The sequence below is a fragment of the Neofelis nebulosa genome, chromosome 2 (genome assembly GCF_028018385.1).
Source record: "Neofelis nebulosa isolate mNeoNeb1 chromosome 2, mNeoNeb1.pri, whole genome shotgun sequence".
In the NCBI taxonomy this organism is placed as follows: Eukaryota; Metazoa; Chordata; class Mammalia; order Carnivora; family Felidae; genus Neofelis; species Neofelis nebulosa.
The window spans coordinates 144715313-144857925 of record NC_080783.1 but is presented as its reverse complement, the minus strand read 5'-3'; the positions used below and the strand labels follow the sequence as shown (position 1 = coordinate 144857925).

Genomic DNA, 142613 nt, shown 5'->3' with positions numbered 1-142613 from the left:
CAAAAGGATTTTCCCATTAGAGGATCTCAAAGTAGAGATGACAGTACATGCATTTTCATACATGTGCATTCTGGTGCCTGCCCAAATCCAAACCTTGTTCATGTCAGTAGTTAGAAATATATTAGGATGATAGAGCCTTTATTTGTATAGTTGGGGCTTCAGTATGTACTCCCTGCAACCTCACCCCACACCCCCAAGAACCAGGAAATAAGGCTGCCCTTTGAGTACCAAACAATAAGATCAACATCAGAGAGAAGCAAAGTCACATGAAGGAGAGACCCTACTAGCAATATAAAACCCCACCAGCAATGCAGGGGAAGTGTAACATACACAAGGGAAGACTACATCCATTAGAAGAGCAGCTCGTCAGCGCTGGAAGACTGGAAAAAGGAGAGAATCAAGGGCATGTGCTGATGGCATAAGCAAAGGGCCTTGAATGCCAGTGCAGGGGATTGAGACTGGATCCCAAAGTGATGAAGTAGGTATGTTTGTCTTCAATGCCTTTCTATTCCCCCCTTGTTTACATAATTCAACTATTTTTAGAAACCTCTCTCCCTCATTTCCTCCAGACAGCCAATATTATACCCATTTCTTCCAAAAACCAGTATTTTCGGAGGCAATAGGAAGTCATGGAAAGGATTCTTACCCCATTGAGGTCATGGTTCTGGAATTATTCAATTACTGATTCTTAACTTTATTATACATATCATATATGTTCAAATACAAGACGAGATGGGTTTTTTTCCTGAAACACTATTCTTTGGTAAAGAGGAAACAGCCTTATATTTACGGCCTCAACAAGGCTCTTGTGAGGCTACTCTCTCAGTTACTTTAATGTGCATGGCAAAGTGCTATTTGGGAAAGATTCGTCCAGGTCAAAGGGAGTCTAACTGAATAAACTGAGTCACTGGGTCTCACTTACAAAGGCATCTGTGATGTGAAGATGAACACAGAGAGTTGAGACCAGTTGAATTCTAGTCTTCAAGCCCCAATTAGTTCTCGATCCATTTGCCAGATGGAAGCATCAGTCTATATTCATTTGATTTCATAGTCAAGTCATTTATCCCTTCTTTTTCTGATCCCATTACCCTTCCTCTACCCACCCCACCCCTCTGCCCCCCTGGCCTGGCAATTCTGCTCATGACTCTGAGTCTACCTTCAGGAAAAGAACATATTAGTCATGGGGACTTTTGAGCACAGGGGTCCTGATGGAGGTTATTTCTCATTGCTGACTAGTGACCCAGCAAATTGCCTTTATTCTTCAGTCTCTCTACTTGGCTAATGAATCTCTACCCCCAAGAAAAAGGATCTGTTCTTGGTGGGTTGTTAAAGTACTGAGTCTGCAACACTGAAGTCCAGATCAGCCCCTGGGCAATCCCCAAAGGTAGTGATGGGCACAAAGCAAGACTTCCCGGCAGATGGAACTACTGATCTTGTTTCTCAAGAAAACTTTTGGACTTGATGGGTGGATGAAAGAGAGCCCTTGATTTGGTCATACGATGAATATTTTCTATTTTGGATGGCAAGCTTTCAGCTTTCATCTCTGTACAGCTCTAGGGTGTTTCTCTTTTGTATACTGAGAATGAATTTTGCAAGTAATACCCACAATTTGTGTGTTGCTGGCAGTTTTGGAGGAAACAGACTTCTCAGTTCATATTAGCAATTCACAAACAAGAAGTCACAGTATACTCAACACGAAGTGTGAATAAGAGCTGAACTGATGTATGCTGTGCCTTCCAGATCTGAAAACAAAGACTGGGGCCAATAGGTTGGCAAACAATACTTTGCCTTTTTTGGTGTAAAGCCCCCTCCCCTAGCTCCTTAGGGGATCTGTTTCTTGGCAAGTTCACCTGTATACAGGCACGCACACCTGAGCACATGTCTATGAAATACAGTTGTGATGGGTGTTTTGGTCTGTTGCCTTTTTTTCTTTGATGACTCTATTCTAGACATGTTAAGTAAGCTTTCTCTAACCAAGGGAGGCTAGTTTAAAACATGGATTTTAAATAAAAGCTGAAAACATCAGGAGCCACTGCTTACCTAGAACTTGGGAAATGAGAAATCTTCCCTGGCGGTTTTGTATGATAGGAGAGCAGAGGTCACAGAAAAACTAAGTGGCTAATTCTGATAGGCTAATTCTGTAACTCCCTGGAACATGCACATGATCACACAGCACCCTGTCCCCTCTTTCATAACTTTTGCCACGGATGCAATTAACCAATTATGAAATCATTGGGTTGACATCTACATTTTTGTAACATTTCAAGTTCCAACAAGGCAGGAACTGTGTCTGGCTTTTTTCCCCTCTAAAAACTCAGCCCCTACTACAGTGTCTTGTACCTCGAAGATGTTTAGTTAATATTAGATGAATGGATAATATACAATCCAGGAGACTATGTCTTTCATCTTTGAACCACTCACTAATGCCTGGCAGAGTGTCTGGCACAGCAAGAACTCAGGCATCAGTTGTGGAAGGAGAAAAGGAAGGAAGAAAGGAAAGAAAGAAAGAAGAGGTCATCTCTATCCCATGAACTCAGCACAATTGGACTTGAGGTTTCCTGATTAATATCATCAAAGGGAAAATCCTCTTCTGTTAGGAAAAGGTGTGAAAAATAAACAGAATGCCATCTAATTTAATTTGAGCTGCAAAGAAAGTGACTAACGAGGCATTTCTGTATTTGGGTGGGAGGAGGACACTCTAAGTGCTACCTGGAAATGGCTTTAGTTACTTTGGTGACTGTTATAGTCTTGTGAGAATAATCTCTTCTTAATAAGGACAATTACTTAGATTTATTACTCCTCTGTGGTCTTGTTAAAGATCTAAGAAGAATCCTATTTAAATGTAAAGAACAATAGGAGCTTTTTAACAGGGAGCAAGTTTTAATTAAAGCCCAAGCATCAGATTGGTGCCTCTGTGGCTGGGTGGAAAAACTGGGTTAAAAAAAAAAAAAAAAAGAATAAATAAACAATGACACCTACTTTACCTACTTTTGAAGGAAAGTCCATTTCGAATGAAAAGCCTCAAAAGGGTATGTGTATTCAGATTATACAAAACATCCCTGTTTTGAGGGTGGCCTTTTGGAATCAAATCCTTTTCCTTCACTTAATGAAACATCCTTTAGGGTTGAGATAATGAGCTGGATTACATGCTGGGAGCCCAATCCAAGAAGCAGAGCTGGGATGACCGATGGGAATCACTGCAATAACACACAGTGGTATTTAAAAAGTATTTTAGAATGTTCCTAGGGAGGAACAGGGACCCAGAGTGCTCCCAAAGAAATGCATTGTCCCAGAGACTCCCATCCCACAGGTAGAAAAGTTCAGGGTTCTTTCTGCTTGAGTTAGATTAGCAAGAGCTATTTGGAAACCCCAAAAGCTCTGGCCCTGAGGAAATGTCATTAAAAAGACAAAAACATAGAATGAAACAAACAAAAAGTCTGATAAGCCATTGGATGGGTAATCTAATAAGCCAACGGGTTTACACCGAGCAAACAGTTTCTCAGCTGTCTGATGTGGCTAATGTTTCCATGTTGGAGTAGCGCATACAAATGCAGCTGTCTGCTGTCTGTAACATTATTCTGCTCTAAATAAATAACCAACAGCAGTCATTTAGATGCATTTTGGGTGACGATGGCACATGGGAACTCATGTCATCTAACCTGAGCCAGAAGTATTTCCACATTAAATTATATTATTGAAAACAATGAAGGAGTAAGCATGGGGTGGGGTGGGAGTAGGGAGGCTCTTTCTTGGCTTATGGGGTATGTTCTGATTTTATGTCACCCTAGTGGTCAACAAATGTCATACCAAGAACAGATGAACACTAAATGAATCTCTTCTTGTGATGATTATAACAAGACTGTAAAATGGAAAACAGTAAATATAACTCATCCTTATTAAGGCTCCCTGGTATTTGTTTCCAGCTAGAGCTCCTAACAAGAGAGTAAACAATACTTGGTCTCTTGTGATTGCTAATTAAAATGCAATAAATTATGGAATCAATTTAAATTCTGGATCAGCTCTACAGTGGGTTCAACAAACCTCCTAAATTTTATTTTCCCCTTGGGGTCTCTTCCGGAACGTTGAGGTACAGGAGTGTGTGTGCAGGGTCTCTCTTTTGTTTGATTTTTAATTGCTCTGGTGGCTCTTTCAAGGAAAGATGGCCAATAGAGAACAAATTCCAGGATCTTGGCATGTTTTCCCTGCCTCTGAGTTACCTCCTTGTTTTGGCTTACTGTGTGGATAACGGAAAGTCTTGGGCAACTGCCCAAAATTGTTTAGTAGCAGTGGCCTTTGCAAAGTACCCAGAATAACCAAATAGCCCTGGTTCCCCACAGTCTTGTTTGGGCTGGGAACAATGGGGTCTAGGTGGAATCCTTATGTAGCTAATACATGAAGGTAGAGTGTCAGCAAGACCCAGCAGGAGAGGAGACTAGTGCCTCCTAAAATAGGAAGGTAGATAGATATAGATACAGGGGCGCCTGGGTGGCTCAGTCGGTGAAACATCCGACTTCAGCTCAGGTCATAATCTCACGTTCGTGAGTTCAAACCCCGCGTCAGGCTCTGTGCTGACAGCTCAGAGCCTGGAGCCTGCTTCAGATTCTGTGTCTCCCTCTCTCTCTGACCCTCCCCCATTCATGCTCTGTCTCTCTCTGTCTCAAAAATAAATAAACATTAAAAAAATTTTTATAAAAAATAAAAAAAAAGATATAGATATAGATATAGACAGGTATAGATATAGAGACAGTTATATATATAGATATAGTATTATAAGTCAGAAATGTTTCTACATTAAATTATATTATTGGAAACACTAGGGGCGCCTGGGTGGCTTGGTCAGTTATGCATCCAACTTTGGCTCAGTTCATGATCTTGTGGTTTGTAGGTTGGAGCCCACATAAGGCTCTGTGCTGACAGCTCAGAGCCTGAAGCCTGCTTCAGATCCTGGGTCGCTCTCTGTCTCTGCTCCTCACCTGCTCATGCTCTGTCTCTCTCTTTCTCTCTCTCTCTCTCTCTCTCAAAAATAAACATTAAAAAAACACCACTAAGGGCGCCTGGGTGGCTCAGTCGGTTGAGCGTCCAACTTCAGCTCAGGTCATGATCTCACACTCCATGAGTTCAAGCCCCGCGTCGGGCTCTGTGCTGACAGCTCAGAGCCTGGAGCCCGCTTCAGATTCTGTGCCTCCCCCTCTCTCTGCCCCTCCCGTGCTCATGCTTTCTCTCTGCTCAAAAATAAATAAAAACATAAAAAAAATTTTTTTAAATGAAAAAAAACACTAACAGAGTAAGAATATACAGATATAGTTATATCTGTCCTTATATCTATGTATTCTTTTCTATATATCTATAGTTATATAGATACATAGAGTGTGTGTGTGTGTATATATATATATATATATATATATAATGTATATATATTATACATTATGGCTATATATAACAGATAACTATATCCATATAATATATCATAGATAGTAGTTAATAATTTTGAATTATTAGCAATAATTATATCATATACATTATCTATATATTGATCTACAGCTATATCTCCATATATAGATATATAGTTTCATTCTGTGGCTATTTTAAATTTAGTAGATTCTGCAAGAAAGCAAAATATTCTAACAAAGATTCCCTCTGGGAAAAACAAAGTTACTTTAACCAGATGTGGCAGTAGCTCTTTTAAACTGTCAGAGAGAAGACAGGAACAACTTGCTGTGACTTATAAGTCTAATCTCAGACACTGGGTAGGGTGCCCACAGGGAGACCCTTGCAAGTCTTTGTTGACAGCTCCTGATTTGCATCTGTGACGGGCAGGTAAAGTGTGAAGAGGAGATGTGCGTGGTTCCAGCAAGAATACAGTTCAACTAGGGCTGCCCTCGGAGCCGAGCCCCCTAAACAGAGCTGATCCACGACCCATGCCTGCTCTTTCCCTGTGTAGACATGCCTAGTTCCTTTCTGCCTCCTTCAGACAAACAACACCAGCAGTTTCATCTTGTGCTTCCTAAGAAGTAAGTTTGGCACAGCGAGAGATGTGCCACCTACTGACCGTTACTCAGCTATAACTCCAGAGAATTAATGTCTGTCCTATTCGAATGTGTGGAGTGCTACCCCTTCCTTCCCCTCGTCAGTATTTCACAAACTCTTGTGGGTCATTTGCAAGGCAAAGGACATTTTCACCTTATAGATAGACAAACCAACATGACATAGGGGAATAAACATGGACTTAAAAAAATTTTTTTTTTTTTTACATTTATTTATTTTTGAGAAACAGAGTGAGACAAAGTGTGAGCGGGGGAGGGGCAGAGAGAGGAGACACAGAATCTGAAGCAGGCTCCAGACTCTGAGCAAGCGGTCAGCACACAGCCTGATGCGGGGCTTGAACCCACGAACTGTGAGATCATGACCTGACGCGAAGTCAGACACTCAACTGACTGAGCCGCCCAGGAGCCCCTAGGGAATAAACATGGACTTTAAAGTAAGACAAAGTTGGATTCAAACCTGTTTTGTCTCTTGTTAACTGCATATTCTTCAGCAAGTTATTCTGCCTCATATATAAAATAAGGTTAATGATGTCTACCTAGGGGGCACCCGACTGGCTCAGTCAGTAGAGCACGTGACTCTTAATCTCAGGGTCCTGAGTTTAAGTCCCGTGTTGGGTGTGAAGCCTACTTAAAATACAAAAATAATAAATAATGCCTACCTAACCAGGATTATTACAAATGTTAAGCAAGTTCTTATATATATAATGCCTGTAATAGCTAGCAGACACTCAATAAAAGTTAAAACAATTTAAAATTTGGTTTAGTCTGTTCTGTTGCTTTATATCCATTTATCATTTCATATAATTTTAAACTCCTACATATAACTGCTTCCATGCCTATTGCCCCAGATTATTTTCTTAAAGGAGTAGCATGACAATATACTTTTTTAAGAGAGGGAGAGAGAGAGAGAGAGAGAGAAGGAGAGAGAGAGAGAGAGAGAGAGAAAATGCACACACACACACACACATACACACACACACACACACACACACACACACACACGTGAGTGGAGGAGGGGCAGAGGGAGAGAGAATCTTAAGGAGGCTCCATGCTTGTGGAGCCTGATGCAGGGCTCCATTTCACAACTGTGAGATCAAGACCTGAGCTGAAATCAGAAGTTGGACACTCAACTGACTGAGCCACTCAGGGGCCCCACATGACAAAATACTTTAAACAACAAAGGATAGGGTTCCCCCCCCCATCCCGGGAGAACACACATACATATGTACACAGAGCACACATACACATACACACATACACAGACATAGACAGCACATGCACACACAGAAGCAGAGGCAGATAGATGACTTTCTCAAGTACCTCAAGCTTTGAGTTGTCATCATCATTAAGAAGGAAACATGTCCAGTGTGAGAAAACACACTCAAGCAGTTAATGCACAAGGCATCATAGGAGATGTCTTCTTCCCTGACCTTTAAAAAATATGTTCTAAAGAGCCCAGCAGAAGCAGGGTGGGCTGCCTGCTGGTCAGGATGACCAAATTCTGTGCACCTGTGTTGGAAGAAAATGTAAAAACCAAAACTCAGCAATCACTTGCTCTGATCCAAATATGTGGTAGCTGGTAATGAACATACAATGGTGATTAGTTTCATTCTGCCCTGGAATATCTCACAGGAGTACTATTGGCAGAGCTACAAACAGTAACTAAAAAAGACCACATCTTTAAAAAGAATACTTGGCCACAGAAAGGTTTTTTTCCCTCTCCAAGCTACAGCAACCAGAGAAGAAAAAGAAATAAATGCCATTTAAATTGGTTAGGAACAAGTAAAATAGTCACTCTTTGTAGATGACATGATACAATATAGAGAAAACCCTAAAGATGCCACCAAAAAATTATTAGAATAAGTTAATTCTGAAAAGTTGTAGGACACAAAATGAATATACGGAAATTGGTTGTGCTTTTATACACTAATAACAAACTAGGAGAAAGAGAAATTAAGAAAACAATTCCATTACATGCAATCAATTTGCATTCAACAAAAAGATTTCTAGGAGTAAATTTTTAAAAATATCTTTTATTTTAGAGAGTGAGCGAGCATGTGCAAGTGGGGGAGAGGGGCAGAGAGAGGGAGAGAGAGGTACAGAGAGAGAGGGAAAGGGAGAGAATCTTAAGTCAGCTCCACACTCAGCACAGAGCCCGATGCGGGGCTTGATCCCACGACCCTGGAATCATGACCTGAGCCGAAATCAAGAATTGGACACTCAACTGACTAAGCCACCCAGGTGCCCCTCTAGGAATAAACTTAACCAAGGAAGTTAAATCTTGTACTCTGAAAATTCTGAGACTGATGAAAGAAACTGAAGATGACACAAATAAATGCAAAGATATATTATGCTCATTAACCAGAAGAGTTAATATTGTTAAAATGTTCATATCATCCAAAGCAATCTACAGACTCAACGCAGTCCCTATCAAAATACCAATAGCATCTTCACAGAATTAGGATAAATAATCCTAAAGTTTGTATGGGACCACAAAAGACCCTCAAAAGCCAAAGAAATCTTGAAAAAGAACAAAGTTGGAGGCATCACACTCCCTGATTTCAAGTTATACTACAAAGCTGTAGTAATCAAAATAGTATGGTACTGGCACAAAAATAGACACTAACATCAATAGAATGGAATAGAGAGCCCAGAAATAAACCCATATTTATATGGTCAATTAATCTACAACAAAGGAGGCAAGAATATACAATAGGGAAAAGACAGTTTCTTCAATAAATGGTACTGGGAAAACTGGACAACTACATGTAAAAGGTTGAAACTAGACCCAGTTTCTTGCACCATACACAAAAGTAAACTCAAAATGGATCAAATATTAGATATTTGATATTCAGATATTAGACCTGAAACCATAAAACCCCTTAAAAAACACAAATAAACAAAAAAAATGTAGTCTCTTTGATGTCAGTCTCAGCAATGTTTTTTTGATCTGTGTCCTCAGGCAAATGCAACAAAAGCAAAAATAAACTATTGGGATTGTTTCAAACTACAAAGCTTTTGCACAGTGAAGGAAATCATCAGCAGACAAAAACACAACTTACTTAATGGAGGAAGATGTTTGCAAATAATATATCCAATAATGGGTTAATATGTATACATATGTGTGTGTGTGTGTGTGTGTGTATATATATATATCATACAGCTCAACACCAAAAAAAAAAAACCCCAAAGAATGTGATTTTAAAATGGGCAGAAGACCTGAATAAGACATTTTTTCCAAAGAAGGCATTCAGATGGCCCACAGACATGCGCAAAGATGCTCAACATCATTAACCATCAGGGAAATGCAAATCAAAACCACAGTGTCACCTCACACCTGTCAGAATGGCTAGAATAAAAAAGATAAGAAGTAACAAATGTTGGTGAGAATGTGGAGAAAAAGAAACCCTCATGCACTGTAGGTAGGAATGTAAATTGGTGCAGTCACTTTGGAAAACAGTATGGAGTTTCCTCAAAAAATTAAAAATACAAATACCATATGATCTAGTAATTCTACTACTAGGTATATTTACTCAAAGGAAAAAAGTGTGAATCTGAAAAGATATCTGCACCCCTATGCCAACTGTGGTATCATTTACAATAACCAAGATACAGAAGTAGCCCAAGTGTCCATTGATAGAGAAATGGATAAAGAAGATATGGTACACACACACACACACACACACACACACACACACACACAGGAATACTACTCAGCCATAAAAAAGAATGAAATCTTGCCATCTGCAACAATATGGATGGACCTAGAGGGTATTATGCTACATGAAAGAAGTCAGACTGAGACAGACAAATGCCATATGATTTCACTAATATGTGGAATCTAAAAAAAAAAAAAATGAAAAAACAAAACAGAAACAGACTCATAAACACAGAGAATAAACTAGTGGTTGCCAGAGGGCAGGTGGGTAAGGGGACGAAGAAGTACAAATATCCAGTTATAAGACAAATAAGTCATGGGGATGAAAAGCACAGCATAGAGAATACAGTCAGTAATATTTTCACAATGTGTTTGGTGACAGCAGTCACCACTACACTTACCACGGCCAGCATTTCCTAATGTATATAAATGTTGAATCACTGTGTTGTACACCTAGAACTAATATAATATTGCATATCAACCACACTCCAATTAAAAATTCATACATTCATACAGAAGTTTCTTCTCTGTGTCCTAATTGCTCTTGTATTTTTGATCTGACAGTGCCCCATGTAATGAGCCTTTTCCGTTTGTGCTCGTTCTTGTGTATGTAGTAAATCGAATGTTACCTTCCCGTTCCTCTCTTCTGCCTGGTGACTTCTCTGCATTGATATTGCTCAGTGATGGAGGGGGTCCTGCAGAGCCAGTGCTGAGTCAGCTCAAGAAGAGGAGCCCAGATAGTGTGGACAAGTGGGTAGAAACCCTGGCCTGGAGACTGGCTGTGAGCAGACCACCGTCCCCAGAGAGGAGAGAGTCCCCAGAAAAATTCTGTTAGAAAATAAATGCTTCCCAGGGCTGTAAGAGGACAAGGGAATCCTTTTATCACAGAAGGCCACCCATCTTAATAGATGAAAAAGGAATTTTTCTTAAAAAGCGCCAACGCAGGACAGAGGCCTGGGGAGACCACAGTCAACTGGCCCACCAGACCTTTGGAAAGAGGTGTATCAGGTTCTTCAGGCCCTCTCTTTTTCTCATATCTCATAATCAGTAAATAAACTCTGTTGCCTTAACCTTAAAATGTATCCTGGATTTGACCACTTCCCACCATCGCCACCATCACACGCTGGTCCAGGCCCTCACTGTGTCTCACCTGGATTCTGCAATAGCCACCTACTTCTCCCTTGCTCTCCTATTAGGCCATTCCCCACACAGCTGCCAGGGTGACCTTGCTAAAACTACAACCTGCCATGTCACCCCTCGCCTCAAAACCCTCCAGTGACTTCCTCTGCATGCAGAACAAAACCAAGTCTTTACAAAAGCCCACCAGACCTGCCTGATCTGCTTTCCAGCCTGTCCCACTAGACCTCTTCTCCTGCTTCCTGTCCAGAGCTCCCCCCAAGCCCCGCCAGGATCTTCCTCTGGGTGCCTGGGGTGGTGAGCTGCTACCTCCCGTTTGTACTTTGCCTTTCCTTCCTGTGTTCAGATCTTGTCAAAGGGGCCGCCCTGGCTGGCCCATCTCAGCCCCATGCCAGACTCCTACTCTTCTCCCCTGTGTTATCTTTTTCTCTCACTGCCTAACATACCGATCTTTTATATATTGCATCTCTGTTTTATTTTATCCTGTTTATTGTCTGTCTCCTCCTACTTCTATTCACTCCTGAGTCACCATTGCCCCAAACCTGTGCCTGGTGCACAGGTGTTTCATAAGTAAGTGAATACTGCAGGCTCTGCGGGTGGCTCCTTGGGGGAGCACAGAAGGGCAAGGTGGAAGTGGCATGCAGATGTCATGGAACCTGGCTTTGGAGGAAGACGTGGGAGAATAGCCGGTAAAACAAGCTGTTTGAAGCCGGCGTGATGGCCTCAGCAACTGGCACGCAGCCAGGCCCCCTGCAGCCACTTGGAAATATTACTGAACTAATAATGGACACCTTTTCTTCAGACTGGAGAAATCTGAAAAAGGATCGAGCCAAAACCAATCAGAGTTGTTGATTTCAGAATCCTATGATGCCAGGTTACCCAGAGCCTTTCACCTGGATGTCCTCTTGCTAGGGCACCTTTCCTTTACTAATTAAATGCAAACACCTCAAGTTTTATGGGCCAAATGCTATGGGAAGCCTAGTAACTTCCCCAAGGGTCACAGTAAATCCCTGTGGCCCACATACTCTGAGTCACCTCTCTCACAGACCTCCTGGGCCTGCCAACCTGTGTCTGACATGTGTCAGGATCCGACTTGGGCTGTACTCCTCCCTCATCCTGTGGAGTCCACAACCCTATAAACCCCGATAATACAGAGTAGTGTATACAGCAGGCTCATCCTCAGATTAGGCATCAATATAACACATCAAACAATTAATTTGAAAATTAGTTATCCTTCTTCCTAAAACCTAAAAGTTCTTCGGCTCCCTCCATCCCATGATTTCTCACTGCCCCACTTTTCTCCTCAGGCCACACAGACGCAGGCGGAGTGAACCTGGCCCATAGCTATACCTTTCCTCATTGGGTCTGGCACAGAGTTCCCTGGAATACCTTCATCTGCAATGTCAGGGACATTGAGACTAGGTCTTAGGAAGCCGTTTTCCATTTCAGTTAAGTACATGTGATTTGAATTTTAGGAACATGGTTTGGAGTTATCTCAATTAAATGTTTTATGAACACGATTTCCAGCTTGCAAGTAGTTAGAAAACTGCTTCTTTCTCACCCCTGTGTGTGGTGGGAAATTAAGAACAATTTAAACAGGTCCCACCTTCCCCAAGAACTAATAATTCAGACCACAAGCCCCACTCACACCCCTTGTCAATCAGCCACTGTGGATTTAGGGGAGGAAATAAGAGAAAGACAGGCACCAGAGGAGGTGCTCTGGCTCTGTGCATTTTGTAGGCAATGGAGTGTGGGAAGGAATTAAGGCTACAAGAAAATCTGCCTTACACCTCACTTCCATCATACTCTTTAGGAATCAAGTTGCAAATCACCACTTACCCCTGAGAGCAGGCTTTATTTCAGCAGAATGCGAGCCCTCAGCCGGCCTCTGGAGGATCATGAGCACAGGAGTGCCGAGTGCTCCTGGCTGATTGCAAATCAACAACACCTATTTTACCTTGGATTCTCAGAGTGTGGTCCCCAGACAAGCAACATCAGCATCAGCTTTTCCTGGGAACCCATCAGATGTAAATTCTCAAGTCCCACCCCAGACCCACTGAATCAGAAACTCTGGTGTGGGGCTCAGGAATGTGTTTTAACAGGACCTTCATGCGGTACTGATAGACGCTCAAGTCTGAGAACCTCTGACCTGAGGACCCCTGCCCCCAGGTCTTCTTGAAGTTAATGTTGGGCATTCTGTGTAGCTTATATGCAAAGTCAGGCCTCCAAATCTGGTGAGATCTGCTCAAGCATTTCCATGTAATGGGAAAACAGTAAAAAGCAACTTAATTTTATTTATACAGATAGATGAACAAAAAAGGCCCAGAGAGGAGGCTGGATGGTGCCACTTAAAATTTTTTTAAATGTTTTATTTATTTTTGAGAGAGAGAGAGAGAGAGAGACAGACAGAGCATGAGTGGGGGAGGGGCAGAGAGAGGGGGAGACAGAATTTGAAGCAGGCTCTAGGCTCTGCACTGTCAGCACAGAGCCTGATGTTGGGCTCGAACCCATGAACCATGAGATCATGATCTGAGCTGAAGTCAGACGCTTAACCTACTGAGCCTGGATGGTGCCACTTTAAATCACGAGGCACAACAATGGTGTGGCTATCCATGTCTTCAGGGGTGAGATGCTGGCAAGATCAGCCCTCCAGTAGCCAGGAGCCGACACACAAGGGAGAAAAGAAGGCCCCTGAAGTCCACTGAGCTGTTGCAAAGCCCTCAGGTCCTCTTGGTACTGACTTACTTTCCCATGTACCCGATGGAAGCCTGACAACTGTGCCTCAGCTCCCAGAAGTCTGTGCTGGATTCTGTACTAAGCGCCCTTCATGTTACAACAACCCTACAGTGGGTATTTCTTTTCCATTTTTTTTTTTTTCAACGTTTTTTATTTATTTTATTTTTGGGACAGAGAGAGACAGAGCATGAACGGGGGAGGGGCAGAGAGAGAGGGAGACACAGAATCGGAAACAGGCTCCAGGCTCCGAGCCATCAGCCCAGAGCCTGACGCGGGGCTCGAACTCACGGACCGCGAGATCGTGACCTGGCTGAAGTCGGACGCTTAACCGACTGCGCCACCCAGGCGCCCCTCTTTTCCATTTTATAAACAAGGAAACAGAGGAAATTAATTGTTCAGGTTCACACAGGTAGTAAGTAGTGAAGCTGGAATTTACTCCAGAATGTTGGACTCTAAAACACCTGGCTTCACCTGCAAAACTCTGCCTTCTCTACTCAGAAGTGATGAATGGGATTTATAGGTAAGCTTATGGGAGAAGGAAATGCTAAGGCCAGGGAGAAGCCTGAAAGCCACAGCCAAACAGCCATATGCAGCTCAGCAGCCCAGGCAGCCACTGGGAGGTACCTAGTGGCAAGAATTCGTTTACACAAAGAAAAGGTTGGTATATATGCTAACCCAAATCCAAAAGCTAGGGAGGCAAGCAGTTACGTTAGACAGTTTGAAATGCAGGGCGCCTGGGTGGCTCAGTGGGTTAAACGTCCGATTTTGGCTCGGGTCATGATCTCACAGTGTGTGAATTCGAGCACCATGTTGGACTCTGTGCTGACAGCTCAGAGCCTGGAACCTGCTTTGGATTCTGTGTCTCCCTCTGTCTCTGCCCCTCCCCCACTCACGTTCTGTCTCTCTCTCTCTCTCTCTCTCTCAAAAATAAATAAGCTTAAAAAAAATAAAATTTGAAATGCAATGTGGTTACACTGAGTGGATTACAATAAAAATATCATTTAGTTATTTTGGAAGATTTTTACCCTCCCAGAAAACAACGCATTTTACTGATGGTGCCAGCTAGATAAATGATTACTGCAATATACTTTTGTTCAAATGCATGATGGGCTTTTTGAAGGATGGGTTTAGTTCTGAATTCTAGACAGGTGAAGAGCGTAGCCATTCCTGGTGTCTCAACTGATGAGCCCCAGCAACAATGCAGGCAGCCAAAGCACTTCTCCTGTGGTTTGGGTAGGCAGCAACCTCCTGGGAATGCACCTGAACCTTGAAAGTGTAACCATAGCCAAGCAGGTGTAAGCACTTTGTTATTACCATGATTGTTTTAATAAGCATCTTCAGCAAACTTACCAATCTTCTTGAAAAAAAGAATGTAATTCTTTTTCCCTGGTAACAGGGGAATAACTTATGAAAATAATGCCTTACCATACACAGACAACACTCAAACAGGCGATTAATTAGTACTTGGGCCTCCTGCCTGTTCCTCACATGCATACGGGCTCTGCCCTTGCAAGAAGGGGTAGAGGTATCATGTGAAACACTAGAGAAGCTAAAGCATTCCTATTCTGAGGATGGAAGAAAGATTAATTATTCCTTTGAATCCTATTGGGTGAAGTGGGTTTTTTTCCTTTCCTTCCCATAACACAACAGGAGAATTATTTCCTAATAAAACTTCCACTGGGCCAGACAGTGTTGATGGAACATAATTTTTAATATGCAGTGGCCTGGAATCTGACAGATATTGGCAGAGTGGGTGCCCCTGTTTTAAAAAGCTGAATGTGGCTGACAGTAATATCACTGCTTCCTTATGTCTATTATAGTCAGTGCAAGGTTAGACAAATACATTCCCACCAGCACAAAATAGCAACCTTCCAAAATGTATGTCAGTGGTGTATTTACAGCCAAATCCAGAAGGAGCTTGTACTTCTTATGCTGTTCCCATTAATGAGACAAATGTCAGCATCCATAAGCTATTTTTTTGTTCCTGCTTATCAAATCTTTCAAAAAATTGATAACTAGTCTTTATAGATTGTGAAAGTCAGATATAACTCTGAATGTATTACTTTACTGGACCCCTTGGGGTAAACTTATCACCTGGAAACCATTTTACATGGACGATTTGACTTTCATGTGGTGTGTCATAATGCACCCTAGATGGAAATCTAAAATAAAATATCTGGACTACAACCTTCCTCTTGGTGGAATTTATGATTCCCTCAGTACAATAATTTTGAAAATTGTATCCCTTAAGCTACAAGACTTGATATATTATTAACTGCTTGAATTGAAGAAGCTTTCCAATAGGCTTACATGCTATCTAGAGGCATGGATTAATTTCTATGGAACCACAAGCTTATCTCAAACTGTTTTTCAGCAGTCTAAACTGCCAGCTTCATCTTCTTCCTAGGATGGAACAGAGTGTCCATTTCATCCAGGAGGCGCTGCTTTTAGCAAAGCTCTTCCAGAAGATGGGGACCATGGATCCACTAGAGAATTGGTTGTGTTCAGTCAATCACACCCCAGGGAGACTGACGTCCACTTGGGGCTCTTATCTTTCTATTTCTTGTGACATTTCTTGTGGTTTTAAGTCTAGTCTGGCCAAACTGAACTGGTGAACAAAGAATGTTGATAGGAGGGAGTTTGGAGGGCAGTGTTTTCATGAATTTGGAAAACAACTTTTTTCTTTCCCTCGAAGGGGCTCGTACTGCTGAGAGAAACTGTTCAACTGTCTTCTGCTTGCTTTCTCTGTTCCTCCTCTCTCACCACAGACTCTGGGCAATGAAAATCAGCAATGACCAGGTACATAGGAACCATGAGACTCTCCAAGGGCAGAGGGGGCCAGGAATCTTTCAGCAGGGCTCATTCTAATAAGATTCGTTTTCCGTGCCAAAGTTGAGTTGGGAATTCATTTAATTATATATGTTACAGTCAATTCCATATATGGTAAAGATACTACCAATTGTCCTGATATAAGGACAGCTTCCATAAATACTATTTCTAGGGACACCAAAGGGCTTGAGAGCACATCACCATGGAAACCAGTGTGGCCTATGGCTGTAGGTACTCTGAAAACATGGAAGTGTTTAGGATCAGTCATTCCACAAGGAGACTTGAAATTCCCTGGAATTTTACAGCTCATGTGTGAAAGAAATAGAAGTTTTCCCCAATTTGACAACAATCCTAAAACCTTACAAGACATTTCCTGTAGCAAGTTGCAGAAATGATATAAACTTTAAAAAACTAGCATTAATAAAAAACCCTTTTTTAATCAGTCATATTAGAGGTAGTCAATTGTAGGGAAAAGTGTTGAGGTGTGTAGCCAGCTAATTGATCACAGCAGGTTAGTTTTGTGGCTTTTGTGAGGTTTGTAAATTGTTGTGATTTTAGTTTGTAGTTTTGTTGTGATTTTTTTTCTCAACCTAATTAATATTCATATTTACCCAATTTTGTATCAGTAATTTTGTATTCTTTTATTTTTTTAAAAAAATTTTTTTCATCATTTTTTAATTTATTTTTGGGACAGAGAGAGACAGAGCATGAACGGGGGAGGGGCAGAGAGAGAGGGAGACACGGAATCGGAAACAGGCTCCAGGCTCCGAGCCATCAGCCCAGAGCCTGACGCAGGGCTCGAACTCACGGACCGCGAGATCGTGACCTGGCTGAAGTCGGACGCTTAACGGACTGCGCCACCCAGGCGCCCCAAATTTTGTATTCTTTTAAAGAGAGCCCTCCAAATTGTATAAGCTTCAGGCCCCACAATTACTGGCTCCACCCCTGGGTGGTTTAATCACCCTTCTCTGTTAATCAGATGCCTAACTTTAGATAATATAATCACCTTCTATGTGTGTAATTTGATCAATGACCAGAACTAAACTTTTAAAAATTTTGAGTTTTAAAATCTTCCTTAAAGCTAAAGCATCATATGTATCTCCACAAATTATTTTAAGAGAATATATTGAATACATCAGCAAATTGACATTGGGATTGTTTTTCAAGTTAGCATAATCGAGTTCTATAAAGTCTCTAAGGTTCTCTATGAAAAACATACATTTATGGTGAGTTTCTAAATTTCCCTTGTTCCTTGATAGCTATTTCATTATTTATTAGTCATCTTTAATCATCTCTTTTAGAAAGTGTGTATAGACCAAGGACTTTATTCATCTAGTAAATGCTCACATGTAGGGCTTAAAAATATGTTGAGAATTAGCTACCTGATTTATTTAATAAGTAATTCAGTGATCAAATACTGAGTCAATAGGAATCAAGTCTGTTACTTAAAGTTACTATTTTTTATGAGCAAATCTAAAGTTAACACTTAAGTGATCATCATTTAGAGGAAAATGTTCTCCCTGAGGGAGCCGTGGGCTGGATTACAAGGTGAAGGTAGTATTGTGTATTCCTATGGCCTTCTCAGCAGCCAAGGTACCACAAGCAGTTTCTAAACAAACTTGTTTTGCAGATGGGAAAGGAGTCAACAAGCAGCCTGACTGGTGCAGTGCCAAAATTTGGGGCATATTTGAGAGAAACCCATCTACTTCCTCCAGGCAGCCTGGAGGATGCTTGCCTGGGAGCAGTGCGGATGATTCCAGGATGTGTCTCTTGCTAGCTGTGAACTCCAAGCCACAGGTCATGGGGCAACGAAACAACAGTGGGCACTTGGCAAATTTGTGGTCATTTCTGGGCTACAGTAATTTCCCCACTCATCTTATAGTCAGGCTGTTCGAAAACTTCTTAGAATATAAAAACTGGAGCCTCCTTTAGCCCTTCAAAAAACAGGCTGTCCCTGCAGCGGACAGACTAAAATTAGAGAAAGCACCACACAGTCTCTTCCATGGGAGACTCCTGGGCACACATGCTTCTTTGTTAGCTGTACAGAAAACCCAAGTTTGCAGTTGGTAACTTTGGCTGTCACGGAGTCTTTGCATTTGTAGAGCATTTAGCTTATTGACCTAAATGTTCTCATGTTTAGGGAAAAAAAAAGTAGTTTAATTAATTCACAATAAAAATCCTCCATTTCATAGAAGATAAAACTCATATAACCCAAACAGAATTGAATGTGTTATATGATGCAGTCACCAGCATGCAGCAGCCTTAAAAATTACAATATCTGACCTTAATATGTGTGAATCTATCAGGATTCCATTGTCGACATGTATATTTTTCAATATTCTTCTCTGAGCTGAAATCATGTCATTTATATGCAAATGACCACATCTTCAGCAGCTGCTGCTTCTCCGTTGAAGCCGAGGGACTTATTTGCACTTAATAAAGCCTCATAAATAGGTTTTGCCTCTAAAAGGGTGGGGGAGCAGGAAACCCATCGTAGCCTTTTACAGTTACCAGCTTCTTTTTGTTTTGAAAGCTAGCGGCCACCCCTAAAAAGGATGGTTCTCAGTTGCCAAAGAAACACGATCTTCACCCAGCCAGTTCTCCTCCTTCCCTCAGAATACAAATCTCTTGTCCTTCCTGGGGCCTTCTGCCATTGAAGCTGTAGACAACGTCCAATCTCCAGCAGGGACTGTGATTTAATCCAGACTTCAGTGCAAGAAGGGTGGCCCTGTCAGCAGAGCCTCTTGCCAGGCGGTCAGAGCAGGTGTCCAGCTGGGGAAGACCCTCTCAGGCTCCCTCGGGCTGTCCTGTCTGAGGGGAGGTGGCGGTGGAGAACTTCCGGGCCAGCAGAGAGGAATTTTTCCTTTTTGGAGTTACGAGTTTCCCTTTGAAAACACTCTACATAGAGAAGGGGCAACATTTGGGGACTGTGTGTACACTCTGCTGGCCCAAACAGTGTTAAGACCACATTAAAAACGCCTTCATTCATGTGATAAGCACACAGTAGCTCTCTTTTCTCCTCTCACTACCATCTTCCTAGCTGGCCATTCTTGTTCAACAGAACTGGATGAAAAAGGAGGATTGTATGCATTTGGAATGAATTCCACCCATTTTTTTTATTAATGCTCCTATAAAACCACGCAGGTTTCTACTTTAGGGTCAACAGAAACATTTAATTTACCACTTAAAACCATTTAAGACAGGCTGAAGACGAAGACGAAGGTGAAGAAGAAGAAGAAGACGATGAAGACGACGAAGAAGACGACGATGAAGAAGAAGAAGAAGAAGAAGAAGAAGAAGAAGAAGAAGAAGAAGAAGAAGAAGAAGAAGATTATGGATAATTGTCTCCTGCTGTGAGATGCTAAGACAAATCTGAGGCACTTATGAAAAATAAATAATGATGGGAAGCAGGGTCATTTATTTTAAAGCACTGTGTTGCTGATTTGGTAATAATGACCTATTATCCTTGTCAGAGTAATAGACTGTTACTGGAGCTTCATTTCTGGTGTGTGAGCAACTGGTGTAGTAGAGATGATTATACGGTCTGATAAATGTGTATAACCATCAAAGACACTGGTTGACAATACTATCATTAAATTGTCACCAGCTTGGCAAAGAGACAAACATTGCTACCACATCGGCCTAGCAGAGAGGTTTATAACTGCAACAACATCCTAGCATGATATTAATGCAGATAACTGAAATCATATACACACCCTCAAAATCCTGCCAATAGGAGCGACATGTAGCAGGGGAGGAGTCAGAAGGGGGAGATAGCTTGCTCTTGATATATTTAAGATTTTACGTTGGTATACTTTTGAAAGATGTGATAAAATACATTTAACATAAAACTTACCATCTTAACCATTTTTAAGAGCACTCTTCATTGTTAGGTATATTTATATTGCTGTGCAACTATCACAACATCCATTTCCAGAACTCTTAATCTTGCAAGTCTGAAACTTTGCACTGATTAGATAGTAACTCCTCATTCCCCTCTACCCCTCCAGACTCTGGAAATAATCATCCTACTTTTTGTATCTATGAATCTGACTACTCTAGATGCCTCAGGTGAGGAGTCACACAAGTGCTTGTCCTTTTGTGACTGATGTAATGTCCTCAAGGTTCATCCTTGTTGTAACATGTGTCAGAATTTCCTTCCTTTTTCAGGCTGAATAATATTCCATTGTATGTATATATCACACTTTTAATCCATCCATCCAGTGATAGATACCTGGGTTGCTTTTATTTCTTGGCTATTGTGAGTAATACTGCTGTGACATGAATAAACAAATAGCTCTTTGAAATTCTGCTTTAAATTCTTTTGATTGTATACCAAGAAGTAGAATTGCTGGATCATATGGTAATTTTATTTATTTTTTGAGGTATCTTCATACTGTTTTCCATAGTAGCTACACCATTTAACATTCCTACCAACAGTATGAAGGATTCTAATTTCTCCACATTCTCATCACCACTTATTTTGGTTTTTTTTCTATAGTAATCATCCTCATAGGGGTAGGGTGGCACACATTGATTTACTTTTTAATACAATGATGTACAAGAATAATTGTTTATGACATCATCATGAAATTTTTCACATTTTGAATGACTTATTTAACGAGAGATTAAATACTAATTTGCCAAGTATATTTACAACTATAGTAGAGAGTGATTTAGGAGCTTCTCTGGCACCTGTATTATGTATTTTTAATAGAAATTTGTCCCCTCCCAAATTATTTGTATGCTTAATTACATAACTCATACACATATAGTGATACCTAAGAAGCTTTATATATATATATATATATATATATATATATATATATATATATATATATTATATATATCGCATCCAAACCCATCCCATCAAATTTAGTGGAATCCCTTCAATAAAGTTCTGTCAAGTAGTTGTCTTCTCTGTGTTTCAACATTACCAGGGATGGAAACAAAACATTATGGTTGTCTTATACTCAGCTTGTTTTTGAATAAAAACTTCATTTCTTTAAAGATTTTATTTTTAATTAATCTCTACACCCAATGCAGGGTTTGAACACACAACCCCAAAATCAAAACACACTCTACCAACTGAGCCAGCCAAGTTCCCCTCAAATAAAACTTTTGAAAAAATAATACAAGTTGCTTAGACATGTACCCCATACTCTACTTATAGGGTTTGGTGTTACACTAAAGTCAAAGACTAGAATTTCGTGGGCAAATTCCATGTTGTTATATTTAGTCTGTTGTTTTGGCCATATGAGAATCTTTTGAATCCTAATTTTACAATTTAGCATTCTTTCACTAATCAGCAAGCTGTAAATGCTAACATAAAAGTCATTAGTGAAAACGTCAAACAATTTAGGACTGAGGGGCCAATCTCTAAGTTATTCCTCCCAGAAATCTTCCAGTGGAGTTATATTTCTTAAGTAGCAATGTTAGGATTATTTAACAAGTTAAACGTTTTCCTACCTGTAACAACCAGTGCAGTTCTTTCATAAGGGTATCACAAGATTCTTGGTCAGGCTGTAATACCAATAATCTTGGTCTATAAAAATTCCTCTGGATTCCAGTATATATCCCTTTAGAGAAAGGAAAATGCATTTAGGTTGGCATGACCTTACTGAACCTACACTATTCCTGGAGATCACTATTTACCTTGGAAACAGGTGAAACTATCTTTAATATAATTAGTTCTAGGTTTATTAACTATTCATTCACAATATTTATTCTTCACAATTAAAGATTTCTGATGTCATGTAAACTATTTAGTCTATAAAAATAATAATGATACAATGAGTAGCCACTGTGCGTCAAGTATTTATTATGTGACAGGTGCTGGCTAAAGTGCTCTATGCTGCATTGTTTCCCTCCCCTATGAGGCAACCTATTATCCCAATTTTACAGGGGAAAAAACTGAAATTTGGAACTGCTGAGTAACTTGCCAGGAGAATAAAGTAGATGCTAGGTGTATCAGACCCCAAAGCCTATTTTCCCAATCTATTATATTACCTTCCCTTGGGATGCAATGGTTCAGATGTGGATTCTTGGACAAGTTGGGGTGCCACTTCCTTTTGCTAACACTTGTCCACACTTTCCAGTCAATCTTCCAATCTTCTTACCAAGAAAAAAAAAAGATGGTAAAATAGGAGTGGAGAAGTTCTTCTCCTCATTGTTATTATATACTAACTTAGCGTCATTATTTTCAAGCTGGGGCTTTTCCCTTCCCAGAATTCCTCCTGCTCTAAATTTTTATTTTCTTTAGCATTTTTACCTGTTTCTGACCATTAACCTTCTTCTAAGACTTGAGTTATTCCAGGACCTTGGGTATGTGTCATCCTGTTCACTTTCACCCATGTTCATCAGAAAGCTTGCTATCCAACCTAAATGGTCTCACTGGATTCCTCCAGCTTTTCTTCCTCATTGGGTCCATTGCAATGGTCAGAATCAAACTGTGCACTTATTCATTTTCATTGTTTGTCTTTCTTCTAATGGAGTCATGATCATGCCATCAGTTAATAGGCCTTTCCATCAGGCCCATAAGAACTAGTGTGCCTCAGAGAAAGCCAAGCTTACACTGCACAACCTACCCATTCTTTGACTGCATTTGACAAGAGGACTTTGCTTGGTGTTGTAGTGATATATACATTTCCTCTTGCAAACTCTGCCTGCATTCTCAAGAATTTGCTGGGGTGGCACACTCAGAACATCAAGAAAACAACAAATCTGCCATGATTCTGTCTATAGAACACTTTCCAAGAGTTCCAAGAATTTTCCAGGGAAGTTCTGATGTGGAGAGGGGACATGGAGTAGTGGTTAACAGCCCAGCCCTGGAGTAAGACTGCTATAGGTGACAGTGGGCACGGTGCCATTTCTTTAGCTTTACTTTCCTCAGTTGAAAGTCGGGATAATAAGCATGGGATAATGGGATAATGCACATGTTACTTAATGGATGTAAGTGCTCCTTAGCACAGTGGCTGTATATATTATCATTTTTTAAAAGTAGGCTCCACACCCAGAGTGGAGTCCAACATGGGGCTTGAACCTCACAACCCTGAGATCAAGACCTGAGCTAATTCGAGATGGACATTTAACTGACTGAGCCACCCATGTGCCCCATTCATCTTTTAAAACTCCTTGACCCCATGTAAGATTTTGATCAGCTGCCCAAAACTCCTACCCTTTCTACCTTATTAGCTCAAGGCCATGTCCAGGGCCAGTGACTCCCAGTGAAGATGCTTAACCACTTTCTAAAGGTTTTGGCCAGGACAGAGGCCAGGTTGATTACAAGACATTGTTTATAGTTGAAAATCATTTTAGAAAATGTCTTTGGAGTTTAAAACCTGAGGAAAGGGGAATTAACTCATAAGAGGACTGATTTCTTCCCACACTTAGGAACCTTCACTAATACTCCATTTCTCTAAAAGGCCTCAGAATAAATGGGAACAAAGTGAGCTTGTGATGAATAAAAGGCCAAGCAAGAGCTTCTGCTGTGTGCTTCCCTGGTTTGCCCTAGCTTTGTCTTGGATTATAGGTCCAGTTTGGGAAAGTCATTTCAATCCAACTAAAATGACACTAGTGTAGCTCTATGCCATGAGCCCCAAAAGTGGCACGTAGTTTCTCTTGCTGCTATAACAAATTACCACCAACTCTGTGGCTTAAAACAATACAAATTTATTACTCACAATTCTAGAGGTCAGAAGTCCAAAAATTAATGTCACTGGGCTAAAACAAGGTTGCTTGATTTTAAAGTCCAGGGCTTCATTTCTTCTGGAGGCTCTAGGGGAGAATCCATTCCCTTGACTTTTCCAGAAGCTGCCTGCCTTCCCTGACTTACAGCCTTTTTCTCCATCACCGAAGCTAGAGGCACAGCATCTTCAAACCTATCTCCCCTTCTCCTTCTCTCTCTCTTTCTCTCTGGCCTTTGCTTCCATCCTTATATCTCTTTCTCTGACTCTCCAGCTTCCTTCTTTCCATTATAGGAACTCTTGTGAGTACATTGGACCCACCTGGATGATTCAGGATATTCTCTCCATCTCAAGATCCCTAACTTCACATGTGCAAAGTCCCTTTTGCCATGTAATGTGACATAGTTACAAATTTGGGGGATTAAAACGTGAACATGTTGGGAGGCTTTATTTTGCCTACCACAGGTGTGTGTTATACGTTCTTTCCTCAATCATTGGACTCAGATATTATCAGTCCCAGTTTATATTTGGCAGCCAGTACTTCAAATGGAACAAGCTGACATTCAAAGGAGCTGTAAGTTAATCAAATAAAAAGCAGGTATCAGCATGCACTTTATCACATCACCAAGAGAATCAAAACAGTATGATAGTAAATTTGACTTCTTGTCATGTTGAATTCTTCTTTCAGTGCTACCTTATCAGAAAGAGGCAGTATTGGTATAATGTAATTTATATAGTGCCTTCCCCTGAGTGACAAACAGAATATTCCTCAGGATCCTCAGAGAATTAGTCTATCTCTTTTTATCCCAGCTCAGCCACTCCAGCAATATAATATGTAGCAATATAATATCTGTGTGCAAGGAATAAATCAGGCTCACTAAATTTAAGGATGTTCACTTAAAGAAATCCCTTTTGGAGTTGCTTTTTTCCCCCTTTTCATTTGAAAATGTTCTTTGGGTAGTATAGAGCCATTGACCCATATTAGATTAATTAGGTCAATTAGCCTTTATATAGTAATCGCACTCAGATGGCTTTGAATGATTCCCCTTTAATAAAGATGTGCCTTGAAAAGAGATTATAACTTTAAATTCCTGCCACATAGCGGCATTAAGAAAACATGCATTTAGCAGTTCTTCCTGCAATATGGGTTTAGGTATAGCAATGATACCGGGTAGAAAAAGCTTAAAGACTTTACCTTGATGAGTTGATTATTCACATTCACACCTGGTTAAAAGCCACATAGGTATTTTCCATTTTGACGGGCTGTTGGTAACCCTGAATGCTGAGCCTAATTCAGAGCAACTCCTTTTCTTCTTCCAAGCTGTCAATATTAATTTCCACATTTCCAAACTCACAGTGGTCCTAGAACCTGATCTTGGGTTCTCACCAGCAATCCAGACTATCTGAAATTCATTGCTTTCAGCTTCTCTCCTTCAACAACATCCCTTTACTTTATCTTAATATGACAATAGCTACCACTTAGTATTTTCTAGATTCCAGACGTTTCACATTCATTATTGCTAATTGTTACCTTGAATGAACGAACAAATATTTGTTGATATATTTGTTCTAGATACTGGAGATACAACCCAGTGGAGGTTCTTACCTCTGTGTAATACCATGAGGAAATAGACAAGTTTAGTAACTAGCCTAAGGTCCTGCGGCCACATGACTTTGCACACAGCCCAGGGTCAGCCTAGCTCTACAGCCCAGCTCTGTCCACCCCACCAGGCTGGAATTGTTGTCTGATTGGGAGGCTATGTTTGAAAATGAATTTGACTGTTGCCAATGAGGTCAGAACCTTCAAAACAAAATAAAAGCCACTTTAGGAATGAAGTTGAAAAACAGACACTCACAACTACTTAGAATATAGATCCCACTATTAGTAAGTAAAGACTTTAATTTTTTTGACATTCAAGATTCCGATGCATGTACAAGTGCAAAAAAGTTGATGTGCTACTTAAGTGAATCTGCATCCTTTCCGCTTTTCTCTGGTAGTTCACTCAGTCCCTGATGTATAGGTCAGACCAAGGCAGTGCTAAATAGTCAGCTGTGTAATGACATTAACATGGTTTGTAGTCTTTGACCTCCCACTGAACAGAAGGTACTAAGTGAGCAAATTAATTCTATTGAGGAGATCGGGACATTTGGATGGCCTGGAATATGGAGATAATTTTGTTGCTGTTTGTTTTACAAGTGTTTTAAGCTTTTTTTTTTTTTTTTTTTTTTTTTTTCCAACGTTTTTTATTTATTTTTGGGACAGAGAGAGACAGAGCATGAACGGGGGAGGGGCAGAGAGAGAGGGAGACACAGAATCGGAAACAGGCTCCAGGCTCCGAGCCGTCAGCCCAGAGCCTGACGCGGGGCTCGAACTCACGGACCGCGAGATCGTGACCTGGCTGAAGTCGGACGCTTAACCGACTGCGCCACCCAGGCGCCCCTAAGCTTTAACACCTTGTGAGAATCAGAAAGTTTCATATTATGAATGTGAAAATGGTATTTCTGGAAGGCAGTTTGACAACTTGTTTCAATAATTAAAATTTTTCTTAATGTTTATTTTTGAAAGAGAGACAGAGCATGAGAGGGAGAGGAGCAGAGAGAGAGGGAGACGCAGAATCTGAAGCAGGTTACAGGTTTCGAGCCATCAGCACAGAGCCCGATGTGGGGCTTGAACTCATGAACTGCAAGATCATGACCTGAGCTAAGTCGGACGACTAGCCGACTGAGCCACTCAGGTGCCCTGTTTCAATAATTTAAATGGGCATTTCTAGTGAAAGGCAAGTAGATAAAGATATATGTATAAGAATGTTAATTGTAACATTAGTCATTAAAAAGAACTGGAAAAAACCTAAATATACATCCATGGGGTAGTCATTGAATAGGTTATGCAGATCCATGCACGTACTACATTAAAAATGATTTATAACAACAGATTTATATTATACTGTTTAATGAAAATAAGATTAAAAACAGATTATAATCCCACTTTAAAATGTGTGTGTGCATGCATGTGTATGTGTATGCATGTGTATGTGTGTGTTACCTAGATGGCTATATTCCAAACTATGTGCTGTGATATTATCAAGGAGTGGAATTGAGGGTGATTTTAAATTCCTCGTACTTTTAAATTATCTGAAATTTCTTCTTTTACTATCTTTGAACCCCATTTCCTACTTAGATCACCCAAACCACCCCCACTAACAACTATCCTAATGCATTTAATATAAATCTTTTATTTTGTTTGTATAGTCCTAAAAAAATTTTTTTTGTACAGATATTTTAAATTTACTTAGATGGTTTCTCATCCTGTTTCTTACATTTTCCACCTAGTACTATGTGTTTCAGATCTATGTTGCTAGGTGTACAAGTCTACTGCATGTAACTGCTGAATTATTTTTATAGTATAGTTATTGTAAATAAGCATGTGCTTTCATAATCAGAAAAAATCTAATAAAGCTCTTTTTATTGTGAAGAAAGAAGAGAAAGAAAACAATCTTTCTTATAAGAGCATGAAGCTATAAATTGCTTTACATAATTTTGCCAATAGAAATATCCCAATGGAGAAATATTTATTACACTGGAGATTCTATGTTACTAAACACCTCTACTTTATAAAAGTGCTTAGACACATGGAATTCTTTTAAAGAGAAAAGAGAATGTTTCTTTCTATGAAGTCTCTGAAATGCTTGACTTAATTTAGGAGGCAGAAATTTCAAAAGACAAAGTTATTTTGAAACTGAAAAGTAGTGAAATGAACTTATTACAGTGTGTTCTCACTATATATTAAAAATGAAATTAAAGTCATTTAAAATAAAAGAAATACGACATTGTAATGCAAACAGAAATTGAGGAAAATCCCAAAAGGATAGGAAACAGTTGGTTGATGGACAGCACATGAAAATGAAAAGACAATCAGAAGAAGTAATAAAGCCTATTGGGAAAAACCTGAAATTTATATATTGAAAGTTCATAATTTTTAACATAAAAATCTAATAATAACTGCTAATCCCTTTCCTTTCTTTAAACTTTAATTTAAGGATAAAAATAGAACTTCAGGTGTAACTTTATTCAGTCATATTTTTATAAGATAGATAATCAAATACTCTCAGTAAAGGTTTGTGTTTAACTTTCAAACTTTTCTTCAAAACAATATATTCCTAAATGAGAGGTGTGAAAAAAATCACATGTAACTATATATTATGGAGAAAAATAACCAGATGACAATTATATTCCAAGCAGATATGACTGAAGTACTATAATCCCAGAAGAGGTCACAAAAAGCTGTGTCTCCTCTCTTATTTAGGCTAGTTTTCTTTTTTTTTTTTTAAAATTTTTTTTTTTCAACATTTTTAATTTATTTTTGGGACAGAGAGAGACAGAGCATGAACAGGGGAGGGGCAGAGAGAGAGGGAGACACAGAATCGGAAACAGGCTCCAGGCTCCGAGCCATCGGCCCAGAGCCTGACGCGGGGCTCGAACTCACGGACCGCGAGATCGTGACCTGGCTGAAGTCGGACGCTTAACCGACTGCGCCACCCAGGCGCCCCTTTAGGCTAGTTTTCATGGATTAGCAGCAGGGAAGCTTTATAACACAGCATTGGCAAAACAAAACAAAACAAAACACCACACACAAAAACGCAAAAAAAACCCCCAAGTTTCCCTTTTTAAGAGTATTTTGTTAAAAACAGGGCCTCCTTTTTTCCCCTCTCTTTTCAAAATACTGGGTTTCGGAATGAAGTCATCGATCTAGGGAAGATAAATAGCCTTGGGAGAGGCAGGTCAGAGAAACAAACTAAAATACAGTAGCTTAAGTGTAAAAACTAAAAATCAAAATAGAGACCTGAAGTTTCAGAGCCAAATGGGAAGAAAAGATGTCTACTCGTGTCAATAGGTGACGTGTAAAGGGGAAGGCTTGGTTCAATGATCGGTACATCTATGGAGAAGGTCATGGTCATCTTGCTTCTCTGGAAACCAGAGACAGAGACTGTAGAATGTGTCTTGACTAAGAGCCTCCTTGAATTTGCCTTAAATTCTCCAACAGGAAAACTCTGAAGATTAGAAAAACATGGATTTTGATGATTGGATGTAACTTTAAAGATGTAGTACTTCAGTACTTCATTCTAGACAGAACAGCAAAATGATTATGCAAAGGTTCTCAAATCACATAAAGTTCAAGATTTGCAACCTTTGGCAATACATTTAGCTTTTGCATGCATAAAATACATGCATAATGAGTGTATTTACCTCATAGGACTATTGAAAGGATTAAATATGCCATCCATAGGGCTTAGGACAAAGTACAGGACATATACTTAGTAATGTTAGCTAGTACTGTTTTGTTCTATTTTGCTTTTTTTAAAAAGAGAAGATATGTTTAGCACCTGAGCAAAATCTCTACCTGATGACTGAGATTCAGATCTGAGTTTCTACACCAGTTGACATTAGTATGTCATAATGCTTTTGGTAGATCATATTGAATCTGAAGATGTTACTTGTTACTAATGATATTACAAAATGAGACTTCTTTCACAAACCTATCACTGTTAATAATATAGTGGGTCCAAGTTTAAGATCATAAACTCAAGTATGCAAGAAATGCCAACTTTTAGTCTCTGTTGCAAACCCCCATTCCACTAGATGTTGGAAATCAATCTCCATCAATGCGGTCTCCCCTCCCCTTATGCTGGGATTGTGTTTATGATCCAGGAGACCATCTCCTGTTGTTAGTTGTCATCCTCTCTGTGCTACTATCTGATGAGGCACACATCCTGGTCCTGATTGGCAGTCCACAAAGTTTACAGCTGTGTACTCCTTGTGTTGGACACTAGTTTCTGTGACTTCTGGGAGAGTGAGAAAAGGAATGTGGCACCAACAGGCCCTATCTCATCCCTATAGTAGCCTTTGGCTCATGGGAAATGCTTCTGCTGCTCTACATGCCCACAGGGACTCTACAAGGCTACCTCAGTCTCCCCTTTAACATTAACCTACCACACCACCATCTCTACCCTATTGCTCTGTGCCATCGGCATGCGGGAGTGAGGGAGAACTCTGGGGTCTTGCCGCCTTCTCAAAGTACACAGGAATAGTGACATTCCTTCTGCTCTTAAATTTCTAAAATTGAGCAGAGAGGAGTATTCTATTTTTCCCCCAATCTTACCACACATGACTTTAGAATAAATCCAAGAGAAAGCTGAGCCCGGGTCTTCTTTCAGGTACCCAGCATCTGAGCTCTTTTCTTTTCCACTGAATTCTCTCCTTTTCTCCAAGTCTAGAGAATCTTCAGTCTTGGGGGGCAGGAAAAATAGGTTTTGACCCATCAGGTATTTTTCAAATTATTTTATCTCAAGTCTGGATCTTAGATTTGAAATTTTAAAATTCAAGGATTTGATAACCCTTCCTTGAGGAACATCTAGTTTACAGTTTAGCTGCCTCAATGAAGGAGACAACAGGAAAAACAAAACAAAACAAAATAACAACAACGTTGGTTAATATCTCAAAAATACATTAAAGTAGGGAAGGATATATGTTTTATCATTCCCATCTAAAACTATTTTAAATTTTAAATACTTTAACTTCCCATAATGAATAAGTCTTCCAACTAAAATATTTTTCTTTCATTAGAAACATGGGTTACTTTATACACTGATAAGTTCTCGACTGTAATTTCCTTTCACCCAAATTGTACATTTTAATTACATACCATATATGCATGTAAATGATCCTGACTCCAACCTGTCAGATGCCCATGACTCATTTCTTCAATCCCTTTATTCCCTTCTCCTTCCAGAATTTGTCAATCTGTACTGTGATCTCTTGCTCCTTTCCAAAGTCACTCCATTCTCTAACTTTTTATAATCCACTATCTAAAAGAATGTGTAGCCTTCCTTTTCAAAGATTTGACTATGTCTGCATGTTACCTCCATAAGAAGTCCAGACACTATAAATCTTTTGTAGAGTCTAGAAAAAAACATGTTGGTAATGTAATTTGATGGTGATGATATTAATTTTTTAAAAACATTGATAACTTTAGCAGTACCTGGGTGGCTCACTTGGTTAAACGTCTGACTTTTGATCTTAAGTCATGATCTCGCAGTTCATAGGATCGAGCCCCGTGTCGGGCGTCTGCAGTGACAGTGTGGAGCCTGCTTGGGATTCTCCCTCTCTCTCTATCACTGCTCCTCCCCTGCTCTTTTTCAAAATAAACAAACATTAAAAAAAAAAAAAACACCTTGATAACTTTAAAAGGCCTATGTTTTTGTTGCATTTTGATCATTGTTACCTGGATCATCTATGGGTCCCTTGAAACATGACCTGCTCATATTCATCTTTCTAATATAGGTAGTATAAAGCAGCTCTTCAATCACTATGTTCAATGAAAGAACCATAAGATATTTGGTCATTTTCAAACAGTGATGCATAGCAAGACCATTCTAATCTACAATACATATACTAAAATTTATACGTGTGCAATATTTCAAAACTATAAGTATAGCAATAACTGTACTTCTATCTAAATTGTATTTAGAATTTAACTATTTTGCCTCATAGATAGAAAAGAATTCCTTAATACATTTAAGGAAGAAGAGAGTGAAGTACATTTTACATTTATGATAAAAGATAAAAAGTTTACAAAAGTAAGTATGAGGTATAACCTCATTGCTTAAGAATAGGAATTAAAGTAGGAAAAGTATAATACCAACCTGGGTTCAATTCTGGTTCTGCCAAGGGCAAGTAATTCTACTATGGGTAAGTAATTTAGTATTTTAGTGGGCTGTTTTCTAGTGCTATAAGTTGAAATTCTGAATTAGAATCTAAGGTTTGTTTTATTGTACCATTCAATTATTTCCCTATTTAAAAATGTATCAGATAACAACGGAAAGAAAAAATTAAAGTAATTTTAAGAGTAAAATAAAACTTTTGTAGTGAATTAATCAGTAAAGGTGATTGTAGTAGTGGACTTTAGTGCCTTTTCTGGGCAGTGTAGTTCTGACGTACATCAGTGCAGTTCTGAAGGACAGGATCCCAGGGAGAGGAGAGTGTTACCAGTACAGGAGCAAAAGGATTGGATCAGTTGTCCTTGATTGAATCAGTTTGTTCCTGATTTTTCTCTATTTAAAGATTTAAGTATTGGAGCCATTGGAACAATGATTCAGCATCCTCAATGTTTTACGAGTTTTTTTTTTGTTTTGTTTTGTTTTGACATTGCCATTAATAATCAACCTGCTGGAAGAGTTGTCTTTGAATTTTTTTCTGATGTGTTCCCCCAAACATGGGATGAATTTCATTGTTTTTTTACAAGTGAAAAGGGGTCAGGGATATTCACTCAGGGGCCATTATAAGAGTTTTCTTTTTCACAGTATTGTCAAAGATATTATGGTTGTGACTTCATAGGTGAAGTCAGGTGGTGACTTCAGTGAAGAAAATGGAGGATATTTTGAAGACGAGAATTTCATTGTTAAACACAAGACAGAATCTCTCTTATCAGTGAAAGAAGGAAGGATACAAACGGTTCACAGTTCTTCCTAACAAAAACAGCTCCTCATTTAGATGGGTATCATGTTGTTTTGGGGGCAAATGACTTCTCTGCAAGAAGTCGTGCAAGAGAGAAAACCAGAAAACAGATGCAGTGAGCAAACCATTTGCTGAGGTAGACACTCAGTTGTGGAGGGCTAATTCCCAAACTAAAGAAAGAAAAAAATGCATAAATCCTCCTCCTCCTCCCTCCCCATCCAGTGACTCATATAGCTCAAGAGATTCTCAGTCCTATTCTGATTCTAAAAGTGCTTCTGAAAAGAAATTTTAAAATTTCTCTTAAATTTTCTTTAAAAAAAAAAAAGAAAATAAACGTAGGAAAAATGCCCCCCCCCACACACAATAGAAAGAAAAGAAAATCACATCTAGTGAAAGTGAGGCTGAAAATCTTAAAGCATAACACAAGTGTATTGTTTATCCAGAAGAGTTCCCTCCTATGCCTGAAAATTGATTCTTAATTAGAAAAAGTGCTCCCAGAGCTGATGGCAAAGAAAACAGAGAGGGGAGAGAGAGAGAGAGAGAGAGAGAGAGAGAGAGAGAGAGAGAGATTGATTGATCTACCTAACTTCCAGCCTACTTCACAGCAGAGGAGACTTTCAGTTACTAGGTCTGGCAATAAAATTAAAGAAATAGAACAACAACATTATCAAACTCCTTCCAGATCCAGTTCAAGGGATCGTTTCAGATGTAGTGAGACTACTTCACAGTGGAGGCACGAGATTCAGAAAGCTCAAAGAATGAGGGTATCCAATGGTGAAAGATGAATCAAAGGAGCTTAAGAATGAGTTAGCTAAAACTGAAACAAAAGAAAATCAAAGAAGCCCAGTTGGAGTAAAAGAGAAAAATATAACTGACCATAGGCATGTGTCCAAGAGTCCAAACAAAAAGAGGAAAAGAAAGTTTAAGACCATAAATCTAACAGCAACGAGAGAGACATCCGAAGAAATTCAGAAAAAAAGATAATATAATAAAAACAAGGTGAAAAAGGGGCCAAATCTAAAAGAGGCAATAAGAGCAAACAGAAATCAGAGTTAAGAAAAGCATAATACAAAAAAAGAAAAAAAAAACATAATACAAAGTATAATGGACATGAAGAAAAGAATATGGGGTCAAGGAGTAAAGGAAGGGATCATGAGACTGTTAAAGAAAAGTCAAAGTCTAAAGGAAAAGATCAGGAAAGGGGTAAAATTAAAGAGAAGTTTAAATAGAAATCAAAGAGCAAGTGAGCATGATCATAATAAAAGTGAGACAAATAACAGATGCACATAGTCTAGAAGGGAACGTGATACAACCAAAGGCAAACAGTTACATGGTCATCACTCATCAACAGTTACTCCTCTGTCCTCACTCCTCCTGGGGCCTCAGCCCTCCTCCTAGTACCTCACTCTCATCAGGAAGGAATTGGGCTCCAACAAACACATAGGAGACAGGGTGCCCAGCAGGATTCTAAAAAAGAAAAGAAAGAGCTTTTCTTCTTTTTCCATAGTTGAGGTGAGGCTGAAATACAATAAAATGGTCCCATTTTTTCAACAAAAATTAATTCTACCAGCTACAAGAAGACTGTAAACCAGATGCCACTTCTTAATAGTTTAAGAAACATGTGACCTGGAGAATCAACTCAATTTTGTCACCCACAAGGTGAGGTTCTTTTATCTGACCCCAGTATCAAAGGGATATTATGAGAAACATTTATACGGTATCTTTAAAGTGCTTGTGGTTGTCAGAGAAGAAAGTGGTGTACAGGGTAAAACTACAAAATAAAGCATCCCCAAAGGAAAACCAGTTACAATGGTAGAATGAGAGAAAGAAGCATAGGGCTGGAGTGGAAGGGTACAATCTAGAAGCCCTGATAGAACTAGCAGCAGAAGCAAGGAGTCCCACAGATACAGAGAACAGGGTACAAGAGGGGAAGGTCATAAAGCAGAGAAAAGTAACATCAAGAAAAAAAGAAGGAGGAGAGATTTATGGAACTCAGAGAGAGAAGAAAATCAAAGCAGAAACAACAAAAAATACAGAAACCAAGAAAGTTCACACTGGAAAGAAAATGCTGAAGGTCAGAAAAGAATGTATCTTTTTTTTTTTTTTAATATTTATTTATTTTTGAGAGAGAGGGAAAGTGAGAGAGCGAGAATCCGAAGCAAGCTTCAGCCTCCTAGCTGTCAGCACAGAGCCCAACACAGGGCTCAGACCCACAAACAGAACCATGAGATCATGGCCTGAACCGAAGTCTCACTCTCAACCTACTGAGCCACCCAGGTGCCCTGAAAAGAATCTACTCTTAAAAACATCCTAACAGCCCAAATAATAACAGGGGGGAAAGGCTGATAGAGATCAAAGTCATTCTTAAAATGAGAACAAAGTAGGACAAAGAATTAAAGTTCTTCACATTGAAAAATAAGGAGCATGCAAAGTCCATATCCTCAGTGGAAAAGGAAAACCAAAAATCAAAGGGTTAACAAAATGACCACGTACATGATAAAAATTAAAACTTTGACCATAAAAAAGTTGACTATGAGTCCAGCTCTAGAACACTTGAAGACAATAGTGGATGAGTGAGTTGTGGAAAGTTCGTTTCCATTTTGTCTCAAATTTTAAGTTGTAGAGTCTTGCTGATAAATCTTTTTGTTGTCTTCCTCTTTTCATTGTTTTTGGTTTATGTTTGTCCTTTTTTTTTTAATGTGGACTTCATCTGAGTTGATCTTTTGATAAATTGCAACCTGAATAATTTGTACTGCTAATATTTTAATAAACGAAATGAGAAAAAATATTGTAGTAAAATTCATTTAAATTTCAAATTTTTTAAAAATTTCTAAATGGTAAAAGGTTTACATTTCCAAACTGATCAATACAGAAACAAACCCCAGAATAATGACTTTATTGTGTGTGTACTTTCTAAAGGATTGAAGCCACCTACTGTCATAAGGATGTGCTTCAATGGGCAAAATGCTAATATCAGCTGAATTTTCATTCCTTTTTTGATAAAAAAAAATTATAGTTACAACATATATGAGTGCAGGTTTATGCACATTTTTCTAAATCTTTCAGAATAGTATGGGGTTTGGGTTTTTTTTGTTTGTTTGTTTCATTCTGTTTTGCTGAAATATGTAAGAAGTTTTAAGGCATATGTTAGTTTAGGGAAAGGTTTCTGAACTGAAATGTGAAAATAAGCAAGACAAAGATTGCTCTTTTGAATTATCGGCTTTTATTATGTTAATTAAAACAAAACTCTATAGAGCATCTAAGTGCCTCTCAAGCTACATAAAAAAAAAATACCCAGTTGATGCATGGGAATTATAAAGATAATTTACACAGTTGGTGAAGAAAACAACCTATACTGAAAGGCAATTAAACAAGAGTGATATCACCATATTACATTTAAAATAGGAAATATATGTGCAGAAAACCAACTAATCATCATTACTCTTCTAGTTGTCTTCTGGAATGGATTCTCTTAAAATTCTGATATTGCCTCCTTTCCTTTCCTTTCCACCTTAAATAAGTGCTTCTCACAATGCAACGTGCATGTAACCAACCCAGGATCTTGTTAAAATGCAGATTCTGGTTCAGTAGTTCTGGAGTGAGGCCTGAGAACTTCTAACTCCAGCTCCAAAGAGTTTCTCCTATTACTGGTCTTTGGATCAGACGTCGAGTGGCAAGGCCTTTAACTACTGGCAGCCAGGAAGTGACAAGCTAAAGGATAAGAAGTGCCAGCATTTTCCTTTCTTTTTGTTTTGTTTGTTCCACTAACCAAAACCCACGTTGAAATTCTTAGACTATTTACATAATAAACTTAGTAAACTTAGTTTAGTTTACTTCTCTTTGCCCTAACTTTCTCCTCACTGGTATCTTCTCTAGTCCCACAAAAGTAGAAGTTCTTAAATTAAAAAAGATTTTTTTTAATGTTTATTTTTCAGAGAGAGAGAGAGAGAGAGGCAGAGTGTGAGCAGGGGAGATACAGACAGAGACAGAGACACAGCATCTGAAGCAGGCTCCGGGCTCTGAGCCGTTAGCACAGAGCCCCACGCGGGGCTTGAACTCACACTGAGCCAAAGTCAGACACTCAACCGACTGAGCCACCCAGGCACCCCAAGAGGTTCTTTATATCGACACCTGTTCCGATGTAAGATGCCACAGGTGTTATCCATATAACCCCTAGGCTACAGGTCCTCAAGGAGTAGCTCCCTAACTATCCTTGATGAGAGTGTTTTCTAGAAATGGGGTCAAAGTAAAGAGACACTTTGTGTGACCCTACTAAGGAGTAAACTGTGAATAATTTAGCAATCATTTCTATCTGGTTTTGGAATGCATTATAATAGAATTTGAAGATTTATTTTTTAATGTGTATTTATTTAGAGAGAATTGCACGTGTGCACATGATCTGGGGGGACCAGAGAGAGAGGAGAGCAAGAATTCCAAGCAGGTTCCATGCTGTCAGTATGGAACATTTTGTGGGACTCGATCTCACAAATCATGAGATCATGACCTGAACCGAAATCAGATGCTTGACCAACTGAGTCACCCAGGTGCCCCAGAAGATTTATTTTCTAATTACATTTTACTTAAGGTAATACTAAAATAGATATATATGCTCTGACCATAAAACAACTAAGAATGCTGGTGAGGAGGGGACAGAGATAGAGCAATCTACCTGAAAGCATGAGGAAGTGTACATAGGAGGGAGGTCCAAGAGAAAATTTCTATGGATGATTCATCTATGGAAAGTCAAAGAGTTCATTTGTCAAGTCCTATGCAACTTACTGCAATTCAAATATGACAAATGAATGCAGATTTTCCTTGACTTACACTTACGATAAGGTTATATCCTGATGAACCCATTATAAGTAGAAAACACCATTAAGTCAAAAATGCATTTGGGGTGCCTGGGTGGCTCAGTCAGTTAAGTGTTGACTCTGATTTTGGCTCAGGTCATGATCTCACGGTTCATGGGTTCGAGCCCTGCACTGGAGCTCCACTGATAGCGTGGAGCCTGCTTGCGATTCTGTCTCTCCCTCTCTCTCTGTCCCTCCCCCGCTCACACTCTGTCTCTCTCTCTCTCTATCTCTCAAAAAAATAAATAAAACATTTTTATGCGCGCGTGCATGAGTGGGGGAGGGGCAAAAAGAGAGGGAGACACAGAATCTGAAGCAGGCTCCAGGCTCTGAGCTGTCAGTACAGCTGTCAGTGGGGCTCGAACTCATGAACCATGAAATCCTGACCTGAGCTGAAGTTGGATGCTTAACTGACCGAGGCACCCAGGCACCCCAATAAAACATCTTTTAAAAAACATTTAATACACCAAACATACTGAGCATCATTGCTTAGCCTAGCCTGTCTTAAACATGCTCAGAACAATTATATTAGCCTACAGTTGCACAAAATCATCTCACACAAAGCCTATCTCATAACAGAGTGTTGAATATTTCATGTACTTTATTGAATACTGTACTGAAAGTAAAACAGTTTGGTTGCATGGGTACAAAATGGTTTGTCAGTGTATGGTTGTCTATCCTCATGGTCCTGTGGCTGACTGGGAGCTGCAGCTCCTTGCTCCTGCCCAACCTTGCCACAGAGTATCCTATGCATATCACCAGCCTGGGAAAAGATCAAAATTCACAGACCAAGTATGGTTTCTATTGAATGCATATCATTTTCACACCATCATAAAGTTAAAAAACTATGAGTCCAGACAGAAGTTGGGGACAGTCTGTTTGTATTATTTCACCCCTTCCCCATGGGCTATTTAAAGTACTGCTCAGTAGGGGCGCCTGGGTGGCTCAGTCAGTTAAGTGTCCGACTTTGGCTCAGGTCATGGTCTCATGGCTTGTGGGCTGCTTCAGGCTCTGTGCTGACAGCTCAGAGCCTGGAGCCTGCTTTGGATTCTGTGTCTCCCTCTCTTTCTGCCCTTGGCCCACTTGCACTCTCTCTCCTTCAAAAATAAATAAACTTTGAAAAATAATAATAATAAAATAAAGTACTGCTAAGGATATTTTTTAAGTATGAACAACTACCACTTACTAAGAACATATTATGCATCAGTCCCTAAACTAAAAGCGTCCTACGCAGTGGCTTATTAAATTCTTGTTTCATACCTATGAGGTAGGAGCCATTATGCCAACACTGTGAGAAAAATACAGCCTGTTAAGGACTTTTTTAACTGAAAAAAAAAAGATGAAAAAATTGAATCCAACAAAGATTTTTGTGTAAAGCTCTGTTGTGTGGTTCATCGAAATGTATTTAAACCTTACGCTACAAAATGGAAACTGTAGGGTTATTCACTCATGGAAAGAATACCCAGTGACTAGACTCCTTTAAGAGATCAGTCTACTTCTTAAGAACTACTACATTTAACTTTCCAGGTAAACACTTACACAAAATAAGGCATGTCTATGATAAAGCTGTTAATTTGCTATTTGTTTTACTTATGAAGTGAACCTACCCATGTGTTTCCAAAATTGGCTTGATAATAAAGAACAACCTGAAGTCTTGTTAAAACTATAGAATTCCCAGTCCCTTTCACCTGGCAATTCTGAAACAGGTAAGGTCTAGGAATTTTTATATTTAATATATTATCCATATGTTTCTTATGATCAGGCAAGTTTGGGAAACATTTGTCTGCTGAATAAAGCTCAGGTTTCTTAGCATTTAAAGTCTTCCACAGTCTGGCCTTAAGATACATTTCAAACACCTCCTACAACACTAACCTATGTTTAATATTATCTATTCATTATTCCCCAAATAGATATTTTCCTCCCTAGGAGCTTTGCTCAAGCTGTTTCCTCTGCCAGAAGGTTCTTCTCTCATGTGTTTGTTCATCAAGATCATTTTCATCTTTTAAAGCTCAGCTCAAATTTTAACTCCTGTATAGGGGCGCCTGAGTGGCTCAGTTGGTGGAGCTTCCGACTTCGGCTCAGGTTATGATCTCACGGTCTGTGAGTTCGAGCCCCGTGTCAGGCTCTGTGCTGACAGCTCAGAGCCTGGAGCCTGCTTCGGATTCTGTGTCTCCCTCTCTCTCTGCCCCTCCCCTGCTCATGCTCTGTCTCTCTCTCTGTCAAAAATAAATAAACATTAAAAAAAATTAAAAAAAAATTTAACTCCTGTATAAAGGCTTCCCCGACTCTATGGTCAGGATTATGTTCTCTCTCCTATGAACTCCCAGAGCTCTTTAAACCTCTATTGCAGTGTTTCTCAAGGTGCAATCCTTGGACCAGCAACATCAGCATTTATTTGGGCATTTGTTAGAAATGCACATTCTCAGGTCCCAGCCCAGACTTACTGAGTCAGAAACTCTGCGTATGGTTCCCTGCATTCTGTTTCCAAACAAGCCCTCTAGATGACTGCAATGTACCCTGAAGCTTGAGAACCACTGCTCTAATGTATTCTGTATTTTATTATTGCACTACTATATGTCTTAGTTTCTCTCCCAGAATGTAAAGTAGGCTCCATGAGAGCAAAAACAGTATTTTCATCATTTGCTTCCTTTGCAGTATCAAGCAGAGTGCTTTTGCTTAGCAGATCATAATAAGCCTTGTTGAATTAAATTGCTATTTCTTTAGTGTCACAGTCTATGTATGCAAGATGAGCAGATTGCAGTGCACCAATTTTTCATTTTAATGGTGTTTAATAACCTTTAAAGGTTGTAGCATGATTGATTCAGATGCAGAAACATGCCAATTGTAAAGATGACTAAAATAAAGGAACTGGTTGCTCTTATTTTTCAACATGGTAATAAAGCTTCTTAGTTTTGTTTTAAGCTTTTTCTCTATGCTTAATATATGATGCCTCATAAATGTTTACCAATGATAATAACAACAATCTCATCTGGAAGTTTCTCTTCTCTACTTTTCTCATCTCTAAGGCTTTTATGCTTAAAGAAAAATTCCTAAAATTTCTTTTATTTATTTATTTATTTATTTATTTATTTATTTATTTGAGAGAGAGTGAGAGTGAGCGAGCTTGAGAGGGGGAGGGGCAGAGAGAGAGAGAGAGAGAGAGAGAGAGGGAATCCTAAGCAGGTTCTGTGCTGTCAGTGCAGAGCACAATGTAGAGCTTGAACTCATTAACTGTGAGGTCATGATTTGAGCTGAAATCAAGAGTCGGACACTTAACCAACTAAACCACTCAGATGCCCCTAAATTCCTAAAATTTCTTAAGTGGACTTCAACTTCACCTGTATCTATAAATAAATAGAATAAAAAACACTTCTTAGACTGCCTATACACTACTTATCAATAAATATCAATAAATTTGAGAGAAAATTCATGGGAAAATAACATGAAATAGTGTTTGCTAAAGGTCAACGTAACAAAGTTTTAGGATTCACCATACTGGAAAACAAGCTAAAGGAAAACAATCTATGTTGATTAATGTTTCATTTATTATTATTTGAAGTTATATAACAACAGGTTCAGACAGCCACAGATTCTTAAAAATATTTAGTAAAACAAAACAGTATTGGTGAATAACCCATACAATAAACAGATTCAGTAACCTAGCATCATTTCTTTTCATAGACTACCTTTCTTCTTGTTGAGAAAATTAAGAATAATTTTTTTTTGTTTTTTGTTTTTGAAGAACAATTTTTTAATTAGTTCCTGTCAAAATCCAATCAAGATGTATTTAATAACCAAATAATTGCTAAGAGCAACTTAATTTTCAGCTTACTGAAACAAACCCACTGTGAGAGTGCTTTTCATGAAGTTACAATAGGAAAATGAATCTGTCCAAATATTTTGTTGCAAATCAGTCAACAGAACTGATCAAATCCAAGAGAAAAAAAAATTGAACAATTATGAACTACCTTTAAAAAATAAAATGCTTGCTTTATAACTGGATGTCTTTATACTTTGTCTTATTAATATAAGATAAAATTTTTTGGTTTGTTTTAGAAAATACCATCAAATATTCCCAGAAAAGACTTTATTTCCTCAGCTTCATCATCGGGATGATACCTACTGGGGGGAAAAGCAAATATAGAAATATATATAGATTGCTGAGAGGTAATATATCAAATGAACTTCAATATGCATAACCTTAAGAAGTCTGTTGGGGGGAAATCAGATTTCATAAACTGTGAGAAGTAGGGATCAAACATCTTAGGTATTTCTTTAAGCATTTAAAAAAGTAATATTTAATCAATATGTGAACAAGTCTGTAAACCTTGACTATTAAAGAGAGATAGAGAAATTGCTATAGTTAGCCATAGAAGTGACCAGTCATGGGGGCACTAATTTGACTTAATATGACTTTTCATCGAACCTGTACAATCGTGAAAAAGCTCCATGGCTAAAATACAACTTGAACTTTTGAAAAACTAGCAAATCTCATTTGGATTTTAGTAATTTTACAGTTTACATTATCAACATGTTGTGTTCAAATCCTTAAAAAAAAAAGTTTAGCAACAAAATATATTTTAATTAAAAGTATCAAACATATATTCTCAAAAACTGACATACTTAAAATTATGAATTGTCTTAAGGGTTTAGGTCACCAGGGGTATAACTTTTCAATGTCTTTAAGTAAATAAAATGTTTAGGTTATCTTTAAAATGAATCAAGGAAAAAGGAATGCTGAATTTCTTCACAGAAAGTTTTTATTGGTATAGTCTTGAAAGACTTTAAAGAATTCTTACCTGAAATCAATTTCCTTTTTACATTCATTGTTGCTAATAAAGAAATCCACTTTCTCAATAAAATGTGAAGAATTTGGTATTTTTTTAGAGTGAGTAAAGCACAGCTTTTCAATCTCTGGTGACAGACTCTGCTGTTTTCTTTCTTGTAAACAGACCTATATTTTGAGGAAAACAGAAAAAAAGGCAATCACTGAAAGTTTAACTCTTCAGGCAGAATTTAAAAGAAAAACAATGAAGTGCTTCTTACAATATCTGCATTTCCAGCTTGTGGAGGCAATTTTGTCATGGAGGATGCATCAAACTTGAACACAGGAGAATCTGATAAATAAATATCTGGCTTCTCATGTGATGAAACAACACTAAAAATCAAAATTAATTATTTGTAAAATATGGGAATAAGAGAAACAAACCATCTTAATTAGATCAATAGTGATTCTTTGGGGAAGATGATTATAGTCTTTCATATTTATTACAAAAAAAAAAGATGCTGTTTCTTAGACTCATGGAAAATCTGGTGTTATCTCCTTTCCTTTAGACAAAATAACACTTTATACATATTTTTTTAATTTTTTTTTTTTTTTTTTTTTTTTTGAGAAAGAGGAAGAGTGTGAGCACAAGCAGGGGAGGGGCAGAGGGAGAGGGAGAGAGAGAATCTTAAGCAGGTTCCATGCTCAGGGCAGGGCTGGACGGAAGGCTTGATCTCACGACTATGAAATCATGACCTGAGCAGAAATCAAGAGTTGGACGCTTAACTGACTGAGCCATCTAGGTGTCCCCCAATCTATATATATTTCAAATTAGATAAAAATACTATTTTTAAAAGGCTACAGAAGTAATCAGTCAGTAATTTTCCTTAAAATTGGGTCTCATGCTTAATTTTCTATTACCTAGCAGTCTGTAAATCTTTTCTAAATCTCACCTGGCTCAACTTTTAATCTCCTTTCCCTGCTCTGGTCTCACTGTAGATAGACACCTTTATTTATCTTCCAATCTAAAACTACACTAGGATTCACCTTCAATCTTCTGTATTAAATTTATTCATTAAAAAACATTTATTATTCACTACCATATGCTAGATATTGTACTAGGAGCTAGGTATGAAGAGGTAAACAAATCCTGAGGGAGTTATCATCTAGTAGAAGAGCAGACAATGAGTAAACAATAAATACACATAATTATAGATCCTGAAGTTATATGAAGGAAATTAATTGAGTAATATTACAAGAAAAAGTGTGAAGACATAAACCCACTTTAAAAAGGTAGTCATGAATGCATGTCTGAGGAGGTGACAATTTAAGATGACACTCAAAGGCTAAAATATGATAGTCATGTAAAGAGTAATAAAGACCAATTTGCATTCCCACCAAAAAAAAAAAAAAAAAGAGAGAGAGAGAGAGGGAGGGAGCCAAAACATAAGAGACTCTTAAAAACTGAGAACAAACTGAGGGTTGATGGGGGATGGGAGGGAGGGGAGGGTGGGTGAGGGGTACTGAGGAGGGAACCTGTTGGGATGAGCACCAGGTGTTGTATGGAAACCAATTTGACAATAAATTTCATATAAAGAAAAAAAAAGAGTAATAAGCAGTGGATACAGGTAGTAGAGAAGTACGTGTATTGATAGGATTGAATCTTTTTGTTTTTGATCAAAAGCAAGGAATTAAAATAGTCAAAAAGGGTACAAAAGGAAAAGCATGATTCCTTCCCACCCCAAATCCTCAAGTCCCACAGGCCTTCTTTCTAGTTCCAGCTTACGGCACAATTTTTTCTTTAGAGGCTACTTGATAAGGATTCCCTTTTAAATCCACTTATTTTCTGTTCATCACTTTTAAACTCTCCCCAAATTATTTATAGCTTCTAAAAGTATGGCTCACTAAACTGTCTACGTGCTTTGTTATCTTCCTACTTTCTACCTATTTTTTGCTTCTCTACACCCACAGCTTTGTTCTACTTTGATGCTTCTAATCCATTTATTTTGTATGACTCAGAGTTAGAACCAATGAATGGAAATAGTAAGAAGACAAATTTTAGACAAATATTCTTAAAAGCTATTGAATGGTCTGAGAGATCCAAGCACGGATCAGGCATGTTGAAGTGAATGAGCTCCTGGTCACTACAGCTGTTTTAGTAGAGATGTCATGAATACCTATGGCAATGGCGTTGGATGGTGATTCAAGTATCTTGCAGTGGAGAAACTAAATGATGCTTAAATTAAGCACACTTCAGCTCTGGAATTCTCTGAAATCTATGATTCTATGATGTTGATAAGTAAAATGACTAAATAAGAGCAAAAATACCAAGAGACACCACAAATTTCGTATTTTTTTAAACTAGGAGAAATAAATAATCCTTAAGTAAATTAGACCCTGAATAAAAAGTTGTCAGTATTTCTTTTGGGGAAAGTTTTGGTTGTGGCTATAATTACTCTCCATGACTTCTCGCCAAGTCCACTATCCAGATGCACTTCGCATTTCTGCAAAAATACTTCAAGTTGTTTTAAAGTAGGCTCCACACCCAATGTGGGACTTGAACTCACAACTCTAAGATCACAAGTCTCATGCTCTACTGACTGACTGAGTCAGTCAGGTTCCCCAAAATTGAACATTTTTAAAATTACTATTTACTTTTACAAATGTCTGTGTGTCTTATATTCTCAGATTAACATCTTTGTGTACTCACTTGCCATGTATTTTTTCCCTCTTCCTCAACTACTGTAGTATGTGCTATCTATGAAATGTTTCAAAAATCTAACTACCTCTCAGTTCCCATCACCTCTGGTCTAGTTTAGGCCTTACCATAACCTGTCTTTTGTGCTGGCCACCATGCTTCTCATGGTCCCACCTTCTACAATTCAATCTATCTATCTATCTATCTATCTATCTATCTATCTATCTATCTATATCATATACCTATATCTCATCTACAAATAATTTTGTCTCATCAAATTGTTTATCCTGTGCGTAAGTATCTTGGAAGGCTTCCTACTGCTTACTATGGAGACTAAAAACTAGACTATACCTGGAGTGGGGGTTGCTATAGATTATATCACATTTTTAAAAATTAGTTTTCAAAATTTAAGTCAGGAGATGTCACACCGAATTTTAGACACCTAGCTTTTTTTGAAAATCAGAATATTTGACAACACTAGATACTTACTTCTTGCACAGCAACAACTGGCTGGACCTGAGTAGTGGTTGCTCCTTTTATTTATTTTACTTTTTATTATTGAAAGATAATTGACATACAATGTTATATTAAATTCAGGCATATAACTTACTGATTCATCAATTTTATACATTACTCAGTGCTCGCCACAGTAAGTGTATTACCATCTGTCACCATACAATGTCATTAGAATATTATTGACTATATTCCCTGTGCTGTACTTTTCATCTCTGTGACTTATTTATTTTACCAGTGGAAATCTTGTACATCTTAATCCCCTTTATCTATTTTGTCATTCACCGCCACACAACCATCAGTTTGTTCTCTGTATTTAAGAGTCTTGTTTTTGTGTTTGTTCATTTGCTTTGTTTTTGTAGATTTCACATCTAAGTGAAATCACATGATCTGACTTATTTCATTTAGCATAACACCTTCTCGGTCCATCTATGTTGTTGTAAATGGAAAGATCTCATTCTTCTTTATGGACGAGTAATATTATATAGATACAAATATATAAATATCTCATATCTTCTTTAGCCATTCATCGATACCCACAACTTGGGCTGCTTCCATATGTTGGCTATTGTAAATGCTGCTGCAATAAACACAGGGGTGCATTTTCTTTTTGAATTAGTGTTTTTTTTCTCTGGGTAAATACCCAGCAGTGGTATTACCATAGTTGTATTTCTAATTTTTGAGGAACCTCCATACTGTTTTCCACAGTAGTTGCACCAATTTATATTCCCACCAACAGTGCACAAGTGTTCCCTTTTCTCTACCTCCTCACTTATTATTTCTTGTCTTTTTGATATCACCCATTCTAACTGGTGTGAAGTAATATCACATGGTTTTGATTTGCATTTTCCTGATAATTAGTGATGTTGAGCATCTTTCCATGCGTCTGTCAGCCATCTGTACGTCTTCTTTGGAAAAATGTCTATTCAGGCCCTCTGCCCGTTTTTTAAATCAAATTGGTTTTTTGGTGTGAGTTGTAAAAGTGTTTATATATTTTGGATATTAGCCCCTTATTGGATATATTATTTGCAAATATCTTCTCCCATTTAGTAGGTTGCCTTTTTGTTTTGCTCATGGTTTCCTTTGCTGTGCAAAAGCTTTTTATTTTGGCCTAGTCCCAATAGTTTATTTTTGTTTTTGTTTCCCTTGCCTGAGGAAATATACCCATAAATATATTGCTAAAATTGATGTCAAAGAGATTATTGCCTGTGTATTTTTTTTAGGAGTTTTATGGTTTCAAGTCTTATACTTACGGCTTTAATCCATTTTGAGTTTATTTTGTATATGGTATAAAAAAGTGGTTGTGTCTATTTTTTTGCCAGTACCATACCATTTTGATTAATATTTTTTGTAGTGTATCTTTTTTTAAGATTTTATTATTAAAATTTTTTTTTTAATGTTTATTTTTGAGAGACAGAGAGAGAGAGGGAGAGAGAAACACAGAACATGAAGCAGGCTCCAGGCTCTGAGCTGTCAGCACAGAGCCCAACGCAGGGCTCGAACTCACAGAGTGTGAGATCATGACCCAAGCCAAATTTGGGCGCTTAACCAACTGAGCCACCCAGGTGCCTCATTTAAGATTTTAGTTTTAAGTAATCTCTACACCCAATGTGGGGCTCAAATTTACAAACCCAAGATCAAGAGTTGTATGCTCTACAGACTGAGCCAGCCAGGTGCCCCAGCTTTGTAGTATACCTTGAAATCTGTAAATGTGATATCTCTACAGTTGTGCCTTTTAGATGGGACACTCTGTGGTTGGCCTTGGCCCACTACATCTTGAAGGTGGTTTCAGTTTGTGAGCCCTGACCTACTGGATATGGTAAAGTTATATAAATATGGCATTAGAGGCTCTTTACAATCAGACCTCAGCACTCTCAGCCTCAATGCTGTGACCATACAGACAACACTTTATTGACCCTTGAGCATGAGATGCCTTTTCAAGCCGTATCCCTGCACACATGCTTCTTCTATCTGGAATGCCTTATCTGCCTCTTTTCTACCTGTCAAATTCCTACTATTTACTTTTCAAGTCTTTTGAGAAGTGAAAATTCCTGTGCACCGGCCCTAGAGATCATTATATAGTAAGTCTAGTGTGGGACCCAGGAATGTGTTTTGTTTTTTTTGTTTGTTTGTTTGTTTTGTTTTTTTAGGAATATGCACTTTTAATATATTTCAATACTTTTGAAGTAGTTGGTCTGTCAATAGATCTTTGAGAAACACAGCTCCAAGAGTAAGAAGGTTCAGGTTAGCTAATACCTTATAGCTTCTCTGACATCTAATGATTTGATCCCCATTCTCCAATTATATGTCAGGAGGATATACACTTGTAAAGTATTTCAAACCAAAATTCCAAAACTTGCCTTTTTGATATTTCTCCTTGGAATTTGCTCTTTGACTCTTGAAGCGATAGCTTACTTCCCTGGATACTTGAACTCAAAGTGTTTCTAAATCCTATGTAAAGAGATAACATTTTGAAGTAAACTGTCAGGAAACAGAAGAATGGATCTTTTCAGAAGTTCTACAAGGGCTGTCTCCAACAGATATGATCTGATTAAAGAAGGAATGAATACTTCTCACTAATCACATTTAATTTGCATAGAGAAATAAGGGAGCAAAGCTAAGGGAGTAAAACTATAAACACACGGGTTAGCTTATTAGTCACTATACTAAAAGGTCCCAAACCACTTTTACTTACTTACTTAACTCATGTAAATGATCAGTTTGAATTTCATTCAATATTTTCAATGGTCTGCATGTAGCTAAGTTCATTTAAAGTGCTATATACATGACATTTATTGAGACTGATTTTTCCAGTGTCAAAGCTATGCCCTCACAGGATTAAGCTACCTCAAAGAATCAGTATAAATTGCCTCTTAAATTGCAATACACATGACTATTAATTTTGAGGTAGGGACTAGTAGTTGTACAGCGATACAGGAAATTGTGCCTACTAACTCCACATCATATATTCTCCTGACCTATTTTGTGAACGTGGTCAAATCCTATTCCTTCTGGAAGGAATAATAGCTCTTTAGGCAATTCTTAGAGCCCTAAAACAATAATATTTTGACTTCTAATTGCTTCCCTTAAGAAGATTTTTTTTTTAAAGAGCACTGGGGTGGGATACATTAAGAGGCAACTATAGTTCTGAAGGACTGATTTCCTTCTGTCATCCATCAGTATCTCCATTTTGCTGTCTTCTCATATACTTACCAAGATTTTCATTTTCTGTTTTAGTGAGATAGAGTGAATCTGCCAGTAATTCAGAAAATTCAGTCCCATTATTTTGGGGTTGTATACGATTTAAATACAATATCCAATACAGAAGAAATTAATTTTTTCCTAATTTTGTTTACTTATACCTGAAAAAAAATCAGTTATGTCTGCTAGAAATAAAAGGTGTCTTTCATTTTCCTGGCTAACAGATGAATACTTTTAAAAATGGAGTATTTTTTGTCCTTCACAAACATTAGCAGATTATGTGTGATCACAGAATTGAGAGCTGGATAGTGTGTTTTATAAGGGAAAATTCAATAAATAATCTGAATTTGAATAGCGTTTTTAACAATATAGGGGAGCAATAGAATAGAAAAAGCTCATGTGCTGCACCATTATCATGGAAAACCTTGACCTCTGTCAAGGAAGGAAAGGAGGAAATGCAATTTATGGAAGGGTTACTTTTTCAGTTTCGCTAAAAATCATAATCTTAACAAACCAAAGCTAGTTAAGCAAGCGCATAAACAAGACAAAGAAAATGAGTCCCAGAAACTGAACTGAAAAATATTCAAAGAATTTCTCATGAAATTCTTTCATGCTAAGATACAATTTTACCTGATGTATTTGTCTTCTCAGTACCGGCTGAAAAATCAGTAACTTCTATTAAGTTCTCATCATCAAAATCATCCCAAACTTCATCTCCCAATTCAAAGTTCACATTCGGAACTTCTGAGAATGGAGAATTACTTTTATCCGCATCTGTCAAATTCTGGTTTCCAGATGCATTAAGATGTCTGTTGAACAGTACTGTTTGAGGGGCTTTCTCATTTGAAGTTGTAGAAGAGTTCCATCTAGAAAAATCTGTCATGTGCATGTATAAAAAAGTATAGGTACTTTTTAAACCATTAACATCATTTTCTATTGATATATCAAACACATCTTTCAACTACTAAACTGAGGTTTGAACAGTAGTTTTCAAAAGTATTGGGTCAAGCATTATTGTTGAATATTGTTTTCAACCAATTCTATTTACTGTAGTACATATATTGATAGTTGCACTAAATTGAATTTTCAATAGATTCTTTCAGACAGAATTAATTTTCCCTATTAATTTCTAGATGAGAATACCCATACTCTAAAAATGAATAATTTCTAAAATGGTATTCCTCCCCCCAGCTCTTTTCCCTACAGGTGAATTTTGAATATTGTTATGAAATATATTTATCCAAAATAGATCTTAATTTTCTCCTGCTAAAAAATCCTCAGTGTTATCTATTATTTATAGCCTGGGCTTAGAACCAGACTACCTGGGTGAAAAATTCCACTTCTCTCATTGTATAATCTTAAACAACTAATTTAAAGTCTCTGAGCTTCATTTCTCCTCTGCAAAATGGGAATTATAAAAGTACCTTTTTCATAAGATTGTTGTAGGGAATAAATGCCTTTAACTCTTGCAGTTTTCCAAAGTAATTGTGCTAATAAATGTTTAATAAATTGCTTCTCAAAACATGTTTGCATTTATATACATACATGTGTTTATTATATGTATTTATTATAGGTAAAAGATATGTAGCACATGATTTACAAATAATAATAAAATATATAACATGCATAATTATAAATTCCATATATCTGATTTTCACTGAATGTTTTCATTGAGTTTTGCCAAACTCTTACATCTATAGCCAACCTATCATTACAATTAACAAATGAATACAGTTCTCACATAAATGCTATTTAACATTCTTGTTGACTTTAGCAACTAAGATGAAAGTAAAATAACAAAGACAGAGGTTGGGACTTTACTCATTCATTCACTGACTTAGGCAACTTCTTCGCTAAATTAGACAATGGTTTTCAAATACTACAATATTCCTTCAATTTTTCATGGTATTCTCAATGTAATAGCTATGTACACAACATACTATTAAATTTAATCTGCATGATTTTTTTTAATGTTTATTTATTTTTGAGAGAGCATGAGTGGAAAAGGGGTGGGGGAGGGGGGCGGGGGACAGAGGATCCAAAGCGGGCTCTGCGCTGACAGCAATGAGCCCAATGTGGAGCTCACACTCCATGAGATCAGGAGCTGAGCCAAAGGTGGACACTCAACCAACTGAGCCACCTAGGTGCCTCTAATCTGCGCTATTAACATTTTATCCATCACTCATAAATCTAAACAAAACAATAAATCAAGTCCTAATTTGTAGTGTTTGCTGGTTTCTATGGTATAAATACTCCCATTATGATTAATTTCAAGTGTCCAATGTAATATCTCTAAAAGTAAAGTTGAAAAGAAATGCATAGTAGCACCCCATAATATAGTATTTCCACCATACAGATACAAATATAGAGGTAAATAATCTCAAGAACACAGAAAACAGTAATATATGGTAGAATATTAGTTCTGAATACAGTCTTTGTTTTTAGTATAACTTATTTAATTGAAATTTTATATAATTAAACTTTTAATAATGGCTGAACGGTTCCCAAGAATAATCATCTCTCACAAGCCAGCACAAGTTTGCTCCAGCGCACTGAGTTTCCTTCACTTTTAAATATCCTCTACACTTTTCTTCACCTAGCCAAATCTTACATTATCTCTCAACTGTTCTACAACTCCACATTTTTCTACTTCTGTTCATTGATATACATACACAATATAATACATACTAAAAACAGAAGTAGGCACAAAGTGCAATGAGAATGCAAAGGAAACAGGACTTAAACCTATAACGAAGTCAGAGGGGACACCTCTAAGAGGGTAAAACGCTTAGAAGTTAATGTTGGAATTTGAGCTTGATAGAGTGGTGCCTGGAGAAATGGGCAAGAGGGGAAGGCAAGATACTCTGTGAGGGGAGAGCAACATGTGAAAGACACAGCAGTATGGGAGACCAGAGAATGTTTGGTAAACTACGTTTTCAGGATTTCTAGAGCACAAAGTAGAAGAAAAGGGCTCATTGAGACCGCACAAGCATTTAAGTGCCAAATTATGTTGATGCTTAACTTCAATGTTAAGGAATTCATTTTTTTTTTCCATATAGGCAATGGATAACTACTGAAGATATTTTAGCAAGAGGTTTACATGATGGGAGATGCCTGTTAGATCATTCGGAATAGGTACAGATGGAATGATAATGAGACTGAAAGCAAAGAGAAAAGTAAGACATATTATAATGGATAAGACATTGAATGTCTAAGCTAGAGTATCAGCAGAAGGGAGAGAGAAGAAGAACAGATATGAGAGATGTTTAGGAGACAAAATAAATAGGACATGGCGATTACTTGCATGTAAGGTAAGATACTTAGGATGACTCTTTTTCTGCCTTTAGCAGCTTAGAAAAGAAGAGAATTCATTCACCAACCTAAGGAGAAAAGAAAAGGAGCAGTGTGAGGTACAGAGAAGACAGAAAGAGTTCAGAGGCTGATATGTTAACTTTTAGGTGGATATGTCCAGGAAGGTGATTGTATAGATGGGTCAGGGGCTAGACAGAAAGATACAGATGCAGATGTAGAAATCATCTAAATATAGTTAGTAATTGTAGACATGGACTTGAATGGCAGTGAATAAGAAAAGTTTACAAAGCAAGAAGAATAAAGAAGCAAGAAAGAATCTTTTCTAATATCAAAAGGAAGAAAAGCCCAAGCAATTCAAGAAGTAGTAGGAAAAGCAGAATGGCTTAATTAAAACCAAAGAAGAGATTTCCAAAAGGAAGGAAAGACCAAATGTGTCAAATACAAACGTCAAAGAAAATAAAAATTGAAAAGAGTTCACTGAATTCAGAACTTAGAAGATCACTAAATGGTCTAAATGAAACCAGTTTCAAAGGAGTGATGGAGAATCCAAATTTTGGTGAATGAAAAGTGACTAGGAGATAAGGAAATGAGCACAGTGAGTATAAATTGCCTTTTGAAGAATTTTTGTTTTGATGTGGAAAGCAAGACATTAAAGTATATAAAGACTCTGGTGATTCTGTTTTTTTGTCTGCCTGACATGCTTTCCCTTAAAAAAAATTTTTTTTAAGTTTATTTATTTTGAGAGAGATGCAAGAAGGGGCAGAGAGAGAGAGGGAAAGAGAGAATCCCAAGCAGGCTCCGTGCAGGCTGTAAGCATAGAGCCTGACATGGGGCTCAAACTCACAAGCTGTGAGATCATGACCTGAGCCAAAGTCAAGAGTTGGATGCTTAACCAACTGAGCCATCCACATGCCCCTTTTCACTTCTTTTAATAGGAGTATCTTTTTCATCCTTTGGGGAAACTGCCTCCACCCATTCCATGTGATCCTGGTGAGGATGTCTTTCACGGTACCCTGGTCCCTAGGGCTACAGCGGGGGAACATATGACCCAATCCCCAGGCTGTAGGAATTGATCAAGAGAGAAATACAAGACTCAGCTGAGGCCAGTTAGAATGAACTCTGGTTTACCAAAGCTAAAAGAGGAAGACTGTTTTTCTACCAAGTCTGTTAAACTGGGAAGATGTCAGTTAGGGGTGACCTGTCATGTGAGAAAGACTATTGAAAAAAATAAAGCCAAGTAGTAACAGGCATATCTAAAAGATTGAGAGAAAACTAGAAGCATGACTAAAATCATAGTGCCTGGATCTAGCAAGATTAAAGCCAGATGCATGTCTGGATTTACAAGTTTACATGAGTGGTCTTCTTTTTTTGTGATTAAGTCACTTTGAGTAGCATTTCCGCCACTTACCACCAAAACGGTCAGGAGTAGCTAGATGAGAACAGGGAGCTGAAGAAGGAAGAGACATGAGCATATTTATATGTTGAAGAGAAAGAAATAAGGAAGAGAGATGGACAATATGGGAAAGAGGAAATGGATACTGGTCTCCTAAGGCCCTCCCTAAGGGGAGGCAGGATTGGAAAGATTAAAACTACAGCTGGAGAGATAATTCTTGAATAGAATAAAAGATAATTCTTCTTTTAAGACAGAGTTAAGGATGGATGCAGAAATAGAGAATATATAGTTGTACAGTGGAAAGTTGAAAGAGTTCATATAGATTCAATTTTCAATTCTCCACTGACAACTAAAAGTCAATTTCATTTTATAGAAATGGCATTGGACTGGGAATCAAGAGATATAGAATCTATTTCTGGTCCTGCCATTAATTAGATATGTGATTTTAGGCAAGTAATTTAATCTCTCAGAGTCTTGGTTTCTTTCACTAGAAAATGAAAAATTACACAAAGGTCCCTTACAATTTAAATTTTATGATTCAACATGCTTTCTCATATAGTTTCTGACATTTTTCTTTTTCCTTTCTTGAAATTGGAATTAGGATGACAAAAATTGGCATGTTTTTCTTAAAACATTCTCAAGAGCAATATTTGAATACATATAAAGTATGTTTTGCCATGCAAAACTAATATGTGAAAGGAATAATGAATATACTCAATTGCTATTAATAACAGTACCAGATACTATGCTAAGAGCTTTGTGAACATTATCTCATTTAATTGTAAAATCCCTAAAACATAAGCAGATGAGGGAATTGAGATAAAGTGGTTAGATTTATTATGAAATGTGACACAACTAATAAATGGCAGACCTAGAATTTGAACCTAGACAGATTATTCTAAGCATTTATTTTTTAGTAATTTCTAAGCCCAATGTGGGTCTCGAACTCAAAACCCTGAGATCAAGACTCGCATACTCTACCAACTGATTCAGTTAGGCACCACTAGACAGATTATTATAGATCCTGTGAATTTAAGTACTATACTACACAGCTTCTTCTATTAAAAAAAAAAAAAAAGTGGCCCATTCAGTAAAACAGGGATACAATTATCAGTGATATCTAATGAGACTTTAATATCATAATATAAACTGGATTTGGAATGGGGGTGGGAAAGAAATCAAAGTAGGGAAACTATGTAAAGACAGCATGAAAGTAAACAGAGGGATATGTAAGTAAAGAGGGATAATTAAAGTAAGCAGAAGTGCAGGGAACAGAGCAGCAGAACAAGGAGTAAGTTAGAGGGCTATAGGTTGAAGGGATATAAAAATAAGAGTTGACAATCTCATACCTTCTCTCCCTGTTGTAATGATATTCAGGCTTTGAGGAAGTTGGATAAATGCTCTGATACTCTAAGTGAGATTAGGGGACTTTTCTTGTTCTTATTTGGGCCTAATGACTGCCATGTCATAAGAGGTGATTGGTACGCCAGCCCTTGCCTACTTAAGATCTTAAATTATGACCAGAGGAAGCATTAAGTGACAGCATGAAAGAAAGAGTGTCAACAGATGCTAAGGTCACACACATGAAATTATTTGTGGGAAACCCCAAATTTACCATTTCTATATACAGCAACTCAAACAAACAACTCTATAGCCAGGATTATTTCTCACACATTTTAACAGACTGGCTATTAGTGGCATGACCCAGACAAAGGATGCTATTAATATCAGGATCCAGAGTATTGATAAACCAATCTCAATGTTGAAAAAGAATTTAATGACTGACACAGATGAAAAGCAAATCTAGACTACATACAAGCTATATTCCACAAACTAGGTTATATTCTCTTATTATCATGGAAGTTGTAAGAATCATAGGTTTAGAAACTGGAGAGATATTAAAGGACACCTAATTTAATCCCCTAATTTAAAAGATAAGACTAAGACCTAAAGGGGTTAAATAATTTTCCCAAGGTCACACAGATATTTTGTAAAACTGGACTAATTTTATAAACATAAAATTATTTTAAATAATTCTAAAGACATATAAAAGTAATAGTTCAGCATTTTAACACTTTGTGTATCTTGAGATCCCTTATTTTCTCAGCTTTTCCTCATATTATCTTTAAATAAAAATAGTCAATGCTATGTAGGGCAGAGATTTTTTTAAGACTCTGTGACAAATATAGCAAGACCATCTGAAATAACAGACCTAAGAATTTGAAACTGGTTCAATAACCCAAGAGAAAAATGTTGCCAAGTTAATCATAGTAATTTCAGATGCTGGTTTTTCAATAACATTGTCATTCTGAAGTAATAATAAATAATTTTCTCTTTCAAGGCAGTATCAATGGTAATTTACCTTTGTCTTGATATTCAGATGGTTCTTGTTGAACTTTGGCACAGATTTCATGCTGATCCCTCTGCTCCATTATAGACAATTCAGGTATATTTAAACACTCTGACCTTTATAAAGATAAAGCCATAAAAATATTAAATATTAAAATTAAATCAACACTTAAATGAAAATTAGATCAACAATTAAAATTAAAATCAACACTTTTATGATAGACTGCATTAGCCTGAGTAGTAAAGGGTAAAAAAATAGGTGTTTAATGGAAGCAAGATACTTAGTCATCTTTACATGTCCCAAATATGTAGATATCTGCTATCTGTGTATAGCCTTAAAAATCTATTGCTAATGCTACTTTCAATTAGATAACAAAAGCTAGGATATCTTGAAGTAGTGTTGGCATCTGTTCTGATTGGTCAGTGGCTGTTCTGTACTGTTTGTTAAGTATATTAAATGTCATCCCTGAATATAGAATACACTTATCTGGAAGGGAAATGACATATATGATTGCCTTCTAGGCATCATGATATAGGAAAAGAATGCTGAGTTATCATCTAGGGTCTTCTTAAAACCAGGAATATGAGTTTCGGTTATTTTATCTATGAGATGGGATAGAAATACCTCATTTTATGAGCTAGGTTGTTGTTAAGGTCAAAAGAGATAATGCACAATGTGCAATTTTTAAATTGTAAATTATTTTATAAATCTGAAGTGTTATTAATATAGAGTGGGCCCCTAAATGGAAAAGATTAGACTTTGTACAGCAACCTGATTTCTCTAAAATATACTTTTGTCTCCTGTTTAGAAGGCAGAAAAAGCCTGAGGGCATGACATATAGGATGGGTAGTTTCCTGCGAAAGAGATGATTCAATGAATGTTAAAATATTCTATAACTACAGAGTTCTAAATAAATTTAGATAACCAAACTCTTATGATGCCATTACTTCATTACGGAACTACATGATTACTGTGATTTGAATGTAGCCAGTGTTCACCTTTCTCTGAACACATGATTATTTGGAGAAGCAAAGAATTTATGAGGACTATTCTACCTTGGATATTAACATTATATTTATACCTTGATATGCTGGAAAGAGAAGGTTTTGGAGTAAAACCAAATTCTTTAAGATCCACACTTTGAGATTTATTCATTTGCATCTATTAATGAAAAAAAAATTCAACTATCAATTTCATAGCAACACTTTTTAACAAGCCAAACAGCAAAATTCCTGCCAGTACATAAAGTCCCAAAATCAATGAATTATAAGAAATTCAGGCTAGTTTTCAAATCAAATCTCCTTCTCAGGCACTTCTTAAATGTAGGTATTTCTTCATGGTTCTTTACTAGGCCTTCTCTTCTCCCTCTACACATTTTCAAACACCTCACTTACTTCCCTGGCTTCAATTATCATCTACATGTGAATGACTTTCAAATACGTATTTCTACTCAGCTCCTTCTCCTGGTTTTGTTATATTCAACTGTCTGTGGAACATCTTTACCTAGACATCTTGCAGGTTTCTAAATTCAGTATTTACCAGATTGAAATTAATGTATATCTACTTCTCTAAACTTGTTTTTCCTTTGGAATTCCTACCCTAATGAAGCCTCACTTTGTTCCTAGCTGCTCAACCCAGAAAGCTGGTCATCATCTTGATCCTTCTACGTCACCCCTCATAAGCAATTAAGTACCAGGGTAGTTGATTCTATCTCTGAGAAATATTTTAAACCTAGCCACTACTCTCCACTGCTACTGCCATTACATTAGAGTAGGCCAATCTTGCCTAGATTACTGCAAAACCTATCTAATGAGTCTTTATGTTCCTTTTCTATCATCCTCTAATCCATTCTCTACATTGCATCCGGAGTGAATTTATAAAATGCAATTCTGGTAATGTCACTGCTTTAAGTCCTTTAGTGGTTTCCCAATACTTTCAGGATAAAGTCCAAATCCTTAAAATAGCAAAAACGCCTTCATTATCCAGCTCTTACTTACCTCTTCAGCCTTTTCACCCTCATCTCTCCACTCCCCAACGTGTAACTGAACTCCAGACGTACTGTATAACTTCAGTGTTTTAAACGATCTCCTCTGGCTCTTTCTTAGCTCTGGACCACTGCACATTTTCTGTCTGGAATACTTTTTTATCCCTCTCCACCACCACTATAGTGCCTCCCTCTCCATACTTGGCTTCAAGTCTCAGTCATGTTTGTTTGGAATACTTTCCTGGCCTATCAAATGTGGAATGAGTACACTTTCTATCCAAATTCAAGTTATCTTAAATTTCTGTCATAGAATCATCCATCACACTACATTGAAAAAGCCTATTTAGCTATCTATATCCTTTACTCAGCTATAAGCTCTATGAGGATTGGGACTAAAGCTGTCTTTTTCACAGCAGTATGTTAGCATCTATAACAGTCCTTGGCATATTCTTGGTGCTCAATGAATACGGAAGGGGGGCACTTGGCTGGCTTAGTTGGAAGAGTGTGAGACCCTTGATCTCAGGGTTGTGAGTTTGAGCCCCATGCTAGATGTACATATTACTAAAAACAATAAATCAACTTAAAAAAATGAATATGGAAAGAAAGGAATAATATGGAATGGAGAAGGAAAGAGGAAGGAAAGATGGAAGAAAGGGAGGGAAGAAGGGAGGGAGGAAAAGCTTGGGCTACTAAAAAATTATAATCTCAGAGAAGGTGGTAGCTGTTCCAAACTGCATGTCACTCCCTGTTTCCCAATATTCCCCTTGTTTAAGCCTCATGACTTAAAATCTTCATTCTTGTTAAAGAGAAGAGAAACAGAAGAAACAGACATTCTGCTATTTTCTTGCCTCTCTTCTGGGGCTGATCAATTATTTTGCCCTGGATATGATGATGCAGGCTTAGAATAAGTCTGCTACTGACTAGCCTATCAATTGTATAAGCTACCATTCTTTCATGACTTGGAAAGCAGGCTCTTGCTCAGTACTCATCCAAGTACATGAATCAAAATCAACTTCAGACTTTCCACACCAGTTTCAACACAAAGAGAACACAGGAAAGGGTAAGTGTCTCTAGTTTCAATTGCTGGTTAACAACAACAAAAACACTAATAAGGGACTATGTAGAACTGTGTTCCAAAAGTAGATTTACAGATTAATTATTAAGAACTATATTTTCCTTCAGAAGAAGTATTTTGAAAACACAGCCCCGAAGTAACTAAAGTACACTGCTGATACCTACCTAATTGATATACAGAATATAAAGGAATATTCATATGTATTAAATTACAGAGCAAGGGATAAATGTTATTAAAACTAACCTTGAGACGTTTAACTGGAGGAAGTGATGAAACAGCATTCCTGTTTCTTAAATCAGATAAATATGAAGAGATTGTTGACTCTTTCATTACTGACTTTTGTGCAACTCCAGTTTTACCTATGAGAAGAAATTCTAGATCCTTTAGGTTAAACTTTAGGTAGTGTTCATGTAAAGCCAAATTTCTTTATAATTTCTAATCTAATTTTTTTCATGAAAGAAAATCATTTGAATTATAAACTGCATAATATAAATATCATACATAATTAGGCTGTTATTACTATTCAAAGACCTTTCAATTTTTAAAACCTGAAATAAACATCTTTTATGGAACTCACAGCAGTCATGTCCACATGTATGTTTATTTTTACAGTGATGATTACATTCTCGGTTCCCAGGTTTTTTGCAAGCAGTCATTCCTAAATTTATATAAGAAAAAAACCTGTTTTTTACTAGAATTTATTTCCTTTCAGACAGTACAAAAAGATTATGATTTTACACTTCCTCAAGTGTTAACCCGTTTAATATTTTATTTTTTTTTCAACTTTTTTTTTTTTTTTTTTTTTTTTGGGACAGAGAGAGACAGAGCATGAACGGGGGGAGGGGCAGAGAGAGAGGGAGACACAGAACCGGAAACAGGCTCCAGGCTCTGAGCCATCAGCCCAGAGCCTGACGCGGGGCTCGAACTCACGGACCGCGAGAACGTGACCTGGCTGAAGTTGGACGCTTAACCGACTGCGCCACCCAGGCACCCCAACCCGTTTAATATTTTAAAATGGTATTTCTGATAACACCTAGTCCCTGTTGGGCTATTTGCCCAATCCCAGCTTTTTGCAAGGAGCATCGACCCACCTATACGCTTCTCTTAACCTCCCTGACATAAATAGAGCCAAATACCACAGAATATCAGTAACTCTTATCTTGAATGAGGTAAGAATGAGGGTGGAGTTTTTAAACTTCTCTGCTGCTTTATACTTACACTTAAGAAGAACCTGGAAAGAAGCAAACGTCGTTTCATTTTAATGGCATCAGTGATAGTTTCTAGTAGGGAGGACACCATACGTATTTAATAAACATTGAAATAAGTGTTTTAGGGGTATAAGAAATTTGCTATATGAATTCATAAAGAAAAGAGATTGCTGCCTGCTTGACCCACTGAGCTAGTATATCCAAATACATAATTTATTCTTCATAATATTTTAAGTAGGTTTTTTCTTGATCTTAGTAACATGGGGGAAGGGACAGACATCTGAATTGATAGATAGGATCTGGACATGAGAAGGAGACCAGGGGAACATGTTCACATAGAGGGCATAATACCCAAAGAGGGCAAACCACATACTGTAGAAATAGAAATAAGTTTATTTTTGCTGGAGCACAGATTTTAACTAGAAATGTTGAAGATAGTGAAGAATTTTGAAAACCTTTACAATCATTTTTTGGTCCTTTACTCTTAATTTTCAACGCTGTTGCTCATTTTCAAGACATGGCATATCTGGATAACGATAACATCTGTATAGCATTCTGGACTACATGGATAAGTCTACTCACCACAAGAGGGAACTGGTTAGATGCCTTAAGGGCCAGCAGATCAATGTATTGGGTAGTGATAAAGTAATGAAACTGCAAGCTGACAGCTGGACCATAGTGCTCCCAACTGAATACAATCAACTTTGGCAGAATATAAACAATACTCAGATAAGACCATTCTGTGACTGTGGTAAAGACAGAGATAAAAACTACTGTGTAATTATTTCTGAAACTAGAGGCAAGGACACTCACGAACCACAAAAATAACTAAACATCCCCCTCTTCTGGCTAACACAAATGACTACTATTTCCTTAATCCTCCCATCTCTAAGATAAGATACCAAAATATCCAACTCCACTTCTTGAAAATATCCAATGTACAATTGACCTCTGCTCTCCCTAAACTCTCCCAAGAATCACCAGCACAAGCTGAAATCCTATAAATAAGCTCCTCTCAACTCCCTGAGATAACCCACAGCTCTGCCACAGCTGTGCTCTTTTGCTATAGCAAGTTTAAAAATACTTAATCAACTTTCCTCAAATATACGTGTATTCCCAGTGGTCTTTGGTTGAAAGGTTTCAATATTATATTCTGCAAGATATGCCATGGCTTACTGGTTAGAAGTTTTGCCCCCCCCCCCCTTCATAATTTCATCTCTCAGTCACCTGGTCTCCTTGTCTAGTCCTACCAAGCTACAATTTATTCTCCACGCTGTTGTTTAATTAGTCCTCCTAAAGTTCAATTCTGATCAGATCATTTGCCCACTTAGAAATGTTAGTTACTTCCTGCTGCCAACAAAATTAATTCCATATTTAAAGTCTTCTACAATGTAATTCTAGCCTCCCTTTCTGGCACCCATATTAACCCTAATTCATCAGAACACATTCGCTTGCCATTATTCAAACAGTCTCAAGACTTTCTATGATTGTACCTTTGATATTACCTCGTCTTAGAAGCCCCTCACTTCTTCATCCATCAGAGGTTTATCAACTTTCAAGGCCAACTTAAATGGCACTTTTATCATGATCTATCCTTATCACTCCATCTGAAGTGATTTCTCCCTCCTTTTGAGCCCCTTCAGCATTTTCTTTGTCCCTCTGGCTCACAGCATGCTGCCTTACATGAAATGTATTTACACAAAAAACACAGTGGTGAAGTACAGGGTACCCTAAACTAAAGTAAGAAAACATGAGTTTGGGGGGTGTGTGACAAGTTCAGTCAGTAGAGCATGCAACTTACAATCTCAGGGTCATTAGTTCAAGCCTCATGTTGGGTGTGGCCTACTTTTAAATAAATAAATAAATAAATAAATAAATAAATAAATAAATAAATAGAAAACATGAGTCTTAATATAGGCTCTTATCTGTAAAAAACAGATTAAAAATAATACCTGTTTTGTTCATCTCAGAGATAAAAAGATAAAATGAAATTAAGTATATGAAAGCATTTTAAGTTTTTAAACGTTTATTCATTAAAAAAATTTTTTTAATGTTTGTTTATTTTTGATAGAGAGAGACACACACACACACACACACACACACACACACACACACAGCATGAGTGGGGGAGGGGCAGAGAGAGAGGAAGCAGGCTCCAGGCTCTGAGCTGTCAGCACAGAGCCCGACGCAGGGCTTGAACTCACAAACTGAGAGTTCATGACCTGAGCCAAAGTCAGACCCTCAACCGACCGAGCCACCCAGGTGCCCCTTAAACGTTTATTCATTTTTTTGAGAGAGAGCACAAGCGCGAGTTGGGAAGAAGCAGAGAGAGACAAACACAATCAGAAGCAGACTCCAAGCTCTGGGCTGTCAGCATAGAGCCCAATGTGGGGCTCGAACTCATGAACCATGAGATCATGACCTGAGCTGAAGTCAGCCACTTAACTGACTGAGCCACCCAGGCGCCTCTGAAAGCATTTTTAAATTAAGTGATAAACTAATGTATTAGAGTATGTACTATCTTTACTATCATTACTTAAAGATTATACAAGTAACTATAAAATTAAAATTGTTCAGAGTGCTATGAAGGAGAGGGACACAATGCTATATGACGACAGGAGGCACTGTTCTGGTTAGGGGATGTCTTGGAAGGCTTTCCTAAGAAGCAACAACTGCGTTGAGGATTAAAAAAAAGAAAGGGAGTTAAGAAGGCAGAGGTAGGAGAAAGAGTACTTCAGGCAGAGAGGATGGCATATGCAAAAGCCCTATGACAAGGGAAAGCATGGCATATCATAGAAATTGAAAGGTCAGTGTGGCTGATGCTTAGCATCTAAGACAGAGTACACAAAATGAGATTAGTGGAGAAAGGTCAGGCTATATTTGTAGGAGAATGGTTCTACCATGGTACCCTGGCAATTCCAGGTCTCCACATAGGCCACATAGGTAAGACTCAATCATTTTCAGAATGCCTTCTGATCCTCTTTGGGATATTTCTAGATAGGCAGTCTTGTAAGGAGGTGTTAAAAACCATTTCTCATCTGTCTCCTTAGCTTGCAAGAGGCTCCATATCTTCATGAGACTGCCATGAAGCAGTTTCCCATTCACCTCTGGTTCCACTAAGGCACTGGACTTTCAACCTTGCGTCTTGCAAGGTACAGGTGCAGCCTATGGTTGATGTCTCAAAAATAAAGCAAACCACCATTTCTGTCATCTGGTCCTTCCAGTTCAGTGTTATCCTGTGGGGTTAGGAATGTAAGCACTTGAGAACATTATGATCTTGTTTTGATGTCTATGTAAATAATATACTACCTAGATCCATTTAGGTTTCTTATGTCCTTACCAGGCAATTCTATGGAGGTGGGGTGAGATTACCTAGTGGCTGCCACCCTACTGCTGCTTAGGAACTGACCGAACACGTCCCAGTATGGAACCTTGTAGGGATGTTAATGATTTGGATCTTTTATTCTAAGACCTATGGGGAGTTACTACAAAGCTTCAACCAAGGAAGGGACACAATTGAATCTGCATTTTGAAAAAAGGCTACCATAGGAGTCTAGGCAAAAGGAAAAAAAAATGATGGTAACTCAATCTAGAGTGGTGGTAGTAGTAGAGTCAGAATGGACTGATTTAAGAGCTATACAGAAAGTAAAAATATTTTTAATACAGAACCAAGTGAAATGCTTTTCTTTCTTAAGCAGCACATTGTTTTCTCTCAAGTTTTACTGCCTTTCTTTTAGTCTAGCAATAGCTAAAGTTTATTTTTTTAAGTGTATTTGATATTTTAAAGACAAAGACAAATACATGGAAACACCAGCCATTTATTCTCCCCCTCATAGATACCTCCTTCCTTGAGCCTTATATCTTCCTCCTAATGCAATCTAGGCCTGTCCTATAGTTGTCATCCAGGAACTTCCTTTCATTTAGCTTCTTGACTGAATCCAATATTCTTGGACTCTAACTTTTTTTTAAGTTTATTTTGAGAGAGAGAGAGAGAGAGAGAGAGAGAGAGAGAGAGAGAGAGAGAGAGCAAAAGCAGGTGAGGGGCAGAGAGAAGGAGAGAGAGAATCTCAAGCAAGGTCCATGCCATCAGGGCAGAGCCCGATGCAGGGCTCGAACCCACAAGACATGAGATCATGACCTGAGCCGAGATCAAGAGTTGGACGCTTAACTGACTGAGCTACCCAGGCACCCCTCTTTGACTTTTTCTTTCTTGGTTAACTGCTTGGTTAACTGCTTGTGCTCATCGTCAAGCAACTGCTTTGGAAAAGATGTTTATGAGTTAAACATTCCAAATCCTTGAATGTATTAAGGATTCACACTTACTAGTTTGGCTGGGTATAGAACACAGGGTTGAAAATCATTTCCCCCTGGATTTTTAAGTCTATTAAATTTTCTACCATCCAGTGCTGCTGATAAAGATTAATAAAATTTCAATTTTTGTTCCCTGGAAGTATTTATGATTTATCCATGATGTTCTAAAATGTTGCAATTATTCCCCCTTCGTAGATATTCTTTCATTTATCCTAACTAGCACTGAGTAAGCCTTTTTGATCTGCAGATTTATATCTCCAAGTGTAGGAAATTTTCATAAATTATTTCTGATTTGTTCGTTCTTTCTGGAACAGTTATTAGTCAGCTATCAGACTCTTATATTTCCCTTTATCTCCTACACTTTCTGTCTCATCTTTTTGCTTTCATTTAGATCATACTGACTTTATCTTCTGGTTTACTTCCCTGTGTTCACTGTTATTTTCTAATTGTTCTCCCTCCCTCCCCATGGCATCCTATTCTGTTTCATGTTTGCAATTAAATCTTTAATTTCTCTGATGTTACTAATTTGTTCATATGATGTTTTATTACATTCCTGAATTATCCTGTTCTTTTATCCATTTTTGGTTTACTTATTTTGGGCTTTCTTTCATATACTCCAGATTTTCCTCAAATGTTTCATCTTTGGTTATCTGCCTATAAGGCAGTCCTATTATATCTCCATTTCACAGATGAGAAAAGTAGTTCATACATAGATTAAGTAATATGTTCAAGACTACCCAGATAATAAATATCAAATCTGAGATTCTAACTAAGGTAGTTTAATTCCAGAGCCTTATCTCTCAACCAATCTGCCTCCCTAGTTATACTAGCTACCTTAGTTCTTCCCCAAATAATGCATTTAATTTATTTAGTAAAGAAACAGAAGAAGGGGTGCCTGGGTGGCTCAGTCAGTCAGGCGTCCGACTTCAGCTCAGGTCACGATCTCATAGTTCATGAGTTCAAGCCCCACATCGGGGCTCTGTGCTGACAGCTCAGAGCCTGGAGCCTGCTTCTGATTGTGTCTCCCTCTCTCTGCCCCTCCCTTGCTCACGCTCTGTCTCTCTCAAAGATGAATAAATGTTAACAAAATTTTTTTTTAGGAATAGAAGGAGCTGGAGATGGGAAAAGTAAGAGGAAGTGCCTTATAGCTTGTTGTTTTGCAATAAGGGATAAGGAACTGCTTTCGTCTCTTAATCCAAGGACTCTTAATAGATGTATTTCTAAATGTCACCACAAGATGGTGCAAAATGACTACACATATTTACTCCCAGTGGTTAAAAACCACCATTTGGGAGCTGAATTTTAGAGATTCTGGAGAATCCCAAAAAATTCAAGGCAGAGTTGGCAAATCTTGTCAGGAATAAGGACTGTATACAAATTTCTTTATAGAATATTAGCACATGGATGTTAATTATCTAAGGGAGAAAAACTTTATTTCTGTTAGAAATGGTACTTAGAAACTGTAAGTGCTCCCCCATCCCCACCCCACCTCCCATATCCTGAGAATTGTCTGAATTTGTCTTGTTAGCAAATATAAACTTAAGCTTACAGAGATTGATAATTGGAAAAATTAATTAGGTTCTCAAAGAAAACTGACCTATGCTGTACTCAGGTATAATTTATTTTTTTTTTAATTTTTAAATTTTTTTTTTTTCAACGTTTTTTATTTATTTTTGGGACAGAGAGAGACAGAGCATGAACGGGGGAGGGGCAGAGAGAGAGGGAGACACAGAATCGGAAACAGGCTCCAGGCTCCGAGCCATCAGCCCAGAGCCTGACGCGGGGCTCGAACTCACAGACCGCGAGATCGTGACCTGGCTGAAGTCGGACGCTTAACCGACTGCGCCACCCAGGCGCCCCTGTACTCAGGTATAATTTAAAGAGACCCATAACTCCATCACTATAATAATCTGAAATACATACATTTTCACAGATTTGTCACATATGAATTTACATGTTTTTAAACCTCTAATTCTAAGTATTTAAAGTAAAATAAATTTATTTAAAACATAAATTTATTAATGTCAACTAGAACAGTATTTAAGGAAAATATTTAAAATGACTTTAAGACAGGGCGCCTGGGTGGCTGTCGGTTAAGCATCCAACTTCGGCTCAGGTCATGATCTCACAGTTCATGGGTTTGAGCCCTGCGTTGGGCTCTGTGCTGATAGTTCAGAGCCTGGAGCCTGCTTCCGACTCTGTGTCTCCCTCTCTCTCTGCCCCTTCCATGCTCATGCTCTGTCTCTGTCTCTGAATAATAAATAAAAGGTTTTTAAAAAGTTAAAAAATAAAATAAAATGACTTTAAGAGATCAATAAGGGTTGGTGGGGCAAGGGTTAGTTGCTTGAAAAAAAAATCTTAAGGAAAACTGATAATAGTAGGCACATAATCCCTGATGCACTTAGCTTCACATCCTAATTATAAATTTAATAAGTGGTCCGTGCCTAAGCTACTGAAGTTAGTATTTCTAAAACAATATTACTTTGACTTTTGCAGTTTCTGATTTATGCTAAGCAGATTTATGTACTTTATGACTTCACTTTTTAAATGAGAACATCTCCTCTTAGTTTTTTGTCAAATCTTATACTATCATCTTGTTATTTATCAGGAAAAGGTTAACACTATGAATTGGAGTCCTTGGTTTTGCAATTTAATGTATTTATACACCAAAAGGTATAAAGAACAACGAAATGCATTTTGACTAGCATTTAAATCTGCATACTTTCACAGTGCTCAGGCATTTGTTTTATCCTTGCATTTTTCAAATATATTAAATTTTCAACTCAGAATGGCATAGTAAATGCAAATGAATTTATTAGTGTCAAATCAATTTTCTTCAAATTAAACAAAGTCCATACTTCTTATTATGAATCTATTTAAAGAAGAAGAAGTTTAAATGCTTAAACCTCGTATATTAAGAATTGACCTGGGGCGCCTAGGTGGCTTAGTCGCTTAAGCATCCAACTGTGGATTGTGATCAGGTCAAGATCTCCTGGTTGTGAGATTGAGCCCTGAGTCAGGTTCTGCTCTGCAATGGGTCTGGAGCCTGCTTGGGGTTCTCTCTCTCTCCCTCTCCCATTACCCCTCTCCCACTCCCACACAAGTGCATGCTTGCATGCACACACACACTCTCTCTAAATAAGCATTTAAAAAAAAGATTGACCTGAAAATATTTAAAACTTTTTAAAACCAAAAAGTGTATTTTTCACATTGCTATATCTTAAAAATAGCAAAATTATTTTTCCTTTAACAAAAGAGTTATCTATTGGACTGTAACTATATATGAGAAACTACTGCTAAAAGAATGCTTTTGGGTTTTTTGCTAAATTGGGTTGGGTGGCGCTTGGCTACTTCAGTGGTGATGCCACTTCATCCTGTCTTTCCTGATACTCTCATATCTGGAGATCTTCAGATTTCTTTAAGTTCTTTCATCTAGATACATAAGCCTGTATCTCCCTCTTTTTTTTCTTCTCTACCCTCAGCTCAGCAATATGAGCGTGGATCCAGTTAAGCCCCAATGCCTGCCTTGCCCCGAAGCCCCCAATTCTAAGGAGTCTTCTCCAATGCCTGAGATTTATGGGCCTGAAGAAAATTATGCATCCTTGCAAATGTCATCTGCTGAGACCCTCCCTCACCCCCTCCCCTGGAGACTGTCTCCCTTCTTCCTTCCTCCATGGATCTGCTTATTCAGGACAACCCAGGTTCTTCCACCAGTCCCAGAGTAAAAGTGCTACCCACTTTTGCAGAGATCACGGTGAAGAAGGAAGATCCAGGTCAGGGCAATAAACAGAAGATAAGAACCATCTTCTCTCAGACCCAGCTATATGTACTCAATGATAGATTTCAGAGACAGAAATATCTCAATCTCCAGCAGATGCAAGAACTTTCCAACATTGTGAACCTTAGCTATAAGCAGGTTAAGATCCGGTTCCAGAACCAGAGAATGAAATGTAAGAGGTGGCAGAAAAACAACTGTCCAGATAATAATAACAGTGTGATTCAGAACAGCTCTGCAACTCCAGAATACCCAGGCTTCTATTCCTATCACCAGGGATACCTGATGAACACTTCTGGAAACCTTCCAATATGGAGCAACCAGACCTGGAACGGCCAGTCGTGGAGCAACCATTCCTGAAACAGTCAGGCATGGCGCCCCCAAGCCTGGAATGACCAGGCCTGGAACAACCAGCTGCATGACTGTGGAGAGGAATCCTTGCAGCCCCAGATCCAGTTCTAGCAAAATTCTGTCAGCAATTTGTAGTCCATCTTAGAAACTGCTCAGGAAAGCCATAGTGTAATACAGCAAACCACTAAGTATTTTAATGTTCAGCAAATAATAGATTTATTCCCAAATACCTCTGAACCTACAGCCTGAAGATGCGAGAGGATGAGTATATTAGCCAATCTCCATTTGGGTGGTGGCTATATTACTTCTCCTAGGATTTGTCTTTTAGGGTCCAGTATCTCTGCCTTGATATTGTTTTTCGTTATGCTTATTCTGTCAATCAAGGGAGTACGGTTGGAGTCTAATCAAAGAGGATTCCATAGCTTTGGCTGCTATGGACAACATGCTAAAAGATGTTTCTGGCTATAGATAACTAGATATAATACTAATTTGGATATCTTTAGGCTCCAGAATTTAACCTCAAGAATAGAAAGTAAAAATACAGAGACATGTGATGAAGGATTATTTGTATTTTCTGAGATTGTGAGGCTTGTTAACAACCTCAGTTGTTAATGGTGGAGGGTTAAGTTATAATGTGTGTCACTGATTTTCCCTGCCCCAACTCCTAATCTGTTCATTACAACCAGTATTTGTAGAAAGCTGTTTTATATTTTAATGTATCATGATAATAGGGCCAGTCTGGCTGGTGGTTTATAGGTTTAAGTACAAATAAATACCCACTTTATCTTAAAAAAAGAAAAGAAAAGAATGCTTTCAAAGACTTACAGGAAGCATGAAAATAATTTTTAACTATATTATGTAAATTAAGGTGCATACTTCTATTTTTATATGCAGTAGAACCTTTGACTGTAACTTGTTCTGCGAGTGTTCCACAAGACGAGCAAAGATTTCTAATAAATTTTAACTTGATAAATGAGCAATGTCTTGCAATATGAGTAGTACGTGACACTGAATGTCGCATGATCACAACTGAGCCAATGGTTCTCTCTTTCTCTCTCTGCGGGATTGTGGGTGATCATCTCCCATGCTCAGATGCTCAGCCTCTCTCAGGTGCACCGTTTGGCAGGAATCAGTGATTTTTCAGAATGTTGGAAGATGCCCACACAGGCACCAGTGTATTTTTTTGTCAAAGCACCTATGGACAGTCCTTTGCTTTTCCATAAAAGAATAAGCCTAGGAATGCTTTGCTTCATTCTAGGTCAGGCTGCCTGCAAACATAGACCCTTTCATCTGCTGCCTTAATGCCAATTACATTAAGTACACTATATGACAAGAGTTTGTTAATACTGTACTGTAGTCAACATCTGTGTGAACGTATACAATGGCCCCCATGCAGATAAAGGTTGAAAAGAAAGGCAGTGAGAAGGAGATGATTACAGTTGTAGGAAACCATCGAGAAGTACAAATGAGGTATGCAAGTGGCCGAAATTCCAAGATTTTATAAGAGGGTCTACATGTGCATCTCATCTGCAAAGAGGGAGGAGAAAAAGGCAGAGAATCCCTCACTTAAAATGAGACTAGAGAGATGTGTAAAATGTGGTAAGCAGTACAAAATTTTACAGAAAAGCACCCCCTAAGGTTGTATCAGTGCAAGCAATGAATCTGTTTAATGACAACACAATGTCACATTTCCTCCTCAGAAGGAGGCAAAAGTAAGTGTCATTGGATAGGTTCCTTGTTAAAATTGCAGGAAAAGAAAAAGATTCCATTGAGCCAATAGACAGCAATGATTTCATTAGTGACAGTGAAAGTCATCCTACACAAAAACCTTCCTCTCTCTTCTCCCTCACACCAGCCATGAAGGTTTTCAGAGGTTAAGTGCAGGTTGTTTACTTTTCTTTATATTTTGTATTTTCTTTATTATTTTGTATTATATTATAGCATTGTAATCATTTTTATATGACTATTTTTGGGTGGTGGGATGAATCATCTGAGTTTCCATTATTTCTTATGGGGAAATTTGCTTTGATATACAAGTGCTTGGGATTACAAGCATGTTTCCAGAAAGAATTATGTGCACAAATCAAGGGTTTACTATAATTGGAATGTTCATAAGATTTGGGATGGTTATGTGTATGTGTATGTGAAGGGTGCATGTGTAAGTGAGTGTGTGTAATAAAACATTATTTGTATGATAGGAAGCATCTTTTATCTGTTTTCCACAGGATTGTTCTAAATATGTGGGGAACTTTTGCCCTCATAAAAGGCTCATGCTTGGGGCACCTGGGTGGCTCAGTCGGTTAAGCATCCGACTTCAGGTCAGGTCATGATCTCACAGTTTGCGAGTCTGAGCCCCGAGTTGGGCTCTATGTTGACAGTTCAGAGCCTGGAGCCTGCTTTGGATTCTGTGTCTCCTTCTCTCTCTGCTCCTCCCCTGCTCATGACCTGTCTCTCTCTCTCAAAAATAAATAAAAAAATTTTTTTAAAAAGGCTCAAGCTAGCAGGAAGTATAGTAAACATTCCAACTTCTCACTACATTGTAAGTAACAAACAATTCAAGCTATTTTAAATAAAAACAGCTGGTGAGTGGGGGAAATGTGTTACATGAACATAGATACGTCACAGAATCCAAAGCAGCAATTCAGCTAGGCATCAGAAGGGACTGAAACCAAGAAACTGAAAGTCATCAGAAACCCAGCTCTGGCATTTTTACCTTTGCACCTCTCTGTATCTCTACTTTAGTCTTCTCTTCCATAGTCCAGCTGTCTGTGATCCTGCATGTGGTAAAGGATGGCCAACTGACAGCTCTGAGTTTATACTATCTTTGAGCAGCTCTAATTCTAAATTGTCTTTCTTAAACTGATTTCTGATGCTATAAATGGTATTTTTAAAATTATGATTTCTATCTCTTTTTTGTTTGCTGGTATATGGTAATAATTTTTCAAATTTTTTAGTTGAAATATAATTCATACTATAAATCCACCCTTTTAAGGTGTACAATCCAGTAGGTTTTTAGTATATTCCCAAGGTTGTATACCATTATCAGTATCTAAGTTCAGAACATTATCACTTTAAAAAAAATCACACACCTATTAGTAGTTACTCCTTATTTCTTCCTACCCCACCCTCTGCAACTACTAATCTGCTTCCTATCTTTATAGATTTATTTATTCTAGACTTTTCATATAAATGGAATCTAACACTATCTGATATTTTTTGAATGGCTTCTCTCATTGGCATAGTGTTTTAGCATTCATCCTTGCATCAGTAGTTTATTCTTTTTTATGGCTGAATATCCCCTTATATAGTTCTAATACAGTTTACTTATCCATTCATCAGTTGATGAACATTCAGTTGTTTCTACTTTTTGGCTATTATGAATAATGTTGCTATAACATTCATGTACTAGTTTTTCTATGTTCTCAATTCTTTCGGAATTATAAACCCAGAAAAGGAATTGCTGGGTCACATGGTAATTCTATGTTTAACTTCTGGAGGAACTGGCAAACTGTCTTCCAAAGCAGCTGCACAAGTTTACATTCCCACTCACAGTGTTATGAGGGTTTCAAAATCTCCACATCCTCATCAACACTTATTTTTGTCTGCCTTTTTTTTTTTAATTGTCCACCTTTTTGACTAAAGTAGGTGGGAAGTAGTATCACACTGTGGTTGTGATTTGCATTTCCATATTGACTAATGATGTTGAGCAATTTTTCATGTGTGTGTTAGCCATTTGTAGCTCTTCCTTGCACAAATACCTATTCACATCTTTTGACCTGTTTGAATTTGGCTATTTGCTTTTTTATTGTTGAGTTATAAGACTTCTGTATATATAGTAGATACTAGTCTATACATAATTTGCAATCAGATATAATTTGCAAATATTTTTCTCCCATTCTTTAGATTGGCTTTCCACTTTTTTGATAGTATTATTTGAAGCAAAAATGTTTTTAATCTTGATAAAGTCCAATTCATCTTTTTAGCGGCTTGAGCTTCATGTATCATATCTAAGAAACCACTGCCTAATCCAAGGTCATGAAGATACAAACCTATGTTTTCTTCTATGAGTTTCACAATTTTAACTCTTACTTTCAGGTTTTTCACCCATTTTGAGTTAATTTTTATATATGGTATGAAGTATTTATGGTATGAAGTAATACTGTAAATGATATAAAGTAATTACGATATAATTAATGCAATTGAATATCAAGTTGCCTAGCCCTATTTGTTGAAAGCCTATTCTTTCCCCCTTGAATGGTTTGACATCTTTGTCCAAAATCAGTTGACCACCGATGTATGGGTTTATTTCTGTACTCTTAATTATATTTCATTAATCTGTGTCCATTATTATGCCAGTCCCACATTGTCTTGATTACCATAGCTTTGTAATAAGTTTTGAAATCAGGAATTATGTGGGCTCTGTGCTGACAGTGTGGAGCCTGCTTGCGATTCTCTCTCTTCCTCTTTCTCTGCCCCTCTGCTGCTTTTGCTCCCTCGCTTTCTCTCTCAAAATAAATAAACTTTAAAAAACAAAGAATGTGTGTGGGTGGCTTAGTCTGTTAAGCATCTGACTCTCAATTTCAGCTCATTATGATCTCATGGTTCATGGGTTCAAGCCCATGTTGGGCTCTGTCCCAACAGTGTGGAGCCTGGTTGGGATTCTCTCTCTCCCTCTCTCTCTGCCCATTCTGTGGTTGTGCTCTCTTGCTTTCTCTCTCAAAACACATAAATAAACTTTGAAACCAGGAATTATGAGTTCTCTTTTTTTTTTTCAAGACTGATTGGCTAATTTGGACCCTTACATTCCCATATGAATTTTAAAACCAGCTTATGAATTTCTTCCAAAAGCACAGCTGGGATTTTGACAGAGATGGCACTGAATCTGTGAATTTGGAAAATGTTGCCATCTTAACAATATTAAGACTTCCAATCCATGAACATGGGATATCTTTCCATATATTTAGGTCTTTTTTAACTTCTCTCAATGGTGTTTTGTAGTTTCTGTTCATATCTTAATTTTATTAAATGTATTCTTAAATAATTTATTCTTTTTAATGTTATTGCACAGGTTTTTAAAATATTGACTCTGTATCCAGTGTATTTCTAAACTTCCATGTTAATTCTAACAGTGTGTCTCTAGTCTTTTGGATTTTCTAGATACATAATCATGTTGCTTTCAAGTAATGACAGCTTATTTATTTCTTCCCAATCCTTGCCATTTTTATTTTTTTATTATATAACTGTACTGAGCAGAACTTCTAGCACAATGTTAAATGGAAATTGTAATAGAGAACACTCTTGTATCATTCTCCATCTAAATAGGAAACATTTTAAACTATTTCACTACTGTGTATGACATTTGTTACATGTATATATTTTTTAATAAAAATGAGCACTGAATTTTTGTCAAACTTTTCTGATCTCTGTCAAGACCACATGGTTGGTTGGGGGTTTTTTGTTTTGTTCTGTTTTGTTTTTTGCCAGTTAATGTAGTGAAATACACTGATCCATCTTTGAATGCTAAGATACTCTTGCATACATGGAATAAGCCATACTTAATAGTGCTATATTATGCTTTTAAAATATATGGTTGGATTCAACTTGCTAATATTTTGTTAAGAACTTTTGGATGTACATCCATGAGAAAGATTGGTGAATAATTTCCCCCCCTTTTTTAATGTCCTTGTCAGGTTTTGAAATAAAGACCATGTTGGACTTGCTTTAAAAAATTAAAACATTAGAAAATATTCTTTCTTTTCTATTCTCTGAATAAGTTTGGGTAAGTTTGATATTTTTTCCTAAATGTTTGCAGAAATTTACCAGTGAAATCATCTGACCCTTAGGATTTCTTTGTTGAAAGATTTTCAATTGCTTAAATTTCATTACAAGTATCAGACTATTCAAATTTTCTATTTTTTCTGTGAGGGGTAAGTTTTGCTTCCCAAGGATTTATTCATTTTTACCCAAATTATGTCAGACTTATTGGTATAAATTTATTCATAATATCTTTAACTTTTTGATGCCTGTAATGGTATCCCCCTTTTCATTCCTAATATTGTTAATTCATATTTATTTCTTTATCAGTCTTGATAAGGGCTTCTTAAATTTATTCTTTTCAAAGAACCAAATCTTAGCTTTGTTGATTTTTCTGCTGCACATTTGCATTCTATATTTCATTCACTTCTGCTTTTTTTTTAAATAATTTTTTTAACATTTATTCAGTTTTGAGAGACAGAGAGAGACAGAGTGTGAGCAGCAGAAGAGCAGAGACAGAGGGAGACACAGAATCTGAAGCAGGCTCCAGGCTCTGAGCTGTCAGCACAGAGCCCAGTGTGTGGGGCTGGAACCCATGAACTGTGAGATCATGACCAGAGCCGAAGTCAGAAACCTAACCGACTAAACCACCCAGGTGCCCCTCTCTGCAGTTACTATTTATCATAACTACCAATACTATTCAGAAAGCATAGTTGTTTAGGTTACTTTGGTAGGAGCCATTGCTCTCACATTCCCAGTACCTATTAATTGCTCCCCTTACTGTGCCAAAGCAGTGAACTGGATGCCTCAAGTTAACAACATTCAGTTTTTGCTTTATAGATTTAACTACAGAACCATGTAAATGCTTTACATTACTATAAAAGAAAATTCCTAAAACTTATTCTAAAAACATAAAATATAAAATAAAACAAGGGCACCTCAGTGGCTTCAGTTGGTTAAGCATCCAACTTCAGCTCAGGTCATGATCTCACAGTTCCCGGGTTCAAGCCCCACATCAGGCTCACTGCCGTCAGCACAGAGCCTGCTTTGGATCCTGTGTCCCCCTCTCTCTGCCCCTAACCTGCTTGAGCACACTTTCTCCCTCTCTCAAAAAAATTAACATTAAAAAAATTTTTTTAATAAATAAAATCAAAACAAAATGTATCCAGTTAGTGGCACAGCCACATACAGATCTATTCCAAGTAACTTAAAACACAGTAATTTGATTATACATGCCTAGTGAGTTATATTCTAAGAACAAAAATATCTCCACAAAAATTTTAAGCTATTTTTAACAATTATATTAAGAATGGTAGTTTGGTTTGTTATTCTGAGACTATTTGTTGTGTGTATAATGTGGAATAAAGAAAATGAGTGACATTCCATCATTTCTGGAGTCACTGAGGAGCAAATTTCTCAGCATGGCAAGAAGGATATACTAATAATTGCATTTAAGGATAAACCCTATAGCCCTGAATTTGACTTAGACATTTAAGCATGGGTTACTTATGTATTTTATCTCTAAACACAAACAAAAATCACATATTTCCTAATTCTGTGCATGAAAAAAAAAGCCAAGAGATAAAGATCACATAATAGCAATGAGCTCCTCTAGCCCACAGACTGTGATCTTGGAAACGTATTTATCACTAAAAGAAACCAAGGATCCTTGGAGAAAAGGCTTATTACAGATTTGGGGCTAGAAATATACATGATAAGCCTGGAATATCATAGCATCCCACACATTAAGGAAGCTCTTAAAAGTACTAGGGACAGGGGCGCCTGGGTGGCGCAGTCGGTTAAGCGTCCGACTTCAGCCAGGTCACGATCTTGCGGTCCGTGAGTTCGAGCCCCGCGTCAGGCTCTGGGCCGATGGCTCGGAGCCTGGAGCCTGTTTCCGATTCTGTGTCTCCCTCTCTCTCTGCCCCTCCCCCGTTCATGCTCTGTCTCTCTCTGTCCCAAAAATAAATAAAAAACGTTGAAAAAAATAAAATAAAAAAAAAGAAAAAAGTACTAGGGACAGACCAAAAGGATTCAGGAGCCAATCTGGTATATCTAGATAGTATTAAGATGATGAAGCTGCACTTATGACATAATTGTTCTTAAATCCTTACCATTTACAAATATATACTAAGACATTTACAGAGGATATGATAGGATACCTGATTTTCTTCAAACTATAGAAGGGGAAAACTAAAGAGAGGTATAGACAATATAAGCTATGAGTTGATCATTGTTTAAGGTGGGTGATGAGCATATACGTGTTCATTATACGTGTCTGTTTACTTTTGTGCATAGTTGAAATGTCCCATAATAAAAATTTTTAAGTTTACTGTCATCTGGTTTACCTCATCAAATCTACAGTTTTGTAAATCACTTGCTCTCCCCCAACAATGGCTATAACAATATAGTGGGTATAAAAAAGAGGCACTGTATATCAAAAAACTAGCCAAATAATTTGTGCTACAAATATCACTCCAATATGACAAATATTAATTATAAGAAAGAATTCCTGCTATATATTATTAACTCAATTATTATGAAGCTTAAACATCTAATTCCAGAGTATCCACATCTGAATGGAACAGAACTGTAACACTGATACTCCTCCCTAGCCATAACTTTGCTTTAAGGCAAAACAAGAATAAATATAGCTATTTACCTTTATTGGATCCTGTTATAGTAGATCTATTTGAATGTTTAGAATGGGAAATCTCTGTTTCTGATTTTTTTTGCATAATTATTTGATTTCCAAACCTCTTAGGTCCTAAGTAAAAGACTGTAAATTTCTGCTGTATATCAAGTCCAACTGGAAAAAGGAAAAAAGTATACAAGTGCTAATTTAAGTTGTATAAATCTAGCCATGAGACCATCTATTTGTTGTTATTTGTTGGTGAGTTGGTTTCAAGTTTGTATTTAAATTCTAGTTAGGTAACATACGGTGTAATATTAGTTTCAGGTGTAGAATTTACACACTTACATATGACCCATAGTGCTCATCAGAACAAGTGCCCTCCTTAATACTCATCACCCATTTCTATACCTTTTGAAATGAAAGAGCCAACAAGTCCAGGAAGTAAAAATGTTTAAAAAAAGGCATTAAAAATATAATGAAATTTATACATCTATCATCATAAAAATAAAAATCAAAGTTCCTACAAGTTCAAAACTTATCTTGGAAATTAAAATACCTATAAATGAACAAATAAAATTTTAATTTTGTTATCTTAGTCCACGCTACCTTTTATATCTCTAAATACATGAAACTTCCCTTAAAATTATTCATAGTATTTAAATGAATTATTTTTATACAATATCATTTAAATTGTTTTTCTGTTTCAGCATGAAAGAAATAACTTTTAAATGCTATCACATGCTTTACATTCATGTGTTCATTACTTCGATGAACTTACCATATTCAGAACTAATTAGATTTATGCTAAGATCTTCAGATTTAAAAGCTCTCCTCACATCAATCTTTTTAGTCCAGTTTCCAGCTTTTAGCAAAACAGAATCCCTGAAAAAGAGTAATTTATCATTTAAATAGTGATCTAAATACTAAATGAAATAATATTATTGACCCTTAGATAAGTCCTATCTCATAGTAAACTAAAGTCAATACTGAAAATCACTTGCTGCAAATTCTGAGGGGAGAAATGGGGTGTCAATGGAGATACCACAACCATTGACCAAACAGCTGATTCCAAACTGCATTGCCTCACTTCAGGCCCACCTGAACACATAGTTGCTGTCAACCACACAAGAGCTTGCCCCTAAATCACTACCACTTTTAAATGCCTATACACAGGTTACACAAATTTGTGAGAACTTTAGTATCTTTAAAATTAATATAAAATAGCTCATATCCAGTAACATCACAAACCAGCAACCAATATTGTGACTGAACTTATTTTAGCCTTAAATAGTCAAGACTATAATCACATTTAATTTTCACAGAGAACAAAGATTTGTATAATGACATATTCTCTACAAATGTGCCATGGCTAGTTGCAGGAGAGTAGTTAACAGTGAAAGGGATATCTTATCAGACACTGTAATTCCTATAGGAATCTTGCATAGAACATTTCAGGATGGTATCCTCCAGTACTCTGGCAACAATGAGGAGTTTCCCATTTCAGAGTCACTGCCATTCCTGAACTTATAAGTAAATCAATATAATTAGGAACACAGCCTCTGGACTCAGAATGCTTAGGCTCAAAACTAGACTTTGCTATAAACTATCTATATGCCCTTCGACAAATTAATTAAACTCTCTTAGTCTCAATTTCCTTCTCTATTAAATGTAGATAATGATAGCACCTATCTATACAAAGATTAAATAATTCAATACCTGAACCTACTAAGTGCTCAAAAACTATTAGCTATAGCTATAACTGATATCCTTAGAGTTTGCTTATGACATCCTGGGAGAAAATAACAGTATTAGAAAAAAGGCTGATGTAAGAATTACAGAATGGCATGCTAGACAACTAGCATGAAGGTACCTCCTTTACATATTTGATCTGGTAGCCTGGATCCTACAGTGGAGCTACCGTAGGTTGTTACATTTTAATTTGGAAATAGAAGATGTATCTTAAAGGAGTAGGAGAAAGATAATCAGAGTAGTAAAGTCATGAATGGAGAAAAGCAACAAAGTAAGAAAGTTCAGCAACAATGGACTACAGCCACCCCTAATGGTCATTTATTCGCTTGTTTCAAACCATGGTGATAGGTTTCACACTTTATTCATTTGAGTACTAACAACGAACCCAGAGTTAATAACTTCTTTAAAGGACAAGTGGAGAAACAACCCTACTACAGTGTAAGGAAAATGTAATTTAATTGATCCGCCAGTGATTTTATTACTTTCTCAGAATTTTTCTTTTAATAGTATACACTTAAAAATAAAATCAAATAGAAATTATACACTTACATAATTTTGTGCTTGAAAACCAGTTGATTATCTGCATCACCTATGATTAAGGTAACATAGTGAGAATCTGGCGCTGTTCTTTTAGTTTGTAGCTGTTTAAAGTTTCTTAATATAATGGTCACTAATATTTCTGCCATGGTATCATTATATCTTGCAATCTTAAAAAAAAAAAAGATAGGAATAAAAAGTGTTAAAAATAACCTTACTGCTCATATTCAGTTCCAAGTCAGCTAGAGGTAGATTTATTCCTGAAAAGACAATGAAAATACCTAAAAAACAACAAAAACAAACAAAACCAAAATACTTACCTGTTCCACTTCAAGTTCATATTTTGGTAGATACATCACTGTTTCTTTTATTTGCGTTCCAAAAGGAGGGTGTCTATTTAAAATCTAAAAACATTTATATCATTATATTCTTACCACAACACCAGAAGTTCTTTTAGTAAAATATAGAGTCAATAGTTTTAATAATGCTTATTATCCAAAACTTTAAATAACTTATGACCACAAGAAAGAAAGTATTTTTTAGAAGAAATAAAGATAAAAAAAGATTAGAAGAAATAAAGATATAAAAGGTAGGCTTTATGGGAATGAAAGCTGGTGCAGCCACTCTGGAAAACAGTATGCAGGTTCCTCAAAAAACTAAAAATAGAACTACCCTACGACCTAGTAACTGCACTACTAGGTATTTATCCAAGGAATACAGGTGTGCTGTTTCAAAGGGACACATGCACCCCAATGTTTACAGCAGCACTATCAACAATAGCCAAAGTATGGAAAGAGCCCAAATGTCCATCGATGGATGAATGGATAAAGATGTAGTATATATATACAATGGAGTATTACTTGGCAATCAAAAAGAATGAAATCTTGCCATTTGCAACTAGGTGGATGGAACTGTAGGGTATTATGCTAAGTGAAATTAGTCAGAGAAAGACAAATATCATATGACTTCACTCATATGAGGACTTCAAGAGACAAAACAGATGAACATAAGAGAAGGGAAACAAAAATAATATAAAACAGAGAGGGGGACAAAACATAAGAGACTCATAAATATGGAGAACAAACAGAGAGTTACTGGAGGGGGTGTGGGGGGGAATGGGCTAATGGGTAAGAGGCACTAAGGAATCTACTCCTGAAATCATTGTTACACTATATGCTAACTAATTTGGATGTAAATTTAAAAAAATAATATAACATAAAAATAAATAAAAGGTAGGCTTTAAAATTTAGATAAAATTCACATAACATTAGTAATAAGTGAATATTAAATACCAGTTCAAGCTCCCTTGCATCTGTTTCTTCTATTTTTTTAAAGGAGGTCAAACCCGCATTTACCATTGCATTTGACAATGTTATACCTGTGGAAAATTAGTCAAATAGCAGTTTTTAAACAATCCATTTTAAACTAAATCTATACTTAAGTTTTCAACAATAGTAAAAAAAAATATTTTAAAACATCTAGAATAAGAACTAATTTTTAAAGTTTTTTTTTAAGTTTTCAGTTGGATTAATTGGGCTGTGACATTTATTCAATTGTTCGTATTTATTTTTTCAAACTAAAATAAAACATGTATTCATTTTATAGAAAAGGAACTCTAGTCCACATGATGACTCAACCCTTATTTTTATCGTATGTCATCCACAGAGCAAGTACCAAGAGATTCCAATTGTTATACTCATGTTTGAAAAAAACATGATTCATGGATGGGAATATTGCTTCATAAAGCTATCATTCTCTGAGCATTTTTTTAAATGTTTATTTTTGAGAGAGAGAGAGGGAAGGAGAGAGGGAGAGAGAGAATGAGGAAGGAGCAGAGGGAGACAGAGGATCCCAAGTGGGCTCTGTGCTGACAGCAGAGTCCGATGTGGGGTTCTAACTCACCAACTGTGAGATCATGACCTGAGCCGAAGTTGGGATGCTTAACCGACTGAGCCACCCAGCTGCCCCATCTGAACATTTGTATCTTAGAAAGAGTTCTCTGTTTCTGTACTGAAATCAGATAACTTTATTCTTCTGTCTAAAATTTCATTACATTTAGAATAAAGTGAAAATTTCCTACCATGGCCAAAATCCCTTACCTATCTGACTTGACCACAGTCTACCTATCCCTCTAATTAATTTCCTACCATTCTCTTGCTGACTAACTCTCTAGTCACATTGGTTTTAATTTTGTTCTTCAAGTACATCAAGTTCATTTCCATATTTGTATCTTCCCTGTTTCTTTATGCTTTAAGAAACTGGAATTTAAAATTCTTACACTCATAAATGAATTTAACCAAACCCCCAAATAGGAGATACTGTCAGAAGTACAAAGTTCTGAAATATTACCATGTTGTCTAAGGCACATACATTACTGGTGGGAATATTACACTATTCTTTTTCCAGATCCTTAACTATCCTTGGGAATTTCTCTTATTCATTCTTTTCAACGTTTTTTTTTTTTTATTGATTTTTGGGACAGAGAGAGACAGAGCATGAACGGGGGAGGGGCAGAGAGAGAGAGGGAGACACAGAATCGGAAACAGGCTCCAGGCTCCGAGCCATCAGCCCAGAGCCCGACGCGGGGCTCGAACTCACGGACCGCGAGATCGTGACCTGGCTGAAGTCGGACGCTTAACCAACTGCGCCACCCAGGCGCCCCTCTCTTATTCATTCTTAAGATACAACTCCTAGTATTAATAATTCCTTCATGTTCATTTTCCTTTAAAACTTTTCCTGAATTTTAATTTTTTATAAACATTGTTGAAAATCAATATGCATTCATTTTTTCCACCTGATACTCAATAAGAACTTAGATTTGCTTTTTTGTTTGGATTCCCTCACTTTTCTATTATATGAGTTTTGCTGGGCGATTTTTGCTTCCTTCTCTTCAGCTGTACTGAGTATGAAAAATACATTAGTGTTTGACAATTTGGAAGGGAAAGAATGCAAATGATTCCTGATTGACAATATTCTAGAAAGTCAGACGGGCTGGCTTTTTCATTAGTAATTTGATTAGTAATCATTTAATCTAATTTCAAAATTTTCTGTAAGTTGCCATTTCCTAATGTTGTATGGAACCTCCTTCTCAATTTAGAACTCATCTTTGTGAGATGGGTGCAGCATTTGGTTTGCCAGGACCTCCACAGAAAGGTGAACCTTAATGTCAGGAACGTTTCCTCTAATTTGACCTTACTTTCACCAGCCAATCCCTATTTCCCCCCAGTTTCTATTTCCCCCCCCAGAGGACTAATTAGTCCTCTGCCATCCCACTGATTTCAAACCTCAAGGAAATAAAAAAGGACTTCCTCACAAAATAGCTGGAGAACTTTGTTCTAAGGAATAATGAGACAATCCCTAATAACCCATTATATAATTTTTTAATGTCCCCAAGATGCATGTAAAATTATAAAGCTAACAAAGCTGTCAGTCATGGAATATAACAACTCTCTTCTTCTTAGAGTTCTAGGTATCTAGGAAAGAGTAAGGGTCACAAAGTCAAAGGCACCAAGCTGGAAAACTCTAGACGACTTTAGTTATACCCTAATCTTTGTAACTGACATACTCCATAGTTTTTCAGTTCATACCCAAGTTAGATCTCAATAGATAGGAAATAATTAGGCACAATCTTTTGTCTGCAGAGTCTCTATGAAGATAAGTACAAATATTGTGCTGTTACTGAAAAAAAAGAGGAAAAGTTAAGATATAATTAGATGGCATAATTTTCTGTAATGTATTAGGAATAGCCAGGATTGCTAGCTCTGTAACTTATCATTGAGATCAAACCAAAATAATCATAAAAGTGGAAGAGAGAGCAACACAGAGTTACCCAATCACTAAAACAAAATTTCACTCTTGGTTTGAGAACAAATTTAAAAATAAGAGCATTCACTTTTATTGGGTTTCCCAATTGATTTCAAATAGAATCCTTCAAGGAGGAAACAAAAATCAGATTTTCAAGAGAAGTACAGTACTTATTTAGGCCTACAAACACATTTTTTCTCAAAGTCTATAAACACCACAGAATAATTTTCCTAACAATAAAAAATAAAATAAACTGCAGACATTGATAAATTGCCTGCCTGTATTTGGTACCTACCAATTTTTTCCAGCTGTTTTGATACATGCAGAGAGTTTTCCCAAAGTTTACATCTAAAACATTTAGCTAAAATCAAACTGTTCAACAGTACAGCAAACTTCTTTTCTTGAACAGCCACAAAATCTGACAACCCTAAAAAAAATTTTCTGATGTTAAATCTAGTATACTAGTTTACTGGAAAAAATACTGAAAAATCCATTAATCCTGTAACATACATCTTGTAATTCGTGAGCCATTTCTGAAAATCTTCGAGGTATCTTGGGTCAAAGCAAAGTCTTGTATGGGAATGCATCCTAGTTGAGCCTGAATAAGGCTGAGGGAAAGAAATTTCATGATTTCCTTTTACAAACTATTATCTCATAGTTTTTGATATCATTTATTGAAGTTATCTCTTCTTAAATACCTCTCCGCCTTAATCTCTGTGACACTAGATGATTCTATACCTCATATCATTATTGTCACAAGTCATTGCTGACTTTCTCTTTCCAATGTCTAAAAGTCCCCTTCTTTGTCTCTCCCAGAATGCCACTAACATTCAATACACATTTATTACATGTGTTTCTATACTGTTATCTTTATATACATGAATCTCATTCCAGCCAACCTGAAAGCTCCTGATGATGAAAAACTTAGCTTCTTTTCTGTCATTTACCTTGCTTCAGCAGAACACACTCTCAAAAAAACGTTTGTTGATTTAAAAAAAATCACAAATTATCTATTTTAACTGAAGTCTAAGAGATTTTGGACATTAATTTCACATCTATATTCTGATATATATTCTTGTTTTATGTAAATATGTTCTTTTTGTATTAAAGAAAACAAATTTAAAGGCTTAAAACTAAAAAAAAAAACTTTCAGAAATATGAATCACAAACAGTAGTCAGTATTTTAAGACATGTAACAATCATCTTTACCAATTTACTTTCATTTCTCTTGTTTTAATTCTTCCTTCCATTGGAAATCTGTAAATAAAAACACAAGGCAAAACTTTTATTACTACTTATTTTAACTAAATAAAACCTTTTAAAAGTTATTTAAAACATATTTCCATACCTGATAGTTACCCGATGTGGATCTTTGTTCAATGTATTCAATGTTTTCTTTTCATTTATCCTTAACTGCACATCTACAAATTCCTTGCAGCTGGCTATCATTGTGACCTATAAAATTTCACATTTGCTCATTCATTTATGTCCATTCTTTACTTCTTTCCTTTCATACTCTATGTATTTACTTCTTTTTCTTTTTTTAAATTTTTTAAATGTTTATTTATTTATTTTGAGAGAGAGCAAGCAGGGCCACAGAGAGAGAGGGAGAGAGAGAGAATTCCAAGCTGACTCCACACTGTCAGCACAGAGCCTGACGTAGGGCTCAATGTCATGACTGTGAGATTTATGAACTAAGCCGAAATCAAGAGTCAGACACTTAGCCAACTGAGCTACCCAGGCACCCCAGTATTTACTTATTTTTCATGCTGCCTTGGGACATCACAGCTTTGTCATTTAGCATAACAGAATTAAAGATTTACTTTATATATTTTGCTTTTTAAAGGATTCATTCACTCATTCATTCATTCATTAACAAGTGTTTACAAACACTTGTTATATGCTAGACATTATGTTACACACTGGGACTATGCCAATAAAATTGCAAAGATTAACAAAATAAACTTTAAAATATTCAGTCCCATGCCTACCACATAGTAAGCACTCAATAAATGTAGCTTTCATTTCTACTACTATTATATTATTATTCACCCTTCTGTAGTTTGCAAAACATTATCCTGATTGAGACTAATTTTGTAATGAAAAGAGTACTTTAGATATTAAAAAATTTGTGTTATAGAGCCTAGTTCTGTCAGATGACTGAGCAAAGCACTCTTTGTACTTTGGTTTCTCATATCTGTAACATGAAACTCACATCCCTTCTAATTCTCTTACACACTTACTGAACTCATATTAAGATGAGTTAATTTAATATTAGTTTAATATTAAATATTAAGTGAATTTAATATTATTCTTGATTTCTTCTTAGTTAAGAATATTTACATAAAATACAAGCATTCTACTTTTCATCAATTTTGTGCATTTTTTCATATAATAATCTTATCTCAGTAATCAACGTAGATATTTTAAATAAAAATTAATGGTTGGGGCACCTGGGTGGCTCAGTCAGTTAAGCAGCCCGACTCTTGATTTTGGCTCAGGTTGTGATCTCACGGTTTTTGAGTTCGATCCCTGTATCTGGCTCTGTGCTGATGGTACAGAGCTTGCTTGGGATTTTTCTCTCTCCCTCTCTGCCCCTTCCCTGCTTGTGCACTCTCTCTCTCTCTAAATAAATAAATAAACTTAAAAAAATAATGGTTAAATTTGAGAATAAAAATAAATGTCTTATTGCATATTCATGTCCCCTGTAAAGAGAGAAAGGACCAACACAGTTGTCGGGTATCAACAACATGACTATGGTACTATTTACTGCTGTAGCTGCAAAGTTGTCCCCCCTGTTGATATCTCAGTATAACCTTGTTTTCACTCCCACTTTCTCCACAATCACTGCTTTTCTCTGGTCTATCATCAATACTATTCTATTTCTACTATTATTGTTATTCTTATGCAAAAGATTTAGGGAAGAATTACAAGTATATGGCACACTTGCCCCTCACTATCCGTCATTCACAGCAGACTGGCCTAATATATCATGCCGTATCATCCTGGATCCTTCTCAACAAAGTATACTTGGTAGCCACTACCAAGGTAATTGGCATTATCACATAAATTGAAAGGCAGTTTCCATCCATACTTCGGGTATGTATATAAATTTTCTTAGCCCTGATACAGAAATACAATTGAAAATACATTATAAAGAGTAATATTCCATATCTAATGATCAAAGGTATATAAGGTTGGGAGACATAAGCACTATTAGAAATGCTTTCTTGGGCGCCTGGGTGGCTCAGTTGGTTAAGCATCCAACTTCGGCTCAGGTCATGATCTCACACTTCGCCAAGTTCAAGCCCCGCATCCAGCTCTGTGCTGACAGCTCAGAACCTGGAGCCTGCTTTGGATTCTGTGTCTCCTCTTTCTCTGCCTTTCCCCCATTCAGGCTCTGTCTGTCTGTCTCTCTCTCTCTCTCTCAAAAATAAATAAACATTAAAAAATTAAAAAAAAAAAGAAATGCTTTCTTATCTGCTCAATCTTAAGTTGCAAGAGATATGCAAATTAGTTGTTTCCCCAATATTATTTTATACTATGTCATTACACATTTATTTTCTAGTGACAACTAATTTACCAGATCTAATAAAGTCTCTTTTCCACTGATGGTACAAAATTTCTTCACTGTCTCAAATGTAATATAATACCAAGCCATCAATCTTCCTGCCTCTGTGGAAAAAGATGAAAAAAGGAACATTGACTCCATCAGTTGAAGCAACCTGCTTTTTCATCAGTTTAACAAAGATTCCTTAACATGTATTCTGTACCTATAACAGCATCAGGTAAAAAGACACACCAAAAAATTTCGAAGACACAGTGTCTGGAATTTATAGGTTGACTAGGGAGATGGCTACATGCAAAATAGCTAGACTAGAGGACAAAATCCAGTTAATGATAATGTTTATATATACAACCTTAAGTTCAGAGGAAATTAAAACCTAAGAGAATGGTCAGTGTGGGACGGCTTGGTAGAGAAAATGGGGCTTGAGCAGGATTTTAAAATAACTAATATGCCTTGGCAGAAAGAAAATAAAGCTGTCATGACCTCAGTAAAAATCAAGACTTATTTATCAAAGGAGTAAAGTTAAAAAGACTATCTTTAGAAAAATAAAAAAGACTATCTTTAGAACACTGTAATGAGAGATATGGCTTAACAGTGACTATGCGCTCAGGTCAAACTGACCTGCTTCAAATCACTGCTCCACCACTTGCTAAGTAGGTGATCATGTGCAGGTTATTTTACCAGTTTCTTAATGTAATGTGGGGATAACAGAAGTACGTATGTCATAGATTTTTTGTGAAGATTAAATGCAGTAATACATATATAGTACTTAGCAGAGTGCCTAACATTAAATAAATACTGCCTACTTTTATTGCCAAACCATGATGAATAATAAACTATGAAGGCCTGAAGAGCCTGGAAATACTAGTAAAGGAGTTTAGATTTTGGATTTGATTTGTAAAATAACAGAGGACCACTTAAAATTATAAAGCAAATTGTAATTAAACTGAAGTTTGAAAATAAATTGTTTTGAAATAGAACTTAGAGTTGGTTGGGGGTAGCAAGATGGGTAGAGTGGGGGTGAGTAAATGATGAAATGAAATTCACTTAAAAAGCTACTGGTTTCAATTACAGTTGTTAAAAGCATTACAAAGAATTTCAGCCTTGTGAACACACACAAAGAAAACAGCTGGGAAGAGAAAAACGGCATACTGCTTCTCAAGGAAAGGGCTAACATTTATGTATGCGCTACAGGTTTTGCTGAAGAAGGGAAGAATTTGACATCCCATCAGACATATAGGCATCAAGGACATGGTAGAGTAGAAAGAACTAAGAATCAAGAATAGAGAAGTAACCAGGGCAGCTTAGAAGTCACTTTATCAATTAGGATCCTGATGGATTTGTTCAGCCAAAATGTAGGTGATGCAGTGGTTCATAAAAGGGAGCATCTGGGAGCAGTGTGTGAGATAGAGAGACTATGGTTACCATGGGAACTAGTACATTAACCCATAGGATACATTTAAAGATGCTCCTCTTATCCTAGATGTTTATAAATTAATAAAAGGTTTCTCCCTGCCAGAGAAAATGAAATGTTTGAGAAAAGACTTGATACTTGCTGGCTTATTAGAAAGGATGAAAGTTTCCTAGGTAAGGGATAAAATTAACTTAGAAAGGAAGCCATGAAGCAAGTGAGTCAAAGAACTGGCAAAAGAGCATCTACAAGAGTTATAAGAGATTTGAAAGGACCCTAAGATTTGAGTATTTCAACTCAAGTTACCAGAATCAGTGAAGACAAAGTCTGTGCCTGCCAAAAAGAAGCTCTATTAATTTTACAAACAGGACTCATACAGTATAAATAGATCATGCAAACAATGATGATACCATTGAGATATTTAATGAGATATTTAACTGAGATCACAATTTAATTTTAGCATCATCTAAATTTTAGTAGAACATATCTTAAAATTTAGTTTTAAGCAAGTGTTAAATTTACTAACTGATGGAAAAATTACCAGTTGGTTTGAAATTAACATCTTCATCCATCCTAATCAAGTCCAGAGATGATAAATCATTCAGATTCTTCAAACACAATTCTGTTCAGTAATAAGAAACATATTTTTCTATTTTAGTAAGATAAGGGAGTAGCACAAAATAGAATTGATAATCAAATATGCTAAAGTTGTGTTTCTGTATATTTGCTGTGGGAAAAACTATAGTCTCTACTTAAGTGGTAAGAAAAAACTCATTAAATAAAAGAGCCAGCTAATAGGCTAAAAAGTATTGTTTCTAACAGTAACAATAATACAAATAATCAAAATAACATTCATTAAGTGATAAAATAACATTTACAACTTGGAACTTTTCATTTTAATAAGGAAATTTGTATTTCCTCATTTAATCAAAATAACACAATGAGGTTAAGTTTTAATATTATTTGATATACAAGCTAGGAAACAAAGAAACGGGCTAGGTTACTTGCTCAAGGTCTTTGCAACCACTTTCTATCTGACTTCCAATATGGCATGGTTTTCTTCTTCCTTTTTTTTTTTAAAATTTTTATCAAACATGTATACACATGAAGTATAGAGTCAAACAGATCTGTAAAGATTGTTCAAAAAAACACCAGTCTTTTCCCTCCTCTGAGTTTGCCACTTTTCTGAGTTCGCCACTTAAGAACATTTCAGCTGATGCTTTTAGTACTTACTTCGGCATCTCTAAAATGCCACTATTGCTACCTGGAAGGAACTTCTGAACAGGAAGTTCACTCTCATTGACTGATGAAGATCAGAGCAATTATAGTAGCCTGCTGCTTACAGTGCTCTCATTGTTCCATGCTATAAAGCTCAGAAGACTGGAGGTTGTTCAGAGCAGGGAGTGAAAACACCACAACCTGCTCAATCTTAAAGAGAGTAGCCACTCACAAAAACACAGCCCTTGGAAGGCAAAATTCTTTGAGAAATACTTCAGTTTAAGCAACATTGCTTAGGCAGCTTGATAGTTTTAAGTATTTGTTTAAGTAAGGCTTTGAGGTCTTTGCTAATTTTCTTAATTTTTCACTAATAACTTTCAGTAAGTTAATCAGTCAAAGGAATGCTTATTACATTACATTCTGAGAGCACTATTCTAAGCTTTAGGTTTAAAGCAGTGAACAAGACAAGGTTCCTTCTCAAAAGAACTTACATTTTACTGAAGGAAACAATCAGTACACAGTTTAACAATAATAAGATTTCAGGTATTGGTGTGTTTAAGGAACAACAAGAGATCCAATTTAGAGACAGAATGAAGGAGGGGGAAAGTGACAAGAGATGAAATCAGAGAAACAGGCAGTGAGATATCAAGAAGGATTTGTGGGCTCTGGTGGAAAGTCTGCATTTTATTCTAAGAGTGATGAGGGAGCTATTGGAGCATACTGAGCAAATATAACAATATTTAGCAATATTTAACAATATAACAATATTGAGGCATACTGAGTAAAACATAACAAACTTAGGAAAACAAAGGATCCTTTCTAAGATTTAATGCAGATCTCCAAGGATACCAAAACATTATATTCAGTTATATAATAAACTTGGCTATTCTTTATAAGCAAACTTAGCTACCCTATAACGACCAAAGATAAGGCAAATATAAACTGTGGTTCTAAGGCTTAATTAAACTAAATTAAACTTAATTAAATTATAGTTGTCAAAATATAGCAAGACATTTTTTGGACTATCTCTGATTTCTTGTGTTCCTTATGATCAAGATATGTTTTAAAAAACTCCATTCAAAATTGGCCAGTAAAGGACAATACAACTATTTTATAGATCTGTTTCTCAACAGCAGCATTATGAATATATGTTATTACTTATCACCTTGTTTCAACAATGTATTTATTCTTTAATTTTTTAATGTTTTTTTTTGTTTTGTTTTTGAGAAAGAGAAAGACAGAGGGCAAATGAGGGAGGGGCAGAAAGAGGGAAACACAGAATCTGAAGCAGGCTCCAGGCTCTGAGCTATCAGTACAGAGCCCGATGCGGGGCTCGAACTCATGAACTCTGAGATCATGACCTGAGCCGAAGTTGGACACTTAACTGACTCAGCCACCCAGGCGCCTCAATAATATATTTATTCTTTAATCAATACAGTTTTACTGCTTCATCCTTATCTCTGCATTTTAATATGCATATGTGTATATCCAAGTAAAGAATAAATAAAAGTTGGCTAAATATTTTTAGATCTACACCAGGTGAGGGCCCAGACTAGTATTGTTGCTCTGTAGATGAATATCTATTCCTTGATCCTTTTTTTTTTTTCTTAAAGTAGTCTTTGTACCCAGCATGAAGCTCTGGGGCTTGAACTCACAACTCTAAGATCAGGAGATGTATGCTCTACTGACTGAGCCAGTGAGGTACCCCAAAAATGGCTAAATATTTTTAGTGAATCTAACATTTTTTCTTCCACTGAGAGTCTCAATACAATGAAAAGGTAACAATTTCTAATCTTAATAAATGCTCAACTATCTTTTGACATCTTAAAAGAGAGATCATGAAGTATTGAGTGATTAATTAGAATGAAGCTAGGGTTTGATGGGAATATACCATTAGCACAGATTAGGATAAGAAGCCCATAATCAAGTTAGGCTTATATTTTCAATTAAAATTAAACTAGAAAAGAAAAAATGAAGAGTTGTGTATCTACAGCCAATATTCTCAAAGTCAAGGATCATTGTAAAAATAAAAACAAACCAAGTTAACATTATTTTACAAAGGAAGATATTCTGATAGAATTAATTCAGAAAAAAAGTACATGTGCTAAACTTTATTTGCATGTGAAAAAGAAATAGTTCATTTTTTTTTTTTCTGGAGGAAACAAGTTTACTTTTTAAAAATAATTTTAAATTAAATTTTAAATTAAAAATACTTTTAAAAAATAATTTACCAAAAAGTATTCTTACTTTCACTCTAACCAACCTTTTTCATTAAACTTTGTAAAATATAATTTTTTATAAGGAAATACATCTAACCTTGTAATTTTGCTTCAATTCCATCTTTGTTCAATCCAGATGCAAAACCTATATAAGTTATGAAAATTCATAAAAAATAAAATAGAGAGGATTTAACTCACTTTATAGGCTCAGTTTACACCTGGTTAACTAGAAAAGAGCAATCTAAATCTTAAATTGGGAAAAAAATAGCTTACTGAGTTAAAGCAAGGCTTAACTATCTACAGAAGATAACCACTGTTGTGAAATCCTTTCAATATCAATTGACTATCTTTTGCATATTTTATAACCATGACCAGGCATTCTGTACTTTTTTCCCTTGGAGATCTTAAAGTTTTTTGTATTGTATTGTTTTGTTTTGTTTTTGGGGTTTTTTTAATTTAGGAATACATTTAATTAAAGATCTCTACTCTGAAAACCACAACATGTTGAGGAAAGAAATTACAGAAGATACAAATAAATGGAAAGGTAGGAGATCTTAAAGTTTCAAACGTGTGTGCATTAGAATAGTATTGCAGCAAGTCAGGTTTTAATTTGATATTCAGCAATTGTAAGTATTTTTACTTTATAATCTGTACCACATGAAGAACCCTCTAGAAGCAATATAACCACATGTATATTAGCTTTAGAAGCAGGATTCAAATTCCAGCAGCAAGAGCGGTACTACATACTTTGATGTGAACATAAGTTCAGACAAAATTCAGGAATTTTTTATTTTAACTTTTAAAAATAATTTTAGGCATATTTTAAATTTTTATTCGAGTTAATTTTTTTTTCTAAAAGATCTATTTTTAATGGTGCTGATTTCTAACCTTATTAAAAGACCAGAAGCATAAAAGATAAAGATTTCTCACATTTGTCTACTCTTGCCTCTAAATATATTTCTGAATGTTATTACTTTTTGCTTTTGTTACCTACTAGTGTCTGTAATCTATTCTGTGACCTAATACTATGCCTAACAGTACAAATATAGAACCATCTGGCTTGAAAAATTTACTACTTTTTCAAATCAAAGTAACAAACCATAATGAGATGGATTTTTCAAGGCTCTGATATAAAGCAAAGTTGATCGTATCCATTCCAAAGCAATATTCACATCTGTGATGGTATGCAGCACTATCTCTGCATTTAAATGTTCAATAAGATGTCTGTGTAAACTAACAGAAAAAAAAAAACAATTTTGCCTTAGTAACATTTCAATGCCATAACCCTTACTTTTTAAAAACTTCAATATTTTGAATAATTCAATAATATAATTGAATAATATACTCATTGCTATATAAAAATTCATGAAAGATAACTTAATTTTCAAAATATAAGAGAAAACTTTAACAAACGAGTTAAACTGTTAAAAAATTATAGATTTTTCTCTACTACATGCCTCTAGAAGACATTATTACTTAAAGAGTGGGGAGTGAATTTTCTCCCAGAGTATTAAAATTATATACTTTACTAAAAGGTCCCAGATTGCCTATCTATTATTAAACAAATTTTAAAGATGTAAAAAGATGTGAAAATTATAGTCTTCCTCTTATTACTAATTTGGCCTTTTATAACAAGGATACATGCTACCACATGCTAAGAAACTACTGGATGAAAATATTATGTTGTCTTTTTTTTTTTTTTTTTACTACTAAGTTTCTTAAAAGGATACAAACTTTCCACTTAGATTATTGAAAAATTTCAAGAAAATAGCCTTAGAAAATCTCCTAATCAAATTTCCTTTTATATGTGAAAAGTAAAAATATAGGCTATATTAACATCTTTTTAGAATATTTTCTGTATTACCTGCTTTCTACAGTGTCACTACAAGCTAACATCTGAATATACTTCTCTTTTGTACTTAACCGAGTCATAATAACTGCAGTAGCTGTAGTGTCGAACTGGAAAAAAGCACACACACACACACACACACACAGACACAGAGAAATGTAGTAAAAAAGAGTACATGTTGGTACCAGTCCTCTTCAATAACTCATGAATTTCATTTTATATTAAACAGTCTCTGTCTTAAACAATAGGTCAAAAGGGCATTAAAAATGCTTCTGAATTTGAATGTTCACTGAAAATGTAATTTAAAACCTTCCAAGAGTATAGATGCAAAACTATCACTTGGTTTCAATGTAATATAATTTTGGCAATGGTAAAATCAAAACAAACTTAGGCAACTGGATAAAAGTTGTAAGATTTGGTGTACTTTACATATAATCTAATTGATCCTATAAAAATCATAGATTTGGATAACATAGTATTTTGACATTCTTTGAAAAATTATTTTTCCTACATGTTCCCTTACTACCCATACGAATGACTTCTATAAGTATTTGTTAGACTAGGACATGTTTTGTAATATATATGGGCCAATTTTTAATTGTCACAATACCTGGGGACCACTATTGGCATTTTGTGCTAAGACTCAGGGATACTACACATTTTGCAAGTTATGACAGTCCTACACAATGAAACACTGTCCCATCTAAAATGCAAATAGCATCCCCATTCAACAAAAAATAAAACAAAAACCCTCAAAACCAAAAAAAGCATTAACAGCATACACACATTCATAAATCCAACTATCAGCCAATGGAAACTCAGAGGGAGTAGAGCAGTATGTGTCCTTTGGTAAGACTTGTTTTACTTCTATTAAAGTAGATTTTCCATTACATTTATTTTTAAACTTAATCTAAATAGGAAATGTTAATCTCCTGTTTAACAAAAAGTACACAAAAAGAGTTTTTGCTTTTTACCTCGTTTTAAAACAAGTTACCAAAATAAACATTGTCACTTACTTGAGGTCGACCCGCTCTACCAATCATCTGTAGAATATCTGTTTCACTGTATTCTTCAAACATTCCTCCAGCATAATGCATTGTAGATTTTATAACTACTAGGTGAGCAGGCAAATTTACTCCCATAGCTAAAGTACTGGTAGTAACTGCATCGGATTAAGAAATAGTATTTTCAAGCTTTATAACTTTATTGCTTCAGGTAGATATCTTCTTATAAAATATATATTCTTATAAATGTAATAAAAACTCATACATAGGGAATTTATGAAGAACAAAGAGGAAAAGAACACTACAATGCAAAATAATGACACATTTAAAAACTATTAAATTCTTATTTTTGAAGTAGCACTGTGTTCAGTAACATGATAACTAAAACTGCCAAAAAGTTTACTGTAGCATGTGTATGCACGGGTAGTTACATAATTTTAGAATCTTGGAAGAAAAGCAGAAATAAGTCAGAATGATTAGGCTTTTTCTTTTTTTTTTTCCTCTTAATAAATAGTTTTCCAAAATATCTTATAATAGCCACAAGAATTTGTTTTACTTACAAAGAACTGGTAGATCTCCAACAGTGAAAGCTCCTTCAACTACTTTTCTATCTGACGGCTCCATACCAGCATGATGATAAGCAACACCATAGATTAAGATATCTTTAACAGAAATATGTAATCTGTTATACACTGTTAATATTGCATCAATAATTGATTCCTGTTATCTATAGCTGAAAATGCAGTTCAAAAATAATCTCTAAACTTACCTCTCAGTTTTGAATCTCTTAAGGAATATGCACATTTCTGTAACCTATTTTAAAAAATCATAAAATTATTAAGTTATTCACTAATATAAAAACTCTTAGTTTATTAATTATTGTGAAGGTACAGATATCAAAACAGTTTCACAATATCATTGTTTGAAATCATCTTTAAGAAGTAGAGAATATCTAAATGTTTGTTTGTTTGTTTGTTTATTTATTTATGAAAGGGGGGTAAGGGCAGACAGAGAGGGAGACAGAGAATCCCAAGCAGGCTCTGCACTGTCAGTGAAGAGCCCAACAGAGGGCTCAATCCTACAAACTGCGAGATCATGATCTGAGCCCAAATCAAGAGTCAGATGCTTAACCAACTAAGCCACCCGGGGGCCCCAAGAAGTAAAGAATATCTAACTTTGATACTCAGACATCCCTAAATTCACAACTCAGCAAAACAAAACAAAAATCAAAAAACAATTTAAAAATGAGCAAAGGACCTATAAGGACATTTTTCCAGAAAAGACACAAATGGCCAACAATACATGAAAAGGTGCTGAACATTATTAAACATCAGGGATAAATACAAATCAAAACTATAATGAGATGTCACCTGTTAGAATGGCTAGTATCAAAATGACAGGAGACAACAAATGTAGAGGATCTAGAGAAAAGAGAGCCCTTTCACACTGTTGGTGAGAATAGTAAACTAGTATGGCCACTATGGAAAACAGTATGAAGATTCCTCAGAAAAATAAAAATAGAACTACTAAATCATCCAGGAATTCTATATCTGAATTATATCCAAAGGAAACATCAGTATCTCAAAGAGATATCTGTATTCCTATGTTCACTGCAACATTATTCACAATAACCAAGGCAGCCAAACAAGAGTCTCAGACAAATGAATGGACAGAGAACATTTGACACACACACACACACACACACACACACACACACACACACAGAGGAATATTATTCAGCCTTAAAAAAGAAGGAAATTCTGCCTTTTTTGACAACATGGATGAAACTAGAGGGTATAGTCCTAAGTGAAATTAGCCAAAAAAAGAAAGACAAGTACTGCATAGTGTCACTTCCATGTGAAATCTTAAAAGAAAGGAAGAAAGAAAGAAAGAAAGAAAGAAAGAAAGAAAGAAAGAAAGAAAGAAAAAGAAAGGAACTCAGAAACAGAGTAGAAAAGTGGTTGCCAGAGGTTGAAGCTGGGGGAAACAGGAAGAGGTTGCCAAAAGGGTACAAATTACACGCGCGCGCACACACACACACACACACACACACACACACACAAAGAAGTCCCTATTTTATCAGCTGTAACACTGAAGCTCATTTTAAAACAGGAATTTGGAAACCTCACTTTCCACCAGAAAAAAACATAAATGGTGATTATTACATTCATGGGTCAGAATATAAGTCTATTCCCATAATTTGCCTGAAAAATATTCACAGGGAGTAACAATTTTTAAATCTCTACTATATTACTAGTAAGCCAAAAAAGACAAAAATAAGAAATAGTTGTTTATAGTCTTCTGAGATATGAAAGAAAGAAAACTAGGTTAAATCAAGAGAAGAGGAAGTTAAGAGAGTTTCTTGACAATCTGAAAAGGAATTCTGGGTACTTTAGAAGATTTTGGAGGTTGGTGGGCTTGGTTCTTATTTATGTCTAAGAACCACCAAATTTGTGTTTTTCCATTTCACTGTTGCAGATAATGACACTAGCACACATTATTTCTAATATAACATTCACAATTTTTTTAAGGATTCATAATGTAATGAAGAGAAAGCAAGAGGAAAAGACATGTTGGTATTAAGCACAAACTCTGTGCTATACACTGTTAAGTGTCTTAGAAATGTTGTTTTATTTAATTCTCACAATAACATAGTGATACAGATAGTCGATTCCCATATTAAGAAATTGAAACTGATTAAGAAATTGAAATGGAGAGGTGTGCCCAATGATACACTGCCAGTAAAGTGGTAACACTGCAATCCAAATCATGGTCACTAAGTTCATGCTGTTTCTAACACTACCATTTCATACCTGAAAAAAACAGGAATAAAAAAGGGGGCTAAAGAAAAAAAAAAAGGAGAGACAAAGAGTGAAGACAGCAGGGAATTAAAAGAGCAATTTTTCTTGAGTTACTTGGTAAGAGTGGGAAATGAGAAAAGGAGAAGTATGATACATGCTTCTGTTTAAGAAAATGATTATCTGAAACAAAATTAGCTACTTTGTGTGCAGCAGACAACAGAGGAAAAGGGAGAGGATGTAATGGAAATTAGTTTTAAGGATGTTTAAAGGTTAACTATTTTAGTTCCTTACTCCTATAAATAGGCTCAGGTCCAAAATGCTAATTATTAAGTATTCATTTTGGGAGGCTATATAGTCATTCCGTATTAATGATGCCACCACTACACAAAAAATTCTGTAAGTTTTTAAAAATTTCCTTCAGAGTTAGTTTTAGATCAAGAAAATAAGCTTCACTGCTTGACAGCCACATGTGTTTCTCACTAAAAGTCACATGACCCAACTTGATCAACTAGTTTATTCACCCAAGTAGTTTTCAAATTAGTCATTGATGGGGCGCCTGGGTGGCTCAGTCAGTTGGGCAGCCGACTTCGGTTCAGGTCATGATCTCGAGGTCCATGAGTTCAAGCCCCGCATCAGGCTCTGTGCTGACAGCTCAGAGCCTGGAGCCTGTTTCAGATTCTGTGTCTCCCTCTCTCTGACCCTCCCCCGTTCATGCTCTGTCTCTCTCTGTCTCAAAAATAAATAAACGTTAAAAAAAAAAATTAGTCATTGCTACTTAGAGTCTTTTTATACCTACTTTTTTTTTTTTTTAAACCCAGTTTACATTTATTCTATTACTAGTTTTATAATGACCTGGTCAATCAGTTTTTGAAACACCATCTTTGCTGAAAACATTTAGAAAATTAATAATCAAGAATGTTATAAAGCCAAGTGCTGCTGGTTTGAAAACTATCAATTGTGATTCGATCATAGAAAAGGTTTGTGCTAGCAAAATGACCTGATGGATGCATACAGTCTCCTGTTTTGCTTGATCATGGCACATAAATAGCCAAGGAGTTCTCTTGATTAGAACCAAAGGCTCAGACTAGTTGATTAAAATAAAAACTTAAAAAAAAAAAAAAAAAAAGCTCAGGAAACATTCTCATTATGAAAATACTACCAATTAACTTCCTGAAGTTAATTAAGAAATTTCAAAATACAGAAATATTTTGTTATTTGGATGTATGCTACAACAGAAAAAGTATTTGGGGTGCCTGGGTGGCTCAGTTGGTTAAGCATCCAACTCTTGATTTTGGCTGAGGTCATGATTTCACAGTTCGTGAGTTCGAACCCCATTTTGGGCTCTGTGCTGACAGTGCAGAACCTGCTTAAGATTCTCTTTCCCTTTCTCTCTGCTCCCCCAACGTTCTCGTTCTCTCGTTCTCTCTCTCTCTCTCTCTCTGTCTCTCAAAAGTAAATAAGTAAACAGGGGCACAAGGGTGGCTCAGTGGGTTAAGCATCTTACTTTGGCTCAGGTCATGATCTCACGGTCTGTGATCTCGGGCCCCACATCAGGCTCTGTGCTGACAGCTCAGAGCCTGGAGGCTGCTTTGGATTCTGTATCTCCCTCTTTCTCTGCCCCTCCCGCACTCACACTCTGCCTCTGTTTCTCTCTCAAAATAAATAAACATTTAAAAAAATTTTTAAATAAATATGTAAAAACAGAAGCAAAAGTATTTAATAAAAAGCTAAAGAAACCACAGTACAAAATAGGTCATAGCTGGGGATGTTAGACAGACTTAGAAACCTTAGTAACAGAATCTGGGGATTGATGGACAAAAAGAAGTCTTGTATAAGTTGTTAGAATGTGAGCGGTTAAAGGCAAATTGAGGTAAGCATCAGTCTCTTTCCCTGCTCTACACCAACTCAAAATGGCATTCCATTCCTTTTCGTTCAATGTATCTAAAATAATTCTATTTTATGATTCTTTCTCTCAAACCAACTCCTCCTCCAGTGTTTCCCAGCTGAATTATATAGCACTCCCTGGTTGCTCATTGCAGAAACCTAACACTAACACCTCCCTCACCTTCCTCCACATAGGTTATCGATTACCAGGTCCTGTTGATTTTTACTTCTAAATATATGTTAAATATATAATTTTACCTCCATCAACACTGCCACCTCCTTAGTTCAAATCACTATTAGTTTCTAATAGTTTGAGATGCCCATAGATATGTAATTGGAGATGTCAGTTAGGCATGGAGTATAGACCTGGAACTCAGAATGGAGATCTGGGTTGGAGCTATAAATTCACAGACATATATAAATATGAGCGTATGTATATTCTTTGAACCCATGTGATGGATACAAATACTCAGAAGTGTGGAATTCGAAAGAATGAACCTTGGACAGAACCTCTAGAATGTCAACATTTAAGAGCTGAATAGAAGAGGTGAAAAGAGGGCTGAGAATGAGCAGCCGGCAAAATAGGAAGAAATCTGATAGAGGATGATCTTGAAAGCACAGAGTCCAGAGTTTTTAAATACAGTGGGAGGGACCAAATGTTTTAGAGGCTCCTGAGAGATCAACAGCAAAATTAGCTTTAGTGAAAGATTACAACAGATGTTGAATTGAAAATGGGCAAAAAAAAAAAAAAAAAAAATGAGGACAGCAATATGAATAATTTTTCAAGAAACTTGGCTATGAAATAAAGAAGACAAGATCATAGTGTCACTAAGATTCAGTCTCTTAATCTTCCAAATTACTATTATCCTTGTTTTATAGACAAGGAAACTGATGCTTAGAGAGGTTGAGTAACTTCAAAAGGTTAAGGAATGAACCCAGATTTCTCATCTCATCAAGGTAATCCCTAAAAGTCTTTCTACCTCCAATAAAAAAAAGAAAAAAAATACCTCTGTTTCTGTTCCACAGCCATAATAAACTTAGCATCTTTCACAAGAACCAAAGCAGCCTGTTGCACACCTTTCCTTGTTGCACAAAACTGAAAATAAATGAATAATTCTTGGATTAATCATATTAAAAACTGAAAACTACACTCAAAAATATGCAACTAACAATCCATACCACAAGTGTGGGTTTCTGATCAGAGTATGTTTGTATAACATTGGCAATTTTGTAGTTGAGGGTTAAATCAAACTTAAATTCAGTTTGGTTACTACTGCAGGGAAATCCAAGGACCACTTTCCGAAGTTTCACCGGCCGATGTTTCTCATCCACTTTCAGACATACAGCAGGTCTTTCACCATTTGAAAGCCATTCTGCAATCTTTAAATAACAGAAATATACATTAAAAGTTTTGTCTAGTGAAGTTTTATGGCTAAAAATAACCAAATAACAGAACACCTTAAAGTCAAGGTATAAAAATATGTAATCAAGTAGTCTTTTTCAGTATTACGTATTCCATTGACACTGCTCTATTGATATATTGGTAAATATTATCAGTAGCAGTATTTTAAGATTATACCCCATTTTCACTATGATAAATTCCCAATTAATTATAATTATTTTGTTTTATTTTCCTTCCTACAAAACTGATTTCAGCAGAGAAACTGAATTTCTCACTATCATTATAACCTTCCTATTTTTCAGAACTATGCCTAGATATGGGTGACACATCTTTTGAGTTGTGCTAAGTAACAGCCAAAGAGTACCAAAGTAATGGTTGGCCTAGATTGGCAAGAGCTGACAATTTTTAAACAAAGAGTAAATAAATACTTGAGAAATGGCAATGCCAAAAGCACATTACAGGCTCAATGCTGAAGTCACTAATTTCTGGAACTATTGTGACCAGAACTCATTGTCACATAACCCGGTTAGTAATCAGACTTCATGCCCTGCTCTGAAACTGACCATTGCTTTTACAGGAAGATGGATTAATGAAATTGTAGTTGCACAGGAAGGAAATATAGAAACATTTTCAAGATTATCATGGGTGTAAATAAGATCACACAAGAATTTAATTTGAAAGGAGCAGAAGGCCAAGAGTAAAGACACTAATTTAGGAGAAAACTGAGGAAGAGGATTTGTACAAAGAGATAGAAAAGTAGCATTCACAGATGTAGCAATTATCACAAAGGGGGAAAGAATTTCAAGAATTACAGAGTACTAATATTTAATGACTGTTTACAAATCAAAAGAAAAGTTTATTATCCCAATGTGGAAAAAGGGTAAAGAACATGACCTGGCAAGTTGCAAAAAAGAACTTAAAGTAATTCATTTTTTAAAAATATTTACTTCAGTAAAAATCAAAGCAGTATAAAATTTTAAAGTAATGTACATTTAAACAAGAAGTGTGACAACTATTTAAATGTAATAATAACAATAATAACTTATTATAATATCCAGTGCTAGAATAGAGAAATGGCTAATGGTGGAAGTACAAATGCCTGTACCATTTATTGAAAGCACTACGTCCTTAGAGTTTTATATATCCTTTCACTCAGTTATCCTACACTAGAAGTTCATCCTAGAAAAATAATCATGTTTTCAAAGATATATTAATTTTAGCACCATTTACAATAGCAAGAATGGAAATAATCTTCCATCATTAAAGCTAGATAAATAAATTACAATAAAACCACAAAAATTGTATTAAAAAAGAATATTTAGGGATGCCTGTATGGCTCAGTCGGTTAAGCATCCAACTTTGGCTCAGGTCATGATCATGAGGTTTGTGAGTCTGAGCCCTGTATCGGGCTCTGTGCTAACAGCTCAGAGCCTGGAGCCTGCTTCAGATTGTGTCTCCCTCTCTCTCTGCTCCTCCCCTGCTCATACTCGGTCTGTTTCTCTCTCTCTCAAAAATAAACATTAAAAATTTTTTAAAAAAGAATACTTAATAACATGGAAAAGACTGTAGGTGACTTGCAAGTCACAAAAGAGCACGTACATTTTGATTCCACCTATACATCTAGAATGACAAACACTGGGTTTCTGTTGATTACATATACTTAAAATTTTTCTTTATTATTCTTGAGCATGAACAAAACAAGTTGTCAATTTAAGAACAAAAAAATGTTTAATGGTGCCAAATTAAAGATAAAGATAAAATTTTCCATTGTATTAGACAATATGGGAACAATTTGTGGAATTTCTAAGTAGTGGGAGAAAAAAGTCATACTATAGTAAGCTGAGAAGTAAATAAGAGGGAGAAATAATAATTATTTTTCAAGAAGTTTCCCTAAATATTGAGGAAAAAAATTATGATATATATTCATTACAGCAAGTATAATATGGCATACAATTATTTCTTTACCTCTCTGTGTACCCCATTAACCATGAGATCCTCAAGTTCAGGGTCTATGTTTTCACTTTTTTATCTATTGCTAGTGCTTACCATAATGCCATTCACATAGAATGTGGAAAGGTGGGTAGTAATCAAGCAATTATTTTATTCTCTATTGTACTTTGCTATTCAACCAGAGTCAGCTGATTAGAACAACCATAACAAGTTATTAGTCAAGTTATTATGAGGCATCTGAAACTCATAAAAACTAAGACTCTTAGATATCAGTAAACAATAGACTTATCCCAAAAATGTTTTATTAAACAAATCAACCAAATATTGATACTGCCGTATCTATGAGATACAGCCATAACTTTCTACAACATACTTTCCTACTAAACTGGTTCTGAAATTTTCAGGAAAAAAACCTTTATTTTCCTCTAAGATTAAAATGACAAAATGTTCCACCAGCACCAGTGATTAAAAAAAAAAATCTGACAGACTAAAATTCTAACTTACATCCTCAGCATTTGGAATTGTTGCAGATACAGCTACAAATCTCATTGGAATAACTGTGCTGCTATTTTCTGAAGCAGGAGATAAAGACTGTACAGTTTTCATTCTGCTGACTACAACTTCAAGAGTTGGTCCACGATTTTCATCTTTTACAACATGTACCTAAGAAAGAAATCAAGAAAAAATGATTGGCTATAAAATTAAAAAAATCCTTAATCAATTAAAATCCTTAATATTATCACTCTTCCTTAAGAAAATAAACTTTTCCACTTAAAGGGATAAAACATATAGTTCAGTTGAAAATGTCTTGTTTCTTTCTATCCATTCTAATCATTTTACCTTTATCTCTAAAAGTGAAAATGTGTTCACTACCTCATCAATGAGAAACAGTCTAACCAGCTGGACCAAAGAGTTGTCTCTCCATTTTCTAGTCATGCTATCCCATTTTTCCTAGAGAAAAAATGCAAGTGGCTTAACATGATAAAGAGTTATAATAAATATTATTAAGATATCAATAAAAAATTTTAACATGATACAAATCATGGGCAATATTTTAGTTCAAACTTTTAGTTCTTAAAAGTATCCTGAAAAAAATGTAAAGATTAAAAACACTTTAAAGGATTTTGATAGTCTTACAAGTGCTTAAAAAACTAAACCCCCATTTATTTTTAAGTTTAACCAAAAATATTCAAAATTCTAGTCTAATTGCCTTTTTAAGCCCTCCCAAGTTCTTCCCTCTGCAATACATAATATTTGGATAAAAGAAAGCAAGCAAAAAGTATCATTACAAATTATCCTAAATAACAAATTGTTTATTCATATCTTTTTCTTATTTTTCCCATTTGGTAATTTGTCCTTTACTGCTGATTAGTAAGTATTCTTTATAGAACCTGAACACTAGTACTTTTTATGTTTGTTTGTTTTACATTGCAAATATATTCTTCTACTTTGTATTTTCTTTTAACTTTTATTCTTGGTGAAGAGAAACATATTTTCTAATAAACCAAAAAAATAAGAGTATAAATAACACCTACTGGAGTTGTCATTATAATATGGGCATGCTGAATCTCAAATAGGTCATCCATTACTGTATCTCCAGTGAGTTCTTTACAATTCAATCCTATTGATCCAAATTTTTCTTTCCAATCGTCAAAACGCTGACTACACAGGGCTTTTATTGGTGCCACTACAACAATATGAGATATTTACTTTGAATGTCAGTACAGTTTTAAATTTACTTTCACAAAGATTGGTTAATAAAATTAGGATAAAACTATACATCCAGGTGCTGTGTAATATTTATTAATTGAGAGTTAATAATATAAACATATTATTTAGAGATATGTAATAACCAAACTGAACTAAAAATAGAAAAAGAAGTAAATGTTCAGGGAACTGTAACTAAGAATGAAGAGAGGTAAGGCAGGAGATTACTGGTCTTCATTACAAGCCTTTTTGTGATAATTGATTTTTTTAACCATGTACATAAATTACTTTGATGAAAAATTTTAAATACATATATACCTAAGAAAGGAGAGTAGAGGTTCCTATGGAAATTTTTAGAATTACAAAATGTTTCAATTTATTGTTCATTTTGTTGTCCTTTTAAAAATAAACTTGTAAAGGTCAAATAACTCAATTCAAATATTACTTTTTATTTACAACTCTGGGAAAATGTGTGTTGAATTTAATATAACAGACAAGAGCAAATGTGATGTGTCTTCATTAAAAATGTATGGAGAACCAAATATTAATTCCTATGGCTTGAACTTGAATTTATTTCTTACTTTTGCCTTAGTGGTTTTTCATTATTATAATTAATCACTCTTACAATATATAAATACTTACTATAAACAATTTTAATGTTTGACCACGGCAATGGTACTTCCATTAACAATCTTGTTATAGCTAGTTCAAACATTACAGTTTTCCCAGAACCAGTTGGAGCACAAATCACAAAATTTCTATCTGTGTAAAGAAGCTAAAAAAAAAAATTAATCAATCATGATATATATAGAATTTTTCATTCACACTCTCAATTTGTTAGAAAATATGTAAGAAAGACTCTCTGGAATAATAATTCAAATTATTTCTACCTCTAAGCTTATTAAAATTCTAACCTTGTTCTAGACCTACAACTCTCAAAAAAACCTATTAATAATTTATCATTTTATTTTATATGTGAAAGTAATATGTCAGACCTAGAAGAAAATAATTTCTTTTGTTTCTAGAGAAATTTTTAGAAATATAATAAATGTAAACAAACCCACCTATGAAAATCACATGCATTTATTTGGCAAACAGTTTTTGAGTTCCTGTAATGTACCAGTCACTGAGCATAGCACTAGAAACATAAAGATGAATGTTATCTAGTCCTTGCCCTTAAAGAACACACTATCTAGTAAGAAGAGGCAGATAAGTAAAAATCAGAATAAAATACTTACATCATCAAAGGCTTTGGACTGTATATAGTTAAAATATGGGAATTCTTTGAAAATACTTCTAAATTTTGACGCTTAGAATAGCATTAAGGAGTCAAATATTTCAGAATTTTAAGAATTGGTTACTTTTAATTTTAAAATTCAGTTAATTAACTGACAGTATTTAATAATGAGGCTTTAATACTTGCTATTTTAACATCATAAGAAAGGAATTAATAGGTATAGAGGAAAGGACCAACAGAGCAAGTGGCTCTTTAACTTCCCCTCCTGTCACAGATGCACCAAATACAGAGCTACACACGGAGCAATTTTGAAAAAAATTCAAAAATTATTTAAGTGACTTCTACACATTGGGTAAATGAAAATACCTATGATGAAGGTAGGAAAGGCTGAGACAACTCTTACCCTAAATCCCATCCTTGGCACAGCACCATACAATTGGGAAGGAACTCTCAAGTCCCAGCTTCTCTCTCAGGAGCAAAGATTTCAGACCACACAGCTATAGCTCCAACCTTTAAGGCTCCCACCCAAGGGATAAAATCCCCAAACACCTAACTCTATAAACCAAAAGGGCTTGCATTCATGAGTCCCATAGGACTATAGCAAACAAATAATTCTTTTTTTTTTTTTTTTTATTGAGAGAGAGAGAGAGAGAGAGAGAGAGAGAGAGAGAGAGAGCGCACACACACATGAGCAGGGGAGAGGGGCAGAGGGAGAGGGGGAGAAAAAATTTCAATCAGGCTCCACACCCAGCGCAGAGCCTGACATGGGGCTCGATCTCACAAACCATGAAACCATGACCTGAACTGAAATCAAGAGTCAGATGCTTAACTGACTAAGCCACCCTGGCACCCCCACAAATAATCAATTCTTAAATGGACACAGGAACAACTTCCATTCCTCTACAGGTACACATCTAGGCTTGGTGCAGAGAAAGCAGCAAAAATGTTCATCTCTAGTTTCCACCTAGAAAGGATTTCCACTGCAGACTTTTTCAGCTGCTGCCTCAGGTCCTGGCTTCTAATTAGTTTGCACCTAGATGCCAATTACAACCCTCCCCTTTGGGACACTGATAAATTTTGGCACACCCTCAATTTCTAGAAGCCACTAAAAACAAAGACAGTAAGTTGGGCAATCAAAAAGGTTTGAAAGGCAGCTAGAAGCTTGGGTTAGGTTAATTGATGAGGCTCAGCCTGTCAAGACTGAGAGAGGCAGATATTTTATGGAGTGTGTAGAAACCAGCAGCACAGAGAGTTAAGTGAAGAAATGGGAATATGTTCCAAACAAAAGAACAAGATAAATCTCCAGAAACCAAACTCAATGAAATAGAGATAAGTGATTTACTCAATATTTTTAAAAAATGCATAAAGATGCTCACCAAGGTTAGGAGAGCAATGCATAAACAAAGTGAGAATATCAACAAAGTCATAGAAGATACAAAAAAGTATCAAACAGAAATCATAAAGCTAATGAGTACAATAAGGGAACTGAAAAACTCGATAGAGGGGTTCAAATGCAGACAGATCGAACAGAAGAAAGAATCAATGAACTCAAAGATGGGGCAATGACATTAATCCAGTCAAAGGAGCAAAATGAGAAAAGAATGAAAAAAAAAAAAATTAAGATAGCTTAAGAGACTTATTTTACACGGATACCAAAGCCAGGATACTACAGGAAAATTACAGGCCAATATCCCTAATGAACATAGAGGCAGAAATCTTGTATAAAATATTAGCAAACTAAATTCAACAGCACATTAAAAGAATCATACATCATGAACAAATGGAATTTATTTATGGGATACAAAGATGGTGCAACATCCACAAATCAATCAGCAAGATACTCCCACATTAAAAAGTTAAAGATAGGGGTGCCTGACTGCCACAATTGGTAGAGCATGTGATTTCTGATCTCAGGGTCATGAGTTCAAGCCCCACATTGGGCATAGAGCTTAATTAAAAAAAAAAAAAAACTTAAAGATAAAAATCATATGATCATATCAATAGATGCAGAAAAAGCATTTGACAAATGCAGTATTTTTTTCATGATAAAAAACTCTCTAGAAACTAGGTAAAGAATGTACCTCAATATAATAAAGGCCATATATGACAAGCCCACAGCTAACATATTCAATGGGTAAAAAGCTGAAAGCTTTTTGTCTAAGATTAGAAACAAGACAAGGATGCCCTGTTTCACCACTTTTATTCAACATAGTAATGGCAATCCTAACCAAAGCATTTAGGCAAGAAAGATAAATGAAAGTTATCCAAATTGAAAAGGAAGAAATAAAACAGTCTCTATTTGCAGACAACCTGATATAATATGGAGAAAACCCTAAAGACTCCATCAAAATATTATTGGAACTAATAAATTCAGTGAAGTTGCAGGATACAAAATAAATACACAAAAATCAGGTGCATTTCCTTACACTAATAACAAAATATCAGAAAGAGAAATGAAGAAAACAATCCCATTTATAATAGCATCAAAAACCAAAATACTAAGGAATACATTTAACCAAGGGGGCAAAAGATCTGTACATTGAAAACTAGAAGATCCTGATGAAAGAAAGTGAAGACACAAATTAATGGTAAGATATCTCTTCAAGGATTCAAGAATATTGCTAAATTGTAAACTGCCAAAGCAATCTATAGATTCAATGCAATTCTTATCAAAATTCCAATTGTATTTTTCAGAGAAATATAAAAAGCAATCACACAGGGAGCTACAAAAGATGCCGAACAGCCAAAGCACCCTTGAGAAAGAACAAAGCCAGAGGCATTACACTTCTTGATTTCAAACTGTATTACAGAGCTACAGTAATCAAAAACAGGATGGTATTGGCATAAAAACCAGACACCTAGATCAATGAAACAGAAGAGATAGCCTAGAAATAAATCTGTGTGTATATGGTCAATAAATTTTCAAAAAAGGAGCCAAGAACTGGGAAAAGATGATCTCTTCAATAAAGGATACTGGAAAAACTGAATATCCACATGCAAAATAATGAAACTGGACCCCTATATACAAAAATCAACTCAAAGTGGATTAACCACTTGAATGTAAGATGTGAAATTATAAAATTCCTAGAAGAAAACACAGGGAGTAAATTCCCCTACATTGGTCTTAGCAATTATTTTTCTAGATTTAAAACCACAGGCAAGGGGCACCGGGGTGGCTCAGTTGGTTTAATGTCCCACTCTTGACTTCAGTTCAGGTCATGATCCCAGGGTCTTGGGATTGAGCCCTGTGTCGGGCTCCACACTGAGCATGGAGCCTGCTTACGATTATCTCTTTCTCTTCTTCTGTCCCTCTCCCCTGCTTGCGTGCTCTCTCTCTCTCAAATTAAAGAAAAAAGGCAAGGGCAAAAATGCAAAATAAACAAGTGTACTACTTCAAACTAAAAAGCTTCTGTAGAGCAATTTAAAAATGAGCAAAGGACCTGAATAGATATTTTTCCAAAGAAGACACAAATGGCCAACAATACATGAAAAAGATTTCAACATCACTAATCATCAAGGAAATGCAAATTAAAACAACGAGATATCCAAAGCAAGCTCCAGGCTCTGAGCTGTCAGCACAGAGCCCAACATGGGGCTCAAACTCACGAACTATGAGACCATGACCTGAGCCGAAGTTGGACGCTTAACCGACTGGGCCACCCAGGTGTCCCCCAAATTTCACTTTTTAATGTTGACTGTGTTTCATTACCTGATGTGGGTTTCTGGTCACCTAACCCTGAATCCCTTTGTTATCAACAATTTGGTTGTACTAAGTGGTGGATTTAAATGCAATTAATCAGCATACTGGCTGAATAAGAACTTACACTGTACTTCCCCTGTAAGAAAGCTCAAAAATATTAGTAGATATGGAGAATAGACTGTCCCCTCTCCAAGGTGAGCCTGTTGTCAGTTTGGAAGATACTTGTATTTACATGGTATTCTTCTCAATCTGAGTCACATCTATCAACTACATCTATTAAACACTATATGCAAAATACATTACTAGATTTAGAAAGCTGGGGGAAGCTATAAAGAAGAAAGTGAGTTCCTACAATGGAGGCTGTTATAATCTATTAAGAGACATAAAATAGATAATATATCTAAAAATACAAATACATTATTATTTAAGCAATTATATTTTTATGAAGATCTATAAAAATTGATGGATTGTAGTAAGTGATCTTGTTGAAAAGTTAAATCAGAACGTATTACTTCTCTGCTCAAATTCCCTGCTTTCTCTTAAAGCATATGGCTACAAGGCCCTACATGATCTTGCCTCTCCTCTCCATCTTTGTGATTCTGACCTCATATCCTACTACTCTTGCATCTGACTAATCTCCTCTAGCTATATTGGACTCTTTTTTGTTCTTCAAAAACAACAGAACTTTAGCTGTGCTAATATAGCATGAAAGTCTTTAAAACTCTTCAAAAGTGTCATATCATGGCAAATTCTAGGGATAAGAAGACTTTCCTATCATACAGCTAATGAAACTAACTTTAACTATTTAAAGCTAACCTATTTCCTATGTTCCAACCATATTTAGATCACCAGGGAGAAGAAAGTATAGCAGGATTGAGACATCATGCTGAACAGAAGCACTAACGGCTAGCTATATCTGAAGTTATGATATCATCATGTATACCCTTTACTGTTCCTTCCCCTCATTCTAACTTAGTTCAGTTATCTGCATTGGAGGCAAAATTTCATGATGAGTCAGGAAAATATTTTCTAACTATACTTCAGAATTGTCTCAGTCCCCTGAGTACCCAGGATTAGAATCACTCTCCTCTAGATTCCTCCAACTTAACTGCCCAATATCTGGATTTCACTTTCTGTTTTGCCACCTAGACAACAACTTTTGTGGAGTCTAGAGCCTTCCCCAGATTTGAGTCATTAATTCTATATTCCTAAAGCATGATTTTGATGACGTAACTTGACCTGCTCAAAAATACTGCATGGTTGGGGCGCCTAGGTGGCTCAGTCAGTTAAGCGGCTGACTTCGGCTCAGGTCATGATCTCGCGGTCCGTGAGTTCGAGCCCCGCGTCAGGCTCTGTGCTGACAGCTCAGAGCCTGGAGCCTGTTTCAGATTCTGTGTCTCCCTCTCTCTGACCCTCCCCTGTTCATGCTCTGTCTCTCCCTGCCTCAAAAATAAAAATTAAAAAAAAAATTTAAAAAAAATACTGCATGGTTTCTTCTAAGTGCTTAATTAAAAAACAAAAACAAACCAAAAAACAAAACAAAACAAAACCTCTTCACCTTGATATCCATGGCACTAAATAACCTGATCCTGGATACATATCAATCATTATTTCTGACTAGTCCTGGAATCATAGCTTTCATTTCAGCCAAACTGGAATGCTTGGCCTTTCTAACATATTCCACATTATTCTACCCTCATCCTCACACATGGCTACTTTTTTGCCAGAACAACTTCCTTACTTTACCTGCTTTTCAACGTATTTGGCGACAGTAAAATAAGGGATGGCCCTTGCCTTCAAGGAGTTCATAGGTCACAGGGAAACACAATAGTCACAGCTGATGAATTATAATTAAAAAAAAACAGTAAGTACACTGTGTTACAGACATACACAGGGTATCAAAAAAGCAAAAAGGATGTTACCTCCAGAACACACATATGTACTCAAAATATTTATATTGGAAATTCCCAGACATGTAAATCAGATTATAGGTAGAAACTACAAATTTCTTTAAAAAAAAAAATACTAGATTTGTAAAAATGTTCCCAATCCACAGAATGTCCCACTCTCATTTATTTCCCCTACCCATGTTTATCCCAATATGCTCTCCTTACCCAAAGTATAAGAAATTATGTGTATCTATTTGTAAGTAAATATGCTAAGAGTTTAGCCGATAACACAAAACTTATTTTTGTACTTATCTTGTCACAAAGATAACTTGTCACTGGTAACAAGCAGTTCACAAATTGGCACAGTCTGCAGACCACACTCTGAGTAGCACTGACTATCACACGCATTGGGTCTCTTATATGACCCCAAAAATTTACTTTTCCCTCTTTTTCTCTGTCAACCAAAATAAACATAGACACAATGAAACAGCATGTTTACAAATTATGATTTCAAATATAAAGCTGTTGTAGTAAAATAACTTAAAGGATACGGATTTCTGTGACAGCCTTCAAGGAATCTAAATCATTTTCTGTTACTCCTAAAAAAAAAAAATTATACATATTTATATAGGTATTTTTTAACCTCTTCCATACAAACTGCTTCAATAAAATTAGCATAACTTTTTACTGAGAGCACAGTTAAAAAATATTAAATTGTAGTTTTATTTTTTAAGTAGACTCCATGCCTAACATGGGGCTTGAACTCATGACCCTGATATCAAGAGTCACATGCTCTACTGACTGAGCCAGCCAGGTACCCCTATATCATAGTTAAAAAAATACAGTATGATAAAGAAATGCAAAAACTACACATAGATAATCTACTCAAATTTACTATTTTTTAACTTTTCCTTATGCTGAGAAACATAGACTTGTTTATACTGTTTGTACTTGTTTAGTACTGTTTGTACTAAAAAAAACAAGGAATTACCTTGAACTTCATGAGGCTGGGATGTAACTGAAAAAGTTGGTGCTTTGAATATGTCTTCTCTGATTTCAGAATGAGAAAAAACGTCACTTGCTGTAAACATGTTAATGTCTGAATATTGATGTCTCTGATTATTGCTACATTTCCATGATTCCCCTTTGTTCATTTCTGTTGGGACAATTTTCACTGAAGCAACAGGAAAGTCCAGGTTTGTACTGTCATTAGAATAAACATCCTCATGTATGTTGTCAGATATTTTAAATAATCTGCAAAAAAAAAAAAAAAAAACCCCAAAAAAACCACATTTGCACTTGTAACAGCTGCTTAGAATGGAAAAAACATAAAATTGGTCCCTTTAAAAATATCCATAGACTGTGGTTTATTCAAACATAAAATTCAATCACTCCCCTAAAATATGACTTGCTAAATTTACCACTGAATTATGTCTTTTCACTTTTCTAAAACCCAAATAAATCCATTTGTAGTAGCCAACCTTCAAGACAGCCCTAATGATCCCTGTCTCCTGCTATGCACACCCTTTTCAAGCTAGGACTTCAAGTCAGGACTGACTCATCAGACTAGAAGAATATGATGGAAGTACAAGTGTGTGACTTCCAAGGCTAGGTCATAAACAATACTGTCACTTCTGCATGGTCTCTTGGATCATTCAGTCTCAGAGGAGCTAGCCACTACATCATGAGAATACGCAGGCAACTTTATGGAGAGGCCCACAGAGACAGGTATTGCAGCCTCTTGTCAGTAACTGCATCAACGTCCCAAATATCCAATAATCATTTTAGTATAAGAAATACTAAAGAAGTATAGAAGTCAAGAATACTTTGCAAAGAAACATTTTTTTTTTTTGCAAAGTTCTAGAAAACACAGGCCATCTTTAGGATTGTAATTTATTATATTCAACTGATCAAAAGACAACCCACCAACTAATTTGTTCACCAGGGCCCTAAGGGACGAAGTGACCATTAATTTCTTAATATAACATTTACAAAGTAAATAATAGGGATGACAGCAGGTATCAGAATTCTGTAAGAAATGACACCCAAACAAGTATTGTGCAAATACAGGACACTTTCTAAATTATTTTTACCATCAGTTAAAAAAAATTGTTATTATTATTTATTTTTGAGAGAGAGAGCACAAGCAGGGGACCGGCAGAGAGAGAGGCAGACAAAACTTGTCAGCATGGAGCCTGATATGGGGCTTGAACTCAGAAACCACAAGACCATGACCTGAGCCAAAGTTGGACACTCAACCAACTAAGCCACTAAGGTGCCCCTACTATTAGTTTTAATGACATGTTTCCATATAAGAATGAGTCTTTAAAAACACTATAGATTGAGAAATACATTTGAGAGAAAACTGTAGGTACGCAACCTCCAACACTAGCAGCTCTCTTTTTTTTAATGTTTATTTATTTTTTAATATATGAAATTTATTGTCAAATTGGTTTCTATACAACACCCAGTGCTCATCCCAAAAGATGTCCTTTTCAATACCCATCACCTACCCTCCCCTCCCTCCCACCCCCCATCAACCCTCAGTTAGCAGCTCTCTTTGAATATAGAAAATTCAAAAGCAGATGGTTAGCCTTGGATAATATAATAGAATCTGATTATGAAATAGTATCGAGGACAAGAAAAACAACTTAAACAACTTATGCCACAGAATAACTCCTTGCTGTATGCTGTCATTATCAGTTAAAAGCATAGACTTTGGAGTCAGAAAAACCTGGGTTTATTTTTATTTTTTGATGTTTATTTATTTTTGACAGAGAGACACAGCATGAGCAAGGAAGGGGCAGAGAGAGAGGGAGACACAGAATCCAAAGCAGGCTCCAGGCTCTGAGCTGTCAGCACAGAGCCCGATGTGGAGCACGAACCCACGAGCCACAAGATCACGACCTGAGCTGAAGTCTTACACTCAACCGACTGAGCCACCCCGGCGCCTCAGAAAAACCTGGGTTTAAATCTAAAGCTCTCAGGACGCCTGGGTGGTTCAGTCGGTTAAGCAGCCGACTTCGGCTCAGGTCGTGATCTCGCGGTCCGTGAGTTCGAGCCCCGTGTCAGGCTCTGTGCTGACAGCTCGGAGCCTGGAGCCTGGAGCCTGGAGCCTGGAGCCTGGAGCCTGGAGCCTGCTTCTGTTTCTGTGTCTCCCTCTCTCTCTGCCCCTCCCCCGTCCATGCTCTGTCTCTCTCTGCCTTTCAAAAATGAATAAAATGTTAAAAAAATTTTTTAAATAAATAAATAAATAAATCTAAAGCTCTCTACTTTCTAGTTGTGTGACTTTAAAGTTAAAAATAAGTTTTCAAACAGTAAAATATTATCCATGTGCTAGTTACCTAAATTCTCTAGACCTCAGATTCTTCCTAGTTCCTCTAGAACTGCCAACCCATATACTCCTCCATGTTCTCAGCTTCTTCACTGATTGTTACAGTTACTTCCTGATCTTAACAAAAATATTGCATTACCCTAAAAAACTCTTGCTTCTTCAAATCTTAAGGAGAAACTTAAATCTTCCACATCCAATGTACTTGAGGGTTGAGAGTCTGTGCCTCCTCCACCCTAAATCTGCATCATTATTCTTCCATTGTCTTACAAAAGTATCTATGCTATCTAGTTACACCACCTTGCAACCCTCCTCATGGCATTTATCATATATTAACCTCTCGGGTCACTTTAGAATCTTTTCCTCTCAATCTCAAATTCTGCCACTATCTGCATTACTTCAACATTCACGTAGATGAGCCATTCAAAATCCCCTCCCCTCCATTTCTTAGGCATTCATCTCCAGTGGCTTTCTTCTTCAAACAATCTCATCCACCTATTCTATCATCTTAAACACTGTCATTATCCAGAACTGCTCCTCCTCTCAAATCAATCATTCTGATATATCATTCTCTGACCACAACCTCTTATCCTTTTAGCTTGTTTGCACAAGGTACCAATGAGGTAAAACAAAAACAAAAACAAATTTACTTTAATGAACCTCTTTATTTTCTCCCAAACTATCTTCCCTTCTCTTTTCTCATATATCTTTAATGAACTTAGATTCCATGGCCTATCTTTTTGACCACTCTTTTTTACCAATATTCTAAACTCCAATTCTCCTTTATCCTTTTAACATACTTATCTTGCAAAACCTCAATCCTGGATGAATCCATGTACTTTTTAAAATAATTGCAGGTTGGGGCACATAGGTGGCTCAGTCAGTTAAGGGTCCGACTTCAGCTCAGGTCATGATCTCACTGTTTGTGAGTTCAGGCCCCGCATACGGCTCTGTGCTGACAGCTCGGAGCCTGGAACCTGCTTCAGATTCTGTGTCTCCCTCTCTCTGCCCCTCCCCTGCTTGCACTCTGTCTCTCTCTCTCTCTCTCTCTCCAAAACAAATAAACATTTAAAAAAAAAATAAAATAAAATAATTGCAGATGGAGGGGCGTCTGGGTGGCTCAGTCGGTTAAGCATACAACTGCGGCTCAGGTCATGATCTCACAGTTCGTGGGTTCGAGCCCTGTGTCAGGCTCTGCGCTGACATCTCAGAGCCTGGAGCCTGCTTCGGATTCTGTGTCTCCTTCTCTTCTGCCCTTCTCTGACCACAACTCTCTCTCTCTCTCTCTCTCTCAAAAATAAATAAACATTAAAAAAATTTTTAAATAATTGCAGCTAGGCAGGGGAACACTCCTGGAAAAAGCAGTTAGGTGGATGATATAATACTTGAACATTAAAATTCAGTGTCACAAAAAAAAAAAGGGAGGAGGTGCTTGGGCAGCTTAGTCAGTTAAGTGCCTGACTCTTGATTTCGGCCCAGGTCATGATCTCGCAGTTCATAAGAACAAATCCTATGTTGGGCTCTGTGGTGACAGTGTGGAGCCTGCTTGGGATTCTCTCTCCCCATCTCTCTGTGCCTCTCTCCGGCTCACGTGCACACCCACGCTCTCTCTCTCTCTCGCTCTCTCTAAGAAAAATTTAAAAAAATAAAATAAAATTCAGAGTCATCATCACCAAGATTGCAGATACAAAAATCAATATATACCAAAATCAATTGCTGATGTCTATACACTTGCGATGTACAATCTGAAAAAAAAAATTTTATTTTATTTTAAGAAGTATCGAAAAGAATAAAATACTTAGGAATACATTTAACAAAATAAGTATGACCTGTCTACTGAAAACCTCACAACATCATTGAAAGAAACTAAATAAAAACTAAATAAATGGAAAGATATCCCATATTCACATAATGGAAGGCTTAATGTTATTAAGATGCCAATATTCCTCAAATTGATCTACAGATTTGACACAATCCCTATCAAAATTCCAGCTGGCTTCTTTGCAGAAATTGACCAGTTTATCATAACATTCATATGAAAATGCAAAGAACCCAGAGGAGCCAAAAAAAATTCTTGAAAAAAGGAACAAAATTGGAGGATTCACACATCTCAATCTGAAACTTTACAACAAAGCTACAGCAATCAAGACAGTGTGGGATATGCCCTTATGCAAGTCATAAGGACAGACATGTTGGTTAATGGAATAGAATTCAGAGTCCAGAAATAAACCTTTATTTAGTATACAGTTAACTATTTAGTATAGTAGGACATTTCCTATTTAGCATAATAGGAAATATGTATTCACTTTGTCCTCAGTTCCTGGCACAGAGCTCCCAAAACCCTTAGAATTTTCTGTGTAATAGGAGTAAGAGAAGCATCATTTGTTATTCATGACAACCCCTTTCAATCCCACCTGAGTTTATGCTAATGAGGCGAATCTTGTAGGACCCCCACATAGTTTCAGGATTGGGGTTAACTGCCAGAAAAAATAAACTTTGATTAGAGGATTGAATTTTCAGCCTCACCTGTGGCATCCAAGGAAGGGAGAGTGATGGAGAGGCAGTTCAATCACCAATGGCTAGTGATTTTATCAATCATGCCTATCTAATGAAACTACCATAAAGGAAAAACCCCTAAATGACAGGGGGTTCAGAAAACTTCCAAGGTGGTGAACAAACCAATGTGCTCAGAGGGTAATGTACCTGGAGAGGCATGGAAGCTCTACACACCCTTCTTCTGAATATCTTGCTCTATGCATCTCTTCCATTTGACTGTTTCTGAATAGTATCCTTTATAATGAAGCAGTAGACATAAGTATAGTGTTTTCCTGAGTTCTATAAGTCATTCTAACAAGTTATTAAACCTAATGTGGGGATTATGGGAACCCCAAATTTGTAGTCTGCAGGGCAGAAATGTGGGTAGCCTGGCACCCTATTTGTGGATGGCATCTGAAATGGGGCAGTCTTATGGAACTGAGTCCTTAACATATAGGGTGTAATGCTAACTCTAGGAGTTAGTGTGAATATAGAATTGAATTGTTGGACACCCATTGGTACCAGAGATTCAGAGAACTTGCTGGGTTCAGAAAACCCCCCAGACTTTACATTTACGGTCAACTGATTTTCAATGAAAGTGCTATGACATTCAATGGGGAAAGAATAGTTTTTTCAACAAATGGTATAGAACAACTGGATATCTACATACAAAAAAAAAAATGAAGTTGGACTTCTACCTTGCATTATATAAGTTAACTCAAAATAGATCACAGACCTAAATGTAAGAGCTAAAACTATAAAAATCTTAGAAGAAAATGTAGTAGTTAATCTTTACAACCTTGGTTAGGGAATGGTTTCTTGGATATGACACCAAAAGTCAAAGGAACAAAAGAAAAATCAGATAAACTGGACCTCATCAAAATTAAAAACTTTTATGCTGATAAAGAGTGAAAAATAGGGGTCCTGGGTGGCTCAGTCGGTTAAGTGTCCAACTTCAGCTCAGGTCATGATCTCATGGTTCATGAGTTGAAGCCCCATGTCAGGCTCTGTGCTGACAGCTCAGAGCCTGGAGCCTGCTTCGGATTCTGTCTCCTTCTCTCTCTGCTCTGCCCCTCCCCTGCTCATGCTCTGTCTCTGGTTCTGTTTGTCTGTCTGTCTGTCTGTCTCTCTCTCTCTCTCAAAAATAAATAAACATTAAAAAATTGCTTTAAAAAGTGAAAAAAAACACAAAGAATGGGAGAAAATATTTGAAATCATATAGCTGATGAGAGACTTTTATAAAGAATATATAAAGAATGCTTATAATTCAACAATAAAAAAAAACAGGCAAAGGATTTGAATAGACATCACTCCTAAGATGATATAAAAGTAGCCAATAATCACATGAAAAGATGCCCAATATCATTAATCATTAGGAAAATGCTAATCAATGAGAGGCACTCACACCTACTAGACTGGCTATAATAAAAAAGACAACTGCTAAGAAGGATGTGGAGAAACTGGAACCATCACATATTATTTGTGGGATTGTAAAGTGGTACAGTTAATTTGGAAAACACTTTGGCAGTTCCTCAAAAAAGTTAAGTATAGAGTTACTATATGACCCAGAAATTCCAATTCTAGGTATAAATCCAAAAGAATTTCAAAATATTTTTAAAAATGGGGCACTTGGGTGGCTCAGTCAGTCGAGCACCTGACTCTTGATTTCAGCTCAGGTCATGATCTCACAGTCGTGGGATCGAGCTCCACAGGGGCTCCTCCATGGGAGTCTCCAAGAGGAGATTCTTAGCCCCCTCTTCTCTCCCCCCGCCCCTCCCCCTTCTCAAAAAAATAAAAATAAATAAAAATTAAAAATATGTTCACAGAAAAACGTGTATATGAATGTTCACAGCAACATTACTAGTAATAGCCAAAAAGTGGAAACAATTCAAATGTGCAACAATTGATGGGTAAAGAAAATATGGTATTGTCCACACAATGGAATATTATTTGGCCATAAAAAGAATGAAGTACTGATATATGACATAGTACAGATAAACCTTGAAAACATTATGCTAAGTGAAACAAGCCAGACACAAAAGACCAGACACTGTATGACTCCACTACATGAAATGTCTAGAATAGGTAAATCCATAGAAACAGAAAGATTAATGGTTGCCAGGGTCTGGGGAGAGGGGAGGATGATGAGTTGGAAAGGAGAGTGATCAATAATGAATGCAGAGTTTCTTTTGAGGATAGTAGTGATGACTGCACAACTCTTGTGACTATTCTAAAAACCAATGAACTGTACACAGAGTGAATTTATATGTAATTATATGCTAATAGAGCTATTATACAAAAATGCATAGACATAAACCTCAATCAGGCCCTTTAGAGTACCCAACAATCCTGTTATTCTAAGTGAATTGCTTTCCCATTTTCCATAATCTCTTCTACCCTTCTCATACTTGCTTAATACCTTTTCCCCTCAAACTCCATAAATAACTTCATCTCTTATGTCACAGAGAACACAAAAACTATCAACTAGATCTCTTCTGAATCTTAAACCCATACATCCAATTCTCTATTTAGACAATTTATAGGTACTTAATATCAACATATCAAAAAAAAAAACCCCAAAAAACCAACATGTCCGAATCTGTACTCATCGCCTTCTCTAAACCTGTTCTTCCTTTTCTAGATCACGAAAGGGCACTACCCTCCTACATCATTCGGGCTTAAGCCAGAAAACTAGGAGTCCAGGTGTCATATCTAATAATCCTTTGGGTCCTATGGGATACGATCTCATAAATCACTCTGAACTCTCATTCTTGCTACCACAGTCTAGATCAGGCTCCCACTCTCTCTCATCTGGACTAATAAAACAACCTTCTAAGTAACTTTTCACAGTGCATCCTAGATCCGTTCTAATTCATCACACTGATGCCAAGATGGACTTTAAATTTTTTTTAAAAATCTAATTTTACTCCTTTGCTTAAAATGCAGGACCTCAGCACACTAGTTCTCAAACTTTAGTGTGCACAACAATCATCTAAAAAAATTATTAAAAATGGTCTGAGTTCCATCCTTACCTTTATCTAGACTGTGATTCAATAGGTCAATGGTAGGATCCAAGAATCCAACTTTCCTTCTAGTAAGCACTCCAAGTGATTCTGATACAGTGGGTCCACAGGCCACAGTTTAACAAACAGTGCCTTTAAAAGGGGCACCTGGGTGGCTTAGTCAGTTAAGCGTCAGATTTCGACTCAGGTCATGATCTTACGGTTCGTGGGTTCGAGCCCTGCATCGGGCTCTGTGCTGACAGCTCGCAGCCTAGAGGCTGCTTCAGATTCTGTCTTCCTTTCTCTCTGCCCCTCCCCCACTCACAACCTGTCTCTCTCTTTCTCTCAAAAATAATAAACATTAAAAAAATTAAAAAAAAGAAAAAAGAAACAGTGCTTTAAGAAAAAGCACAAAGTTTATCATGCCTACCTGACTCTGAATGACCTGGCCTTTCCAAACCTTACCCCTCAGCATTCCCTCTGATTCTAAACAAAAGGAATTTTTCTAAGAATAGGCCAAGCTCTGTGCTACCTTAGGTCTTTTCTGCACATAGTATTCCTTCTGCCTGGAATACTCTCCTTCTTTATTTGTCCTTAGTTTAATTCTATATCTTCTTAAGGTTAAATTTATTTACATATTTTGAGAGACAGAGAGAGAGTGAGAGCATGCTGGTGTGAGGGGGAGGGGCAGAGAGAGAGATAAAGAGAGAATCCTAAGCAGCCTCCAGAGTAACAACACAGATCCCGAGTGGGGCTCAAACTCATGAACCATGAGATCAAGGATGGTGGAGACTCTTTCAGAGAGTTCATAAGGTCAAAACAATTTTCATAATATTACTAACATGTTTGCCTTTAAAATTTTTCAGTTTTAATGTCTAATATGGTTAAATATTGATAGATATAAATCACATACACAAAAACTGTTGGGAATTCCCAATAATTTTTAAATGTAAAAGGGTCCTGACAACAAAAAGTTTGAGAACCTTTGTTTTAACCATATATTTCATCAAAATAATTGTCATACTACAAAGCATTTAATCAATTATTTTTAGTTATTTACTGTCTTTCTCCCATTAAGTTGTACCACTCTGAAGGCAAGAACCTATGACTACAATCCCAGAGTCAACAGGGCATCTGGTATATAGACTCTATTTGTTGTTGATGTTTTTCCCATTTAGATTCTATCATACTTCATACTTCTGGAAAGACACATAAACATTTAACTTTATCACTGAATAGTGTGTATTTCATTTAATTAATTACCTTTTTCGGAAGGCTGATGTGCTCTCTCCTTTATCTTCTGCAAAATTAACTAATTTTGTATCATCTGGAACATTTTTCTCAGGTGCTATCTCAGTGCCAATGTGATTTTTGTATTTCTGAGAAGAACCATACGTCAGCTTGCCAGGAACATGTGATAAGTCATCATTACCTGCCCCTCCTAAATTCAGATAATCTTCTTCATATTTTTTTGAGGAAAAGGCAAACTGGAATTCTTGTGTTGGTGAAATATAATTTGTGTCTTCATTAGTTATCTTTAAATTTGATGGTAACATTTTTGGCTTCTTTTCCTGACCTACAAAAATGGAATATATTGATTAATACATGTTCTTCATGAAAACAAATTTTCAAAATGACCATGAAAAATTGTAATAAAATTTTTCAAAAGTTTGAAATACAGGTAATTGTAACTATTAACGTATATTATATCACTGAAGGGCATTCAGAAATTAATCAGGAATTACTGAAATTTGAAATTTATATAAAAACTATATTATAGGACAGGTTTAATTCCTGACTCACAGAAATAGCCATAATTATAATATTTAAGTATTTTATCTACTAGAAATGATATAATTATACAATTATGAAGATTTGAAAATTTATATAACTAGTTTACACACAGAAATACAATGAGCAATCATAAAATGTTACTGAATTTGATTCAGTATTAAAATACATGATACAATCCTTTTAACTTTGTAATATTGCTTCTAAAATCAAAATAAAGGAATGCTTTCATCAAGGTGACAAAATGTTAAAGGTTTCTTTACAGAGACTTTACAAGCATCTTTGAGAAGTCAGGAGTCTACAGGCCTTGTTAGGGCATAAATTTGCTTTACCATCTTTATACATACTTTATACATGCTATATATAGTATATATAGCCTATATATTCTATATATTATTTGGTACATACAAGAATATAAATAACGTAAATTTTCATATACAAAATATATACAAATTACAAAGCTTAAGAAAATATACATATACGATCACCTAATTTAAAAATAAAAGTTTTATCAACAATATCACATTAGATCACATATATTGAGTATGCTTATTTTTAGCTTTATAAAAATGGTACCAAACTATATATAATATTCTGCATATTGTTTTTTGGAATCTGTTTTGGTAAAGGTTTCCTTTATCTTTAGTAAAGGGGAAGAAACAAACTAAATGACAATGACAGTTTTAAGGGTAAGAGGAAACAAATTCATACAATAGAACATGTATATGTGCGACAGTGTATTGTAAACATATAATATGCATATGTATGTATATGTATGTAATGAGATGAAAAATGTTTTAGATTTTAAGATTTGGTGAGCACTATTTTGAATAAAAGAAGTCTCCTTTATTTTATTCCATTAAAATAAAGGAATTAACACTTTAGTGTGTTACTAGATTTTTTACACTGACATAAGCTGCATGGGTTTATGTGATAGTTTACCTAACAGTTTATGACTTTCATAACAAATATGTGATAGTTTACCTAACAGTTTATGACTTTCTATTTCCTCCTCTAATGCCTGAGTATCTGGAATTTCCGATATCAATGGCGCAGGTGGGAGAAACCAATCCAATGATTTTTCAATGTCTGGATAGCTGTATAAAATATAAAAGTGTGAATATATATGTTAATAAAGTTACATCAGAAACTATCTATTAATTAAACATTACTCAATTACAGACTCTTAGATAAATATCCTATAAATTAACTTTCTGTGGTGACTTGGATGTATCCCTATACACAGCAGTGTGCTCAATCTTTTTTTTCTTGTGTGTCATAGGGTTAATGGCACTGCTATGTGAGATATGCTACCTAAATAATGGCTATAACTCCATCTCTTTTTGTCTAATTCAAACGCTTGTGACAAGAATCTTAAATCTTCTCCAATATAAAAAATAGTAAATCATTCTGAAACATTAGCATCTTAACTATCACAAATAATAAATTACTTATGACACACCTTACAACTAATCATGGGTCATCAGTGTGTAAATGACACCACTGCTGGTACTCTAGAACATTCCTAAAACATTATTACAAATTAATGTACTAATCCAAATATTCTTGATCCAGAACCATCTACAAACCCCAGAAAATCCAAGAAACCAGTTGAAACTGACAATCCCTTTGTAAACCTACAGTAATTGTTGAGATTTTTGCCACTCTGTGACTCTGTTGTCACTGTGAACTACTTCTCCTTATCTTTCACCCATGATCCTATTAACATATAATGCTTTAATATTTACTTTCCAATCAAAGTTGATTTGTCCTTCATTGGAAAAAAAGATAAGTATTAAGCGCCAGGAAATAAAGTTGAGAAAAGCATCACATATACTGCCTACACCAAGTTAAAAGGATCTTATGATTTCCTTTTTACTCTCTTCATTTAGAATTTTAAGCCCTCAAAAGTGAGAGACCCAGCCTTTTACTTTTCTGCCTTTCACAGCATATAACACATAGCTACTACAACTATGTTTTCCAAATCAAAAACCTACAACACATTATTTAACAATGTCTGACAGACTGATGATAGGCCAAAACATCTGAAATTTAGTATTATGTCAGAGGGTCCCCAAGATCACCCCAGAGCCAATGATGCAGTGGGCTGATTCACAGGACTCATCATTCAGTCCTACTCGTGACTATGGGGCAAAGTTCAGGGGAAATCAGGCACAAGTTTCCAAAGATCCTTTCCCAGTACAGTAACACAGGACACCTTTAATTCCCACAGCAACAATCTGTGACAACATGTGTGAAGTGTTGACAATGAGAGAAGCTCATTAGAGATTCAATGCCAAGGGTTTTTACTGGGGACTAATCATGTGGGCATCCCCTGTCTGGTACATACCTAAATTCTAGATTCTCAGAAGAAAAGCAGATGTTCAGCATAAACCATATTATCTAAACCATATTTAGGCACTGAGCCACTCTTATCAGTAAATGGTGGGAACTTTCCTAAAGTTCTGACTCCAGCCAAAGGCCATTCTTGCAAGCGGGACTTTTTCAAGGACAGCAGTTTAGGCCTGATGTATTAACTCTTTTCTAGACAGAGACTATTTCAGAAAATCTAAGAAAGATGTTAACAAGATACAAAAAGCACACATCTAGCTCTACTATTCAGCCCCCACCCATAAAATCAAATCTTCTTTATGATTTGCCCATTTTTTCTCTCAGCCATCCAGAATCCAAATCACAGTAAAATCTTTTACCACTATAACCACACATATATGTCTTACTTCATCTTCTTATAATGCTTCTTGAATTCATCATTTCCTTGTTTTTCCACTGTCACCATTCTAATCAAGGCTCTAATCTGCTTAAAAACAAAAGGGTTTTCACTGGCCTCACTGTCTCCAGCTGTCTCTAATATATTTTACACACTCCTGTCACATTAATTTAGAATTGTTTTCATCATATTTATTCCATTCAAAATACTTTAGTGGCTTCCAAATAATGCCAAACTTCAAGTGGCCTTAGGCTACCTTACAATTTTAATTCTCCTACACTACTTACCATAAGTCAAGACCAAAGTGAACTATTTGTATGCCAAATAGATGCTACATTCTGTCCCTCATCTTTGTTCAAAAATATTTCCTTTACACTGCTTGCCACTGTACATGACCCTTTGCCCTATCTACCCATAGAAGTTCAACTGTTTCATTCCTTCATTAACCTATTCAATAATTATTCACTGAGTATTGTGTTCTAAGTACTAGAGCTTATGTTCATTCGAAATCCAGCTCAAGTCCTATCCTCATGAAATCCTCCTAGGTTGTCTCCCTTCTCTCTCTGTTAACTACTATGTGAACCTATAATATTTATCACAGTACTACTGCATTGTGTGTGTCTGTGTGTAGGTCTATATAGAGGTAATAAAAACATTGATGATGGACAAATAGATCAGTCTGATACCACCCCCAGATCATAAACACACAAGGGTTTTGATTTACCTCCATTCACACCAATAATAGCACATTCCTTTAGATAAATAGGCATATTAGTGAATAAATGTTTGTTGATTCAGTTCTGTGGCTTTCAACACATACAGTCATGTCCAAGATCCTTATTCTGACATTTATCTCCCACCACAATCTATCCTCAGTTTACTTTTCTAACTTTATGTCCCAGTCTCTCCTTTATGAATCCTCTATTCCAGGAAATTTTTTACACACTATCTCCTAAAAGTACCGCAAATTGCCCCACCTCCATTCTTTTTTCTTGCTGTTAAACTCTGCCTTCAAGTGGTCTTTTCCCCTTTGCTTCTCAGAATTATCAAATCCTTCAAAGTCTCCTGACGTCTCTCCCCACTACCATAAAGCCTAACCTGATCAGTCTGTACCAGGTCTCCCTTGAAATCTGAAATTTCATTGCATGAAAATATGCTTATCATTTGCTTTGCACCCTTTCCTGACATTGTATTGTTAGAAAGGCAACCATATGGTTGCCAGTCCTGGCAACCATATGATTGCGCAGGCCAGTCCTGATTAACACGTGTTGTGCAAATGGATGCATTCTTTCACTCTCAAAGTGTCCTACTCTAGATAATGAATTACATGGTCGCATTATTTATTAATGGCCTTTCCATATGTGTGCTTAATCTCCTCAGTTTTATGTTCTGTTTAAGTAAAAGTCTGTTTCATCCTTCTTATACCCCTTTCAGCATTCAATCAATATTTGAATATTTGAATGAATGAAAAAAATAAAGCAATAAATACTTTACACAATGCTTCCTTTTTTAAAAAAAGGATAATACAGGGACACATGGCTGGCTCAGTCAGTGGAGCATGCAACTCTTGATCTCAGGGTTGTGAGTTTGAGCCCCATATTAGGTGTAGAGATTAGTTAAAAATAAAATCTTTTTGAAGGCACCTGGTGGCTCAGTCGGTTGAATGTTAACTTTGGCTCACGGTTCGTGAGTTCGAGCCCCACATCAGGCTTGCTGATGTCAGCACAAAACTCACTTTGGATCCTCTGTCCCCCTCTCTCCGCCCCTTCCCTGTTCACACAAACTCTCTCTCTCAAAAATAAACACCAAAAAAAATTTTTTTAATAAATAAATAAAATAAAATCTTTTTTTTACAAAAAGATAACACAAGAGAATACACAGAAAACTTAGAATTGAGAACAATTCACATGTGAAAATCCATAAAAGCCTGTATTTAACATACTATCTATTCTCCATTCTTATTTCCTTTAGTGCCACATCTTTATTTCCACCCCTACTTCCTGCCTGCCCTGAATCTGGCCAACACACTTGGCCCTTGGCACACTGCCCATTCCGTTGCCAAAAGGTGCCATCACTCCTTGTCCAGGGCTACTGTTTGACCATTACTTCAAGTATTTACCTTGGCCAAAAATAATCTGAAAAAAACCCAGAAATGCAAATACATGAAAGCCAAACAGGCCAGAATCTACTCTGTTTTTTAAGTTATAACATTTAAGATGTTAAACTTCAGTTACTCCCTTTATCTGACTTCCATGTTTACCTGAAACATCATTCTGTTGATCCCTCATTTTTAATTTGTATATTTCCAGAGAAAAAATTAAAACCCCTTAAAAATAAAAAATGTCTAAAACAATATACTACGTTATCATTCTTTAAGGCAGACTTACTTTTCAGCTTCATCTGGTCTTTCAAAAGACAAAGTATCCAAAGCAAACAAGGAGTCATTTGATTTCAGCATTGTTAAAAATTGGACTGTGTCATAAACCTACCAAAATACAGAAAAAGTAGTTTATATTTTATTTATAAAGCTATAAAAAATATTTCTATACACATTAACTATAATCATTAATTTCCCAGAATAACCACAGACCATCTTTCTGCTGTATCTTCTGCAGCTTCCTCCAAAGTGCCTCAATATTCAAATACATTATTCCCTGTTCTCCACTCATTCATGCATATTCACATTTGTACCCCTCTCTTCATACTGCATCAACGCTTACAATGTGTTTTCTTCCATTCTCTACTTGGCAAATCCCTACCCATCCTTCATGTATAAGTCAAATGTCATTCCTTCTTCAAAGGCTTCTCTGAGTTTGTCCTGTTCTCTGAGGCAGAATTAATTGCTTCTTTGGGGCTCTTACAATATTTTGTTCATATCATTATTTTTTATTTAGGATAATGTACTTTACCATGAATGTGTGTGTCTCTAACAATATACCAGGTAATTATGCAAAGGTTTGCTTCAAAATAAATGGGGAGATGTAGAGGGACACTGATGAAACCAGACTGACAATGAGTTGATATTGGTTAAGCTATATAATAGGTACATGGAGTTTAGTATAATGTTCTGCCAATTTTGTATATATGTTTGAACTTTTCCAAAATAAAAAAAATTGCAAGTTTAACATCTATATGTATACTTACATTCACACTACATAAAACATATAGAAAGACAATTTTTACATTCATAGATGGTATCTAAATGTAAAGGATAAAAATAATCAGCATTGGCCACCTGGGAATATAATAAAATTCTAGGGCTGAACAAAGCCTCAAATTTGACAGGAGACTATAAAGAACCATGTCTACAGACACATACATTGCTCCATTCACATTGCCATTCTTTCTCCTGCACATCAACACTGCATCCCAGTTTTTTTTCTGAATTCTGAAACATGATAGAAAATTCTAGATGACAAAACATGAAATAGATGCACAAATCACAAAGCACAAATCAGATTTCTATTTATTCTGTGATAGTTAATACATTGCAAATCTTTCCTTAGGATAGAACCGAAAATCGAGGAAACTATATGAGTGCCATCTTGTGGGCAAATCCATATAACCAAATCAGATAATGCCCCTTCAATTTTGAGTCTTCCACGATGTGGGGATAAGATACACATAGGAGTATGTGGAGGAGGGAGGAATGTTGCCACACGCACCTGTTGACAAAATTCTACTGGTAAGAGAAAACATTCCCTTTCTCTTCTTAGGAGAACTATATAATTTTAAGCAACAAAAAAAGTTTTGAAAATTAAAACTCACCAGGCCACTTTTATATGGCTTTGCTACCTCAGAATTTAAGTAGAAAATCCCAAGGCTTACATGTATGTGTTTCGATTCTTTATTCTAAAGGAAACTGCAAACAAAGCAAACCTATAAATTAAAAATATTTGTTTTGGAAGGACAATTATTTCCTAAACTAACCAATAAACCTCCCATACAAACAGCAAATATATTCAAAAGAACTTTTGATTCAGTTTCTAGTTCTGGCATAAAAGAGAATATAACTTTTTTGGTTCAGAATAGAAACATGTATGCATTTTTGTTCTGATGTGCCTCTATGAAAGAAACCACTTATCTAAAAGTCTCCATCCTTACCGTGCATTATTTTTCTCCATAACACTAACTGATAACTGGCATTACATTATAGCTTATTTACCTTTCTCCCTCTTGAGTGAGCAGGAACTTTTTGTTTACTAACATATTCTAATAACCCAGAACAGTGCCTGGCACATAGTAAATAATCCATAAGAATTCATTGTGGGATATACGCATTAGCAATGACCAGCTTACAAAAATAATTTTAAATAAAAATATTTTTCCATCAGCTCTGAAACTTAGAATTTCACCCCAAGCTTTTAATATTCAATTTAGAAAATGTGATTTTTTCCAGTTCAAGATTCATGCAATGAATTCTTTAAGGTTCTAAAAGGCTATTAATTTCACACTTTCATTACATAAAAAAATATTTTAATTTTTTTTGTTTACATTTATTTATTTTTGAGAGACAGAGTGAGACAAAGTGAGAGTGGAAAAGGCAGAGAGAGAGGGAGACACAGGATCGGAAGAAGCTCCAGGCTGTGCGAGGCGGGGCTCGAACCCACACACGGAGAGATCATGACCTGAGCCACCCAGGCACCACCATAAACAAATATTTTAAAACACAGGCCCTAAAAGGAACTTTGCTACATTTTAATGAGTTTGTGATTGTAGAAGATGCTAGCCTTTGAATTAATTAAAGTTTCAGGTCTAGAGTCAGATTTTCTGAGTAAGTTTCCATGTTAGATCATTTTTCACCAAGTTTTAGGTTCAGCATGTGGTATAAAATTATTTTTTTAGATGTTTGCTTCTGCTCTAACCACTCTTAAAATACTTAAACTGGGGCGCCTGGGTGGCTCCGTGGGTTAAGCGTCCGACTTCGGCTCAGGTCATGATCTCGCGGTCCGTTAGTTCGAGCCCCAGTCCGTGAGTTCCAGCCCCGCGTCTGGCTCTGTGCTGACAGCTCAGAGCCTGGAGCCTGTTTCAGATTCTGTGTGTCTCTCTCTCTGACCCTCCCCCGTTCATGCTGTTTCTCTCTGTCTCAAAAATAAATAAACGTTAAAAAAAAAATTAAAAAAAAATACTTAAACTGTGTGTGACTACGTAATTCATTGCCTGTTGAGATGACCCACATTTTATATAACTTAGTGACAATTTAGCTTTTTCTTCTCTTCTATAATGCTTATTATATAAACGTTTCTGATCTATTAGTCATTCCTTACGATTTGTACTCTCAGAAATAAACTCCTTGGGGCGCCTGGGTGGCTCAGTCGGTTGAGCGTCCCACTATGGCTCAGGTCATGATGTCGCGGTCCATGAGTTCCAGACCCCCCCCCCCCCCCCCGTCGGTCTCTGTGCTGACAGCTCAGAGCCTGGAGCCTGTTTCCGATTCTGTGTCTCCCTCTCTCTCTGACCCTCCCCCATTCATGCTCTGTCTCTCTCTGTCTCAAATATAAATAAACGTTAAAAAAGAATTTAAAAACAAAAAAACTCCTTGTTTCAAAAGTTCAGAAACTCAGATATAAAGTATTAACTGGCCAGAAATAGGTAGTCCATAAAGAAGCTGAAATCAGCATTCACTGGAAAAAACCATCACAGGGACCGCAGGGAATGTGACAAGGTAAGAGTATAAACAAGCCAACAAATTAGCCGAAATCTCCGAGCCTGGGCCAGGGAGGGGTCCCTACCAGTGCGGGCCCCTGACCCGCATCACTTCCCCTGGGGTTCCCACGGGGCAAGCCCGGAAGCAAATCAGGACTCGATGCAAAAATACCCGAATTCCAAGCAGACCCCACCCCACACTCCTGAAGGAAGAAGCCTTCAGGACCCGCGCGTGGCCCAAGACCCCAGCGCCGGGGCCGATCGCTCCTCCCCTGAAGGTTCCCTCCGCTAGAAAGAGAGCAAGGTGGCCACAGTGACACACGCAGCCCCCACCTGCAATCGCTCAGGGGGGGACAGACACACCTAGAAATGAACACAGCGGGTCCTGGAACCGCCACCACAAAACCGGAGTCAGCCAGCTCCGTCCGCTCAGCGGCTCGGCAGTCCTCCCGACAGCCCCGCCCCCGCGAGGGGTCGCCCCGCACGGGGCGCCTCAGGCCTCGCGCGGCTTCTGACAGGAACGCGGTGAGAGAGCGCCCGCGCGGGAGCCGGCCGGGGGCGCTGTCCTCAACTCACCAAGCCCGTCCGCCGCCCGCCCGCAACTCGGAGTCGCCGAGGGTCGACCGCTTCCCCCGGGGGCCGGCCGTCCCCACCTCCCCGTGGGATCCCGGATCTCCGGTTCCAACTGCCTCCCGGAGACGTCCGACCAGACCCCACTCCTCACCCGGCGTGCGGACGCCTAGTTCTCAGAGCGGAGCGCCTATTCACCGGCCCCTCGGAGGACCCCCAGCCTGGCTAAGCGAGCTCCAAGCAATGGATCGCGGGGGTCTCCGACCTCTCCCTTCCCGCCTCTTACTTTTTAGCTCCAAAAGTTACTATTAGCTTTGACTGCGTTGCTCTCTCCGTGTTCTGTGCCCTATTCTCATTAAATAAAGCTCTAAATCCTTCCCCCAGCGCCTCATAACCTCTATGCTACTTCTCCTCTCTATGAATTTGCCTATTCTAGGTAACTTATGTAAGTGGAAATACACAGTATTTGTCCTGTGTCTGGCTTATTTCATCTGACGTAATGTCTTCACAGCTCACCATTTGTAGCATATATCTGAATTTCATTCTTTTTATTCTTTTATAAGGTTGAGTATTCCATTGCGTATCTATCACATTTTGTTTATCCATTCATCTGTGAATAGACATTTGTGTTGTTTCCACCTTTTCGCATTGTTATAAACATTCGTGTCCAAATACCTGTTTGAGTCCCCGCTTTCGCTTCTTCAGATATTTACCTAGGGGTGCAGTTACTGAGTCATATGGTAACTCTAAGTTAAACCTTTTGAAAAACCACTAAACAGGTTTTCACAACTGCTGTATCACTTTGCACTCCCACTAATAATGCAAGAGGGCCCAATTTCTCTGCAGCCTTGCACGCAGGTTATTTTCCTTTTAAAAAAGGTCTAGCCATCCTATTAGATGTGAAGTAGTATCTCATTGTGGTTTTGGTTTTCCTTTCCCTAAAGGCTAATGATGCTGGCTAATGTGCTTAATGGCCATTTTGAGTATCTTCTTTGGAGAAATATGTATTCAACTCCTGCGCCAATTTTTTGTTATTTATCTTTTTATTATTAAATTGTAGGAGTGGTAGGGTTTTTTTTTTTTAAGTTTATTTATTTATTTATTTATTTTGAAAGAGAGAGAGAGAGAATACACGTAGGGAAGGGGCAGAGAGAGAGGAAGAGAATCCCAAGCGGGCTCCATACTGTCAGTGCAGGGCTCAATCCCAGGACCCATGAGATCATGACCTAAGCCAAAATCAAGAGTCAGACACTCTACTGACTGAGCCACCCAGGGACCCCTGAGTTGTAAGAGTTTTTAAAAGTATATATTATGGATATTAATCCCTTGTAAAACATGATTTGCAAATATTTTCTCCCATCCAGTAAGTTGTCTTTTTGTTTTCTTGAAAGTATCCTTTGATGCTCAAAGGTTCTTATCTATTTTTTTCTTGCGCTGCCTGTGCTTTTGGTGTTATATCCACGAAGGCATTGCCAAATCCAGTATCATAAAGATTTTCTGAAATGTCTTCTAAGAGTTTTATAGGGTTAACTCTTAAATTTAGGTCTTTGACCTATTTGGGGCCTGTCAATGGACTAGTAAGTTTTATTCATGTAGAGTAAGGTTAGTAGAGGGGCCCATTTCAAACGAAAGGGTTGGGGGGATATAGTTTCCAGAAAGACTGGGAGAGCTTGAAAGGCAAATAATAGGTGTTCATGACACAAGAACAAGATGCATTTCTGCTTATACAACTGATACCATAGATCCTGGCTCAAAAATTCAAATCAACATAACCAAACTTTTTTCTACTTTGTAACCCCCACTCTGCTTAAATTCTGTTCAAGAGGAGTTGATATTGAAAAATTAGTGCTCTAGAGCAAGAAATGTTTCAGGACTATTTTTCTCTGGGTGACAGCCAGAACTGTGTTGCACTATTGTCAGACTTGAAAAAGAGAAGGTAAAGAGACCATTTTGGAAGAATCTGAAAATTGTAGAATGAATGTCTGAGAAAAGGAAAGAGAAAGGAAGGGAAGGGGAGGGAGGGGAGGGAAAGAAATGTAGTCTGGTACGATGGGATACTTGGGAGGAAAGAAAACTTTAGGGGGTCATGTACAATTCTGTGTAGGGGAGTCTAATGTTATCTATGCATTTAGTAGGTGTAATACTAGCAACACCATAAATGAGTGAAGACCAAATCAATGGATAATTGTTCTTTAGGCAAAGATTTATTAAGTCTCAGTGGAACCAAGAAAATAGACATAAATTGATTAGAAAGTAATTCCTTGAGTTCCAGCTGCTCAGGAGTATGTTTAATGATGATGTACAAGACCCTAGTACCCATATTTCAGGAGATCTGTTTGTTTTTCAGGAAGAAATGGACTCCTCCAGCTCAAATGAATTTAAAATATCTTTTGTTCTCTAAAGCCAAGAATGTTAATTCTAATAGGACTGCCACGGTGCTCCAATTAGACTGTGAACCAAACCCACAGCCACAGCTAGCCAGAGAGTATTATTACAAAGAATATAAGCCATAGAAGTCAGTTGATAAAGATTCAGTATTCAACAGCTGTTCTTTGTGTAATCACACCGTCGTATCTAAAATGTGGTAACATAACCCCTGAAGTAAGAAGCAAACATCCCAGCACAGAAACTTTGGGACAACAAGCAGTATTTCACACTGTAATAGAATTATTTCCTAATTAAAAATCAATATCAGTTCTATCAGGAGGAGTAAATGGAAACTGGTTAACTAGCGTATAGTCTCTATGGGCAGTTGTATTTAGATTTGTGCAATAAACTGTACATACTTTTTCTTGTGGTATGTACTTTGTTTAACCATTCTTAGCAAAGTCTTCTGCCATTATGATAAAATCCGTGGGTAAATAAGAATTAACACATTCTGTCACGTGGTTAGTATCTGAAAGTAGACTTTACCTGACTCTTACAATCAAGGTTCTCACATACAGAATCTTATATAATCTTACATGTTATCTTAATGAAACATGGGATGCATTACACCTGCAAAAAGATTTTTTTTTAATTTTTTTTCAACGTTTTTTATTTATTTTTGGGACAGAGAGAGACAGAGCATGAACGGGGGAGGGGCAGAGAGAGAGGGAGACACAGAATCGGAAACAGGCTCCAGGCTCTGAGCCATCAGCCCAGAGCCGGACGCGGGGCTCGAACTCACGGACCGCGAGATCGTGACCTGGCTGAAGTCGGACGCTTAACCGACTGCGCCACCCAGGCGCCCCTATTTTAGCATTTTGAATGATCCCTGGAACAAAGTTGGGAGTGCTATATCCCTGTCTGCCCAGAAACTGAAGCCACCGCAAAGAGAAATAGACACATTAGTTTTCTCACAACAGCTACCACCATTAATAATGGCCAGGGAAGAAAAGAAACTAAATCTAAAGATATTCTCTAGAAATTCTGGCTGTTCATGGCTCCCACCAGTTCAGAGAACACAGGATAGATTTCTGGAGGAAGAGTGGGCATTTTGAAGTGCAAAAGGAATAAAAGTAGCTCAGTGCCCAGGTTAGGACCCCTCTCAGCCTCAGTGCTAGGCACTCTATAAGGAAGATTCTTTCCCATTCAGGGAGCAGCCAACTCAGCAGGAAGCAGCAAGAGTAGCCAAGGGCGGGGCACCTGGATGGTTCGGATGGTTAAGCTTTCCACTCTTGATTTCAGTTCAAGTTCTGACCCCAGGGTTGTAGGACCGAGCCCCTGTCTGGGGCTCTGCTCTGAGCTTGGAGCTGTGCTTGAGACTCTCTCTCTCTCTCTCTCTCTCTCTCTGCCCCTCTGCCCCCTCCCGCCCCTCTCTCTCTCTATTAAAAAAAAAAAAAAAAAAAAAGTAGCCACAGGGACCAGGTTATGGAGAAGAGGCTGCTAAGCCATGCTCACAGGCCGCTCCAAGCTTCTAGCCTGCCCCTCCACCCCTAGGCAAGATTCCCTTCCAAAGGGAAAAGTCCTGTCTTGGGAAAGATCTGCTGGCATCAGAACAGCGACCAAAGGCAGTGATATGGGCAGCAGAGCTGTGATAATGGCTACGGTGGCATAGGAGGAACTGTGACATCAGCCAGGAAAGTGAGCCTGGCTAATGAAAAAGTATATGCTGTTTATAAGGGTGTACTAAGACTGACTGCTGAAGCCAGGAGAATTTACAAAGCCCCTTCCTCCCATTGTCATCTGGGAAACAGGAGACTGTTGGGCAGGGGTCGTCAGAGAAGCTGGATTCCAACAATGAGGAGGCACAGTTTCAGAGTAATAATGTGTTTTATTATCTTCTGTGGGGAAAGAGTTAACCTACATTGTTACCTAACTTTATATAATTCAGATTAGTGACCTGTGGAAACACCAGTGTCACAACAAAATTCACATAGCATTCTAGAATTTACGAAAATCTATCCATTTAATGGATGGAGGGAAAGGTCTGATAATTCATACAAATTGTGTGTGTGCGGGCCTGGCCCTGAGTGAATGAAGGAGAGAGTAGATTCATGGCATGTGGGTGTTAGGGAAGGGCAGTGGAACGAAGTGGATGGAAAATAAACTACATATTCAAGTGGAAGGAACATTGTCCTTCCGCTAGTAAACAGACACATGTGGGTTAAAACAAGTCCAGGTAAAACAGCCCAAAATGTGAAGGCTATGGATTTAAGAAAATACATAGAGGCTGGAAAGGAAATTAAAACCCTCAACCTAGGAAACACCAAGTAAGATTAAGAGAGTGATAAATATGAAAGTGAAATGAGCTAATGTGTATGTTAGAACTTTTTCAGGTACCTGTGGAATAAAGCAGCTGTCAAATTATAAGACCTTATTGAACACTAGGAACTTTATTCACCTGTTTTATGTATCTCTGAATTAACAAAACACTTAAAACATGCTATTCTAGGGGGGAAACAATTATAGAATTAACTCTAAAAAGAAGACCTGCCAAACCCCACAGCCTGTTTTCACAGTTTCTATTCCATCCACATGTGTAAGAATGGGCAAAGAACCAGTAGGAAACTTCTTTTTCCAGCACGATGCTTTGTATCACAAATCATTTGGGGAAGTTTCGACTAAACAAGTTATTTTGTAGGCTATGACCTATAATACTGGAGAATTAGAAATTTTTTTTTTCCTAGATAAAAGTACTGTTCACAGAGTTTAGCTGAAAATTTCCCCAAATCAGGAAATATCCTAGAAATAAGGATTTGATATCTAACATAGTGAAGATATTTTGCCTGAATTTTCCTATACCTGGTCCCAGGCTCTTTCTACAAACCAGACGATTGACTCTGAACAGCAGTTGTTGCTGATTTTTTGCTGTGTTATTGTTTTTTAAATATGATCATTAGAAAATGTATATTTTTTAAATCTCTGGCTTTGAACAAATTCCCATTTTACCTGCAACATCTGCTGTAACCTAGAGCAAACTTAAAGTATAAAGAAGATATATCTTTCCTTAGACTTCCCTCCCAAGTGGCATCTTTCTCAACATATTCATGTATACAAATCACATAAAATGTATGTTTATATCAATGCATCTTCTAAACAGCTCTGCAATTTTTAAATTTTTAATTTCTCCCAACCTAACATCTGAGCTGCCATATTTTTTGAATTTTTCCAACTCACAGAGATTACATAGCAAGTCACAAACCTACATGATCTAAAGCACATGACTGGAAAATCTCTAACATCAGAAGTTTGGGGTCATTGATCCACACGCAAATGGAAAAATGCACAACCCTCCAAAAACAAATCTGATACAAAACTAAACAATTCTTTTCAAGTCACAAAACATTTTTTGTCAGCTTCAGTCATTTGTAAGCAGAATGTCTCAGTTGATTTATATTTCCTAATTGAGAAAGTTTCTCAGAGATTTTCTACCTGTGCTTTTATTTCTGGATGCTAAAAATGAATACAAATTCATAGGCTAAATAAATAATTCCAGCTCCCTCATTATACTGAGAAATCTACAGTGACTGATTTGCTTAAGATCAAAACGCTTGTCATTCACTGGCAGAGCCAGACAACTTATGCTTCCCTACCCCTGGTCCCCTGCTCTTTCTACAAAGCATACTATCTCCCTTGAACAAGACAATGGATTGATTACACATAGAGTGTTGCATTCAGTTTTGGATGACTCATTTTATTAGGAAAGTTGACAAGTTGCATACATCTATGAAATCCCCATCTTAATAAAAATACAGAACATTTCCACACCCCCCAAGATTCCTCTTTCTCTTTATAGCCAATCTCTTTCTCTGCCCTTGGAACACAGGCAACCACTGATACACTTTTTATTACTCTATAGTAGTTTGCAATTTATATAAATGGAATCATACATCATGTACTCTTTTATGTCTGGTTTCTTTTACTCAGCCTAATGATTTTCAGATTTCCTATTGTTTTGTGTATGAGTAGTTCAGTCTTCTTACGGGCTTAGCAGTATTCCACTGAATGGATACACCCCATTCCATTTACCCTTTCACCAGCTGATGAACATTTTGGGTTGTTTTCAACTTTGAATTATTGTGAATAAAGCTGCAATGAACAGTTATGTAAAAGTAAAAAACTTGTGTGGACATGGTGTTTTCATTTCTCTTGGGTTACACGTAGAAGTAAAATGAATAGACCATACGTTAGAGGTATGTTTAACTTTTTAAGGAAAATTCCATATTGTGTTCCAAAGTAGCTGTGCCATTTTACATTCCCACCAGAAGTACATGAGAGTTCCAGTTAATCTACATCCTCACCAACACTTGTTACTGTTAGTCTTTTTCATTTTACCCCTTATAACGGGTATAATGGTATTTTACTATGGTTTTAATTTGCATTTCCCTGGTGACAAATAAGGTTGAGTGCCTTTTCATGTACACAAAATAAGATGTCTTTCAAGAGATGTTACTGAGTTGTTTATCTTCTTATCATTGAGCTGAAGAGGTCTTTATCATCTAAATACCAGTCGTTCTTTGTTATGTATTTGATAGAGAATATTTTCTCCCATTCTGTGGCTTGCTTTTTTGTTTTCTTATAGTATCTTTCAAAGAGAAAATATTTCAGGTTGATAAAGTCCAATTTATAAATGGATTCATGTTTTTTTGTGTGTCCTAAGAAATCTTTGCCTACTCTAAGTCAGATAGTTCTATAGTTTTAGCTTTTACCTTTAGATCTCTGATGCATTTGAGTTAATTTGGGGTATTGTGTGAGGTAAGAGTTGATGCTCTTTTTTTTTTTACATATGGATATCCAGGTTTTCCAGCAGTGTTTGTTAATTTTCCTTTCCCCATTGAATTGCTTTGGTAACTTTGCTGAAAATTTTTGATCATATATGTGTGTGTGGTTCTCTTTCTGGACCCTCTAATTCCATTAATGCATCCATCTATATTTTTATCTTATCTATATATCATTTTCAGTGCATCTTTATATTTAAAGTGTATCCTTGTAGTTAGCAAATGGTTAGATCTGCATTTTAACTTGTTATGGTCATCTTTGTTTCCTCATTGGAGTGTTTAGCCCATTTACATTTAATATAATTATTGTTAAAGTTGGATTTAGGTCTATAATTTTATTAATATTCTCTTTGTCATCTCAATTTTTTGTTTCTCTGTGCTTTCTTTCCTGCCTTCTTTTGGATTATCTGGATATTTTTTAGATGTTCATTTTTAACTTGTCTTTTGGCTTTTTAACTCTACCTCTTAATTGTTTTAGTGGTTGCTTTTGGCATTATAATATACCTTAAACTTTTCACAGTCCACTTAGAGTTAATATAATACCCCACAGCTATATAGGTCCTTTTACTCCTATCCCTACCATTCATTATGTTATGGCTGTTCTACGTATTACTTCTGAATCTATTTTAAACCCCTCAAGACAATGTTCTAATTTTTGCTTTTAAAAGTCGTATTTAGTTTAGGGGCGCCTGGGTGGCTCAGTCAATTAAGTGTCTGACTCTTGATTTTGGCTTAGGTCATGATCTCATGGTTCTTGAGTTTGAGCCCTGCATTGGGCTCTGTGCTGACCACAGGGAGCCTGCTTGGGATTCTGTCTCCCTCTCTCTCTGCCCCTCCCCTGCTTGCTCCCTATCTCTCTCTCAAAATAAATGAAAATAAACTTAAAGGCATATATAGTTTAAAGAAATTAACATAAATATAGTTTCAACATTTACTTGTAAAGTGAGCATTTCTTATCCTCCCTATTTCTTCCTAAAGAACCACATTTCCCTCTGGTATCATTTTCTTTCAACTTGAATAACCTCCTTTAGCATTTCTTGCACTATGGGTCTGGTGGGGACAATTCTCTTAGGTTTCTTTATCTGAAACTAGCTTTGTTCTACCTTTATTTTTCAAGAATATTTTCAATGAACATAGAATTCTGGGTTGGCAAGTTTTTCTTTCAGCATTTTGAAGATGTTATTGCATTGTAATATGGCCACCATGGTGTCTGATGAGAAATTTGTAATTATTTGAATCATTGTTCTCTTGTATGTAATGTGTCATTTTTCTCTGGCATAAGATTTTTCCCTTATCTTGGGTTTTCTATGTTTTGACCATGATGTGCTTAGACTTAGATTTCTTCAAATTTATCCTGCTTAGGATTCACCAATCTCCTTGAATCTATAAATTCATATCTTTCTTCACATTTGAGCAGTTTTCTGTTATGATTTCTTCAAATAAATTTTTCTGCCCTATTACTTATTTCCTTGACTTGGGGACTCCAGTTAATTGTATAACTGGGGACTCCAATTATCAGAACTTTTTGTTGTTGTTGTTCCACAGGTCCCTGAGATTCTGTTCAGCCTTTTTCAATCTTTTTTCCTCTCTCTCTCTTCTTCAGATTTAATAATTTCTGTGGACTTATCTTCTAGTTCACTAACTCTTCTGTCATCTCCATTCCTATATATCCAGTTGTGGCGGTTAATTTTATGTGTCAATTTGTGTGGGAAATCAAATAGCTATGTCCTGGTTAGGGAGATTATAGGGAACACGTTACACTGCTTTCTGGCCATGCTGAAAACAGCTGACCAGTATCTAGTTAATGCGTGTTTTTAGGGGTTGGGTCTTACCTGTGCTCATGAATTCCTTAGGCCATGTTATCTATGGAATATCTTATCTTGTTTACCCTGCATTAGGCATCTGCTCTTTTGCAGTCTTGGAAACGCCTTGTTGTTTGTTTGTTTGTTTGTTTTTGTTTTTTGCATGCTTTCTATGCTTTCTACGAGTTCTTACTGGCATGTAGCCATGGACATATTGAGCAATGTTTTCCCTATAATGTATGTCTAATAAATACGGGAGCTTGAGAGCTACTCAGGGAGACTTCCTTTAGCTTCCCTCTCACCTCTGCTGACTTATGGAGTCTTGAGTGACCCTTTCTGCCATCCTGGGCTTTGCTGGACAAAGCCAAAGGCCCAACCCACAAACTTAACTGAGCTAAGGGATGCTCAGATAACTGGTAAAACTTATTTTAGGTTGTATCTGTGAAAGTGGTTCTAGAATAGATTAGCATTTGATTTGGTAGAATGTGTAAAGAGCCACTTTCACCAATGTGATCAGGCACCATTTCGCCCACTGAAGGCCCAAATAGAATAAAATCCAAATAAAGGCAAACAGCTGAAAAATAGAAATTTTCATCAAAGAAATATAAGATAAAGAAGAAACAAACAGAAATTTTAGAACTGAAAAATATAATAACTGAAATTAAAAAATTCATTGGATTGTCTAACTGCAAAATAAATGGAAAAGAGGAAAGAATCTTGAAGTGGAAGATAGAACAATGGAAATTAAGCAATCAGGACAACAGAGAAAAAATATACTGAAGAAGAAGGAGGAGGAGAACAAGGGGAGGAGGAGGAGAATTGGAAGAAGAGCCTGAGGAGACTGGGGAACTCTAATAGATCTTGTATTTAGGTCATCAGAGTGGCAGAAAGAGAGTGAAAGCAGGCAGAGCTGGACAAGTAATCAAATAAATAAATACTGGCTGAAGTATTCTCAAATTTAACAAAAGACATAAACCCACATATTCCAGAAGCTAAGGAAATCCCAAATAGGATAAATCCCTCCAAGACACATCATAATCAACTTCTGAAAACTAAAGACAAAGAAAAAAAGTCTTAAAAGCAGCCAGAGAGGAACATCATATAATCTATAGATGGAAAACAATTTGAATGACAGCCGATTTCTCATCAAAACCCATGGAGGCCAAAATTAAGTGTTATAACATTTTGCAAGTGCTGAAAGAAAAGAATTAGAAGCTTGTAATTCTGTATCTAATAAGAATCTCCTTAAGTTGGCAGTAGATATGGTAAGGGATGTAAGATGTAGCAATTTGTTTGTGAAGTTCATTCTCATGGCTATGACACCTCCTTTCTCTACTATGGCCCTAGTTGCCCCAGGATCCCTTCCTTGAGTTCTCTAGCCAGAGAGATGGCAGATTTTCTAAGGAAGTTTTAGCCACCTCTATACCACCTGCCTCCACTATGACTGCATTGGCCTTGGAACAAAGCATCAAGACTACAGGGATGTTTATTCCAGTTATAAGATTAACACATTCTGGGATGGTGATTATAGCTAAAAATACTATATTGTATACTTGAATGCTGCTTAAAAAGAAGACCTTAGATGTTCCACCACCAAAAAAAAAAAAAAAAAAAAGAAATGGGAATCATGTGACAGGATGGAGGTGTTAGCTAATGCTATGGTGGTAATCATTTTGCAATGTATAAATGTATCAAATCAACATGTTATACACATTAAACTTATACAATATTATATATAAATTATATCCCAATAAAGCTAGGAAGGAATGAATGAAGAGTTTGTTCTAGTTGCACAGTCCAAATTTTGCCTCCAAAATCTTTCTGCTTTGTTCAGTCTCCAGAATACTCAGGTAGTGATGTTTTTCTATACCCTGTTCAGTTTACACTATTGTTTGTGAAAGGACTGGTTCATTAGATACTCAAATTGTCCATACCAAAAGCAAACAAGGACTTACCATCTTAAATCTTGTATGTTACTAAAATAATGGGCCCAAATATGTGATTTCCTTGCATACACTATGATTTATACAAAACTTTCTTAGGATAGAGCTTGTGACAACCCAAAACCAAAACCAGAAAGATTATTTTTCTGTAGTTACTCTATGTACTCTAAATCACAACAACCTCCCATTCTGTCCTAACACTCTTACACTTCCATTATGTTAATATGAACTTTCAGAACAAAATCTTCAGTATGATTACATTAGAGAGTTACTCTAAAAAGGAATGTCTACCTTCATTCTTTTAATAACTACACCTCTCCTAACATTCAAAGTATTTGAATATTTGTCATTATTCAATTTATCATTAACAATTTGAATTTGGAAAGAAAGGGACAAAAATTGTTAAGACATAGATTTAGAAATCTTGGCTATTTACAGATAAGTCAGAAATAGGAATAAAACTGAAATTGTAGTACACGTTAGTACTTCCAAAACAATTATAATTTTCAGGATTTGAGAATATTTTACAATAAATGGTATACATAGCCCAGATACAAACAAAGCTCATAGGTGTGTTATTTTAATAATATTTATAAAATAATTTTATTGGTTCTGGGGTGCCAGGGTGGCTCAGTCCGTTAAGCCTCTGACTTGAGCTCAGGTCATGATCTCATGGTTGGTGAGTTCAAGCCCCACGTCAGGCTCTGTGCTGACAGCTGACAGCCTGGAGCCTGTTTCAGATTCTGTGTCTCCCTCTCTCTGCCCCTCCCCTGCTCTCTCTCTCTCTCTCTCAAAAATAACTAAACATTAAAAATTTTTAAATAATTTTATTGGTTCTATTTTATTCCCTCTATTCTCTTTTGATGGGTACTGCTTCATGTCTACCGAGATCCATTTTTTTCTACATTCCATGCAAAGCTACCACTGGAATTATCTAGTTAGGGACAACATTTGTGACTCCCACTTGTAGTTAAGTGTAGCCACTGAGGTCCCACCAAAGAACTGTGATGCAAATGAAGTGTGTCACTTCTAACTCAGATCTAAAGATACGCTCTCTTTCCCATCGGCCAGGACCCACAGTGACCCAGTTTTGACCGTGCAGATGGTAACAATGCCCCAGGATGAGAGCACAATATGGTGGATGGACCATAGGTCCGTAAATGATCGCAACCAGAAAGGTTGTCTGCCAGCCTGGAACACTCACAGCACACTATTATAGGATAGAAGAGTAAATGTTTACCTTCTTTAAGAAACTGAATTAGTGGTAGGTGTCTTTATTTCAATAGGTCAGCCTTTCCCTAACTAATATGCCCTGAGTTTGGTCTCAAATCTTCTAGGTAATAGTACAGGTAGGGAGAA

At 36.7% G+C, this 142613-nt stretch overlaps 1 protein-coding gene and 2 pseudogenes across 7 annotated transcripts; 2 read left to right on the top strand and 1 right to left on the bottom strand.

The window, feature by feature from the left end:
* The first annotated feature begins 33103 nt into the window (after window positions 1-33103).
* LOC131491070 (peptidyl-prolyl cis-trans isomerase G-like) lies at window positions 33104-33959 on the top strand (annotated as a pseudogene).
* HFM1 (helicase for meiosis 1) lies at window positions 33229-130198 on the bottom strand. 7 transcript variants are annotated; one of them, XM_058716610.1, is made up of 39 exons: window positions 126479-126576; window positions 122348-122460; window positions 120836-121148; window positions 111696-111958; window positions 111256-111303; window positions 105117-105187; window positions 104521-104653; window positions 103707-103858; window positions 103045-103122; window positions 102676-102834; window positions 99999-100199; window positions 99827-99915; window positions 94904-94947; window positions 94695-94796; window positions 94147-94292; window positions 93146-93240; window positions 92381-92514; window positions 91379-91426; window positions 88386-88466; window positions 86449-86540; window positions 84214-84320; window positions 84075-84122; window positions 83376-83473; window positions 83161-83292; window positions 80354-80439; window positions 79382-79465; window positions 79074-79231; window positions 77554-77657; window positions 76803-76949; window positions 59319-59399; window positions 58985-59100; window positions 56764-56843; window positions 55695-55798; window positions 49258-49503; window positions 47787-47877; window positions 42497-42608; window positions 42250-42404; window positions 38051-38213; window positions 33229-34067 (listed from the first exon to the last, which is right to left on the bottom strand). In XM_058716610.1, the coding sequence occupies exons 1-39, from the start codon at window positions 126547-126549 to the stop codon at window positions 33966-33968; spliced, it is 4647 nt and encodes a 1548-aa protein (XP_058572593.1). In that variant the 5' UTR covers window positions 126550-126576; the 3' UTR covers window positions 33229-33965. The 7 variants fall into 7 exon arrangements, 4 of the variants coding, with proteins under 4 accessions (XP_058572593.1, XP_058572590.1, XP_058572589.1 ...); XR_009257955.1 differs by lacking the exons at window positions 33229-34067; window positions 38051-38213; window positions 47787-47877 and adding exons at window positions 40974-41569; window positions 127411-127468; XM_058716606.1 differs by lacking the exons at window positions 33229-34067; window positions 38051-38213; window positions 42250-42404; window positions 42497-42608 and adding an exon at window positions 130101-130198 and having other exon boundaries at window positions 47560-47877.
* On the top strand, window positions 67752-68635 carry LOC131504390 (homeobox protein NANOG-like; annotated as a pseudogene).
* Window positions 130199-142613: the final 12415 nt, after the last annotated feature.

Excerpts from the sequence above, each read along its gene's own strand:
- HFM1 (XM_058716610.1), bottom strand. The coding sequence starts at position 126,549 with ATGCTGAAATCAAATGACTCCTTGTTTGCTTTGGATACTTTGTCTTTT. Across the intron at positions 55,799-56,763 it reads TCTCTTTCCAGCATATCAAG|GTCAGAGTGTTTAAATATAC; the intron begins GTATAAATATAA and ends ATCTTTATAAAG. Across the intron at positions 49,504-55,694 it reads ATCTGAATATCAAGACAAAG|ATTTTTCTAGATGGAACTCT; the intron begins GTAAATTACCAT and ends TGCACATGACAG.